This window comes from Phyllostomus hastatus, unplaced genomic scaffold (genome assembly GCF_019186645.2).
Source record: "Phyllostomus hastatus isolate PE091 unplaced genomic scaffold, TTU_PhHast_1.1 phas_contig_10, whole genome shotgun sequence".
NCBI classification, from domain to species: domain Eukaryota; kingdom Metazoa; phylum Chordata; class Mammalia; order Chiroptera; family Phyllostomidae; genus Phyllostomus; species Phyllostomus hastatus.
Window position 1 is genome coordinate 1,047,716 of NW_025333499.1, and position 144,179 is coordinate 1,191,894.

Here is a 144,179-nt window from a genome sequence, read left to right on the forward strand (position 1 = left end):
CTCGATATTGTTATTCCAATAACCTATATCCTTACATATTTGTTAACCAATTGTTTCATTAGTTACACAAAAGAGCATGTTTAAAATCTCTAATTTCATTGTAAATTTGTTTCTATCCATTTTTGTTTTGCATATTTCAAAATTATATGACTGCTTTCCAATTTCTAAATATTTTCCACTTGAATGTATCCCTTTATCATTATCAAATATTCTTTATATGTGGTAGTATTTCTAAATTCAAAGTCTATTTTGCCTGAAAATAATATAAACACACTAGTTATCCTTTTAGTTTTAGCCTTTTTGTGTCCTTATGTTTAAGGTCTATCTATTTTTACAAAAACATATAATTAAATGTTTTTTTATCCCAAGATAGTTTTATTTACTTGCAGCAAGTAAAAGAGACAGGGGATTCACCTCCAAAGCTCCGCTGTTATTCTTGAAGTTGGATTTAGATCTAGAATTTTATCAAGCAGGTCATAAGCTTCATCAGATACCTTGTCCCAGCCTTCTAGATTGGTAATATATGCATCAAAACAACCCCCACAGCCATTTCTGTTCCCTTTATATAATAGATTCCCAGAGGGCTGTGCTTGAGGTGTCTTTGTATGAGGTGAGAAGCTCTATGATCAGTCTCCTCTGAAAAGTTGGGTCATGAGAAGCAGGCTCTCATATATCACTTGTTAATTTGGGAGTGTTAGAGTCTATACCACTGAGCATCTCACAAAGTTTTCTTAAGTATTGGTACTGAAACTTATTTTCTACACAATACTGATTTGCCAAAGGTTTTAGCAGCCTGGCTAGTTTCTCTGGATACACAAATTGTCATAATTTGAGCCAAAGATGTTAAATCATCCCTTGCTTTATAAAATGGATATCATACATTAAGCAAATTAAGAAATAATACACCTGCACCCTGGCTGGCGTAGCTCAGTGGATTGAGCGTGGGCTGCGAACCAAAGCGTTGCAGATTCGATTCCCAGCCAGGGTACATGCCTGGGTTGCAGGCCATGACCCCAGCAACCGCACATTGATGTTTCTCTCTGTCTCTCTATCTCCCTCCCTTCCCTCTCTAAAAATAAATAAAGAAAATCTTTAAAAAAAAGAAATAGTACACCTGCAAGCCACATATTAATTGCTGTAGTTTGATTGGTGCACTTTGTCAAGGTCTCTGAATCCTGTTGTACCTGCCCTAAGGGTAAACTGTTGCTGCCTTCAAAGGCAAATACTGTGAACTTTACCTGTTGCATAACAGTCACATAGGTCAGGCTAGCAGGGCAAGGACTGGTAGTTTTCTTCATCACACCACTATTCACACCTTTTGTAGAAGCCACCTTCCATTCTGTTGCTAACTTTCTAGATAATACTATACACCCACAGGCTTTCACTGCTTCACAAGTTTCACGCAGGGCTCTCATGTGAAATGGAGCTGTATACAGTATATTGTAACCTCTTCCTCTGAAAACAGAGCACTTGGAAGACCTGCAGATCCATCTTTTCCACCTTTGCCTTGCTTAATCTGAATTTATGTATTTCTGCAGGGACTTTTAACAGAACTTTTTGTGGTGGGCTAGTGATCTAGCTCCTTAGATGCTGCTTGGCCACAGTTCTATCACTTTTCATCTTTTCCATGAAGTGAGGTCTACTTATATTTAATATAATAAAGACATCGTTTATTTTAAGTAATCCTTCTCTGTCTTACTTTGGTTAATTGGAATAGTATTGTTCCACTTTATCTTGCTAATTAGGACTTTAGTTATATAATGTTGTATTATTGTTGCTCTCTTTACCCAAAATATTACAATAAACATTCTTGCCTTATTATAGTCTACCTTAACTTAGTAGTTTAATCACTTCCCAAAGAATGAAAGAACCATAAAACCATTGCTCCATTTACCTCCTTTACGCACTTTACACTATTGCTTTAATATCTTTTGCTTCTACATGCTATAAAAATAGTGTTACAATGGTCAGTATTCTTTTATATTTACAAATTGGTGTGTGTGTGTGTGTGTGTGTATCTTTTCCAAGAAATCTTCACTCTTTCCTATAATTCTGTTTATCCAACTTGGTTCATTTTATTTTATCTTAAAGAACATCTTTGATATATTATGTAGTTTGAGGAAGTTAAATTCTGCCAGTACTTGTCTAAAAACATTATTGTTTTTGAAGCACATTTTTGTTGGGTACGAAACAACACCTTGGGTTATTTTATTTCCTACCTACTTAAAAAACTCATTCCAGCTGTGGCCAGTGTGTCTCACTTGGTTGGAGCATGGTTCCATACACCAAAATGTTGGGGGTTCGATACCTGGCTGGGACAAACACCTAGGTTGTGGGTTCCATCCCCACTTGGGGTGTACATAGGAGGCAACCAATCAATGTTTCTCTCTCCCTCCACTTCCTCTCTCTCTAAAACATCTATAAACATATTTTTTGAAAAGTAATCCCATAGCATCTAGTTTCCATAGTTTCTTTTCAAAGTTCATTTATAAGATGTATTGTTGATCCCTAAAAGATAATACTTCTTGCTCATGATGCTCTTGATATTTCTTCATTTCCATTCTTTTCAACAGTTTATAAAAAGTGTACTTAAATATAGTTCTCGTTGTTTTCCCTAATTGATCATTTCCTCACCTATTAGAATATACTGCACCATTTGTCTTTCTGCCACATGTTTCTAACACTTTAATATATTATTTTCATTATTTTAGGTTTCTTCCTCAGATAACAAACCTTCTAGAGATGTGTCTTTTAATTCAGTCAAAATGTTTTTTTAAAATTAAAAAATATAATAACAAATTAAGTATTTCCTATATCAATTTAACAGTACATTGTACAGAGGAGAACACAAGACCATGGGTCAGAGGTTTAAAACTTGCTCTCAACATAAGATAATTAGGCTTAGGTATTTGGAGTTTTATAAGCTCAAAGGAACCTAACTTTACAGAGTTTTAATGTCCAATAACTTCCTGAGGACCCTGACTTAAGCTCAGGTGAATAAGATCCTAGGGCAAGGGATGACAGGGTCTCTGCTTGCTAAGATTCAAAAAGAAGAGGTAGGGAAGGTCCTAAGTTTCTCATTACCTGCTTCATCTTGGTACCAAACATGGAGCCGCTCACATCAATAACGAACACCACGTTTTTCTCAACAGGTGGAAGGCCTCTGGGGGCAAAGTAATGAATAAAATAGCCGTCGTAAATCTGCACAAAAGAAGCGAAACCACAAGAACTGTGACAGCTGGTCTAAACCAGGTCCCCTCTTATTCTCCTACACAACAAACAGCTCTTTTCCTTCCTAGGCCTTATCACTGCTTCTAGTTAAATAGGCATTTGTGCGATTGTTTCTTCAGTGTCCGTCTCCTCCACCAGAACTGTGTCTCTTCTGTTCAGACTGTCAGTCTAGGACCTGCCCCAGAGCTGTGGAGACTGGCTTGGGGCCCAAGGCTCCAAGGAGCAGGATCTCTGTAATATGTGAGTTCCTGTCCATGAGAGCTGGGCTTGCACAGTCCAGAGGGCCCCTAGGGACATTTTGCCTGGGCTCCAGGAACTGTAACTATTGTTTTAACCTCCCTCTATAGAGTGAGCCTGGGGCCCAGCTCCATTGCTGCCAGGGGCTGGGAGTTTGCAGGGCCTCCCTCTCCTCTCCTCAAACCTCCTTTCTGCTGTTGCTGGGCAGACCAGGGAGGGGAGGAGGGAGCAGAGGCTGAGTGAGCTGTTTGTTCCGAGGGGATTGGTTAGACCAGGTGCAGATGCCTAAGGCTGTGGGGGTTGTGATTGGCTGCTGCCCCCTCCTCCTACTGTGAGTTCCCTCTGCTGAGCCTGGGGGCTGGGGCAGCTGAGGGAAGGAGAGGGGGAGCTGGGAGGGCCCCCAGGACCAGTGTCAGCTCAGCCTAGAGAAGTGTGGGCTTGCTGAGGGTCTGAGCTGCCCAGTAGACTGAAGCTGGCTCTGCCCTGGAATAAACAGCTTCTTGTCCTCTCTGCCATTCAGGCACTCTCTGCTCACCAGGCTGGACACACTGTCTCCTCCTCTCACAGGGGATCCCAGAAGACTTGGGAGGACATCTCCGTCTTCCCTCCACCCCAGCCTTTGAGTGAATTCACAAGCGCCTGTGCAGGCTCTGTGTCTACTTTCTCCTGGCACTCCACAGCAGTTGCCAAAGGCCTGGGTCGACCACCCTGCAACTGCCCAGGCCAGAGGCAGAGGCCAGCAGTCCTTCTCCTCTGTTCCTCCTCTACCTGGGTGAGTGGGAGCCTCGGGGAAAATCACATCCCCACCTCCCGGTGGGCCCAGGCTTACCAGTGGCCCCAACACCTCACATCCTCTAGGTAAGAGGCATGACCCAGGTCACCACCCTCTCACACTGACCTCAGCTGTCATTCCCTCCTACTCTCAGATGTGTCTCCTTCCCTTCCTCGTGAAGAAAATGAAGGCCCCCAGGCCCTGTTCCTTGGACTGCCCACCCAACCCTTGCTCAGGTCCCACACCTCCTCTCTCTACTGAAAGACCAAAAGGTCCCATGTACCCCTAGCGTCCAGCACCTTCTCCACCAGTCAGGCCCTGCCCTCCAACCCAGCCCACAAACCACACAAGGTCTTCTTTAGAATAGAAACATGGTGTGTCTTTTCCAACCACCAAGACAAAGCCTGTTGATCCCAATCCCGCCTGAACTTCCAGCCAGCTTCTCTCCTCCCTGTAGCACGCCATGGTGATGAGGTCCGCACCTGCAAGGCTCTTCTAATCTCCACTTTACTCCTCTGCCCACCACAGACTGCATCCCACCTCCGCCACACCATGATCCTTTCCTCACTAAAGGCAACAATGACTAGTCGGTTTCCAAACTCAGTGGCTCTGTTTCAGTTCTCACCGAACTGCACCACCCTGATGAATTTCACAATTGACGATTACTTCTGCTTTCTTCAAGAACCTTTGCCCCTGCGATTGGGAGATGGGAAACTCTCCTTATTTTCCTACCACCTCTCTGGTCTGTCTACTTCAGTCTCTTTCTTAGGCTGCATTTTCTCCCCCATCCCTTAAGCAGTGCTTCCCAATAGTTTGGAATCATGGCATGCAAGAAAACGATTATGTTTGTGTAGCACAATGGAGGGACATGGTGGGAATTTAGAGCTCTGAGCAGGCTGTGGGCAGTTGGTGGGGCTGGACACCCTGAGGGCTGAGATCAATAGCTCCTTGAATGGGAATCTCAGACCTCAGCAACTGCCCTCCTAGATCTGCTCTTCTGGCTCTATGCATCTTCCCCAGGTCCTCTGGCTAGCTCTCTTGGCGTCAGCTGCCGAATCTCCACTGGCAACTTCACATCTCTTTCTCCAGTCCAATGTTTTCCACTCTTCCCGTGTAACAACTGCATATGCACTCACCACTGGACCTGTTCCCTTTGAGGTCTGAAGCTGCTTCCAATGGATCCTGCCCAGATGATAAATTCATTTTCCACTGCCCATCCTGCCCTTGTGTACCTTTGTCATCTAAGGAACCGTTGCCCACGTGGTCACTCCAGATACAAACCTGAGTGTCACTCCTGAAGGCTCCCGGGCTCCTCCTTCCCACATTCCGCCAGCCACCCAGTCCTCCTGGTTTGACCTGCTGGATATCTTAGGTCCACCCCTCCTCTCCAACCCAAACTTACACAGCCCCAATTCAGGCCTTCTTTCTCTCATGCTTCCCTGCTTCTGTTGTGGCCCCTTCTGTGCATACATCTTTGCAGCTCCTGCTCGATGTGGCCTTTCTAAACACAAACTCATAATGTTATGCTCACTCTTGGCTCCCTCATCACCTTAAGACAAATCGCACGTTCCTTCTCATGAGCCTGCAGCACTCGCAGCCTTTGGTCTCACCTCTTACCATTTCTTGGGCCTGAAATCAGGGCTTCAGGAACTCCGACCCCCCTTGTACTTCCCCTACACACCCCTGGATATTTCCAGCCTCTCTTCTTTGTGTCATGCAGCCCTCAGTTTGCTAGAATGCCTTTGCTCTCTCACAGTCCCCCTCTACTTCCTCCAAGGTGCCTTCCTTGGCCACCTTTTCCCCTCACCATGGCTTCCATCATAACTCGTGTTGTCACTGAAGGAGCACTTCTCCTCTTGTGTCAGTATTGTCTCTCTGTGCTTCACCTGGAGACAGTGAATAGAACCTGTGCATGACTCACCGCAGGTTTCCCACACCAGCCAGCAGTGGGTGTGACACACACTAGCTTCCCAGGCAGTCCTGACTGACTGAATAAAGGGAGTGCATGTTCTGGCCTTTGAAGAATGGGCATACTTGAGTAGGAAAGGTAGGTGTTCTCCTCACCTGCCTCAGGGGTTCCTGGTGAGGATATGCAGGAGTCAAGCCACACAGTGGGTGGGAGTATGGGTCATACTATTTAATGCCTATAGTTCCACCTATTCTACTTGCTTCTCCACTCCAGGCAATAGTGAAAAAGGTAAAAAACAAAAGAAGCAGATAAATACCTCCACACATGCCCCCACAGAACACTTGGTCAAGGCCCCTGCTGCCACCTACTGGCAGGGTACCCTCAGCTCCTATTCTGAGAGGGCAAATTACTTTTATTTCCCCTGCCTGGCAGGTTGGATATGCCAAACCCTGTGACCCTGTGCCTCTGCACGTGCTTTCTCCTCTCTCTGCATGGAATTCCCACCAACCTATCTGCCCAGGTGGAGGCAGACTCTATTCGTTTTTCCCACGTTAATTTGAAGGCCAACCCCTTTAGGAAGGCTTAGAACGCTCCTCGGCGATGTCCGTACATCACCCATTCCAGATTTATGCACACACTTTGGACGTTTTATGACTGTTGAGGCTCTATGTGCCTGGCCCCTCAGGGCCGGGACATTCTGGAGGGAGAACAGGTTCTGTGTCCAACTCTTTTCTGAGTTCTCAGAGTCCGTGGGGACAGGACTGGGCTCAAGTAGCTCCGCTGGGTGGAAATGTGCCCACATGTGAATTGAGGAATAAGTAAGTGCATGAGGAGAGGTATAACCAAAGCACTCTATTGGCCCCCAGAAGAGAGCAGAATTGTGGGTGGGGGTGTGGTCATCAGGCAGGTGGCGTTTGAGCCAGGTCTTTAAGGACAAGGAGGACACTGACCAGTGGGGAAAGGAGGGAGAAAATGTGCACAGGACAGCAGATAGTATGAACGAATGTTCACACAGAGATGAACGGCAGGTTCAGGTGTTTTGGAAGAAAGGTGTATGGCATGATGGGGGTGGCAGCCGGAGGGTCATTGTGTGCTGGGGGCAGTGACAGGTGTGGCAGAAAAGGCTGGCTTGCACCAGACATCTCAGGCTGCTGTGCAATTGTTCTCATTAAGCCAAGGGTCTTGGATCAGTGCTCTACTCCTTAGTAGTGCAAGAGACCTCTGCTTGTTTATCATGAGCGTGGGAGCTCAGATTTTAAGAGGTACCTATTTGGGCAGATGGCTCAAATGAGGCAAAGAGATTTTTTGAAACATGGAGGTACCAAGAAAGTGCGAACGAAGATAGGAGTATCAGAGCTGCAGAAAGTGCGAGAGCCCATAAGTGTGAGAGACCTATTACTGGCCAGTAGTTCACCTTCCAAGAGGATTCGTTAAGAGCAGGCTATGGCTTGATTCAATTAGGAACAGATTCATTTGGAGCTTGATTCAATTTCTACAGTTCCAGGTCCCCAACCCTTTGGGTGAACGAACACACGTGCCTCCCCACATGTGAAGTCATGTATCACCACACATGTGGTTCGTGTGCACTAGTCCTCACTGATCCTTAGGGCGAATGAAATGAGCAGCTTCTGGGGGCTAGATTGTTGCCCAGACCCGTGTGACTCCAGAGCTCATGCTCTTTGCATTCCCCCAGCCACCTCACCTGCACGTCGCCAATGATGTCCTCCATGACGACATCGTACTGGACCACAAAGTCGGCCATGATACCCGAGCTGGAGAAGGTAGACTGGTCTTGCAGTGTCGGGCAGAAGGTGACTCGGACACAGGTCTCTCCCCTCTCGATTCTGGTCGATGGGGGCGAGTCAGCCTCCCCTGTATGGGTGGGGAGGGTTGGGGTGGGATGGTATGGGGGGCTCACTAGCAGAAAGCCAAGCAAGGGGACGTCAAAAGGGGCCATGTCTAGGGAGGTTGAGAAGTAACCTCGGCACCCCCTGCTGTTCCTCCCACCTACAATGCCCTTTCACCTGCCCCAGTGCCACGCTCCTTCCTCTCCAAATCCTGAAACCAACTCTGCCTGCTCTGCCTCTTCCAGCAAGCCCACCCAGCCTGGCAAACCCAGCCCTCCCTTCAGCTCCCAGGCTCTGGCAGTCTGACCCTCCTGCACAACTATGCCCTGGCTCCTTTGCCATCCATCCTGATGCCCAGGGTCATGTCCCCGGGTAGACCAGCAGCCTGGGTCTCCTGCCAGAGAGGGTGTGTGTAGTGTGTCATGGAGAGACACAGACACACAGACAGGGTCTAGGTTTCCTCTTGTGCTCCTTACTGCTGTGGGGAGTTGCAGTCTGTCAAGGTTCTCCTCTGGGATAGAATTTCATGTGCTTTCTTCCCCTGTGCCTCTGACTCTCAGAATCACGTGTGTGAAAATGCCTTTTAGTGCCTCATGAAAACACAGATGAATTTCTGGCCCCGGATGTTTGCTGAGCTGGCCATAAGATCAACTCCTCTGGAATTTCAGTCCAAGACAAATGTCCATTTAAACATGTGTCTGTGCCTCCTTCCCCCCCCCCTCCCCAGAAAATGGAAACTTGGGAATTCTGCCACCCCACCCCTTTCTGCTACAGCTGTCAGGAAGCTTAGGGGGCAAACTGAGGGCCCATGCTCTCTGAGGAGCCTGCTTACATACATTCCCTTGACTTCCTTCCTTTCAGAGGTCTTTGTTCTGTTTTTTATCCCCCCACAGGATTGGCTCTACCCTCTGTTTTAACCTTTAAGGAGCAGGGGGAGGGAGCTGCCATTTTTAGCTTAGGGTGTAAGAGTGCACGCTCTAAGGACTGAGGCTGCCTGTGAGGCCCCGGAAAATTATTCACATTCGCTAAGCCTCAGTCTCCCCATCTGTGGAAAGGAACAGTAGTAGCTCCTGTTTCATAGACAGCATTTGTGGGGATTAAATGCAACTTCATGTAAAGCATTTGGCACCATACTTGGCTCTTAGGAATTGCTCGATAATTGCAACGATCGCAGTTATCATCAAATCTTCATACTCTGCACCAGTGATTTGCAGGGAGGAATTTTCTGAAATTCTCACCATGGTCCTGGGCCGCGGATGGCATGTCCTCATTGCGCAGATGGGAAAAGTGAGGCAGAGCATTTGAGTGATTTGCCTGCACCCCCCCACCACAGGGGAAGGTCAATGCTGGGACTGGAACCCATGTCTGTGTGTCCGTCTCTCCTCTGCGAGTACCACACCGTCACTCTGGGTTACCAGGGTCAGATTAAGCAGGAATTCCAAGCTCAACAGCTTGGTGAGGGTGGCCACGTGACCTGGGTGATTTCTCTGTGCTTGTCCACTCATGTCTCAGAGGAGGTGGGTAGGCCAGGTGAGTGGTTCTCTGACCTGGCCAGACATCATCTTCATCTGCAAACTGCTCAGAGACAGACCCTTGGGCCACTCCCCAACCTACCAAAGTGGACTCCAGAGTATAAGGCCCAGGAATCTGTATTTCTTACATAGTGATTCTGATGTAGCCAGTCTGGCCTTCAAATGCCTCTAGTTGGAATCTGAGCAAGGCTGGCAGCCAAGACATCTCCCAGTCTCACGGTGCTTGAGAAGATATCGTCAAGGACATCCTGCACTTTATACTGTCCTCCCACTGCCCTTCCATTCTGGTGGTGATTCCAGAGGAGAGCCAGATTTGGCCAGTGTGGCTTCCACAACACCTAGCAGAATAAATAGGGAAAGTTTCACAGAGCAATTCATTCTGTCATCCCTCATTCACACTTATTTACTGATTCATTCATGCAGTTACTTATATTATTGTACATTCACCCACTCTTCTCTTTACTCACTCATTTCCTTTTACACTCACATTCACTCTCTGTGTCAATCAGAATGCTCCCCAAAACAGATGGCACACTCCATGAGTAATGTGAAGATAAACTAGTAAGACATAATTTTCAGAGGTGTGAACAGGGCTAAGGAAACCCGCAAAGGTTGGGTATATCCCCAAGGACTGCATCAACACAAAGCCATTTCTACCCCAAGAATGGAGGGATGAAGGAAAGGGAGCAGTTGTAAGAAAGTGGCCAAATTTATAACCATGGGGGAGGGAACCTGGGAATTTGGACACATCCAAAGCACAACCCAGTAGATAGGGAAGCATGGGAATACATAGCCCAAACTCTCACAGTGAATGCCCCCATTGCGAGCCAATGTCTCTTGTTGGCAGAACAAGGGAGCCCAGATGATACAATCAACAAAAGTCAGCCTCCTGGGGCACAGAATGGGATGGACATGGGTGGAGAGAGGGTCTAGAGGAGCAAATGGAGAGGAACAAAGAAACCCCAACTTCAGCCCCAAGGTGCACTTGCTCTTGCTTGTGCAGGCCCACAGCAAGATCTGTGATGAGGGCACACAGTACATAGCGACCCAGGCACAACACCACAGCAAGAGTCACAGTTTACTATCTCAGGAACATCCACGTCATACCCCACTCCGTCTATGTATGATGGCACAGTGAGAGTGTACACAACCTAATGGGCTGCATCTAAGGTTATTGTGATCTCTCAGCCCAAGGACAGTAGGCAAAGAGAGCCCCATGCTCCTGCTCTACAGCCTGGTCCAGGAAGCCTTCCCCTGTCCTCTCCTGCCCCCAGGCAGGTCACCCAGGCCCTGGGCTCCATCTCTCCCAGTACTGGCCAATCTCTGACTCTATGGCATGAGCCCCTTCTATCCAGCCAAGCATTATGGGTGCTGCACATTATGGGTGCTGGCTCAATAAAGGGACACATCCTCCCCAGGGTTCAGCCCTGAGTGTGGGCTTGTTAGCACAGGTTCTTGCTGGAGGGAATCGCTTGGGGACGGGACAAGTGGGAAGTGGGGTGCAGGATGGAGTGAGTACCTCTTTTATGGGACACTTGTGCACAGTTGCAGCACCATCTGTTTGCACCTGTGTGGCCTCATTTAATCTTCAAGGCAGCTCTGCGGGCTGGACAGTACTGTCCGGTTTGTGGATGAGGAGGCTGAGCCCCATACAGGAGCAGAGAGCAGCCCCAGGTCACACACAGCTGGAGCCAGGACTGAAAACCAGGCCTTTCTGCCTGCCTCTCAGCATCCCCCACTGCCACAGGTGGTGGTGCCACAGGCAAGGCACCTCACCAGCAGCTGCATCCTTGTGGCTCCCTTTCGGTTGCCTTCAGACTGCCAGCCTCCTCTCGAGATGGACCCTGACCTCTGACTCTTCACCTCTCTCACTCCTTACAGCACAGTCAGAGGCCACTGGAGGCATCAGCCCCACCTTGTGGCACCACCAACATCCAGGGGTCTCCTAGTTGGGGCTGGCCATGGCCTTGCCTGCATAGCTCAGCACCCAGTTTGGACATGTGGCCATCTACAAGTGGCATGCCTCCCTCCACACAAATGTGAGCATGTGCGCACACTGCCTGGCCCAACCTTCACACTCATGGGCACAGTGCACCATGTAATTTCCCATGGACTGTCACCCACATCAGTCACAGCAGCTCTCAGCTCTGGGTGCTGCCCATCCACTCTCTGATCTCCACTCACAGAGACCAGGCTGTTCACATCTTACAGGCAGGAGATCCAAGGCCAGAGAGATGCTGGGATGCATCCCAGGCACATGGGGACTGTGTAAGGGAGCTGGAGCAGTTTAACCCCATCACCTACCTCCCAGCCAAGGGCTCCTTCCACCAGAACACACTGCCTGCTGACTCAGAATGCACCATTAGGATGTGTGTACACAATGCCCATGTTTCTCCTTCTAAATGTGTGCCTGTGTCTCTGCATTTGTGAAGATGTTCCTCACACACCATCTGGGACTAGTAACATGCGTATACACAGAAGGAGAGTGAATCCCTTGTTCATCTGGCCTCCCACGGCCCTGTGTGGTTTCTCTCGGTGCTGTTGTTGTTTCCCTCCCTGCACTGATTGTGTCTTGAGAACAGGACACCCTGGCACTCAGGACTGGCTTTAAACCCTGCAGTTACTAATACATGTTTGTGGAATACATGTACATGCCTTATTGAGTTGAGTGAGTGTCTGACAGATTGGGATGCTGCACTGAACCTCTGGAGAGGCTCAACTGGAGAATCAAAGCACAGGCCTCTACAGTTTTGGAGAAAAGCCTTGCCCTTTGCCCAATAAATACTCCTTTTGAAAAACAATTCTTAGCACCTGACGATTATCAAAATTGAATTACTGGCCCTGGTAAACTTTGAATGCCTAACCATGTGACCCCAGATGACTATGCTACCTGGGCTGCCTGGCAATCCTGGCCTTGGTGCCATGTGATCCACCAAGCCATAAAGTTGGGCAGACAGTAACAACACTCTATCACCAAAGGGTGGTGGTTTAACCAAAATCAGTATGGAGCAGGTCCTAAAAGCACAAGTGAGCTGTGGGAGTCTCACCCTCATAGCGCTTGCTCCTGTTGCATTGCTTTCTCTCCCTCAGCTCACACATAGGTCCTTGTGGCAAGGTCCCAATAACAAACTTACTGAAGAAGAAGAAAAAAACCCAGGAGCATGGTTTGCAGATGGTGCTGTATGGTAGGTAGGAGCTAGCTGGTAGTTGACAGCTGTTGTGTTACGGCCCCACTCAGGTGCAAGTCTGATGGGAAGGAAGGAAGGGAAGTCTTCCTAGGAGGCAAAACTCAGAGGTAAGCATCTGGTTGATCTCTATCCACAAAGTGACCTGGCCAGGGGCACTGATCAATAGCAATGAACATTATGCCAGGTGATCAGGCTGGGAAGGAACAATATTGGAGAACTGATAGCAACAACAATAATGCAACAAAATATTTAAAGAGCACTTATTATGTGCAAGGCACAGTCTAACGTCTTCATCTATATATATAGGAGGAGTAAGTGAATGGATCTCTCAGGATGGGCTGAGTGTGAGAATATTTGTGTCCCATCTAAATGTTTACCAAAAAGAGCATGATAATCCACCCTGTGAAAATCTGTCAATAGACCAGTGTTTGTTTGATGAGCCAATGAACAAAATTGCCATAGTAGAAGGGGTGGGTGTTACAGAGGGGTTCAACACAGACTTACCTTCACTTAGGTTGACTAGGCTACCAACACTGCTGAGTGCTCAGTTTCTCCACAGCAGGAACCCCATATGTCACCATTCCCTGGGGAGACCAGCAAGTCCTCAGGTGACACGAGAATTACACTGGACCCTTTCCATCATGGAGTGGGCATCAACCTATCCTTTCTGAAATAATCATGTGTTCTTGAATGGATTTGCCTTCCCTGCCTGCAGTGCTTCTTACCATCATTGTCAGATTTTCTAGTTTCTTTATATCCTTTATACACCATTTAAATATCCCACACAACACAGTGGGAGCATCAGGAAAAGACTAAAGATTACATTGAAGGGAAAAAATAGAAGCAATGTTTTGAACCTGTATAACAGGTGCTTCATCAGCTCGTAAGATATGAGTCTGAAATAGCCAACAGCTTGGTTCTCGAAAGATCACTGAATTGTGTGCAGTTATTTGGGCAAGTGGGTCAGGACCTTATCATAAGACAGGTGGAAGGGGAAAACCAGTCACAATATTTTCTCTAGCAACAAATGAGATGTGGAAATCAGGAGGAACTGAAGCGTACCAAATGGGTGATGCCAGTCAAAAGGCAACATGGCACAGAATCTGAGTATTCCCACCAGGCCTCAGAGATGTGGCATATCTGCATGTAAAAAAGGGGTTTTGAATTTATGTGGAAGGGAAAGTAAACTATGGTGAATACGTGAATAAAAATAATGTGAGGAGACAAGCAATAATGCTTATAGTTAATGACACTATATACCTGAGTTACCAGACAAAAGAGAAACATAGAGTGGACCATCCCTCCTTCAGCCAGTGTTGCATACAGTCTCATTTCTAAATCATGTATAGTCTCTATAGATTCTAAGGGCAAGAATTAAAACATTCTTTTATACATAAAAAAGAAACATCCACCACAATACACTTTATAAACTGTTGAAATATCTCGTACAATATTTTTTCTGGTCAGGAACACATTTCACAATGGAAGAGGCAAGAATGATCTAATGACTATGGGCTTCCTTGCTCTCACATTCTCTCTCTCAATTTATTTTCATTCACCTCATCTTCACCCCATTAGAGAATACAATGTGTGGGTAGTGGTTCACTGTATAATTTAATTAATAATTTGTAGCATATCTAGCAGGGATGGCAAGGTAATTGGAAGAAGAAAGGATATTACCCCAAAATTTCTGAAATTGGAGCTGGAGATAGTAGGTGATGAAATTTGAGGGTGATCTTTTGGAGAAAGGGCGAATAATGATTATACATGGATAAGTAGCATTATGTCGGACGAAGGCATTTTCCCCCAGGGGAAAAAACACATTTTTTTTTCGCAATTAGGTATTTGTTTTATCTCTCTCTCTTTAGGTATTAGATATTAGGTATTTAGGTTTAAGTATTAGGTATTTTCTCTCTCTCTCTCTCTCTCTCTCTCTCTTTTTATTGTTGTTCAAGTACAGTTGTCTCCATTTGGGACAGGTCGTCAAGGAAGATGTATAAAGGACACATAGACAAAGCCAAAGGGGCATAGCATCGAGGGTGGGAGGTGGGGATGGACCTAGGCATTTTCATATTTTTTAATTTTATTTTTCAATTACAGTTGACATTTGATATTATTTTATGTTAGTTTCAGGTATACGCAATTGTGGTTGGAGAATTATATGATTTATAAAGTCATCCCACTGATAATTCAAGTACCCACCTGGTACCACACATGGTTACTAAAATATTATTGACTATATTCCTTATGCAATACTTTACATCTCTGTGACTACTTTGTAACTACCAATTTGTACTTCTTAATTGCTTCACCTTTTTCACCCAGTCCCCCAAACACCCTTCCATATGGCTCCCATAAGTCTGTTCTCTGTATCTATGAGCCTCTTTCTACATTGTTTGTTCATTTATTTTCTTTTTTAGATTCCACATATAAATGAAACCATATATAGTATTTGTCTTTCTGTCTGACTTATTTCACTTACTATAATACCCTGTGGTTCCATCCATGTTGTTGCTCATGGTAAGATATCATTCTTTTTATGGATGACTAATATTTTATTGTATAAATTACCACCACTTATTTATCCACTCATTTATTCATGGGCACTTGTGTTGCTTCCCTATCCTGTCTATTATAAATAATGCTGCAATGAACACAAAAGTGCATATATCTTTTTGAATTAGTTTTGGGCTTCAGATATATACCCAGAAGTTGAATTGCTGGAATATAAGGTAGCTCTATTTTTAATTTTTTCAGGATCTTCCATGTTATTTTCCATAGTGGTCACACCAATTTGCATTTCCACTTACAATGCACAAGGGTTCTCTTCTCTCCAACTCTTCTTGTTTGTGGATTTTTGAAAAGATTTTATTTATTTATTTAAGAGAAGGGAAGGGAGGGAGAAAGAGAGTGAGAGACACATCAATGTGTGGTTGCCTCTCAGACACCCCGCACTGGGGACCTGGCCCGCAACCCAGGCATGTGCCCTAGACTAGCAATCAAACTGGCAACTCTTCGGCTCACAGGCCAGCACTCAATCCACTGAGCCACACCAGCCAGAGCTGTCTGTAGATTTACTGATAACAGCTGTGAGCTGATAGCTCACTGTGGTTTTCATTTGCATTTCTCCGATGATTAGCAATGATGAGCATCTCTTCATAAGCCTACTGGACATCTGAATATTCTCTTTGGGGAAGTGTCTATTCAGGTCCTCTGACTTTTTTTGTTTGGTTGGTTTTTGTTTTTGTCTTTGGCATTGAGTTGTATGAGTTCTGTATAAATTTTGGTTATTAACCTCTTATAAAATGTATCACTGATGAATAGCTTCTCCCAATCAGGAGGTTACCTTTTTGTTTTGTTGATGGTTTCCTTTGCTGTGCAAAAAAATTTTTAGTTTGATGTAGTCCTATTTCCTTCTTTCTTTTGTTTCCCTTGCCAAGAAGATATGTAAGGAAAAATATATTACTAAGAAAAATGTCAGAGTTTTTATAGCCTATGTGTTCTTCTAGGATTTCTATGGTTTCGAGTCTTATATTTAAGTTTTTTATCAAAACTTTGGCATGATTTAATTTCAGGTCACCAATATTGTTCTTACTATATCAGAAAGTTATGGCTACACTGCCAAAACCAGGTATGCTTAATTTGACTTAAGAGTTTAATATGAACATTAGAAGCTCACACTACCACAAAATGAACACTCAAAGGTAACGTAGTGTCTGACAGCAATCTCTATAAGTTTTCAAGCACATAATTTTCATATTATATAATTCAGATAGGATCACTGATTCAGTGAGAGTCCTAAGTCCCATCATTTTTACATTTTTATCTTTATTGTATTTTTCCCATTGCCGTTTAGTCCCCTTATACCACCCCCAGCAATCACCACACTGTTGTCAAGTCTTACATTTTTTAATCCATTCTGAATTTATTCTTGTATATGGTATAAGAAGGTGCTTTAGTTTCACTTATTGGCATGTATCTGTCCACTTTTCCCAACACAATTTGGTGAATAAAGTATCTTAATCCCATTGTATGCTCTTGCTTACTCTGTCATAGATTGATTGACCATATAAACATGGGTTTATTCCTGGGCTCTCTATGTATTTTAATGCCAGTACCACACTGTTTTGATTACTATAACCTTATAGAATAATTTGATAGCAGGTAGTGTGAAACTTTTACTTTGTTCTTTTTTCTCAAGATTGCTTTGGCTATTCGGGGTCTTTTCTGGTTTCACATAAATGTTTTAATTATTCTAGTTATATAAAATAATGCTATTGGAATTTTGATAGGGATTGAATTGAACCTATAGTTTGCTTTGGGTAGTATGGACATTTTAACTTTGTTAATTCTTTCTATCCATGAACATGGTATATGCTTCCATTTGTTTGTATCTTCTTCAATTTCTTTCTTCAGTGTCTTATAATTTTCCAAGTACAAGTCTTTTGCATCTTTGGTTAAATGTACTCCTAGGGATTTTTTGATGCAATTGTAAATAAAATTGTTTTCTTAATTCTCTTTCTAATAGTTATTATTGGTATATTAAAATACAACCAATTTTCTGAATATTTATTCTGTATCCTGCTACTTTAGTGAATTTATTCATCAGTTATAGTAGTTTTGGTGGAATCTTTAGGGTTCTCTATATATAGTTCCATGTTATCTGCAAATAATGAAAGTTTTACTTCCTCATTTACAATTTGGAATTTACTTCATTCTTTAAAAATGAAGAATTTACAAATCTTCATTTACTTTCTATTCCTTTTACTTGTCTGATTGTTGTGGCTAAGTCTTCCAATACTATGTTTAATAACAGTGGTGAAATGGACATCCCTGTCTTGTTCCTGATCTTAAGGGAAATGCTTTTAGCTTTTGCCCATTGAGTACAGTGTTAGCTGTGGGTTTGTCATTTCTGGCCTTTATGTTGAGGCATGTTTACTCCATTCCCACTTTGCTGACAGTTTTTATCATTAAGTGGATGCTGGATTTTGTCAGATGCTTATCTGCATCTATTTATATGATCATGTGAGTTTTATTTTTCATTTTGTTTATGTTGTATATCACATTAATTGATTTACAGATATTGAAACAGCCTTGTATCCAGGAATAAATCCACTTAATCATGGTATATGATCCTTTTAATGTATCACTGAATTGGGTTTGCTTAATCTTTTGTTGAAGATTTTTGAACTTATATTCATCAGGGATATTGGCCTATAATTTTCATTTTGTTTTAAGATTTTATTTTTAGAAAGAGAAGGAGGGAGGAAGAGAAACATCAATGTGTGGTTGCCTCACGTGCATCCCTACTGGGGACCTGGCCTACAACCCAGACATGTGTCCTGACTGGGAATTGAACTGGTGGCGACTCCTTGGTTTGCAGGCCAACGCTCAATCTACTGAGTCACACTAGCCAGGGCTCATTTTCTTTCTTTTGTAGTGTATGTCTGGTTTTGGAATGAGCATAATGCTCACCCTATAAAATGAGCTTGGAGTCTTCCCTTCTCTTGGATTTTTTAGAATAGTTTGAGGAGAGCTGTTAGTTCTTCTTTGAATTTTTGGTAAAATTCACCTCTGAAGCTATCTGTGGACCAAGGCATTTTAAAAGTGTAAGTTTGGGCAAAAGTTTGTTATTCAATTTTTTCTGACAATTGATTGGTCTTTAGTAAATATTTATTTTATCCTCTTCCCTCCCCATCTCTCTATTCAGCATTCATTCTATGTTGTTTTAGTTAGTTCAGGTAAAGCATTATTATAATGCTTACATTCACTACATGGAGGTGAGGGGAAGAGAGTGGGTACCACCTCCAAGAGGGTTAAAATTGGTTCTGGGTGAGAGGAATGAAAAATCAGCTACTATGATAGTTTGTGGCCCTCTAATTTCAACCCTACCTGACAAAACTTTATTCTTTACTGAATCCCATCATTTATAACCTAGTATCTAATTTGTCTAACTGGGTATGACATGAGCAGCAATGACATTGAGGTCATGAAACATACAAAAATGTAAGCAAGATCAGAGTTACAAAACCATGGCGAATAGATGACTGTGATTGGAAGACTTTCAATCCATCACTTATTGTCACAGTCATATGGTGAGAAGTGGCCTACATATGCCTACTGGATGTCACTGTCTTTATGTTTGATCCTCAGTGCTTTTGTGTGCTATTTGTGTATTTTGAAGTAAATGAAAATGCCTTATATTTAATTCTACAAAAGTTATTCAATCCATCATTATGTCAAGTACTGAAAAGAAAAAATGTTGACAATACATAAATATCTAGCATCTAGTTACATCATTAGCAATACCTAAAAGTTCAGTAAAATAATTTTTATGAAAGTAATTTAAATTGTCAATTGTTTTACTTTTCTGGAAAAAAGTTTTGAATTTTTAATAAAATTCTGATTACACAGCTATTATCATCCATAGCTATATAAATTGTACCACACAGGTATATAAAAATCATTAATTTCACACTTTCCAATGTATATAATTTACATTTAAAGTTGCTCAGCAAATAGTTACAAAGTTAGTGGTCAACTTTGTAACTTAAACATTTTTTAAGTTACAACTTTTAACTTTTAACTTAAACATTTTAGTCATTATTAACCCTGTATTGAACTTTTAATTTTTATGTATACCTTACAAATATAGTTATTAAACAGATATTCAGTATATCTGTGGCATTGAAATTCCATGATGAGTGACCAGTAGGACAAAAAGTCTCTAAAAGTGTCTCTTAGGGGTGAAAATGAAAAATAAATGGAGAAACCACTTTAGGGCTCTTCCCACTCCTAACCAAGATGCATAATACAATCTAGATTTGGAATTTAATTGATATATTTGAAGGAAAGACTGAAAATGGTGGGAGTTTATTCATCACAATAGTACTCTACAAGGTGATAAAATGGCAAATGAACTGGAATAAGTACTCATTTCTCCTGCCACTTCCTCTTCCTCTGGCCACTCTCCACTTGCCTATAACCAGACTTAAACTCTTTCTCTCTGCCCCATACACCCTGTCTTTACCCTTGGGAGTGAGGAAAATCTAACTCCTTGACTATCAAATTCTAGGCCTTGTAATAAGAGACGAGGTGGGGAGCTCTGCAAGCCCAGTAGACTGGAGCGAAGTAGGAAAGGAAGAATTCTTCATGACTATGACACTCTTATCTCTAGTCTATCCAACACTTTAAACTCAATTTTTATTAGAATATCATAGCCCCAAAGTTTGTTATCATCTCTCCATCAACCCCTATCCGTTCCATTTTCAGATGGCCGTCACCTGGGAACCCAAGGGGAGCTTTGGATATGGCACCCACCCATTCGAAATTCTTTCCTAGGCCTAAGCTGCCTCTGACCTTGTCTACCTCTCCCAGGTACCACCCAGGCCCTGAGAATATCATGGCCTATGGTATTAATGAAAGAACCTCTGCTTCCAGTGAAGAATACCTCAGCAACAAAAGCAGCTCTCAGTTTATGACCACCGGCAAAGAGCTGCCTTGCTCTGGTAGAGCCTCATTTTCTTTTTAATCCAATTCCCTGTGCAATAAACATTGTTCATTTACTGCTTATAGAGTCTACATGAGGTGAGAGGCAGCCTCTCTCTATAAGGCTGCCCCAGTGATTAGGGGTCTGGTAATCTAGGGTTTATATGGTGATGGCTTCCTGGTGAGAATGGTCCCAGGAAATACTCCCTAAAACAGCACAAAGGTAGATCTCTGCCTGAGGGCCCTGTGCCTCAGCGGGAAGTGTAGCTGCGAGAATACCTTTAACCACACAAGGTGAATTTGGCACCTAGTTCATAGTGCTCCTTTTTACCTCAATTTCTGCCAACCCAGGAGATTTTATTGTCCACATTGATAACCTACGAACACCCTTGCCTCCCAGGCCATTGGCCCCTCATCTCCAGACATCATCTTCCCTCCCCTTTAACCACCCACTCCTTGAATGTTAACATCACCCACAACTCTCTCCATTCTGTCTTCTGAAATACAATCATCCCACTGCCTGACTAGTCCCTAGTTCATCCTTTTCATTTTCTCAAAACCCCTTTCCAAACTCTTCAAATACTGCCGGATGTGTAGCAAGAACTTGGAATATTCTCTTAACATTTTGCCCTGTTCAAGGACCACTGAGATTACTGTTCACAAACCACTGCACTGTATCCCAATCTGTTAAAATCTCATCTTCCTCCCCAAGCCTGCCGGGGTCCCATAGCCCATCTCTTCCTTCACTGAGTACCTACAATGCGTCAGGCACCACTGACACAGTAATGAAGATACCAACTCATATACTCATGGCTCCTGGCCTTGTGTCCTTATTCCAGAACAAAAACCTTGGAATAAACCAACACTAACACTCGTCTTGGTTTGTACAAGATTACAGAACACCTTGCCATGAGGAGGGGTCTCCCACAAACCATGGGCTACATTCTCTGTTGGGGCCTCCCCACTATAAGACATCCTGCCAGTCCCTTTCCAAGTCCTTTCTGGACCGTTCTCCCAGGCCTTCCCTTCCCATCTCCTCAGGGACTGGGCTTCATGAGTCAGTCTTGAACCTCTCTCTGTTGGCTCCTGCCTGCTGAAGGCTCTCTCTCCTTTCACCAGAAAATCCCCACTTGCTCCTGTTATCTTCCTTTAGCTACCTACCTCTATCTCCTTCCTATCTCATCCCAATTTCTCAAAAGGAGTGTATTCTTGACGTACTGTCTCCTCTACCTCTGCTTTCTGCTCCAGACTTACCCATATCGGGGCTTTTCTTCAAAGTGTGTTCTTTGAGCCTACAAGCCCCATGACTCCCCAACCCACCACAATCCTGCCTGCCCTGTAGGCTAGAATGAGCCTCTACCTATCCCAGAGAGGCATGCTAATCTCGCTCCCTTGAATCCAACAATGTCACCTCAAAGTAAGCATAGCTGAGGTGGAGACTTTTCCCTTTTATTTAAAAATGTATCACTCAAATGTGACAGCCCACCAAAAAAAAAAAAGCAATAAACTCAGAAATGACAAATAGATTTAATGTAGAGTGTCAGCTTCAATTGATTGATAGTGGCTGCCTAGAGTGCTGTGTTGAGTACGTTTCTGAGGCTGCACCCTGGCATGAAGAGAAAGACAGCTGGGATTAGCAATATCTGAAAACACAAGTAAAAGAAAATTAGGAAGTCAATTGATATCCACCAAACAGGAAGGAATAAAATGTCAAAAGTAGTGTTTTCCCACACTCTCCGTTGGGTCCTTTGACCTTGGCCTTCCTATAACCACCCAGCTCAGAGCCCTGGCTGCCCTCACCAAATCTAAGTAGATACCTGAAATCTCACTTGTAGGAAAAACCACAGGCACCAGAGCTGCCACTGCCACTGGCACCAGCTCCACTGAGGCCAGCAAAGAGCCCAAATGTGAGAGTGGTGGTCAGGCTGCCACTGCCACCAAAGCTGCCAGTGGCACTGGCACTGGTGCCAGTGCTGGCACCACTACTCTCTTGGGCTTTGGCTTTAGTTTCAGCTCCAGCCTGGATCCTGGCTTTGGCCCAGGGTCCAATGTCAGCTTCATCCCAGTTGCAGGGCCCAGCAGCATTTTCAGAGCCAAGCCCAATGCCCATTCGAGCTCTGATCTCTGCTCTCGCCTTGGCTTCAGCTGCAGCCTCAGCTGCAGCCTTTATATCTGCTTCCATCGCCTCTCGGTACTGAGCTGCCCATTCCTTGGGATCCTTCTTTTGTACCTGAAACAGAAATAAGGACCCTCAGAAGGATGAGACTCTGAGAACTGAGTACCTACTGTATTCTAGGTAATATGCAACATGCTGTATACAATAGTAATACAATAAATACTTCTAGTAATTATGCACCTAATATTCCATCCACACCCTGACACTAGATATATGACTTCAGATATATCACTTAACAACTTCTCTGAACCTGAGTTTTCTCATCTGCAGTAGGGCACCAACATGTTAGTTGTAAGGATTAAATGAATCTGCTAAAGTGTTCGGCACATTAACAGAGGCTTCAGAATGTTCATATACAAGCTGTAAACTGCTTTGCACACAGCCAGCAATGGCCAATCCATGCTCTTAATATGCCAAGCTTAGGCAGTTCTCCAATTACCTTGCAAGCAAACTTGAGGACTTTCATCTTGCTGGTCTCATAGTAGGAGCGCAGGCCCCAGAAGAACTCATACTCAGGGGGATTGCTATTAGGGACCCGGGCATAGTCGAGGTACCTTGAAAAGAGAAGTTCAAAGCCTTTATGTCTCAGACCACCCGTGGCCCACCCATGTATGGACTGGACAGGCCTCAGGTAGCAACCTACCCCATTAAATACTGCAGATTTTCTTCCAATATTGAGCCCTGACCCATTGGTCCTGCCCAGCAGCCATGTGAAGGTACAGGGGGGATACACGTAGGGTATGTTTGTCCACCGTAAGGCCACAGGCTTGTGCCCCTTGTCACAATGACCCCTGGATTCCTGTCAGGTGTGTTGTACACCGTGGGGCCACTGCTTCAGGCCCCCTGCTCTGAGCACACCCCACCACAGCGTCTTGTCTGTGGCCCGGCTGAGCCCTGGGACAGCCCACCACAGAAAGGGACTGTGAAGGGAAGAAACGGTCCACCAAGAGCAGCGTACTCCAGGTGCGCCCTCAACCCTGTGAGTCAGGAGGGCCGGGCTCCAGGCCTGAATGGGCCCCTCACCAGCAAGGGCCATGCTCACACTTCCACTCTCTGAGTCAACAGGTCTAGCAACTGAAAACAAAGATGGGGTGACAACACCTATTCCTCAGGGTCATTATGAAAATGAGATGAGATATACATGTCAGGTCCCCAGCATAGTAGCTGACTGCCTACAGCTACTATTCTATGACATTTTTAAATTGAAATTAATTGCTATGAACCAAGGCATTAGGGCATGAATCTAAAAATGAATCTTTCATTTGCTACCATGTAACCACAAGCAAATGACCACTACTCTGAGCCTCAGGTTCCTCACATATATAATGCTGGTGATGCAACCCCTTCCCCACTGCAGAATGATTCTGAAGGCATATGTTATAGCACATGTAACAGATCAAGAAATACCTGTTGTTTCCTATCATCACCTTAAAAATGAGCTACCACCTGTATACACACATACAAGCACACATGCATCCATTATAGCTTCATCACTCAGTTCTAACACAGGCAAAATGTATGGCACATACTAACACCAGACAGACACTTACTTCTGCTTCACAAACTCATCAGTAATGAGCTTCTTCACATCCCCAAAAAGTGAGTGATGTATCCTGACAGCAGAGAAAAATAAATACATGAATAAATAAATAAAGTCAGGGTCATGACACTTCCCAGATGTGTGCAGAGGCATTTCCAACGTGGAGACAGGGGTTTCCAGCACAAGAGGGAAGCACCATAGAAGCTGAAGAGAGACAATAAGCTCAAGGGAGCAGAGAGGTCAGGACCACTTCCCCATCCACCCAGCTCAGAGCCATGGGCCCTCTACCCAGTCCAGCACCCCAGCCCGCTCCACCAGACCACCAGGCTGATGCAATCCTGGGACCATCCTCTCTTGCCAAAGGACAACACGGACAGCAAGCGCTGAGAGAGCCCAATCATACCCAGGGCGCAGCCCCAACTTGCGCAGCACCTCCCAGATGACAGCTGCAAGGGGGGCAGAGGAGACAGGGACAGGAAGTGAACACGTGAGTTCCAACAGTGGCCACCCATTCAGCTGCATGCCCAGCCACTCACCCTCACTGGACCGATTTCCATTCATGAAGATGATGCTAAGAAGCACCATGAGAAGACCCAGCTTTGGGGAGTCCTTGGTTCTAGGGGAACAATAGGACAAAGAGGTTTATGCCCCACAGCCATCTGCAAAAAACACACCAGCCAGCCCACTAGGCTAGCCTCTCCCAGGTTCCTCAGGTATAGAAGAGTTCTGCCCAGTCTAGGCTTCAAGCTCTATGTGAACCTGGGCAAGACACTTAGACTCAGTCTCCTCCTCAGCAAAATGGGAAAAATCACATCCTCCCCTCCCCAGGTTGCCAAAGAGGATGGAAGAAATCCTAGCAACCTGGCATGACTCAGGCACTCAGTCAGTATGAGTCCCTTCTTTCTCTCCCAGAACCCTCAGCCATGAGCGAATTCCAGGCACAGCCCATTAGTGATCCTGCCCTTAGAGCATCATGAGCCACCCACACCACAAAGCCCTCCCTTGAGAACCACTCTCCCAAGGCCAGCAGGAAGAGACAAGCAAGGACAGATTTGCTTTCCTGGGAAGCTTCTGGACAGACAACCTGACAGTAGGAATGCCCCATCCCAGGCTTCTACACCCTTCAGTCAATCATAATCAGGCACCACGTTTGTGTGCAGGGTTCCAACTACATGCAGGAGCTAGAACTGGGGCTTTTCAGGCCCCATCTTTCCTGACTCTCCAAGAGGGTTTGGGGAGAGAAGACAGGGATGGGGGAGTACCAGGGACAAAAGCAGAAGCCTCCCTCCCATCCCAGCCCTTCCCCAGCTTACGTTCCCAGTATGCCTGCATCAGTGGGCTCCAAGGTGCTGAGAAGAATGTACAAGTGGTCATTCTTATCAATTTCCTTCAATTGGATCCCAAACACCTGTGGATATAAAGGAAAGCTTGTGAGATCATAGGATTCAGCTTCTTGGGCATCCCACAGCTCCCCATGTACCTAGGGATCTGTGTGTTTGAATGTATGTGAAATCAGTAGGATAAGGCATGTAAAGCACTTAGTTGTGAGGCCAGCACACAGCAAACAGGCAACAAATGTGCTATTGTTATCAACATCATCTTGTGATTAGTAGGAATCTAGGGAGGCTGTGGATGGTGAATGGAAGGGAGAGGTAAACATCTGAAATACCTTCCAGGACATATCCAGCAGTGGATAGGAGTTAGGACTAAGTTGGGAGACTTAAGTCCTAGCTGTGCCCTTACCACTGAATTGTTCTGTGACTCTTGGCAAGTTTACACACCTCCCTAGGCCACTGTCTTCCCATTTTCAGAGGGATGGAGCTAGCACAGTGAGTCTCTGTGGTCCCTCCCCAAAGGGACATGTACACCTTTGTTCAGTTCAAGACTTCCCCATTACATCCACCCCCAGGGCTGCCCCTTCACCTTCTCCAAGGAATAGCCTGCTCGTTCAATGATTTCAGGGTACACATCAGTGTATTCTTTGATGATGTCCTTCAGCATGTCTGCAAGGGGAGAGTGTTGCGAGCACCTGAGCTGAAGTGAAGCCAGGTGGTCCCCATACCCAAACTATACACCCTTTGCCAACTCTGCTGTAGGTGACATAAGCAGGTTCTGAGCTAATGATCAGAAACACTAGCACTGCCAAATTAGAACTTTGGGAGGACAGAGGTAGGAGCATAAGAGCAAGTGCCCCCAACATATAGGGAAAAGGGCAATGGAGGGCAGTACTGGGGGTGGGAAGAGTTTGTAGGACTCTACCTGAGCGCTTGATGGGAATTTTTGTCTGGTCTTTAACCAATAGGTACTTCACCAACTCATTTGCCTGAGAGAGAAAGAAAAGGCATAAAGATCAAAATATGTTTGCAGAAGCTTTGAAAAGACAGCAGAGAAGAGGGCAGGCAAGGTAGTGGATAGGGCAGAGTGGAAAGGACTGGGTTCTTACCCTCCCTTGCAAAAGGGCCACATCTCGAGATGGTGGTGCTTCAGGCTCTTGGGATGACTGGAGCTTGGCAGCTCTGCGGCGAGCCTTGCCCCTACGGGCCTTAGGTGACCTCAGGGAGAGCAAAGCTCTCCGGGCCCAAGCAGCCAACCGAGTCCTTGATGCCCTACGGGCCCAAAATGCAATGGGACCCCTTGAAGCCCTGCGGGCCATTGAGGCCATTAGGGCCTTTGAGACCCTTCGACCACCTGTGGTTGCAGAAGCCTGACTCTGATCACTGCTGCCATCCTCTTCCCCATTCATATTCTTCACCTGCATCAACAGAGAGAAAGCACAGCAGCACCAGATGAAGCAGATTATCCTTTTTCCTCATTCTATGTCTTCCGAAAACCTCCTCTAATCCAACCCCTGTAGTAACAACTTGATTCACTAGGTATTGGCCATGTTGAATATTGGGTTTGTCTTTCACTGGCTTTCAAGCAAGAGTTTCATCACAGAACCAGACCAGGAGCAACCCAAGGGTAGCGTGAGGCTTCTCCTCTTCCTGTTTCTACCACTGGCTCTGCTTGTACCAACCTGGACAAGCTCATTCCACCTGTCTGGGACTCTGCTTCCTTCTCTATGAAATTGGATTATTTTCAGGATTTAAAAGGTAACCTATATGAATGTGCCAACTCAAAACTTAACACATAGTAGTTACTATGTAAATATAAACCATATTACATTCAGATTACAACTATGTGTATTCTTGTCCCATCTCCCCAAAAATCTGTGAGCTCTCTAAAGACAAGAATTGCATCACATTCCTCTTAGTTTCCCCAACAGCCTTGATGAGCACAGGAAACTTTCTAAATGTGTGCAGAACAGATGAACCAACTAAGAGAAGAGGAATTGAAAGACAAGGATGGTTATTGCAGAAGTCTTACCTTTCGGGCTTTCTTGGCCTTGACCTTGGGCCGAGTATCCTGATTCTCCTGAGTCTGGGTAACTGTACCCTCAGGCTCAGGTTCATCTGCTGGAGCCTGAGAGGCAGCAGCCTCTGTCTCCCCAGCCTTTGTACTGACTTTCGTATCAGCCACACAGCTAACCTTTTTGGTCTCAGTGGCAGGTACTGTCACAGCCTGAGGATCAGCATTCTGTATCTTGGTGTCAGCTGCTGGACTCTTCTTTTCAGCGGGCAAAATCTGGGTATCAGTCAGCTTAGTGGTAGGTGAGCCCTTAGTGGCAGCTGCCTCCTGAGCTTCTGGGGTCTTTGAGACCTCTGTGGCCTTTGAGACCCCTGAGGCATTTGACACCTTCACAGCTTCTGAGACCTCTGGTGCCTTTGAAGCCTTTGGTGTCTCTGAGACCTCCAAGTTCTGGGTCACTGTCAATATGGTCTGCACCTTCAAGTCGCTTTCCTTTTCTGAAGTTTCAGCCTGCAAGAGAAAGCAGGGAAGCTCACAGAACTTATCTTCACCCACAACTGGGCAAATTGCTCCAAAATTCCAGGCTTTCATTTATTTCTCTGACCTATATGAACTCCTCCTTTCAGCGTGCTCTGACCACCTCAGCCCAACAAGGCCTCCCCTTCCTCTGAGTAGGAACTGATGGCAAAAGAGGGATGAACTTGCCCTCTCTCCTTCCTTCCTTCCTCCCTCTGCTGGGGTGGGGCACACCCAGGCAGGGAAGTGGATGGATAAGGACAAGGATGAGAGGGGAGGTGGGGCAGCAACTGGGGCTGGAGAGGAAAAGCAGCTAGGGAGAGGACAAAAGGAAGCTTTACCTGGAGACGGGTTGGACCCGTACCAATCTCGCTTGTGTCAGACATGTCTCAAGTTGGCCTGGCAAGAGCTGAGCCTGAAGGAGAGAAGGCCTGGGTCAATCCACAGCACGTCCTCTCTCCTATTCTGCCTTGAGTCTGATCCTTACCTTCACTTGGGCCCCAATCCCAAACACCTCCCCCACCCCCAATGATTATGTTTTCAGATTCAGTAACCCACAGCGTCCAGGTCTCTATTCTCTGCAGCCGCACCCTCCTCTTCTCCAGGAAGATGTGCCAGCGCGGCAGCTCTGAGGACCCCGCCCCTTTTCCCAGTGCACCCACCCCCCAAAGCCGCAGGTCGACAGTGCGCACGCGCGTCCGCTCAAGGCCCATCTCAGCCCCGCCTGCTTTCCCAGCACAAGCCCTTTCTTTGATGTCCACCGTGCACATGCGCATTGAGCAACTGGCACGTCTCAGTGCGGGCCCCTCTGCACGCCTTTCCAGCAGTCCATAGTACGCATGCTCAATAGTCGCGAGCTCAGTCCTGCACTCTCTTCCAATACACGCCTCTGTCCAGGTCCGCAGCAGCGTTAGGTCCCGCCCCCTCCCCATCAAGCCTCCTTTTCAAATTTTCTAGGCGTCTGGTGGTCTTGGCCCCTCCCCTACTCACACCCACCCAAGTCTACAGTACCGCCAGGTGCCGCCCTTTTTCGTAACACGCCCCCCTCCAAACAAGGGCAAAGCAAATCTTGGTTCTGCCCCTTCCCTATACACCCCCTCCTCAAATCAGTATTGAGTTAATGATTCCATCTTGGGCCCAGCCAAACTGGGTCCAATCCCCTCCCTTCCCAGCCGGATAGATCCAGTATGATCCGGTCCTTTAGACAGGTTTCCTTTAGATCCCAGAGGGTGGGGCCGACCCCTACCAGGCTCTGATACACAGCTGAACCCCGCTGCTGCTCACCTCGTCCTCCTACTATAACGGGGTGCGTCCAATCCCTCCAAGCCCCTCCGAAACTCGGAGACTGCCCTCCCCCCTCCAGGCCGGAAGTGGTCCCGCCCCTTTCCGCCTCCCTAGGGGGCCTCGGTCTCTGCTAGTCTGCCCTTCCCCCGCTCCCCGCTCTTCGTTCCTTATACCCCCTCCGTATTCCCTCTGCCTTGCTTCCTGCTCCCTATTCCCCCAACGCATTTCCTATTTACCCCACAGAATTTCCTATTCCCCTTCTTACATCCTCCTCCATGTTACCTATGCACCCCCTTCCCCAGTATTCCTTAACCCTTCTCTGCATCTCATATTTTCTGGATCTCCACTTCCCCTCAGTATTCCCCTTCATATTCCCTGTCCGCCATCCAACATGCCTGTTTCCCCGTTTTTCTCCCCTTTCTCCGCTAGTATCTGCTCCCTAGTCTGTTCAGCCTACTATTCTCTAAGACCTCCTGGTTGCCTACATCCCACTCCAGGTCACCTCTTCCCCTGCTGCAGCGGTGCAGTCATAATTGCCCACCTGCCTGGCTACAGGTTGGAGGGGGCTGGAACCACTGTCTGGCTGCCAGGAAACCCCAATCTCAGCTTCCCTCACCTCGTCCTCGAGCGAGTCCGGGATTCGACTGCCCTCTCTCAGTCCCTCTCGAAGTCTCAGCCTCCTGGACTAGAGCAGCAGCCAGCCCAGCCCAGCCCAGCCCAGCCCCTTTCCGCAGCCCCCTGCCACCCCCCTTCTCCTTCCTCGGGGGTGGGGCAATGAGGCCCCGCTCAGGGCTGTCTGACGCCAAAGCTCGTGTTTATGCCACTGTACCAGGCTCGGTCTGAAGCACTTCCAAACAAAACCACCTCCTCAAAAACGATTCATTCATTTAATTTATTTATTTTTCTATCTTTATTCTTTCTTATTACAAAGGTAATGTGTTGTTGTTGTGAAAATTCAAATACTGCAGAAATATGTAACATACCAATAAAAGGCCACCCTTATCTCATCCCCCAGAAATAACCACTACTAACATTTTGATATACATTCTTCCAGATTTTTTCTATTCATATACTAATTTGCATTTTCTGCCCACAAACCGTACACTGTACCTAAAGCCCTGTGACCTGGTTTTATTTCACTTATATATTCTAATCGGTTTTCATTACTGCACATTTTTCTTGACAGTTGCATAATCTTTTCTTGTACAGATGTTTCACAATTTATTTAACCAATCCAGGATACATGGACATTCAGATTGTTCTCATTTGTTTTTTACTATTACAAACAACGCTACAACGGACACCCATGTATTGGGCTTTTGTTGTTGTTCTTGTTATTTATGTGGGTTTTTGCTGACTCAAATGCCACAAAAAAGTCTTCCATTTTGATACAAAATTTGTCAATTTACCCTGAAAAAGATACATGGAATAACATTCCCACCAATTAACATCTCACATATGTTTATGTGTCACATATATAACAAATACTTGTCACGTTATTTATGATAATCTTTGCTATACAAAAGGGTTTAATTATTATATAGAGAATGTATCAGCTTTATCTTTATTACAACTGGATTCTCCTTCATGCTTAGAGATGCTTTCTACACTTTTATATTATAACAACCTCTGTTTTATTCCAAGCACTTTTTTCATCATTCTTTTTATTACTTTTTATTGAATTTATTGGGGTGATATTGGTTCATAAAATTATATAGGTTTCAGGGGTACAATTATATAATACATCATCTGTATATTGTGTGTTCACCAATCCAAGTTTCCTTCTATCACTATCCCCCCTACACCTTCTACCTCCCTTCACCACATTTTTCTTCTGGCAATCACCATATCAATCCTTATAGAAAACAAATTTTGGAATGATCCAAGATTTAAATGCAAAAAATAAACCATAGAAGTACTTGGAATAAACATAGGGGTGCATCTGTTCATTCCAAACACTTTTATGGCTTTATTATTTACACTTAAAAGGTTAATCATTGCAAAATTTGTTTTATATAAGGATTTAGCTTAATTCTTTTCCAAAATCAGGCTCTTATCTGCAAATTAGTCCATCTTTCCATCCCCCCATTTATTTGAAATGGCACGTTTATCTCATAAATGCACATAAGTAATTCACAGCCCCTCCTTTTCTTCCAGTTTTAAGTACCCCAAATTCCCATCTCTTCCAAATCATGGCAACCCTTAAATGCCAAGATAAGGACTTTTGTCTTGATCCTGAGTGCACTGAGAAATTATTGAAGGGTTTTAAGCTTAGAATGACATAGATTTATGTTTTAGACAGAACATTCTAGCTGCCTAATCCATAAGGAGCATGGATCAGACTATTTCCTGGAAAGAGGAAGAGTGACATCCAGATAAGCAATGATTATGGTTTGGCCTAGAGTGGTAGCAGTGGAGTTGGTGAGAAGTAATTGAATCCAGAAGGCATTAAAGAGATAAAAAGCAACTGGACTTTATGAATAATTGGATGTGGAAAAAGGGGTGAGGAAAGTGTCAAAGGGAACTTTTGAGAATCTGACATGAGAGATCAAATGCTTAGATGGTAACCCCTTTCACTGATATAAAGAATAGTAATGTAGGGAGAGCTGAGCATTGATTTTGAGGTATTTGTGGCACATCCAAGTGGAAATGTCCCACAGGCAGTTGAATATACATGTCTGAAATTCAGTAAAGAGGTTTGGCCTGAGGTTATAGATTTAGGAATCCTCAGTATATGCATGGTTCTTTAATCTATGGGAAAGGGCAAGAGCACCTGGGAAGAATGTGTAGCCTTAGACGGGGCCCAGGGAAGAGCCCTGGAGACCAGCAGTAAACACAACATAGTTGGAGGGAAAGTAGCCCATGAGAGAGACAGATAAGTAGTGACCAAGGAGAAAGGAAAAAAAGCATGAGAAAGAACTGTCACAAAACAAAGGGAAAAGAATGTTTCAAAAGGAAGGAGAGGTCAGAACTGTTGAATGCTACCAAGAAGTGAAAAAATGTCTAGGCATTTTAACAATCAGGTGGCGCTCTGGTCTCTGGTGACCTTGGAGGGGATAAGTTCAATACAGAGATTTGTAGCATAGATTGCTGATTACCCCAATATCCATTCTCCTTTTCTTCCTTGGTAATAGAACATCTAACTTTTTGATTGGACACATAGCCTGCTAGAATTAAAGTGATGAGGACAAGGGTCACACCCTAAGGATAGTGGAGCAGTAAACTAAGTAAACTAAAAAGAACCTGGATCTTGACTTCTGGTTAAGATGGCAGCATAGGTAAATATGGCTCACCTCCTCGCACAACCACATCAAAATTACAGCTAAACTATACAATAACCATCACTCAGAACCATCAGAAATTGAGTTGAATGGAACTCTGACAACTACAGAATTAAAGAACCCACATCCATCCAGACTGGTAGGAGGGGCAGAGATGCACAATGGGCTGGTCCCACATCCATGTGTGGCAGATAAAAATTTGGAAGGGATATCTGGGAGTGAGGAGTTCCAGCTTCCACGTGGCCTCCCAGCCCAGGGTTCCAGTGCCAGGAAGATAAGTCTCCATAACTTCTGGCTGCAAAAACCAATGAGGATTGAGTTGGTGGGAGAAACTCCTGGAGTCCCAAGCAGTTCCTTTAAATGAACCCACACATAGACTAACCCAGACTCACTCCCTCTGAGCTCCAGCACCAAGGTAGCAGTTTGAAAGGCACCAGTGGCATACAGGGAGAAACTGAAGTGTATGGCATCAAGGCGGGAGCTGGCGGACAGCTTTCTCCAAGACAAAGGGTGGGCAGAGGCTATTGTCCTTTTTCTGAACCCTCCCTCCAGAGAGACATAGAGTCGGCAGGCAGATGCCATATCTGAGACTCCATCAACCCAGCTAACACTGTTTACCCCCCTCTGGAGATGCCCTGAGGCTCCATCCCACCCAACTTACGGACCCAGCACTAGTAGCAGCCCACCTAGATTCACAGGCTGACTTCACCTGGGAATCTCTAAGCCCAGCTCAAGTAGCAGCCATCTCAGATTGCTTCATGGCTCATGCAGGGTGGCCCCAGGCAGAACACAGGTGGGGCCTGACACTGGCCTGTACCACCTGGGAAACCCCAGAGCCTGTGTACCTAGTAGATAGCTACAGACCACGTTGGAGTGCTACCACCCTGTCCCTATACAGCTGATCCTCCACAGAGGGTGGAGATTAGTGGTCAGTGTTCATAAAGAGTCCTTGCAGCTGACTGGCCTGGGTAAATTCCTCCCATTAACTTGCCAACAGCAACCAAGGCTCAACTACAAGAGAAGGGTGTACTCAGCCCACAGGAAGGGTGCACCTCGAATACCAGCATGAGTGATAAAAGAGGCTGTGCCACTGGACCCTATAGGACACCTACTACATTAGGCTATGCTACCAAAACAGGCAGTCATAGGAGCTTTACTTACTATTTTTCAGACTATAAGACGTACTCCCCCCTGCCAAATTTGGGAGGAATATAATGGTTGTTAATGCTGCTGTTGAGTTCTGTTTACATTTACATTGATGAAATATTATGTTATTTATGTTATTAAATATTTTACCACATTTTTTGCTTCAAAAATTTTTCCCTAATTTCCTCCTCTAAAACCTAGGTGTCTCTTATGGTCCGAAAGCACGGTAATACACAGAGACAAACACAGGCACGTTGCCAGACAAAGAAACACGGCCAAAAAAGAAAAAAACAGACCAAAACTTCAGAAAAAGAACTAAACGTAATGCAGATAAGCAATCTATCAGATGCAGAGTTCAAACACTGGTTATAAGGATGCTCAAGGAACATAATGAGGACCTCAATAGCATAAAAATATCCAGTCAGATATAAAGGATACACTAGTTAAAATAAAGAACAATTTACAGGGAAACAACAATAGAGTGGATGAAGCTGAGAATCAAATAAATAATTTGGAACATAAGGAAGAAAAAACAACCCATCAGAACCACAAGAAGGAAAAGAATAAAAAAAAATGGGGATAGTGTAAGCAGCCTCTGGGATAACTTCAAGCATTCCAACATTTGTATCACAGGGGTGTCAGAAGAAGAGAGAGAGCAAGAAATTGGAAATCTATTTGAAAAAATAGTGAAAGGAAACTTCCCTAATTTGGTGAAGCAAATAGACATGCAAGTCCAGGAAGCACAGAATCCCAAACAAGATGGGTGCAAAGGGATCCACTCCAAGACACAGCGTAATTAAAGTGCCAAAGGTTAAAGATAAAGAGATAATTTTAAAAGCAGCAAGAGACAAGCATGTAGTTACCTAAGGGGAGTTCCCATAAGACGGTCATCTGATTTCTCAAAAGAAACTTTGCAGGCTAGAAGGGATTGGCAAGAAATACTCAAAGTTATGAAGACCAGGAACCTACAGCCAAGATTGCACTACCCAGCAAAGCTATCATTTAGAATCAAAGGGCAGAGAAAGAGCTTCCCACAGAAGGAAAAACTAAAGGAGTTCATCATCACCAAACCATTATTGTATGAAATGCTGAAGGAACTTATTAAGAAAAAGAAGATCAAAACTATAAACAATAAAATGGCAATAAATACATGTCTACCAACAATTAAATCTAAAAAACTGAGTAAACAAGAAGAACAGAGACAAAATCATGGATATGGAGAGCATTTTGATGGTTGCCGGATGGGAGGGGTGTCTAGGGGAAAGGGTGAAGAGGTGAGGGGATTAAGAAGTACAAATAGGTAGTTACAGAATAGCCATGGGGATGTAAAGTACAGTGTAGAAAATGGAGTAGGCAAAGAACTTACAGGTGTGACCCATGGACATGAACAATGGTGTGGGGACTGCCTGAAGGAGTAGAGGTGCTGGAATAGCCCTGGCTGGTATGGGTCAGTGGGTTGAGCACAGGCTTGTGAACCAAAGGTTCACCTGTTCAATTTCCAGTCAGGGCACATACCTGGGTTGTGTGGGCTAGGTCTCCAGCGGTGGCTAGGGAGAGGCAACCAATCAATGTTTCTCTTTGTACATCGCTGTTTCTCTCCCTTCTTTCTCCTTTCCTTACCCTCTCTGTGAACATAAATAAATAAAAAGAACCTCGATCTCTATTTCATAGTTCCACCCTACCAGTTTTGAACTGCCTAATTCTGGATTTCTTTTCAGTGAGATAAATACATGTATATCTTATTTAAGCCATTGTTATATGGGAGTCTATGCCAGCAGCAGTTTCCTGATTGAAGTGGGTTGAGATGTGAATGGCAAGGGAGGTATTCATGACAATGATTGTAGATTACTCTTTCAAGAACAGCCTCACCCTAATTTCAAGGCTTTCCCAAAATCTAGCCCTGACTAGCTTTCTACCTTTTTCTTGCTATTTTTCTGAACACTACCTACATATTCCAATCAAACAAAACACAACTATTAGCAGATGTGACCTGCCTTCTCTTACTTGGAAGACTTCATATAATTTCTTCCCCATGGAGCATCCTATGTTACATCTACCCTCTGTATCAACCCCTACCATTTAAAATTTCACAACATTTTACGTAGCTTTTGGAGTCATGGCATAACTTTAAAGGAATGCAGGTTCAGAACATTAGGAGATACTGGATTCAAGGGTCTTGGGCAAAAAATTCAGTCTAAGTCCCTCAGAGAGGCATTCCCAAAGATTTTCAAAGCCAAATCTCCCCAACATCCTCTCAATGGCACTACCTTCATAACCCAATACTATAATCAAACTTATCTTATGTCCTGGGAATCAGAGGACAGGGAGAAACCTTATCAGGAGACAAAACACAAAGCCGTTCACAATCTTCATTGTTTGACCAGAGAAATTTCCTCCCTCCTTCTCCTTTTTAACTCTTGGAATATTTTGACCTTCAGCATCTACCCATAAACTCTGAAGAAGTTAGGTAATTGAGTTCCAGGATGGTTTCCAGCATCCACAGACTAGCAGGCAAATATCTGAGATCGTGTAGATACTACATGTCAACTAAGGGGGAAAATGAAAAGCTGATTTATCACCAGGCAGCTCTGTTCAGACTGTCAGGTAATGAAACTGCCTAATCTTGGGGGATCTAAGATCTCAGACCTCTGGAGTTTAAATGAGAAGCCCAGGATATTCTCACTACCAATCCTCTCCCAACACATTTCCCTTCCCCTGAACTATACAAAATCAGTGCCTCTGAATTTTCCAAAATTCAGAGATAAGGCTAAGAGTGGATAGTAATGGTTTCCTTCTAAGAGTACCTTCCACCTCTTTAGTCATCTACATCATACCGCACAGCATAGCTATCAGCTTAAAGTTGGACATCAGACTTCCTTGTGCTTCACATTTCCTCACCCATTCCCATGACTGGGAAAGGCCTAACTGCCCCTTCTCCTAGGTCCCACTCCCCATCACTGTTGGGCACTTTCTGCCCCTCAACATACAGAGAGTACAGCTCCCCCTCCTTTCCATTTCCAGGCTCCTATGTTCTCCTTGAGGTTGATAAAATCTAATTTTTTTCCTTCTTTTATGTGCAGGGCAGTTTAATTCATTTTGTATCACTCTAAGCTCTGAAGGATATTATTCCATAGCAAAAAAGACTACATGTTGTTAACCTAAATGCACATTTCCCATAGATAAGAAAACCAGCTACATACTTTTGGACTAATACTCCCTCTCCTCCTGCTTTTTTTTTTAAAGATTTTATTTATTTATTTTTAGAGAGAGGAAGGGAAGAAGAGAGAGAGAAACATCAATGTGTGGTTGCCTCTCGCTTGCCGCCTACTGGGGACCTGGCCCTCAACCCAGGCATGTGCCCTGACTGGGAATCGAACCGGCAACACTTTGGTTTGCAGGCTGGCGCTCAATCCACTGAGCCACATTAGTCCGGGCTCCCCCTGCTCTTTGCACATTGAGTTGTTCCTCAGCACACATTTGTGAGACAGGTTCAAGCTATTCAACAGACACTGAACACCAACTACGTATTTGGCACCTCTGCAGAGGTGGCCCTTGCTCATGAGGGGCTTACATTTCTACTATACAAATATTAGCATCATTTTACAGAACACAGAATTGGGCTTGAGGAAGGTAACTTGCCCATAGCAAAGCAACTAGTAAATAACAAAAAGATGACTTGAACCCTAATAAGTGTAATGCCAAATATCAGAGCCTTCACCACTATCCTCTACTACCTCTAATGTTTTAAATCCCAGAATATCCTTTCCAACCCTTTTCATAAACATATGTGAGATGCAATGAAGTATGAATTTCTTCTGTGAAGGCAAGTCTAACTGGATATCCAGAAACCCATTTTGATATTGTTACAAAGTCATAATATAATTATTTTGTTTTGGTGAGATAAACATAATTTTAAAAGATTTTATCCTCATTAGGTCCTGGCTGGTGTGGCTCAGTGGATTAAGTGCTGGTCTGAGAACCAAAGGGTTGCCAGTTCGATTCCCAGTCAGGGCACATGCCTGTGTTGTGGGCCAGGTCCCCAGTAGGAGGCACGCAACAGGAAACCATAAATTGATGTTTCTCTCCCTCTCTTTCTTTCCCCTTTCCCCTCTCTAAAAATAAAGTAAATACAATCTTTTAAAAAAGATTTTATCTTTATTAAAGTAATATGGATACATGGAAACAAATCAAACTGAGCAGAAGAGCCTATATTAAAAACCAGAAGTCCCCTGCCTTGACCCTCCCCTTCTCCATTCCACTCCCTCAAAACAAACTTTCAAATTTTTGTTTTTAGTTCTGCTGGTTGTTCCCTTCACAACTCTAGATAACATGTATATATTCTGTTTATTGCTTTATAAATTTCAGACAATATTCTCTTGATTCCCTGATATGGCAAGGAGGATTTTGGTTATGTACACTGCCTCACTTTTCCCTTCACTCCACTGCTGTGTTTAACATTGATATTTATTTTTTGTTCTTGATTAACTTTGTAAGTTAAAAAATATACTCAAACCTCCATTCTTCATTCTACCCATTTTTTTAAAGATTTTGTTTATTTATTTTCTGAGAGAGGGGAAGGGAGGGAGAAAGAGAGTGGGAGAGAAACACTGAGGTGCAAAGAGAAACATTGATTGGTTGCCTCTCACTAGCCACCACTGGGGACCTTGCCCACAACTCAGGCATGTGCCCTGACTTGGAACTGAACCAGCAACCCTTTGGTTTACAGGCTGGCACTCAATCCACTGAGCCACACCAGCGAGGACTAGTCTAACCATTGTTGACAGATAACGTTGACTGCCCACTTTTTAAGACAAAGATATCAGGGCCACTACCCTCCCATGCCTATTCAATGGCCCACATTGTCAGTTTCATCTTTCCTTTACATGGTCCAGGTTATTAACATTTGCATTCTGTTCTGTAGCCACAACCACGTCTTCCTTGCTTTGTCCCCAGGTTGACTCTAAAACCTGAAAACCAATAAACAGTGCCTACATTATCATGACTGTATAAATATTTTTCAATACCCAGCCAAGTTGTGAGCCAGGAATATACTTCCTTCTCTTCAAGTCCAATGTCACAATCTTTGGGCCTCTCAAAAAATGTTTCCACCATCAAGGTCAAATGGAATCTCAATTATACTCCGTTAGGTGCTTATAATCATTTTATATTTTATTTTGCTGTATATTTGGGCCATTATTTTCTTAAACAGTTGCAGAGAGAGAAAGAGGGAGAGCAGGAGGGAGAGAGAGTTTTTCTAATGGTCTTCCTTTTTTATTCAATTATTGGCCTGCATTGTGATCATTCATTTAACAAATATTTACTGAGTGTGTACTATGGGCCAAGGCAGTGTTTTAGAAGATTAGGATACATCAATGAAGAAGACAGACACCCTTGCCTCCATGAAGCTGATATTCTATGGAGAGAGATAAAAAAATCAGATAAATACATAAATATATAATAAGTTAAAATATGATAAATGCTATGGAATAAAATAAATAAGTGTAAAAGGGATGGGGAGTGCCAGAAATGATGGGGAGTTACTGCAGTTTTAAATAGGTTGGTCATAGAAAGACTGTCTGAAAAAGTGAGAGAACAAGCATAGGGAAAGAACATTCCAGAAAGACCAGTCAGTGAGAGGCCCTGGAGCAGGACCGAGTCTGGTGTGTTTTTGTTTTTGTTTTTCTCATGCCTGTCATTTTTGAAGAATATAAAGGTCAGGGTTGTTAGAGTGGTGGAGGAAGGCAGGGAAGGAAGTAATAGGAAATGAGGTCAGATAGGTAATGGGGGCCTAAGCTTATAGGGCTCTGTAAACCACAGTGGATTCCACAGGAGGGTTTTTTTTTTTAAGAACAGTTTACATTCAATATTATTTTGTATTAGTTTAAGATGTACAGTATAGTGTTTAGACAATCATATAATTTACAAGGTGTCCCCTCGATATTTTCAGTACCCATCTGGCACCATACATAGCTTATGATTTCATTTATATGTGGAACCTAAAGAAAAACATAAATGAACAAACAAAACAGGAACAGACTCATAGAAACAGAGAATAGGCTGATCATTGACAGAGAGGAAAAGGGATGGGGGACTGGGTGAAAAAGGTAAAGGGACTGAGAAGTACAGATTGGTAATTACAGAATAGTCAAGCGGTGTAAAGTACAGCACAGGAAATACAGTCACAGGAGGGTTTTGAGTACAGGTGGGAGAGGATATGACTTGGGTTTTTAAAGGCTCCCTCTTGCTGTTGTGAAAATATATTGGCCAGTGGTGGAGGGGAGGATGACAAAGGGGAAAACAAGATCAGTGAGGAGGCTGCTGTAATAGTAATTGTTTGGGTTGGAACCACTGTTTCCTTGGTTTGCTGTTCTGGGCACTTGATCTGCAGATCCTTCTTTAGCCTTGGAAAATTAAGTTCTAATGTTTTTGACAAAATTATCCTTTGTTTTTTCTCTTCTCTCTTCTAGAACTCCTATTATTCAGGTGTTGAGCCTGCTGGATTAATCTTTATGTCTTAAATGTTATCTTGTTCTTTGTGTTTCTTTGGTCTTTGCCCTGCATTCTGGGAAATTTTCTTAATTTTACTTCCCAGGCCTTCGGGTTTTGTTTTGTTTTTTAATTTCAGCAGTTCTTTTCCATTTCTAAGGAGTCTTTCTTTTCTCTAATTGTAGTCGTTTCGTGGCATCTAGTTCTTGTTTCATTCATGTTATATCTTCTTGATTTTGTTGAGAATATCTTTTTTTCTGAAGTTCTCTTTTGTTTTCAAAATTCCAAGATTGCCCTGAGGTTATTCTATTTGTTTATTTTAGTCATGCTACAGGTTCCCTTAATTTTCCTGAGGATCCTTGGTTATCCATTCCTAGTTAAGGGAAAAGGTAGCCAATGTGAGTTCCTCTGTTGTTGTATAATCAAGGCTATTTTCTCACTAGGGCTCTCCCCCATGAGAAAATTCTGACAGAAAATCTAGTGTGGACATCAGACACGTGGAAGATAATAGATTATGGGTCACACAAATACCAGAATGAGAAGGATTTGTTCTGTGGTACCAAATGCCATAGAACAAGTCAGAGTGTTCCCTACGCAGTTTGTAAAATGTCGTTTGAGATTTGCCTGGAAGTAACTGCTGTGGCTGCATGTGCTCTGTGTGGGTGGAAAGGGCAGAGAGATAAAGGTTCTGACTGATGTTGATTGTCCTATGTACGGAACTTCAAGTAATTTCTACTTTCTCAGCTCCGTTCCTCACTGTCATCCTCCACAGTACCTGCAGACACAGTTCAGAGCATCCCCTTGTTCCCACAGACAAACACCTATCAACTTGGCATTACCTCACCTCTCCCTCACCTAGGTCTCTAGAAGGACAGGGAGATTCCCACACTTTTGATCTCAATCAGGTCTCATCCCACTCTAGTCCTAGCAGCTGATATTTACTGAACACTTACCATAGGCAAAGCATTTGATCTTCATAACAACTTTATGAATAGATGTTATTATTACCCTCATTTTGTAGATGAGAAAACTGAGGCTACAAGGCAGCTAACTAGCTCAATATTACAGTCAGTAAGTGATGGAACTGAGATTCAAATCCAGATGGTCTGAATGCAGTAATTCTATTTTGAACCACTCTGTTATATTCTCAGTGTTGCCCTAGCTTGTCTTGGCCTCTGACTATTCTGGAGACTGTAAGTCTCATGCCTGTCGGACCCCTAATTTTTATGACACCCTAAGTCCCTCCTGTCTCAAGGTTAAAGTCAGTGCCAGGAAGGATCAGGATTGGGGCCTTGCCTCACCAAGCCCTCTCTTATACCTGCTACCTTTTAAAAATGATCAACGCTAAGTGACCTTTCTCTGGCCTCAGTTACTGGGCTCCTGTGGATGTTTATAGGAAAGAAAAACCCCACCCTCAGTCAACATAGCAAACAGAGAGACCCAGCACTCCAGTATGTTTAGTTTCCATTCATCTTAGAGCTGGATGAGGGAAAAAGGGAGGCATGGAACTGGCCCCTCTCCAGGCAAGATGCCAGCCCCAGCTCTTAGACAATCCTGGCTTGTGTGGACCTCAATGCTACATTCAGAGACTTCCCCACCCTTCAGGATAGTCCCTCCCTCTCAAGAGAAGGGATACCTGGAGGTTTAAAAGAGCAAGAGTTTGGGGATTAGGTTCAGACCTTCTGGACGTGAACAACCAACCCAGACCAGAGGTATCATGTCTGGGTGGAGGTGCCTCATCTGTGTCAGCTTTTTTCTGACTATTCTCCTTGAACTGACATACCAGGGACCTCCTGCCCCCCCCTCATCAAGCACAAAGGTCAGTTTGGGGATGAGGGAACAAAGCTATGGGATTTGTGAGAAATTTTGCTCCTTGGGGGGTGGGATAGGAGAAGGTTATTCAGTCCGTTTCCTCAGCCCTACGACTGATAATCTAGGACCAGAGAAAATACTGTTTACTGAGCATATGTCAGATGCTGCATTAGAAACTTTAGAGTTATGATTTTATTTAGTCCTGATAGCATCCCTGTGAGGTAGGTTCGATTAACCCCATCACAAAGAGGAGGAAATAGACGCTTAGAGGTTAGGACACAGTTAGGAAGTGGCAGAATGAGCATTTGATCCCAAATGCCCTCATTTCTCACTGCCCCATACTGAGAATAAATTGGGTGTGTGTTATGTGTGGGCCCAGTGAACACATCCATAAAATATGGACAATAATAGTATTTCGCTCATAGAGCCAATGTGGGGATTAAATAAGATTATGGATGCCAAATGCTCATTATGCTTTTGGTGTATAATTGCACTTATCAAGTGCAATTCCTTACACCTGAGATCTTAAATAGGCAGCTTGATTACACACACACACACACACACACACACACACACACGTAATCAGTGCCTCGCATAGAGTGTGGCTCAATGAATGACAGCTGTTCTGTTATAGTCTAAAGCCTTGCTACTCAAAGCAAAATCTGTGGACCAACAGTATTAGCATCACCTGGGAGCTTTTTAGAATGGCATTGAAGAATCCCAGGCCCCACTCCAGAATTGCTGAATGAGAATCTGGATATTAACATGATCTCTAGGAGATTTATGTGTACATTAAAGTTGGAGACACTTATTCAAAGGTCCCTTGATTTGTGATCTTCTGTGAGTCTTTGGTCTGAGGCTTGGTAAAGCTCACTTAGGAAGATCCATGAAATGGATCACAGAGATTGTTTTCCCTCTCTAGACCTCAGTTTCTCCACTATTACCCCAAGGCCTATCCAGAAGTCTCAGATTCCTAAGTACTAATCTATCTAGGCCAAGGATAGAGTCCATCTGACCCACTTTCCTGCCTTCTCTCCCAGCTGTTGATGACAAGTTATTCCTTGCGTTCTACTGTGGTTTCTCGCTATGCCCACACCTTGGTCACCTCTGTCCTGTTCAATCCACATGCTGAGGCCCATGAAGCCATCTTTGACCTGGACCTGCCTCGTCTCGCCTTTATCTCCAATTTTACTATGTAAGTCTGCTTCCAAAGTCACTGCTTCATTCATTCACACATACATTTGTTCATTCTTTTGTTTGTTTTTTAGCAGAGCACAATGATGAAGAGCATGCACTGTGACATCAGACTTCTTGAGTTTGAATCCTGGTTCTGCCATCTATGTGACTCAGAACTAGTTACTTTACTTCTGAGTCTCATTTTACACATTGGTAAAATGAGAATAAAGTTAGAACCCACCTGCAAGAATTAAATTAGTTAATATATGTGAAAATACATGCTAAAATCAGTGCTGAGCACATAATAAGTCCTTGATAATATTAGTTTGATTTTTTTTAACAAACACTTACCAACATTGGCTGTATGACTTGCACTGCACTGGGAACTACGGAAAGAGGAAGATGAATTGCACATGGTCCCTTCTACCAAAGACTACATGATTTAATGGGGGATGTGAAAAAGGAAGCAGGTAATTTTGATAAAGTATGCTGGGAATAAAGAGAAGTGTGAATACAAGATGGTAGGAATGGTGAGGACTATCAGGATACAGTGGTCAGTTCCCCACACCTAAAAAGTCAGAGAAAACCTCACAAAGGTTGTCACTAAACTGAGGCTTGAAATATGAGATATTCACCAAGCAAGCAGGGCTAAGGCAGTGCTGTAGAATGTGGGCAAAAGGAGCACAGAAGCAAATGTTCCCTCATTAGAGGAAATGAAAGTACCTCAGTGTCACTGGAGTGTAGGGCACAAACTGGGGTCAGAGAGGTCAGAAACGAGACTGGAAAGGTAAGGAAAGATTAGGTGGGGGAGGGCTTCCAATACCAGACCAAGTATGTAACCATTGCTTGATGATTTCCAAACGATCTTGTGTTTGGATGCCCATTAGGAAATAGTTGATCATGTACTCCCCAACTATGTATATTTATTCATTTATAAATTATAGAAATATACTACTCAGCAAATATATTAAGTATATTATAAAGCATATACAAAAATATAAACGAAAGATGAGGAAGAAAAGCACTATAAATAGAATGTTATTCCTTTCCCACACCCTTATGATTTGTCCCTAGCACCCCATGGAGCATGAGTACTCCACTTTAGAAATAACTGTGGCCAATAATGAGGAGACATAGCAAAGTTTTAAGCAAGGAGTGATGATAATGAAATGGGGATGGACTCATGGGGCCAGCCAGGAAGCAGGGAACTCAGTAAGGGACCCAGGGTAGAGGTCCCATGAGGGGTGTTAAGGGCTGGAGCACTGCACTGGCAGTGGGATTTGAGAGACCATAACAGGGAAGAAAGAGCTTAGTGTATATGGGTAGTAAGTAAACTGATTTCAGCTTGACTGACCTGGTAAATGACAGTGACTTCCTTGAGATGGTAAATGTGGGAGGAGGAGCAGATAAGGGGAAACTGAGTGGGGTGGGAGGGCCTTATTGGCCCATGTAGCACCTTAGTGTGAGTTACAAAAAGGTGCCTGGCTTTGGGGAGAGGGACTAAGATTTGGCAGATGAGTGAGGCTGACACAGGCAGTTTCAGACTTTGTTCAGACTTCCTCACCAGAGGGTGGGGGGTGACCTTGTACAGTATACAGCCTGTGAGCCTCAACAGCAGGTCTGGGGACTGGGCATTGTCATCAGAAACCTCTTGGCCTTAATAGGCAGATGGCACTACCATAGAGAAAGGACAGGTTGGTTGGAGGAGGTCAGAGGCATGCTCCTGGGCAGGGAGTTCAGAGGAGAGTTATGGGGTAATCAAGGAGGGCTTCCCTGAAGCAGGATTTTCATGTGGGTAATATTTGAAGGGATCAGAATCACCACATGTGGGGAACCTAGGGGGACCAAAGTCAAACAAGTTTGGAATATAGAGGCTAAGCAGAAAGCTGGTTGGTCAAATGATGCAAGGGCCAAGCAATCAGGCAGAATTTGGATTTTTGCTTCAATAGAAAAAAAAACACCAAAAGAAAAAAAAACATTTTTAAATTAAGCAAAGCAGGCTGGAGGAAATGTTCTTGGGCAGACTCTGTGGAAAGTATGCTGGCTGGAGGCAACACACACACAGAGACCCCAGTGTGTTGCTGCCAGACCAGCTCCACCCTACACTCCCACACCCCTGAGGAGACTTTGGGGTGGTGCCAGCTCTGCCCACCCCCACATAGCCCAGCCACTGGTCTGTTTCAGCTGCCTAGAAACACCTCCCGCCTGAGTGGTCTCTCCACATATCCACCTCAAGTGTAACCAGAAGCTGCTGCTTTGATCAAATAATTTCCTCCCCCCTCGCCTTCTCAATATGTGTGCCTCAGTTCCTCCATTTGTAAAAATAGATACTGTTGTTCTGCCTTCTACAGAATTGCACTAATGTTCTCTAGGACACTGAGCTATGACTCTTTAAAGGTTAGCTTTGACCTAACCGTCTACTTTTCAAGATTTATACATGACTTTCATTCTCCACAGCAAAAGTTTTCACTGCCATATGAGTTTATTGAGTCTCATGTTCAAAGCCCTTTATTCTCTAGTCCTACCTAACCACTCCAAACTTCTCTGCATACCTCCTTTCCCTGCCTCTCTGCTCTAGCCAAATCTGACTGACTACTTGCTGTTCCCTGAAACATATTGTGTTTTCCTGCTGTCTGTCTGGAATATCCATTCCACAAGTAATTGTTGAATGCCTGCTGTGTGCAAATCCATATTCTAGGCCCTGGGAATACAGCAGCAAATAAGATAGACAAAAGCCCTGCTGTCAAGAAGCTCACAGTTGAGTGGAGAAAAGAGACAAGGAAAAAATAAACAAGGAAGTACAAGCCAGTTTGTGGATGAGAAATGCTACAAAGAAATAGAAAGTAGAGCAAGGGAAATAGAGAGTAAGTAGGAAGGTGTTATTTTAGAGTGATAAAGGGTGTCTCTGAGGAAATGACATTTGAACAAAGACCTGAAAGAAGAGAGGGTATAAGACTTGCAAAGATCTGGAGGAACAGTGTTCCAGGCAAAGGGAACTGTAATTGAAAAGGCTCTGAGACAGAAACGTGCTGAACAAATTCACGAAACAGCAAAGAGGCCAGGATGGCTGCCACAGAATGAATGGGGAAAGTGTAGGAAGAGACGGGGTTGAAGTTACAGTGAGCCAGACTATATAGCGCCATGGGAGCCCTTGTGAGGACTTTGGTTTTTAGTCTGAGTTGAGATGGGAGCCACAGAGAGTTTTAAGCAAAAAAGGGACACTGACTTAGGATTTAATAGGATCTCTCTTACTGCTATGAAAAAAAAAATAGATAATAAGGTGGCAATGCTTTAAAGAGGGAGATCAGTTAGTAAGCTATTGTGTTTATCCAAGCAAAAGATGTTGGTAATTTGGACCAGGGTAGCGATTGTGGGAGTGGAGGGAAGTAGTCAGATTGTGAATGTATCTAAAGATAGATCCCAAATTCCCTGATGGATTAGATGTGGAGTGTAAGAGGAAGAGGGGAGTCAAGCATGACTCTAAGATTTTCAGCTGAACAACTATATCCTAGATAAGGAAAATGAGTGGAGGAGCAAATTGGAGAGGTGGAAGAGATACCAAGAACTGTTTTCAATATGTTAAGCTTTAGGTGATTGTTGCAGACTCTAGTGAAGATACTAAGTAAGCAATTGCATATATAGTATAGAGTTTGAGGGACAGGTCCACACTTGAGATATATAGATTTAGGAATAATCTGTGTATGAATGATATTTAAAGCCATGGGGCTAGATGACCTCACCTAGAGAGTGACTGTAGAAAGAACAGAGGAAGGGAAAAGGAGAGGAGAGGAAGAGAAGGGAAGGTCAAGAAAAAAGGAAGAGGAGTCAACATAAGAGACTGAGAAGGCAAGGACTGTGAGGGTCATTTATCCAAAACCTCCCTGTCTTTCAGGCCCAGCCCCAGGGCCACATACTCCAGGGTCCTTTCTTGAAGACTTGAGCAAAAGTGCTCTCTACCTTCTTTGAAGTTCTTCACACTTCATTACTTTCCTTACAGCAGTGGGAAAAACACGGGTAAATAAGTCCATTAGTATTCCATCAGTCTCTAAGCTTCTTGAGGTCAAGGACCCCTCCCTAGTCAAGCCCAGATCATTTTGCAGCAATTTGCATTCTGCTTTCACAAATTTTACCACTTGTACTTAATATAGTTTCTTTTTTAAAATATATTTTATTGATTATGCTATTACAGTTGTCACATTTTTCCCCACCCTCCACCCATCCTCCCACCAGCATCCCCCCACCTAAATTCATGCCCATGGGTTGTACATATAAGTTCTTTAGCTTCTCCATTTCCCATACTATTCTTAACATCCCCTTATCTATTTTATACTTACCATTTATGCTTCTTATTCCCTGTACCTTTTCCCCCATTCTCCCCCTCTCAGCTGATAGCCCTCTATGTGATCTCCATTTCTGTGATTCTGTTCCTGTTCTAGTTGTCTGCTTAATTTGTCTTTGTTTTTAGGTTCAGTTGTTGATAGTTCTGAGTTGGTTGCCATTTTGCTGTTCATACTTCTGATCTTCTTCTTCTTCTTCTTAGACAAGTCCCTCTAACATTTCATATAATAAGGGCTTGGTGATGATGAACTCCTTTAACTTGACCTTATCTGGGAAGCACTTTATCTGCCCTTCCATTCTAAATGATAGCTTTGCTGGATAGACTAATCTTCCATGTACGTCCTTGCCTTTCATGACTTGGAATACTTCTTTCCAGCCCCTTCTTGCCTGCAAGTTTTCTTTTGAGAGAACAGCTGATAGTCTTATGGGTATTCCTTTGTGGGTAACTGTCTCCTTTCCTCTTGCTGCTTTTAAGATTCTCTCCTTCTCCTTAATCTTGGCTAATGTAATTATGATGTGCCTTGGTGTGTGCTTTCTTGGGTCTCACTTCTTTGAGACTCTGAGCTTCCTGGAAGTTCCTGGACTTTCTGTAAGTCTATTTCCTTTGCCAGATTGGGGAAGTTCTCCTTCATTATTTTTTCAAATAAGTTTTCAATTTCTTCCCTTTCTTCTTCTGATACCCCTATGAATTAGATGTTGGAACATTTAAAGTTTTCCCAGAGTCTCCTAAGCCTCTCCTCATTTGTTTTGGAATTCTTATTTTTTCATTCTGTTCTAGTTGAATGTTTATTTCTTCCTTCTGGTCTAAACCATTGATTTGAGTCTCAGTTTCCTTCATGTCACTGTTCCCTGTACATCTTCCTTGATTTCACTCTGTATAGCCTTCACTTTTTCCTCTATTATGCAACCATATTCAACTAATTCTGTGAGCATCCTGATTACCAGTGTTTTGAACTCTGCATCTGATTGGTTGGCTATCTCTTCATCACTTAGTTTTCTTTTAGGGGCTTTGATCAACAGATCAAAGTTGAATTTCATTTGGGCCATATTTTTTTTTGTCTGAGCAAGCCAGTTACGTAGTAAGGGGCGGAGCCTTGGGTATTCACTAGGGTGTGGCAAGCCAGGTGGCTGTGGTGTGGTGCTATATGTGGGGGAGTATTCCGAGAGGGAATAATACTACTTGCTCAGCTCTCTGCTGACTTTCAGTTTCTTCCCTTGGTACCCACAAGCAAATTGGGCCCTTCTGATTCCCAGGAGAGTGGGTTTGTGTACATTCTAGGACCCTGTGGGTCTCTCCAACAAACTCTCCTGTGAGGCTGGGAGTTTCTCCCACTGCCTCCCCAACTCCCACAGGTATTTATAATCAAAGGTTTTGAGGCTTTATTTCCACATGCTGGAACCCTGTGTTGTGCAGTCTGTCTCACTCCCCAGTTGTTCCTCCTGGTTTATCCACATGCAAATGTTGGACCTCCTAGTCCACCAGCCATCACTTTCCCTGGTCTGCCAACCACCTCACCTGCCCTTATCCTTCCAGCACCTTGCCCCAAGTCCTCTGCTCCCCAGCTGCCTGTCCCTGCCCCTCCTACTGGTCTGGGTGAGTGTTTCTTCTTTAACTCCTTGGTTATAGGACTTCCATACAGTTCAACTTTCTGGCATTTCTGGTTATTTTTTGTTTTTAAATTTGTTGTTCTTCTCCTTTTGGTTGTGTGAGGAGGAAAAGTGTATCTGCCTATGCCTCCATCTTGGCCAGAAGTCCCTGTAGTTAATATATTTTCCTTAAACAGATACAATTTTTTAGTATTATTTAAATTAGTCTTATCCTAAGCAACAATATCTGTGCACTCATAGGTTCAATGTGCTACTTATGTTTAATAGACATCACAGCAAATATGTAACAATTATAATAAAAACATTCCGTTGTGTCCCTCCTAAAATTATTTTATGTGCCAAAACATGGAATTCATTCAATACTTGGAGAAACATAAAGTCCTAACACCAGGTCCACCATTTGCCAACTGTGTCATTTCTATTTCCTCATATGACAAACAGAGATATTGATAACTGCTTCACCTAGTTTTATCTCCCTTGCTTCTCCTCTCTTCTCTTGTTTCTGCTTTATGGTACTATTTTGTCCTTTTCCCTCTCCATCCTCCATCTTCCTCCTTCATCTCCCTTATGTGTTTCTTTTCCTCTCTACCTCTATACCTGTTCTTTTTTGATTTCTCTGTTTCCATCTGTCCTTCTTTCCTTCACCATCAGGACAATCAACAATAAAGTCTACATTGCAGAAGTCAGAGAAAAGCGCCAGGCAAAGAAAATCTATGAGGAAGCCCATCAGCAGGGAAAGACAGCTGCTCATGTAGGCATCAGGTAAGGCTCCAGCTAATCTGAAGCATGGCAAGTTCATCTTAGCTGTGTGATCAGGGGCTTACACATATTCTTTCTGGGTCTCTGTCTCTACTTCCATAAAAATGGGAACAATGATCTCTATTTCATAGGATTATCTGAAGATAATGTGCATTAATGAATATCAAAGTCTGTAAGAGTGTAATGTTCAATAAATGGGTGTTTACTTCCCCATTTCCACTTTCCTCCTGCCAGCAGGATGTGGCTTGTTTAAGAATTGGCACTTTCTGGTAAGGTTATGTTTAAGTGAAATTTTTCTAAAGCAAATCCTGTTTCCTAACTGGGTTCCATTCTGCTGGCAGAAATGTATTGTCTTCCTTCAATGTTTCCTTCCAGCTTTCCAAAAAGTTTCATCAAGGATGTAAATATTAGGTTTGACTACTGCATATTGAGACACATTTACTCTAAAGCATTACGGAGGGGTGGGTGTGAGGGGCTATTTGAAGGAGAAGAGGCATGCTGTGTAAATTGAGAACTCTTTTTGCAAAACAACAAATCATTAGTCCCTTATGTTCTACTCTAGATTCATATTTTCACTGACAGAGTTTTCTTATGATAGAATTCTTGTGATATAATTTCTCAGGAAGAATATTTATGAGGATGAATAAGGGAGAGAGACAGATTAATGAGTGGATGTTTAACTGTGGGCAAAGGACATAGTAAAACTTGAAGTCTTGTCAGGTCTTCTGGGGTCAGGTTGGGGATGGGCATAACTAGGTCATGTAACAGCTCCCTTCCCCCTCATTACATCCCAAACACTTCGCACCCTCCTCCCTTTCATGCCCAGGGACCGGGAATCAGAAAAGTTCCGCATCTCCACCAGCCTAGCACCAGGCAAAGAGGTGACATTTTCCCTGGCCTATGAGGAACTGCTGCAACGGCACAAGGGCCAGTACCAGCTGGTGGTGAGCCTGAGGCCTGGCCAATTGGTGACAAGGCTAAGTATAGAGGTCACAGTGTCAGAAAGGACGGGCATTGGCTATGTTCATGTACCACCTCTGAGGACCAGCCGCCTGCGCACCAACACCCACCCAAGTATGTGGGCAGAACTAAGGGCCAACCACCAAACTGGCATTCCCTGAATGGGAAACTTCCCCTTTTCCCTGCTCTTCCACCTAATAACACTTCTGCTATGAGCTAACTAACAAGATCCCTCTCCATTCAAACAATGAGAACAGAACATGTTAGAAATTAAAGATTTTAGACTTATAAACTTAGTCTGACCTTTGCAAGCTATGTGAAACAGCAAATCCAACAACTTCCCAGATTTATGATTTTCCTCATGAAAAAATAAACATTAGGGGAAGGGTAGCTGGGTAGGCTCAATGAAATCATGTGTCGACAATGCTGAGGGTTATGGAAATCAATCTGCCTCTCCTCTGGAATCACCACCAGAATGGAAGGGCAGTGGGAGGACAGTATAAAGTGCAGGATGTCCTTGACGATATCTTCTCAAGCACCGTGAGACTGGGAGATGTCTTGGCTGCCAGCCTTGCTCAGATTCCAACTAGAGGCATTTGAAGGCCAGACTGGCTACATCAGAATCACTATGTAAGAAATACAGATTCCTGGGCCTTATACTCTGGAGTCCACTTTGGTAGGTTGGGGAGTGGCCCAAGGGTCTGTCTCTGAGCAGTTTGCAGATGAAGATGATGTCTGGCCAGGTCAGAGAACCACTCACCTGGCCTACCCACCTCCTCTGAGACATGAGTGGACAAGCACAGAGAAATCACCCAGGTCACGTGGCCACCCTCACCAAGCTGTTGAGCTTGGAATTCCTGCTTAATCTGACCCTGGTAACCCAGAGTGACGGTGTGGTACTCGCAGAGGAGAGACGGACACACAGACATGGGTTCCAGTCCCAGCATTGACCTTCCCCTGTGGTGGGGGTGCAGGCAAATCACTCAAATGCTCTGCCTCACTTTTCCCATCTGCGCAATGAGGACATGCCATCCGCGGCCCAGGACCATGGTGAGAATTTCAGAAAATTCCTCCCTGCAAATCACTGGTGCAGAGTATGAAGATTTGATGATAACTGCGATCGTTGCAATTATCGAGCAATTCCTAAGAGCCAAGTATGGTGCCAAATGCTTTACATGAAGTTGCATTTAATCCCCACAAATGCTGTCTATGAAACAGGAGCTACTACTGTTCCTTTCCACAGATGGGGAGACTGAGGCTTAGCGAATGTGAATAATTTTCCGGGGCCTCACAGGCAGCCTCAGTCCTTAGAGCGTGCACTCTTACACCCTAAGCTAAAAATGGCAGCTCCCTCCCCCTGCTCCTTAAAGGTTAAAACAGAGGGTAGAGCCAATCCTGTGGGGGATAAAAACAGAACAAAGACCTCTGAAAGGAAGGAAGTCAAGGGAATGTATGTAAGCAGGCTCCTCAGAGAGCATGGGCCCTCAGTTTGCCCCTAAGCTTCCTGACAGCTGTAGCAGAAAGGGGTGGGGTGGCAGAATTCCCAAGTTTCCATTTTCTGGGGAGGGGGGGAAGGAGGCACAGACACATGTTTAAATGGACATTTGTCTTGGACTGAAATTCCAGAGGAGTTGATCTTATGGCCAGCTCAGCAAACATCCGGGGCCAGAAATTCATCTGTGTTTTCATGAGGCACTAAAAGGCATTTTCACACACGTGATTCTGAGAGTCAGAGGCACAGGGGAAGAAAGCACATGAAATTCTATCCCAGAGGAGAACCTTGACAGACTGCAACTCCCCACAGCAGTAAGGAGCACAAGAGGAAACCTAGACCCTGTCTGTGTGTCTGTGTCTCTCCATGACACACTACACACACCCTCTCTGGCAGGAGACCCAGGCTGCTGGTCTACCCGGGGACATGACCCTGGGCATCAGGATGGATGGCAAAGGAGCCAGGGCATAGTTGTGCAGGAGGGTCAGACTGCCAGAGCCTGGGAGCTGAAGGGAGGGCTGGGTTTGCCAGGCTGGGTGGGCTTGCTGGAAGAGGCAGAGCAGGCAGAGTTGGTTTCAGGATTTGGAGAGGAAGGAGCGTGGCACTGGGGCAGGTGAAAGGGCATTGTAGGTGGGAGGAACAGCAGGGGGTGCCGAGGTTACTTCTCAACCTCCCTAGACATGGCCCCTTTTTGACGTCCCCCTTGCTTGGCTTTCTGCTAGTGAGCCCCCCCCATACCATCCCACCCCAACCCTCCCCCACCCATACAGGGGAGGCTGACTCGCCCCCCATCGACCAGAATCGAGAGGGGAGAGACCTGTGTCCGAGTCACCTTCTGCCCGACACTGCAAGACCAGTCTACCTTCTCCAGCTCGGGTATCATGGCCGACTTTGTGGTCCAGTACGATGTCGTCATGGAGGACATCATTGGCGACGTGCAGGTGAGGTGGCTGGGGGAATGCAAAGAGCATGAGCTCTGGAGTCACACGGGTCTGGGCAACAATCTAGCCCCCAGAAGCTGCTCATTTCATTCGCCCTAAGGATCAGTGAGGACTAGTGCACACGAACCACATGTGTGGTGATACATGACTTCACATGTGGGGGAGGCACGTGTGTTCGTTCACCCAAAGGGTTGGGGACCTGGAACTGTAGAAATTGAATCAAGCTCCAAATGAATCTGTTCCTAATTGAATCAAGCCATAGCCTGCTCTTAACGAATCCTCTTGGAAGGTGAACTACTGGCCAGTAATAGGTCTCTCACACTTATGGGCTCTCGCACTTTCTGCAGCTCTGATACTCCTATCTTCGTTCGCACTTTCTTGGTACCTCCATGTTTCAAAAAATCTCTTTGCCTCATTTGAGCCATCTGCCCAAATAGGTACCTCTTAAAATCTGAGCTCCCACGCTCATGATAAACAAGCAGAGGTCTCTTGCACTACTAAGGAGTAGAGCACTGATCCAAGACCCTTGGCTTAATGAGAACAATTGCACAGCAGCCTGAGATGTCTGGTGCAAGCCAGCCTTTTCTGCCACACCTGTCACTGCCCCCAGCACACAATGACCCTCCGGCTGCCACCCCCATCATGCCATACACCTTTCTTCCAAAACACCTGAACCTGCCGTTCATCTCTGTGTGAACATTCGTTCATACTATCTGCTGTCCTGTGCACATTTTCTCCCTCCTTTCCCCACTGGTCAGTGTCCTCCTTGTCCTTAAAGACCTGGCTCAAACGCCACCTGCCTGATGACCACACCCCACCCACAATTCTGCTCTCTTCTGGGGGCCAATAGAGTGCTTTGGTTATACCTCTCCTCATGCACTTACTTATTCCTCAATTCACATGTGGGCACATTTCCACCCAGCGGAGCTACTTGAGCCCAGTCCTGTCCCCACGGACTCTGAGAACTCAGAAAAGAGTTGGACACAGAACCTGTTCTCCCTCCAGAATGTCCCGGCCCTGAGGGGCCAGGCACATAGAGCCTCAACAGTCATAAAACGTCCAAAGTGTGTGCATAAATCTGGAATGGGTGATGTACGGACATCGCCGAGGAGCGTTCTAAGCCTTCCTAAAGGGGTTGGCCTTCAAATTAACGTGGGAAAAACGAATAGAGTCTGCCTCCACCTGGGCAGATAGGTTGGTGGGAATTCCATGCAGAGAGAGGAGAAAGCACGTGCAGAGGCACAGGGTCACAGGGTTTGGCATATCCAACCTGCCAGGCAGGGGAAATAAAAGTAATTTGCCCTCTCAGAATAGGAGCTGAGGGTACCCTGCCAGTAGGTGGCAGCAGGGGCCTTGACCAAGTGTTCTGTGGGGCATGTGTGGAGGTATTTATCTGCTTCTTTTGTTTTTACCTTTTTCACTATTGCCTGGAGTGGAGAAGCAAGTAGAATAGGTGGAACTATAGGCATTAAATAGTATGACCCATACTCCCACCCACTGTGTGGCTTGACTCCTGCATATCCTCACCAGGAACCCCTGAGGCAGGTGAGGAGAACACCTACCTTTCCTACTCAAGTATGCCCATTCTTCAAAGGCCAGAACATGCACCCCTTTATTCAGTCAGTCAGGACTGCCTGGGAAGCTAGTGTGTGTCACACCCACTGCTGGCTGGTGTGGGAAACCTGCGGTGAGTCATGCACAGGTTCTATTCACTGTCTCCAGGTGAAGCACAGAGAGACAATACTGACACAAGAGGAGAAGTGCTCCTTCAGTGACAACACGAGTTATGATGGAAGCCATGGTGAGGGGAAAAGGTGGCCAAGGAAGGCACCTTGGAGGAAGTAGAGGGGGACTGTGAGAGAGCAAAGGCATTCTAGCAAACTGAGGGCTGCATGACACAAAGAAGAGAGGCTGGAAATATCCAGGGGTGTGTAGGGGAAGTACAAGGGGGTCGGAGTTCCTGAAGCCCTGATTTCAGGCCCAAGAAATGGTAAGAGGTGAGACCAAAGGCTGCGAGTGCTGCAGGCTCATGAGAAGGAACGTGCGATTTGTCTTAAGGTGATGAGGGAGCCAAGAGTGAGCATAACATTATGAGTTTGTGTTTAGAAAGGCCACATCGAGCAGGAGCTGCAAAGATGTATGCACAGAAGGGGGCCACAACAGAAGCAGGGAAGCATGAGAGAAAGAAGGCCTGAATTGGGGCTGTGTAAGTTTGGGTTGGAGAGGAGGGGGTGGACCTAAGATATCCAGCAGGTCAAACCAGGAGGACTGGGTGGCTGGCGGAATGTGGGAAGGAGGAGCCCGGGAGCCTTCAGGAGTGACACTCAGGTTTGTATCTGGAGTGACCACGTGGGCAACGGTTCCTTAGATGACAAAGGTACACAAGGGCAGGATGGGCAGTGGAAAATGAATTTATCATCTGGGCAGGATCCATTGGAAGCAGCTTCAGACCTCAAAGGGAACAGGTCCAGTGGTGAGTGCATATGCAGTTGTTACACGGGAAGAGTGGAAAACATTGGACTGGAGAAAGAGATGTGAAGTTGCCAGTGGAGATTCGGCAGCTGACGCCAAGAGAGCTAGCCAGAGGACCTGGGGAAGATGCATAGAGCCAGAAGAGCAGATCTAGGAGGGCAGTTGCTGAGGTCTGAGATTCCCATTCAAGGAGCTATTGATCTCAGCCCTCAGGGTGTCCAGCCCCACCAACTGCCCACAGCCTGCTCAGAGCTCTAAATTCCCACCATGTCCCTCCATTGTGCTACACAAACATAATCGTTTTCTTGCATGCCATGATTCCAAACTATTGGGAAGCACTGCTTAAGGGATGGGGGGAGAAAATGCAGCCTAAGAAAGAGACTGAAGTAGACAGACCAGAGAGGTGGTAGGAAAATAAGGAGAGTTTCCCATCTCCCAATCGCAGGGGCAAAGGTTCTTGAAGAAAGCAGAAGTAATCGTCAATTGTGAAATTCATCAGGGTGGTGCAGTTCGGTGAGAACTGAAACAGAGCCGCTGAGTTTGGAAACCGACTAGTCATTGTTGCCTTTAGTGAGGAAAGGATCATGGTGTGGCGGAGGTGGGATGCAGTCTGTGGTGGGCAGAGGAGTAAAGTGGAGATTAGAAGAGCCTTGCAGGTGCGGACCTCATCACCATGGCGTGCTACAGGGAGGAGAGAAGCTGGCTGGAAGTTCAGGCGGGATTGGGATCAACAGGCTTTGTCTTGGTGGTTGGAAAAGACACACCATGTTTCTATTCTAAAGAAGACCTTGTGTGGTTTGTGGGCTGGGTTGGAGGGCAGGGCCTGACTGGTGGAGAAGGTGCTGGACGCTAGGGGGTACATGGGACCTTTTGGTCTTTCAGTAGAGAGAGGAGGTGTGGGACCTGAGCAAGGGTTGGGTGGGCAGTCCAAGGAACAGGGCCTGGGGGGCCTTCATTTTCTTCACGAGGAAGGGAAGGAGACACATCTGAGAGTAGGAGGGAATGACAGCTGAGGTCAGTGTGAGAGGGTGGTGACCTGGGTCATGCCTCTTACCTAGAGGATGTGAGGTGTTGGGGCCACTGGTAAGCCTGGGCCCACCGGGAGGTGGGGATGTGATTTTCCCCGAGGCTCCCACTCACCCAGGTAGAGGAGGAACAGAGGAGAAGGACTGCTGGCCTCTGCCTCTGGCCTGGGCAGTTGCAGGGTGGTCGACCCAGGCCTTTGGCAACTGCTGTGGAGTGCCAGGAGAAAGTAGACACAGAGCCTGCACAGGCGCTTGTGAATTCACTCAAAGGCTGGGGTGGAGGGAAGACGGAGATGTCCTCCCAAGTCTTCTGGGATCCCCTGTGAGAGGAGGAGACAGTGTGTCCAGCCTGGTGAGCAGAGAGTGCCTGAATGGCAGAGAGGACAAGAAGCTGTTTATTCCAGGGCAGAGCCAGCTTCAGTCTACTGGGCAGCTCAGACCCTCAGCAAGCCCACACTTCTCTAGGCTGAGCTGACACTGGTCCTGGGGGCCCTCCCAGCTCCCCCCTCTCCTTCCCTCAGCTGCCCCAGCCCCCAGGCTCAGCAGAGGGAACTCACAGTAGGAGGAGGGGGCAGCAGCCAATCACAACCCCCACAGCCTTAGGCATCTGCACCTGGTCTAACCAATCCCCTCGGAACAAACAGCTCACTCAGCCTCTGCTCCCTCCTCCCCTCCCTGGTCTGCCCAGCAACAGCAGAAAGGAGGTTTGAGGAGAGGAGAGGGAGGCCCTGCAAACTCCCAGCCCCTGGCAGCAATGGAGCTGGGCCCCAGGCTCACTCTATAGAGGGAGGTTAAAACAATAGTTACAGTTCCTGGAGCCCAGGCAAAATGTCCCTAGGGGCCCTCTGGACTGTGCAAGCCCAGCTCTCATGGACAGGAACTCACATATTACAGAGATCCTGCTCCTTGGAGCCTTGGGCCCCAAGCCAGTCTCCACAGCTCTGGGGGCAGGTCCTAGACTGACAGTCTGAACAGAAGAGACACAGTTCTGGTGGAGGAGACGGACACTGAAGAAACAATCGCACAAATGCCTATTTAACTAGAAGCAGTGATAAGGCCTAGGAAGGAAAAGAGCTGTTTGTTGTGTAGGAGAATAAGAGGGGACCTGGTTTAGACCAGCTGTCACAGTTCTTGTGGTTTCGCTTCTTTTGTGCAGATTTACGACGGCTATTTTATTCATTACTTTGCCCCCAGAGGCCTTCCACCTGTTGAGAAAAACGTGGTGTTCGTTATTGATGTGAGCGGCTCCATGTTTGGTACCAAGATGAAGCAGGTAATGAGAAACTTAGGACCTTCCCTACCTCTTCTTTTTGAATCTTAGCAAGCAGAGATTGCTGGAACATTGGTTTCCTGGGGCCAGAGACCCTATCATCCCCTCCCCTTGGATCCTATATGTCTGGGCCTATGTTACAGTCCTGGTACCTTCATATTTGGAGCCTCATAGATCTGCAGCCACAGAATGTGAGAAACATGGAAACATTGGACTATGGGGCCTGAAACCACTGAGACCCTGTATCACAAACTGCCTGGGCTCATAAGATACCTGAATCATAGAATGTTTGCAGCAGAGCAGCAATTTTAGTCTTCTTCTTCTGATGGCACACAAACTAATTACTAAAATTCTGTGGTACACCAAAAATATATTTTTTTGCCAATCTGACAAGAAATAGGTATAATTTTGATTCTTTTACACTGGCCAGCTATGTTGTGCTGGCTGTTTTCATTTTTTTAATTGATAGTCTAAGGAAAAAGAGGTCCATGCTTCTGACTAGTTAGGCATTGCATGTTTTAAAAATTCTTGAGGCACAGCAGTTGATAATCACTGAGTTAGGGTACTCTGGTATCATAACACCTGAGTCAAAAAGTAAATAAAACCTTAGTCATTCTAGGCTCTGAACATTTCCAGGGCCACATGTTGTTGTTTTTTGTTTTTTATTTCAAAGCCAGAAAAATAGAGTGTACTAGCATTATACTGCTTAGAAATCATAGAGTCCTGTGTCTGTCTACACTTAATCTTGTAGCCCACCTATCAGTGCTCCCTTAAAACCTAGGTCTAGGCTCAAAAGATATCAACTTTAGAGCTCAATCAAATACTTAATGTTATGGAAGCAGTATTTATAACTGTAGAACTCTGGGACTCTACAATTATAATGTTCAACTGTTCTAGGACAGTATAACCTGTATAACTTGAAGTTCTGAACCATGAAGCCCATGGTACCTAAGGCTAACTGACTTCTGTTTTACCAAAATGTACCCAAACTTGGGGAAGTTAAATATTTAAAACTGCCTTCCTTAGCCTTCTTATTGAGGAAAGGATATACCCAACTCCAAATCTTTCTAGCCTTGCCATCTATTCTAAGGTGATATAAAGCTAGAAAGCTGAGGAGAACTTGTGGAGGACATATAATAATAAAATGGGTCAATTCTCCAGGAAAACATAGTAATCTTTATGTGTCTGTACATAACAATAGAGTGTCAAAATATACAAGACATCCCTGACCAGTGTGGCTCAGTTGGTTGGAGTGTCATCTCATAACCAAAACATTGCAGGTTTGATTCCAAGCTAGGGCACATACCTAGGTTGCAGGTTTGGTCCCCAGTCTAGACCCATAAGATCCGTGGTCTGGGCACATGCAATCCCCAGTCCAAGTGCATGTGGGAGGCAACCAATTGATGCTTCTCTCTCACATCAATGTTTATTTCTTCCCTTTCTTCTCTCTAAAAAAGCAATGAAAAAAGTCCTTGGGTGAGGGTTAAAAAAATACATGAGGCAAGAATAAATAGGTAAACCCACTCTTATAGTTAGAGACTTTAACTCCCTTCTATCAGAATGGACAGTTCTAACAGGCAGAAAATCAGTATAGACATAGTTGAACTGAACAGCACCATCAATCAATTGGATTTAATTGAATCTATAAAATGCTTCATCCAACAACAGCACACTATATATTCCTCTCAAGCTGGCATGGAACATTTGCTGAAATAGACTATATTGTGGGCCATAAAACACATTTTTTAAAACTTAAAAGAATAAATCATATAAAGTATATTCACAAACCAAATGAAATTAAACTAGAAGTAAATACCAGAAAGATAGCAGGAAATCTCAAAACAATAGGAGATTAAACAACATAATCCTAAAAACATATTCTGTCCCTTGATAACAGGAGGGTCTCAGGAAAGGCCATCCTCTATGACTTAACCCTCTCAATAGAAACAATAATATGATGCTTAGCTCCCTATCCTAGAATTTGTGACCTATCCCAAGTTCATTCTATGGCAGGAAAAACTTTGATCCACCTAGAAATACTAAAGTCATCTTCTGTCAGTTTAAGATGTAGGAAAAGGCAGGCCACAAGTGTCCTCCCTAAGGTTTCTGGAATCCATACCAACATAAAGGGTTGAACTTAACATTGTGCTTAAAGTCACAGGATTTAACACCTTCAAATATGAATTTGAGTCCCTGGTCCATCAATGATTAGCATGTGACCTTGAGAAAGTCACCACACCCCTCTGAGCCTCAGTGTCATCACTTGGAAAATGAGAATAATATTAGTATTTTCTCCATTGTGTTGCTGTGAGGATTAAATGAGCTGATGCACCTAAAGTGATTTTCATAGTGCCTAGAACATAGAAGTATCCTATAAATGTTACCTAATACTAGAACCTATATACCCTGTTTTATGAACCTCCCATTTGTCTAGCCTTACGCTAAGTACTGTCACGTAGAAGGGAACCAGGAGGAAGAAGCATTGTAAGCCCTATTCTCAGAGGGCTCAATATCTGGATGAAGAAGGAAAATATTCAACATAAGACAGTCAGTGAATAGTCTAGGGAAAGAATATCTGGGTGTGAAGGACATGGGTCAGAATAGGCAATCAAAGAACAGCTGCCCAGAGAAAGGAGCAACTGAAAGAACAGTGAAAATATGAATAAGTAAAGGAGAAGCAGGAAGGTCTGCTATCTAAAGGACACAACAAGAGAACAGTTATACAGACAAAATAGAATCTGGGTTATCTGGGGGCTGGTAAAAAGACCAGCCTGGGAGAAACAGAGGATGAGGGAAAAGAACAGATTAGATGGAACACTCCAAGCATGCAAAGTCACTGAAAGTCAGCCATAAAGGCCTGCAATCATAAAACTCTAAAACTTGAGGGTCCTAGAATCATAGAATCCTGAGTCATGGGGTCCAGGAACCATAGGACACATGAATCCTAGCTCTCCAAAAGTATAGAGCTTGAATCTTCCAAACCACCACTGTCCAATAGAACTTTCTTGATGATGGAAATGTTTTAAGTTCCTGAGGTTTCCAATACAGTAGCCACTGGCCACTTAAAATGTGGCTGCTGCAAGTGAAAAAAAAAAAACAGGAGAATTTTAAAATTTTTATTTGATTTTAACTAACTTACATTTACATTTAAATAGCTCTATGTGGCGAGAAGCTACCATTGGCCAGTGCCATTCTGGGCTTTGGGCCAAAGAGCATATAGAGCATTTCGACTTGAGAATCCTAGACTTACAGAGTGTTATAATTAGAGAGTCTCAGACTATAATACCTTGTACAGAAAGAACCTTTTAGTCTTGAGCAAGACTTCAAGTCTTGGTCTATCTCCTTCACTTTATCCATATTCCACAGACTAAAAAGGCCATGAATGTGATACTTGGTGACCTGCAGGCCAACGACTACTTCAACATCATCTCCTTTTCTGACTCGGTTAGTGTCTGGAAAGCTGGAGGCTCCATCCAGGCAACCACCCAGAATGTACACAGTGCCAAGGACTACCTGGGCCACATGGAAGCTGATGGTTGTAAGTGTTAGACCTTCCCACCAAAATGGGTAGGCTGTGGTGATCCAGCTGACCTCTCACAATCCTGGAATAAGTTTTACATTTTATATAAATATGTTCCTCTGTGTTCCTTTTCCTAGTGGAAAAAGCACAGCTGATTCTACATGTATTTAGGGCATATTTCCCTTTAGACCTGAGTTTCCTCCTAAAGAGGAGGCACATAGAAGAATTTGCTAAGAATTTTTTCTTTATCTTAAGTATATTTTATTGATTATGCTATTACAATTGTCCATTTTTTCCTCTTCTTTATCCCCCTCCACCCTGCACCCCTCTTCCTTCCACCATTCCCCTGTTACTTAATGTCCGTGGGTTGTACATATAAATTCTTTGGCTTCTCCCTTTCCTATACTATTCTTAATCCCCCTATCTATTTTGTACCTACCAATTATGTTTCTTATTCCCTGTACCTTTTCCCCCATTCACCCCTCCCTCCTCCCCACTGACAACCCACCATGTGTCTCTGTTCCTGTTCTAATTCACTGCTTAGTGTGTGCTTATTTTTTAGGTTCAGTTGATAGTTGTGAGTTTGTCATCATTTTACTGTTCATATATTTCTGATCTTTTTCTTAGACAAGTCCCTCTAACATTTCATACAATAAGGGCTTGGTGATGATGAACTCCTTTAACTTGACCTTATCTGAGAAGCACTTTATCTGCTCTTCCATTCTAAATGATAGCTTTGCTGGATAGAGTAATCTTCTGTGTATGTCCTTGCCTTTCATGACTCAGAATACTTCTTTCCAGCCCCTTCTTGCCTGCAAGTTTTCTTCTGAGAAATCACCTGATAATCTTATGGACACTCCTTTGTAGGTAACTGTCTCTTTTTCTCTTGCTGCTTTTAAGATTCTCTCCTTACCTTTAATCTTGGCTAGTGTAATTTTGGTGTACCTTGGTGTGTGTTTCCTTGGGTCTCACTTCTTTGGGGCTCTCTGAGCTTCCTGGACTTCCTGCAAATCTGTTTCCTTTTCCAGATTGGGAAAGTTTTCCTTCTATTTTTTCAAATAAGTTTTCCATTTCTTGCCTTTCTTCTTCTCCTTCTGATACCCCTATGAATCAGATGTTGGAACATTTAAAGTTGTCCCGGAGTTTCCTAAGCCTCTCCTCATTTTTTTTGAATTCTTGTTTCTTCATTCTGTTCTAGTTGAATGTTTATTTCTTCCTTCTGTTCCAAATTGTTGATTTGAATCCAGGTTTCCTTCCCTTCACTGTTGGTTCCCTGTATATTTTTATTTATTTCTCTGTATAGCCTTCACTTCTTTTTCTATTTTGTGTCTATACTCAATCCTTTCTGTGAGCAACCTGATTATCAGTGTTTTGAACTCTGCATTTTATAGATTGGCTATCTCCTCATCACTTAGTATGTGGGGGAGGGGTTCAAGAGGGAACAATGCTTCTTACTTGTCTCTCATCTGGCATTCAGTCAGTTCCCCCAGCACCCACAAGCAAATTGGGCCCTTCTAGTGCTGATTCCTGGATGGGAGAGCCTGAGTAAGTTCTAGGACCCCATGGGTCTCTCCAACAAACTCTTCTATGAGGCTGGAAGTTTCTCCTACCACCAAAATGCCTATAGGTTTTTAAAACTAGAGGTTTTGAGGCTTTAGTTTCCCATCCTGGAACCCTGGGTTGTGCAGTCTGGCTCGTTCTGCAGTTGTTCTTCCAGGTTTATTTGCACATGAATGTGGGACTGCCCAGTCTACCAGCCACCACCTTGCCCACCCAGTCTGCTGCCTTGCTGTGTATCCTCTCCACCCTGGCTACCCATCTCCACCTCTCCTACCAATCTGGATGAATGTTCCTTCTTTAACTCCTTGGTTGTTTTTGTTTTGTTTTTAACTTAATTTCTTTTAAAATATTTTATTTATTTATTTTTAGAGAGGAGGGAAGGGAAGGGAAAAAAGAAGGAGAGAAATATCAATGTGTGGTTGCCTCTTGTGTGCCCCCCACTGGGGACCTGGCTTACAACCCAGGCATGTGCCCTGCCTGGGAATTGAACCAGCAACCCTTTGGTTCACAGCCCACATTCAATCCACTGAGCTACACCAGCCAGAGCCAAAACTTAATTTTTTGTATTAATTGCTGTTCAGTTACAGTTATCCCCATTTTTCCTCCATCACTCTCCCCTGCCCTACCCTGCCCCACCTTCCACATTCAATCCTCCCCTACCCGGTTGTCTTTGTCCATGTGTCCTTTATACATGTTCCTTTACTCTTCCTGTTCTTTAACCCATTGTCCCCCTCCCCGGGGCTTGTCACTTTCTTCTTTATTTCCATGTCTCTGGTTCTACTTTTCTCACATTTATTTTATTGATTAGGTTCCAGCTATAGGTGATATCATATGGTATTTGTCTTTTACTGCCAGGCTTATTTCACTTAGCATAACGCTCTCCAGTTCCATCCATGCTGTTGCAAAAGGTAAGAGCTCCTTCTTTCTTCTGCTGCATACTATTCCATTGTGTAAATGTACCACATTTTTTTGATCCATTCATTTACTGATGGGCATTTAGGCTGTTTCTAGCACTTGGCTTTTGTAAATAACACTGCTATGAACATTAGGGTGCATATGTTCTTTTCCATTGGAGTCTCAGGATTCTTAGAGTATAATCCCAACAGCGGAATTGCTAGGTTGAAAGGCAGTTCCATTTTTAGTTTTCTGAGGAAATTCCATAGTGTTTTCCACAGTGGTTGCACCAGTCTACATTCCCACCAGCAGTGCACTAGGGCTCTCCTTTCTCCACATCCTCACCAGCACTTGTTGTTTGTTCATTTGTTAATGATGGCCATTGTGACTGGTGTGTAGTGGTATCTCACTGTGGTTTTAATTTGTATCTGTCTAATGGCTAGTGATGCTGAGCATCCTTTTATATGTCTATAGGTCCACTGTATGTCCTCCTTGGAGAAGTGTCTGTTTGGGGCCTTTGCCCATTTTTTTATTGGATTATTTGTCTTCCTGGCATAGAGTTGCATGAGGTCTTTATATATTTTGGAGATTGAACCCTTGGCTGAGGTATCATTGTCAAATCTATTTTCCCATGCAGATGTTTCCCTTTTGATTTTGCTAATGTTTTCTTTAGCTGTACAGAAGCTTTTTAATTTGATGTAGTCCCATTTGTTTAATCTTTCCTTTATATCCCTTTCTCTAGGGGACATGTCAGTGAAAATATTGCTCTGTGGAATATCTGAAACTTTCTTGCCTATGTTCTCCTCTAGAACTCTCATGGTTTTTGTTTTTAAATTGGTTGTTTCCCTTCTTTTGGTTGTGAGGATGCAAAACGTATCTGCCTGTGCCTCCATCTTGACTGGAAGTCAGAGTTTTTCTTTAATAAATCAATAATCTAGATATGTATTTCCAAGCATTTGAGTAAGTTGCTGCCCTGATTCTGGCTTTCAATCAGTCATCTCTCAGACAATTATTATAGTCTCCCCACTATCATCTCCTCTTGTCAACTCAGCCCTTTTTCTCCCTGAAGCATGGAGGTGTGGGGTGCTATGGTTGAAGACCTGCCAATCTGACTAGAGAACTAGACAGTCCCCCCAAAGCAAGAGGCAAAGCACAGTCTGAGATAGGGAGTGACAAAAGCCATGAACATGTGAGCTCCACTGTCAGATCTCCGGGAGCTTGTACAGGGGTGGGGCCTTGGGAAGGATAAACAGCAGAAAGAGTTTGAGCAAAGATCAGGTGATATGACTGAGCTTTGGAGGTTGGTGAGATGCCTAGTGTGTTTGCAGTGAGGGTAAAAGTAACTGGAAAAGATGGTCTCACAGTCTGCTCCCCAATTAGGGACTGACATCAACACAGCTCTGCTGGCAGCTGCTTCAGTGCTGAACCATAGCAACCAGGACCCTGGGAGGGGCTCCAGTGTGGGGAGGATCCCCCTCATCATCTTCCTGACAGATGGGGAGCCCACAGCCGGTGTGACGACTCCAAGCGTGATCCTCTCCAATGTCCGTCAGGCACTGAACAACAAGGTGTCCCTTTTCAGCTTGGCCTTTGGGGATGATGCTGACTTCCCACTGCTACGTCGCCTGTCCCTGGAGAACCGAGGAGCAGCCCGGCGCATATATGAGGACACCGATGCAGATCTACAGCTGGAGGGCCTCTATGAGGAGATCTCCATGCCTCTACTGGCAGATGTGCGTCTGGACTACCTTGGCGGCTTTGTTGGGGCCTCCCCTTGGGCCCTTTTCCCCAACTACTTTGGTGGCTCAGAGCTGGTGGTGGCAGGCTTGGTACAGCCAGGTCAGCAAGAATTGGGCATCCACCTGGCAGCCCGTGGCCCCAAAGGTCAGCTTCTTGTGGCCCGTCACAGTGAAGTAGCCAAGAATAGCAACCCAAAGGCCTTTGGTTGCCCAGGTGACCCAGCCCCCAATATAGCCCACTTCATCCGTCGCCTCTGGGCCTACATCACCATTGGAGAACTCCTGGAGGCCCGCTTCCGCACCCATGATACCAGCACGCGCCACTTGTTGGCTGCCAAAGTCCTCAACCTGTCTCTTGAATACAACTTTGTAACACCTCTGACTTCACTGGTCATGGTGAAGCCCAAGGATGCCAGTGAGGAGGCCAAGAGACAGACTTCCACCACAGCTGGACCAGGCAGCATCACACCTTCATCCACCACCAGGCATGGCCTAGGGACAAGCACAGCTGAGCCAACCTTGGTGCCTAAGGTCTCTCCCAAATCAAGGCTTGTGAACCCAAAGTTCTACTTATCCTCAACTACTCCTGCCTCTACAAAGAAGATGGCCAGTTCCAAGGAGCTGGAACCACTAGGTCATATCCCTAGTACCCTATCCATGCCAGCACATCCAAGGCCCAAAATTCCAGCACAACACAATTCTGGCACCTTGACTCAGCCAACTCTCAGGATAAAACCTGCTGTCCTTGTTCCCTCAAATTCTGGTGACTCATTGCTTCTGAAGCTCAGTAGTCCATCACACCAGAATCCTGTGTCCCTATTACCCATTTATGAGACACAAGTTCCACCTCTGAATCCTGGAACTCCATCCCAGCCCAAAGTTGGCACTATAAAACATGTCACTCTACTGCATTCCAAACTTGGCGCTCCATCACAACCTAAACTGGATGCTACATCACACCCACAGCCTGGGGTACTCACATCACAGTCACCCAAAAATCTGCCATGGCCCAGGCCTAGAGTCTCCACACTTCAGATCCCCAAATACCTACCACACACCAGAGTAAGGGTTCCTACTCCCAAAACACCAAACAACCTGTCACACCCTAGACCTGGGATCCTCTTACCTAAGACCCCTAAATTCCTATCACCTCTTAAACCTATTGTCCCACCTCACCCAACTTCTCCAAGCTTATCACTTTCTAAAGCTAAGACACCAGTCCCCACTAAATCTAAAACCCCATTACCCTCCAGACCCACCAGACCCAGACCCCCACCTCCTCAGAGCCTCAGCACAGTCCCAAACACAATCTTAAATCCCACAATTTCCAGCAGTAATATGACCTCTGTCCTTGGAGAGCCCCTTCCTACTCCCTTTCATCCCACCCTACCCTCTCTGCTGCCCCCTGGAAGGCTCTGGCATCAGTATGACCTATTCTCAGGGCCCCAGAGCACAAGGGAAATTCTGAGACCATCTGTGTCAGGAGTACCAACAATGGGTCTACCAAACAGCTCCAGGCCTTTGCCAGAAGTCATCTCCCCAAACCTGCCAGTCTTGTTACCTTCTAGCACCCTCCCTGAGGCAGGCAGCCTTCTCATTCTTCCTGAGGAACTAGAGCTGCTGTCTGAGTCAATGATGGAGTCCAAGTTTGTGGAGTCCTTAAACCCACCAGCTTTTTATACTTTCCCCACTCCTGATGAAAATGGTGAGTTCCATGGGCAAGAGGACAAGACATGAGGGGGATGTATGAATAGACAGCCCAGGAACTGGGAGTGTGCAAGACCTGTGCAGATTCCATAATAGTACAGCTGCTTACTTGCTTGCTTGCTTGCTTTGAAACTTTGAACTAGCTACTTAATTTCTCTGAGCCTCAGTACATAGGCACAGAATTAAAGGCCCTGGGAGAGAAGGGATGTTAAGACTGGGGAGGCTGAATAGAAACAACCTGGCCAATCTGTGGCTTTGACATTTGCTTTGTTGGGAAAGAAAACTGGCCATGCTTCCCAAGCATGGGAGGAATATGAGGTTATAAATGGGAGCATCACTGGGCAAGGCAAGTTTGGTTGGTTCATTTTTGCTTTGTGAACACCACTGTTTAATGACAGGTGTATAAAAACTAGAGATGATGATGACAGTTATCTTTAAATTTCCCAAAGACTATGAAATAACACAACATTTTTGAGCTCTTCCTATGTGCATCTACTGCTCAACTTTAGTCCCCCATTAAATCCTCACAGGAAACTATTAGTACCTACATTTTACACATGTGGAAACTGAAGCACTGAGAGGTAAAGTAACTTGCTCCATGTCACAGAGCTAGTAAGAGATTTGAATTTACATAATCTGGTCCCAAACTGAATGTGCTTTACCACTCCACTATTATGCTTTCCTAAGAGGAAAGACATTTCCTGGGTGACCTTGTAGGGCAGGATTAGAACCAGTTGGGGATGGCAGTAAGTCACAAGGATACAAATTTGGACATGATATTTTTGACATGCTCCTCTCCCTCACCACCAACCCCCTTCCAATATCCCATCCATCTTTAATTCCTGACAATGTTACCTCTAATATATGTGCCAATGCACCCACTTTTCACCACTGCAACTGTCACTATTGTAGAACAGAATACAATTGTGTCTCACCTAGAAAACTGTTACAGCCTCCTCACTGGTCTCCCTGCTCTCTCTCTTGAGAGAAATTCTTGGCCATTCTCCCACAGCAACCAAACAGATCTTTTAAGAACATAGATCACTTCACCTCCATTCCCTACTTAACTCCATAAGGTTTTCCCTTCACACCTAGAATGAAGCCCAAAGTCCTATTTATGGCCTACAAGGCCCTTCATCACCTTTCTTCTACCACATAACTCCCTGACCTCATCTTCTCCCACTGGTAAATGAACTCTAGTAGAGTTCATTTGAACTCTAGCCCCACTGGCTTCTTCTCTGTTCCTCCAGTGGGCCCTACTCCCACCTACACTCATGGACCTCTTTCAAGTTGTTCCTCTGCTTGGTAATCTCTCTTACATACCCTCCCCTTCTCCCTTCCTATCACCCTCATCTCCTCTGTTTTCACTCACACTCCAGCTCATCACTTACATCTCAGCTCAAATGTCCTTTCCACCCATCTCACTGTCTTAGACTATGCCAAGTATCTGTTAACCCCCTCATTTCCTCTATTATTTTTTCTAGCATTTATCACCATTGGTAATTATGATTTAATTCATATCTGCCTCCCTGACTAAAATATGATATTTATCAGATCAAAAATCATGACTACCTTTTTCACCACCATATCCCTGATGCCCAAACAGTGCCTTAATGAATCAATTGATCAATCTGTCAATGCGTAAATGCTATAAGGAAGAATTTTGAACATAACTGAGCTTGAAAGACTAATGCTAGAGCATAAGGTCCCAGTCTTGGCAATATGCCAGTCAAATTGGGAAGCCAATGAGAACACTCCTGGTCAAAAAGAAAGTATTCCCTTTGGTAGGTCCAGGGCATATTTTCCCTGAGAGTGTTAAAGATTTCTTTTATTTCTTTTCACTTGCCAGGAAATCCACATTGGGAAGGTAATTCTGAAGAGATCCTGGGAGGAGCTGGGAGCATCATGGAATCTCAGGGAAGTTCTACAGGGCTAGCAAAAGGTAAACAAGGAGCTCCACTGACAAAGATCCCTAAGCTTTCATTTCCATTCAGTTAGAATTCTTATAGGCATTGTGTGAGTCCAAAAGAAATGCAATATATTAGTTTCCCACTGCTGCATAACAAATTGCCACAAACTTAGAACTTCAAGCAACACCTATTAATTATCTCACAGTTCTGTAGGTCAGAAGTCTGGGCACAGGTTAGTTGCATTCTCTGCTTAGGGTCTCAAAAGGCTGAAATAAAGGTGTCTATCAGACTAAGTTCTCATCTCTTCTATGTATATTCAAGTTGTTGGCAAAATTCAGTTATTTGTGTTTGTAGGACTCAGATCGCTGGCTGCTTTCTGTCAGCTGGATGTCATTCTCAGTTTCTACAGGCCACCTGAAACATTTTCAGGTCCTAGAGGCCTTCTGCATTCCTTGCCACATAACCACCTCCATCTTAAAAACAGCTATGGAGCTCTGGCTGGTATGGCTCAGTGGACTGAGTGCTGGCCTGCAAAACTGAAAAGTCACTGGTTCAATTCCCCATCAGAACACAAGCCTGGGTTGTGGGTCAGGTCCATGGTTGGGGGCATGAGAGAAGCAACTGACCATTTATCTCTGTCACATCAATGTTTCTTTACCTCTCTTTTTCCCTTCCTTCCTTCTCTCTAAAAAATAAATAAATAAAATCTTACAAAAGTAAATAAAATAAAAATTAAAAAATAAAAACAGCTATAGAAAATCTTTCTCATGTCAAGTCCTTCTCACACTTCAAATCTCTCTGACTTCTCCAACCCAGATTTAAAGTGCTCATGTGATTAGGTCAGGCCCACCTGGATAATCTCCCTATTTTAAGGTCAAGATTAAAATAGGAATAATCTCCCTATTTTAAGGTCACCACATAACATAACTTATTTATGGGAGTGATATCGCATCATATCATAGTCCTGGAGATTTTACAAGATGTGTACACTGAGGAATCTTGGGTGCCATCTTAAAATTCTACCTACCACAGGCAGAGAGTAAGAGGAAATAGCATGTGAGTTGGCCTGGCAAGATAACTAGAAATTGGTCCTAGGTTGATAAGGAGAAGAAAACAGGTCATGATTGGGTAGCTTAGCTGGTTAGAGCATCATCCCAATGTGCCAAGGTTGTGTGGTTTGATCCCTGGTCAGGACATATACAAGAATCAACCAATGAATGCATAAATAAGTGGATATCAAAAAAATCAATATTTCTCTCTCTGTAAAAAAATTAATCAATCAATAAAAAAGTTTTTTAAAAAGAAAACATTCAAGGTGGCAGGAAAACAGAAGCAAAGGGTCACTAGCAAGAGAAGGCAGGGCACTCATAAGAATAGTTGGTCTGGAGCATAAAGAAAACTGGAGAGCTAAGCAGGGGCTAGATTTCAAAAAAGACTTCAATGCTGAGCTCAGGAATTTGGCCCGTCTCTGATATCTGGGAGGAATTGACTAAGAGGCCAGGATGTCCCAGAGTTCCTAGAAATGTGATAGAGCAGTCCCTTACTAATACAACCCCCCTCTCCTTTGCAGGCATATTACCAAGCATCTTTACCTTTTCATCCTCGGGTAAGCCAGCCACCATCACTGTACTGTTTGAGCATAGGACAGCTTGTGCACCAAAACTGGGGCTGGGCTCTCTCTTGGAAAATAGACGTGGCCTCCTACATTCCCCTCCTCTCCCCTACCCTCTCTTCCCCTCCCATTACTTCTAGGGCCATAACTTCAGAGTTTCATCTCCTGCCTTGCAGTGGATGGTGACCCCCACTTTGTGATCCACATCCCCCGCTCAGAAGAGAGAATCTGCTTCACAGTGGATGGGCGCCCAGGAGATCTGCTACAGCTCATAGATGACCCCAAAGCAGGTTAGAGCCCCCCACAAATGACCCAAAGTCAGGTTAGAGCCCCTCATAGATGATCCAAAGGCAGGTGAGAGCCCCAAGGACTCCACTCCATATAACACGACAGCCAGATATACTCATGTCAACACCCCCAGACATTTTTGGACTAAAAGAAACACACAGCAATGTACCTCACTAATCACACGTAAATAATCCAGGCACATGAAAACACACATGAATACACTCAAACACCTACACACTCACAGATACATACACACATACCAGGGAACACAGTAAACTCACACAAATACACACCCAGACACACATATTTTGACACCCTCCATGCTCACATATAGTAACATACAAATATATGCCCAGATCCACATTGACATACAAAACATGCCCAAATATACACAATGACACATACATCAATACACACAGACATACATGCACTGATATCCCAGACTTACTCCAATACTCAGGAATTCAACACACACAGCACAAATACTCTGCTACTGTACACATATGAAACGCACCAATGCGCACAAGTACTCACCATGACACACACAGATGCATGCACACTGATATTCCCAGATACACATCAGTATCTGCCAGCACACAACCAGACACACACAACATAAACTATTTATCAAGACACATAACACCAACATATCCAGAGACATAAAACACAACCAAAAATGCACACTCTAATATAGCACCTTCTCCAAATATGCACATACATTGATAGGCCCAGAGATAACCATGTAAACATAACCAAACATAAATGTACACACTCAGAAACAAACACATGCATGCAAACAGCTCCACTGGAGTGAGCATATGCACACCTACATTTATATCCACACATTGCACAGGAAGGAGTAGCTGGATGGGCTGTGGTAAAATCGTTTTCCCCAGGAGCTAGCTCTCTAACCACAAATCTGCACCCTGGCCCCTGGTACCTCACCCCATCTGTGCTGTGGGTGACCAAATAAATGATCTTGTGAAAGCCCATGCTCCAGACATGGACTCTTCCCCCTCCAGGGCTTCATGTGCATGGACAGCTGCTTGGGGCACCACCAAGGCCAGGCCACAAGGACCAGATCCGCACCTACTTCCAGATCATCACAGTCACCACAGATAAACCCCGGGCCTATACTGTCAACATCACCCACAGTTCCATATCTGTGCGAGGCGAGGGTACCTTGTTTCTGTCCTGGGACCAACCTGCCCTACTGAGAAGGAGCCATATGGAGCTCCATGTGGCTGCTGCAACCCACCTCACCCTCCGTCTTGGGCCCCACCTCGAGTTCCTAGTCCTCCGACACCGCTACAGGCACCCCAGTGCCCTGCAACTACCCCACCTTGGGTTCTATGTGGTCAATGGCTTGGGCCTTAGTCCCTTGGCCCATGGCCTGCTGGGTAAGTGCTGCTGAGGCTGAGAGGGGCCAGGGAGCACACCAATCCCAAGAGAGACTCTTCCAGGTTGAAAGGCTAGTGAGCACCCAGCACCCTGCTCCCCACCCACAACCACAAAGAGGAATAAGAACCAAGGTCTGCCCTTGGGGAGTTGCTGGCCAGGGTAGAAGACAGACTCAGATGTGGATAGTGATTTCAGGAGCTATCAGTGTTAGATGTAAAGCATCCTAGGACTCTGGAGGAACCCAGGGTAGGGCACCTCACCCAGCCTTACAGCTCAAGAAAAATCTTCTGGAGGCAAAAGACCCACAGTCTGGAAGGCTGATTAAAAGTGATAGAGGAAAGGAATGGAGGTTAGAGAAGATGGAGCTGTAGTTGTCAGAGCAGAATGCCCAGACAAAGAATTTGGATTTATACTGAAGACAATGGGGAGCCATAAAGCTATAAGCAGGAGAAATATGCAGTGATAAGGGCATAACGAAGATCCTTCTAGAGGCTTCTGTGAAGAGAGAATGCAAGAAGTCAGACTGTAGGTCAGCAGACATTGGCAGAACCTGAGCAAAGACCCACACCAAAGAGTTTGGGCAATGATGGTGGGTTGGAGAGATATTCTTACTTCCTCTGGTCCTCCCCAATATTCTTCTGTCCTTCCCTCCAATATGCCCCATCATTGTCTCCAAACCTAACTGTTCTCCTTCTGCTGCCATCTCATCAATCCTGATATACTGCTTCCATAATATACTCCTGTCCCATTTGGCTCCTCCACATTTCCCACAATACTCAGCCTCTTCCCTCCTTCCTCCTGGCCTTTGCGGCCCCTCATCATTCCTACTTTTCCTCCTAGATTTCCTACTTTAGGGTCCTCTCAAGAGTTCTCGGTGGGGACTCAGGTCGCTGCCCTGACTGGTGCTGCATCTTTCTCCCTCAGGGCAGTTCCAGCATGCAGACATCCAGCTGGTGGCAGGGTCTGCAGGGCCATGCTTGCGGAGACGCCAAGGCCCAGATGTGCCTGTGATTCTAGGCAAGAAGCTGCTAAAGGACTCACCAAGGCTGCGGCCCCGCTGGACTTCCTGCTGGCTGGTGAATCGCTCTCATGTACACAAGCTTCTGGGCCACCCCTACCTTGCCTATGTCCTCTGATGACCCCTGAACTCTAGAGCCAGGAGACCTGAGTTTAGGAAACCCAGAGGCAGGGCCTCTTTGTTCCTGGAGTGAGCCAGGAACAGACTGAGAAAAATGAAGACACATGCAGGGAAACACACACTCACTCACACACTAAGTGACACGTATACAAGGACATACAAATACACACAGACATGCATACTTTTGTACCTAGAGACTTAGGGACTCCTTCTTCCTCACAATTCTTCCTGTGTCCAGTCCACTTTCTTCAATCCATACTCTATACCAGCTTTAGAGGTAACTTTCTTAAAACAAAAAGCTGACCAAGTCTATGGCCCTACTCACAACCTGCTCTGGCTCCCATAGCATATTTAAGGCTCTTAGAATTCCCCTAACAAGCCATGATCTCTCCCATCACTGGGCCTTTGCATGTGTTTTTCCTTCTGCACAAGACTCCATTCCTTAGCTTCATGTAGGTAGATTTTATACATCTTTCAAGTCTTAGTTGTCATCTTCTCTAGAAGGATTTCTTTGCCCCCCTCCTTGATTGAGTTCAGTCTTCATCTGTGTTCCCATAGCTCAACCCATTCCATCCAAGCTCACAGTGTTTATCATACTATGTAGTAATTATCTGTTTACTTATCTAGATCCCTGACTTAGACTGTGAACTGTTTAAGGGTAGGGACATTTTCTAAATCATCTCTGTATCCTCAGTGCCTGGTATAATAGGTGCTTAGTAAATATTTGCTGAATGAATAAATGAATGAACAAAAAAAGGACCAATGGCACAGAAGTGGACACACACATGTACATACAATCAGAGACACAGGATCACACAAAGTAAGACACCACCAACAACACAGACATAGATGGGGAAACAGTGTGTTAGAGACTTTCAGAAACATAAGAAATAAGGTTCTGAAAACTAAGAAAATAGACGTAGAAAAACATACGTATACAAAGAGTGGGAAAGGGAGCCAGAGTGACAGCATCAGGAACATAAATCCAGAGAAATGGATGTTCTTTTGCTGGGCCTATGTATTCTCATGTTGAGGTCCATTTTGGGATACTTTGCTTGTCACAGACAAAGAGGCAGGAAGAAAAAAACAAGATCACCCAGGGACAGGTACACAGTGACTATTGTGAAGATACTGAAACATAACAATATAAAAACTAAGATAGATATGCACAGAGACCCAGGCACAGGAGCAGAGGAGGTCAATACACACAGTGATACATAGAGACACAGAGGTAACCAGGGAGACATCAGTCAAGACCATAGTCCAAGACACCAAAGACAGAGAAGTAGAAACACAGAGACACACTGACATGCTTACTTGCAGATATGGGGTCGGGGATGAGAAGAGAACACAGACACACAGGTCCAGAGACCTACAAGCAGGTAGAAACAGACATTACACAGACCCAGACTTGGTGACAAAGTTCTACGGGCACAGTTACATGCAGAGGAACACATTAAGAATGACACAGGAGCACATATTTAGGTATCCAGAGATCCTATGACAAAGACATGGGGATGCGTACACATAAACAGTGACAAAAGACAGAAAAAAAAAAGGGATCAGGCCAGGTAAAAGAGATATAAGGACAGGCAAGTGGATTCCAGGTATAATGGGGACATTTTGACAAAGTGACAAGGACACAGTAATTTAGAGACAGAGATACTATAACAGGAAAAAATGGGGATATGCACTCACAAATACTGTCATGTGGATACAAGCTATACATAAGAACTGGTAGGATCAAGATAGAAATTAAGAAACCTAGACATGTAGAAACAGACACAAAGAATATAAGCAAATGGGCAGAGACACAGTGACAAGGAAATCTATCTGGAGAGGCAGGGATGCAAAGACACAGAATCAAGATACACCTGGGCACACCCAGAAATAGAGACACACAAACAGGCAACCAAGACCACAAATAAAGGGATGGGAACAGTGAGTCAGACTCAGGGACACAGAGATAATGGCTCAAAAATAAAAAGACATGAATCCAAACACCAGACACTCACAGAAAGATGAGAACACAGAGGTGATGAGTCAATTCAAAACAAAACCAGGGACAGAGCAGGACAGAAAAAGAAACAGATACAGAGAGACAACCTGACAAACAGACCCAAGAAACAAAAACACAGTAATGGGGACCCAGAGAAAAAGATCAGAGACTAAAAAAGAGAGTTATTGAATAACAGAACAACTTAAGAGACAGCCATAGTAACACAAAGAAACAATAACAAAGACACTGTACAAAGCTGAGGAAATTAAATGGAGAAGTGGGATAAATACCAAAACACAGATATGGAGTGCAAAGTCCCAGAGATGCAGAGTCACCAACAAAGGGCCAGTGTAAGATGGCATGTGCAAATTCGTGAGCACAGACACTGGAACACAGAGGTTCAGAGAAAGACACCCAAACACAGGAATACAGAGATTCTGGGATACATTTAAACTGGATCATCAAGGTTCAGGGACATGCAAAGACTTGCGGATGTACAAAGAAAGGAACATACAGACACAGGAGCAAAGGGGCTCATGGGCACCCACACAGTCATGCGCAGACATTAGATCACATGCAAAGATGCAGGGACATGTAAAAATTTAGGGAATACAGATTTGAGGATGCACAATGACTCAAGAACACATAAAGACTAAGGAACATGCGGAGATTAAAAGACATGTAAAGAATCAGGAACACAGAAAAACTCAGCAGTGCACAAAAAGAGATAGATGTACAAGCATTTGAACACAAAGGCTCATTGGATGCCCAGACACTGAGACACATAGATCTATGGACACACTGACACAAGGAGACACATACATTTGATTGAAGAAGCTCAAGGTATACAAATACTCAAGTACATTCAAGGACAAGGATGCACAAGCACTAAAACAGAGATTGGAGACACACAGAAATAAGTACATAGAAGCAGGGTAATACAGAGACTCAGGGACACCCAGATGTGAGGATACACAGACACTGGAACACATAGATTAATAGGATGTACAACACAAGGATGCATAAAGAATGGGATGCAGGCCCTGGGCTGGAGGGGACAAGGGGCATTGTCTCCCAGCCTGGGTGGTGCTGCCTTCAGGTTTCCCAGGAGTGACTTCGTGGGAGGCTCTAAGCAGTGATCCCATCCTCCCTCTGGGGCCTGGGCCAGGCCTGGGGGAGAGCTGTTGGGGCATACAGGGACCGGCCTGGCTGCCCCAGTTATCAGGTCTCCTGGCAAAGACAAAAAAAAAATGGGATGCAGAAACTCACAGACTTACAGGGGACCAAGGACATGGAGATATTGGACTACAATAAACAATAGGAACCACAGACACCAGGACATGGCCATTGGGACACAGAAACCTTGCAAAACTGAAATATGCAGACACTGGAACACAACAAAAAAATTTGCTGGTACAGACATTAAGATACACACAGCCATTTGGAAACAAGCAACCACTAGCACACACAGAGACACTGACACACAAAAACAATTAACATACATGGACACTAGAGCAGATATAAGAACATATAGGGATGCTAGTACACAGCAACAATGGGACCAGACATTGCTACACATGTACTGTTGCACACAGACACTGAGATACACAGACAGGGGGACACATAGAACCTGAGACACACACACACACATACACTGGAATACACACTACTGGGACACAAAGAAATGGGTACGGAGACTGAAGCACAAAAATCTGAAACTCAAAAACATATAGTAATATATTGACACTGGGAAATACAGACAATAGGATACAGACACTGAGGCACACAGATACAGGGACATACAAAAACACTGAGGCACAAAGATACTTTGACTCACAAACAGTGGAACAAGCAAACACTGAAATATACAGACACTGGGCTGCAGATACTGAGGTACACTGAAACTAAGAGACATATGCAACATGCAAATGGTCATGGGGTACACAAACACTGAGTCATAAAGAAACTGAGGAATACAGATATTGGGATGTACACAGACACCAAGACACACAGACAGTAGAACATACAGTCATTAGGAAATAGATAATAGGATACCCAGGCATATTAGAGTACAGAAAGACTGTGATCTACAGTACAGATACTGGGAAATATAGATGCTATGACTCACAGTCATTTTGACACCCAGATATTGGTACATAGTTGAAGCAGAGACAGAAATTGGGACTTACAGATAATGAGATTCAAAGGCACTGGGATACATAAGTATTGAGACACACAGGCACTTAGGTGTGTCTCTGAGACACACTGAGACAAAACCCCTGAGACACATGAACATTTGGAGGTACAGAGACACTGGAGGATACAGTCACTGAGATACTCAGGCACTGGAAAACAGGGTGTACATACACAGATACAAACAACCACTAGGACAAACAGACCCTGAAACACAGAAATACTAACACATACAAATGTTGTACACAGATAATGGAACACACAATCAATGTAGTCCCATTAACCAGGACATACAGACACTGAAAAACACAGACTAGTGACAAACACTTTAAACCTACAGATACTGGGACACACAAACACTGGGATATACAGACACTGGGATATAGTTTCTGAGGCAAACGGAAAAATTGAACTAGGGCAGTGCCAATGGGTTAGAGATATGATGGCAGATTGCAGAGGTTATCAAGATGCAGAAGAGAGAAATTATGACAACTCATTTAAGTGCAGGTGAGAGAGAGAGAGGAGCCTAGCATGACTTCCATGTTTATGTCTAGGTTGGTCAACTGGGTGAATGATGGAGACACTTCCTAACACAGGGGAACATAGGAAAAGAGGTAGGCTTTGGTGGGGGGCCTATGTTAGTTTAAGGTATCTGTATTTATTCATTAATTAATCTCACCTCTTTCTCCAAATATCTTGAGATTTCATAGATCTCTTTGTTAGGATGATTTTGGTTGCAAGCAATAGAAAATCCAACTCAACTTACTTTAATAAGGGAATTTACTGGTTCATGTAACTGAAAAAATTCAAAAAGAGCATGGGATTCAGATGAATACTGAACCAGGCAAAATCCAGCTTCTTTCTATTTCTCCACTCTGCCTTCCACAGAGTCATTCTATCCTAACCTAGGCTCCCCTAATCACAGGGTAACTGCCAGCAGCAACAATCACTAAACGAAAGTCCTGAGCTTCACTCTAACTTGGATACATACTCACTCTAGAACCAATCATTGTGTCCTGGAATATAGGGTTGTGCTACTTGGCTTAAACCAGATCTGGATGTAAGAGTTCTTAGATGTAAGTGTTGGGTCAACCCCATAAGACTACACGGCTGCTACATATTGGGTTAGGGGTGAATTGGATGCAGGATAGATCATCAATCATGTCACTACATTCAAATAAATGGTATGGCTATAATAAACACTATGAACCAGGTCAAAGGCATAAATACCCACTAGTAATTGTACCAGAAGACCTATACAGGATAAAGGTATTGCAATGCAGGCAAAAGCTAGAGCTTCCTAGAAGCCATGACTAGAGAAAATGACTAGATATTGGTGAGTTCTGAAGGTAATCATCATGTAGCTGTTTCTTCATAGCAGCAAATGACTGCTGTCATAACACTCACAATTCCCTTTATCCTTTATGTAAGCTGGGTAGACTGGCAATGCTGTTATTAACAGAGGATAAAGGTGAGATAGAGAAAGAGTGCATGATTTACTTTGGAGGACAAACTAAGTCAATGGCAGAGCCAGGACTAAAACTCCCAATGTGTCTTAGCTGTAAACAATAGAAATAAGCTCTGGCAGATTTAAGTAGAAAGGAATTTGTTAAACAGGTATTAAATTGCTTACAGGGTTTGAGAGAGCTGGAAAACTAGATACAGAGACAACATAGCTGGAAATGAAGCCCAGAATGCCACTCAGAATTTTCCCAGGGGACACACTGCTCATGATACCACTAGAAACTGGATGCCACTGTTTGCAGTTCCCTTTCACTGCCTCTGGAAATGAGACATAGCTACAACAGTTGCATTAACCCATTACCAGAATGATTCCATGCAGTTCTGCTTCCTTAAGCATTAACTCCTTATTACAAGTATAGGATAAGTCAATCCAATTGGTGGACTCTAGTCATATGTCCAAGCCCTAGTTGGAAAGAAGCTGGGCAAAGGAGTAAGTGGCTTTTTCAGCTTCCATGGTGGTAGGTGGGTTCTGCCTCATAAGGCAGGAAGTTACCAAGAACAGGGAACGAAGTGCTAACCAAAAATATGGTAAATAAAGACTATGCCTAGCTTACTACCACCCTATCCAGGATGTCTACAATAGAGCCCCTTATTTTCCAATGTAAATACAAATTGAGCCCAATTGCTCAATAAATATTTCCCAAGAATGGTAAGCTAGCAGTACTAGAAGGAAAATGTAGTGGGTAGGAAGGAGATTTCCCTCCCTGTCCTCTTCCCAGCCTGGTTATAATGCTTCACAAACACAAGAGCCCTTTGGAAAATAGCACCAAATACTCTAGGACAAGGTGTAAGAATGAGAGGGCTTCCAGAGGAAGTGAAGCTTGGTATGTACCTTCAAAGATGAGTAGACTTAAGAGAGGAAAAGAAGAGAACATTGCATCTAGTCTCTACCTTTAACTAAGTTCTTTCTTTTCTGGCCCCTACTTGATCACTGGCTATCTGAGAACCTATTCACAATTGGAGCCAAAAAAAACCCTTGGGATGACTAGAGGGTAGATGAACATCACCAGTGTCTCTGGGGTCCCAAGACTAGAATTCAAGGGCCATTCTGGGGCCAGCAGCATACAGACACATAGTACAAATGACTGGATAGGCAGACTTAATGAGGTCCAGCAATGGTCTCCTCCACTGTCACCCACTCATTCACATACTCATCACATACTCATTCACCATTTCCTTCTCCCATTCTGTGTGACCTCAAGTTGGTCAGTTCCCCCCTCTAAGTGTCAGTCTCTACTCTGTAAAAATAGAGAAAATCAATCCCATTTTGCAGGGCTATGAGATTGAAATTTTTTAAAAGTATGTATGTGTGTGTGTGTGTATTTATGTGTACATTACATTCTGTAATGTACAATTTATGTATACATATTTATACTGCCAGCTCAAGGCTTAATACATATATGATACCTGATGTTATTATTCCTGACAGAAAGCCAGAAGGAGAAAAGACATTAAAAATTACCTTCTCCACAATACAAAGAAAGGAAATTACAGGACAATATCCCTGATTAACATAGATGCAAAAATTCTCAATAAAATATTGGCAAACTGAATTCAGTAATACATTAAAAAATTCATACAACATGATCAAGTGGGATCTATTCCAAGATGCAAGGTTGGTACAATAGTTACAAATCAGTTTATTTCATAGACCACATAAACAACGTGAAAGATAAAAATCATATGATCATGTCAGTAGATACACAAACGTTTTTTACAAAATTCAGCACCCATTTATGATAGAAACTCTCATCAAAGTGGGACTGCAGGGAACATACTTCAACATAATAAAGGCCATGTATAGTAAACCCACAGCTAACATCTTGGGGAAAAACTAGAAGTGTTTCCCTTAAAATAAGGAACACTACAGGGATGTCCACTTTCATCACTCTTATGCAACATAATGATGGAAGTCCTAGCACAGCAATCAGACAAGAAGATGTAAAAGGTATCCAAACTGAAAAGGGAGAAATGAAACTGTCATTATTTGCAGATGATATGATATAGTATATAGAGAACCCTAAAGATTCCACCAATAATCTGCTAAAACTGATAAATTCAGTAAAGTAGAAGGATGCAAAGTAAATATACAGAAGTTGATTATATTTTTATACACCAAAAATCAACTATCAGAAAGTAAAACGAAGAAGACAACCCCTTTTACAATTATATGTAAAAAAAAACTGCCCTGGCCAGGTGGCTCAGTTGGTTGGAGCATCATCCATACACAAAAAGGTTGTGATCCCAAGTCAGGACACATGCCTAGGTTGTGGATTCAATACCAGGTCAGTGCAAGTAGGAGAGGCAACAGATCAATGTTTCTCTCTCTCTTTCTCACTATGCTTCCATTTATTTACCTCCTTGGTTAAATTTATTCTCATTATTTTTATGCAATTGCAAATGAGATTGTTTTCTTTTTTAAGTATATTTTATTGATTGTGCTATTACAATTTTCCCCCTTTATCCTCCTCCACCCTGCACTCCCAACCCTCCAGCATCCCCCCAATCTTAGTTTACGTCCATGGGTTGTATATATAAGTTCTTTGAGTCCTCTGTTTTCTATACCACTTTTTATGTCTCCCCATCTATTTTATACCTACAAATTATGCTTCTTCTTCCCTGTACATTTCCCCCTATTCCTCCCTTCCCCCTCCCCACTGAAATCCCTCCATGTGATGGCCATTTCTCTGATTCTCTTCCTGTTCTAATTGTTTGCTTAGTTTTTGTTTTCGTTGTTTTTCCTTTTTTTTAGGTTCATTTGTTGAAAATTGTGAGTTTGTTGTCATTTTACTGTTCATAGTTTTTATCTTCTTTCTCTTAGATAAGCCCCTTTAACATTTCATATAATAAGGGCATGGTGATGATGAACTCCTTTAACTTGACCTTATCTGGAAAGCATTTTTACCTGCCCTTCCATTCTAAATGGAAGCTTTGTTGGATAGAGTAACCTTGGATGATTTCAAATACTTCTTTCCAGACCCTTCTTGCCTGCAAGGTTTCTTTTGAGAAATCACCTGATGGTCTTATGGGAACTCCTTGGTAGGTAACTCTCTCCTTTTCTCTTGCTGCTTTTAAGATTCTTTCTTTATCTTTAATCTTGGGTAACTTAATGATGATGTGCCTTGGTGTGCTCCTCTTTGGGTTCAATTTCTTTGGGACTCTCTGAGCTTCCTGGACTTCCTGGAAGTCTATTTCCTTCACCAGATTGGGGAAGTTTTCCTTCATTATTTTTTCAAGCAAGTTTTGAGTTTCTTACTGTTGTTCTTCACCTTCTGGTACCCTTATGATTTAAATATTGGAATGTTTCAGGTTGTCCCAGAGGTTCATAAGTCTCTCTTCACTTTTTTGAATTCTTGTTTCTTCATTCTGTTCCAGTTGGATGTTTATTTTTCCCTTCTGTTCCAAATCATTCCTTTGATTCCTGATTTCCTTCCTGTCACTGTTGGTTCCCTGAATATTTTGCTTTATTTCATTTTGCATATCTTTCATTTGTTGTTGGGTTTGTTTGGGTTTTTTTTTTTTTCATTTTTCAACCAGGCCCAATCAGTTCTGTGAATATTTTAATTACCAGAGCTTTAAATTCTCCATCAGATGTGTTGGCTATCTCCTCATTGCTTAGCTCTCTTCCTGCAGTTTTGCTCTGTTCTTTCATTTTGGCCATATTTCTTTGTCTTGGTGCACCTGTCTTGTTGTTCTGGTTGATTTTTTCTTTAATTCCTTGGTTGTCAGAGTTACATGCAGTTTAATTTTCTAGAGCTTCTGGTTGTTTATTGATTGTAGATTGGTTGTTATCCTTCTTTTGGTTGTGCAAAGAAGTGAAGGGTTTCTGCCTACACCCCCACCTTGGATGGAACTTGGATTTTTATGTTCTGTTGTTAGCCAACTGGCAGGACAAACCTGGAGATACAGGGCCCAGGTCTCAGATCTCCCATATAAGAGGTTCCTACTTTTATTTTTAAATTACACTTTATTGATTATGCTATTACACTTGTCCCAATTTTTCCCCATTTGCCTGTCTCTACCCAGCACCTCCCACTCCCTCAGGCAATCCCCACATCACTGTTCATGTCCATGGGTTATGTGTGTAATTTCTTTGGCTAGTGTATTTCCTGTACCATACTTTACAGCCCCATGGCTATTCCGTAACTACCTATTTGTATTTCTTAATCCCCACACATTTTCACCCATTCCCCCACATCTCCTCCCACCTAGCAACCATCAAAACATTCTTCATATCCACAGTTATGCCTCTGTTCTTCTTGTTAGCTTAGTTTGTTTTTTTAGATTCAATTGTTGATAGATATATATTTATTGCCATTGTATTGTTCATAATTTTGATCTTCTTTTTCTTAAGTAAGTCCCTTTAACATTTCATATAATAATGGTTTAGTGATGATGAACTCCTTTCATTTTTCCTTCTGTGGAAAGCTCTTTATCTGCCCTTTCATTGTAAATGATATCTTTCTTGGGTAGAACAATCTTGGCTGTAGATGCCCGCTTCTCATGACTTTGAATATTTCTTGCCAATCCCTTCTAGCCTGCAAAGTTTCTTTTGAGAAATCAGCTGACAGTGTTATGGGAACTCCCCTGCAGGTAACTAACTGATTTTCTGTTGCTGCTTTTAAGATTCTCTATTTATCTTTAAACTTTAAACTGACTATAAGGATGATCAAGTAACTTAGTGAGAATCTTAACAGTACAAAAAAGATACAGTCAGAAATGAACAATACAGTCATTGAAATAAAGAACAATTGGGCCTCATTGCATCCATGTTGTTTAGGACACTCTGTGCTTCTGGATTTGCATGTCTATTTCCTTTACCAAATTAGTGAAGTTTTCTGTCATTATATTTTCAAGTAGATTTCCAATTTCTTCTTCTTTCTCTTCTCCTTCTGGCACATGTATGATGTGAATGTTGGAATGCTTGAAGTTGTCCCAGAGGCTGCTGACACTATCCTTGTTTTTTTTTAATTCTTTTTTCTTTCTGTGGTTCTGATGGTTTGTGTTTTGCTTCCTTATGTTCTAAATCATTGATTTGATTTTCAGCTTGATTCTCTCTACTGTTTTTGCCTGTGAATTGTTCTTTATTTCAATGACTGTATTGTTCATTTCTGACTGTATCTTTTTTGTACTGTTAAGATTCTCAATAAGTTACTTGAGCATCCTTATAGTCAGTGTTTTGAGCTCTGCATTCGATAGATTGTGTATCTCCATTTTGTTTAGATCTTTTTCTGGAATTTTGATCTGTTCTTTCATTTGGGCTATATTTCTTTGTCTCCTCATTTTGGTAGCCTCCCTGTGTTTGTTTTTATGTATTAGGTAGAGCTGCTATGACTCCCTGTCTTGCTAGTGTGGCCTATTGTAGTAGGTGTCCTATAGGATCCAGTGGCACAGCCTCCCCTATTACCCAGGCTGGGTACCTGAGGTATGCCCTTTGTGTGGGCTGAGCACACTCTTCTCTTGTAGTTGAGCCTTGGCTACTGTTGGCAAGTCAATGGGAGGGATTTACACAAACCACTCAACTGCAAGATTTAGCAGCAACCACTGACCACCAACTTCCACCCTTTGTAGAGGATCACCTGTGCAGGGGCAGGGTGATGGTGCTCTAATGTGGTCTGTAGCTGTCCACTTGGTGTATAGGCCCTGGGGTTTACCAGGAGGTGCAAGCCAAGGTCAACCCTCAACTGTGTTTTGCCCATGGCTAACCTGCCTGAGCTATAAAGCAATCTGAGATGGCTACTACTTGTTCTGGGCTCAGAGATTTCCAAGCAAAGCCAAGCTGTGAATCTAGGCTGACTGCTGCTGGTGCCAGGCCTGGGGCTAGCAAGAGGTACAGGACCCGTGGGCTCACTGAGGTTGGCTGTTGCTTGTTTGAAAGGATATAGGAAGTTGTGAAGCATGAGCCAAGACCAGCCATTCATTTGAAAAAGCCACTGTTAACAGCTGTACGTTGAGTGGGATGGAGCCTCCAGGGATCTCCAGGGTGGGGCAAACAGTGTTAGCCAGATTGATAAAGTCTCAGATATGGCAGCTGCCTGTTGCTCTGTGGCTCTGTGGCAGGAGGGCTCAGAAAAGGCAATCACCTCTCCCCACTTTTTTACCTGAGAGAAAGCTGTCCCCCAGCTTTCATCTGGATGCCAGACACCTCAGTTTCTCCCTATATACCACTGGTGCTTTTCTAGCTGCTATCCTGGAACTGAAGCTCTGAGAGAGTGAGTCTGAGTAAGTCCATGTATGGGTTCTTTAAGGGGCACTGCCTGGGACTGGAGAGGTTTCTTCCACTGACTCAGTCTCCATTGGTTTATGTACCCAGAAGTTATAGGGACTTATCTTCCTGGCATTGGAACTCTGGGCTGGGGGCCTGGTGTGAGGTTGAAACTCCTCACTCCCAAGATATCCCTCCTTAATTTTTATCCACCCCACATGGACATGGGACCAGCCTGTCTCATATCTCCACCCCTTCTACCAGTCTGGATGGATGTGGTTTCTTTAACTTCATAGTTGTCAGACTTCCATTCAACTCGATTTTTGATGGTTCTGAGTGATGGTTGTTCTGTAATTTAGTTAGAATTTTTATGTTGTTGTGCAAGGAGGCAAGCCAAGTTTACCTATTCTGCCATATTGCAATATTTTTTTGATATGTGTCTTTGGGCAAGGAAACAAAAGAAAAAATAAACAAATGGTACTACATCAAATTAAAAAGTTTGGAGTGGACATTCATGGCCATGGTATCAGCTCTGCTCCCCATTTCCTGATCATAGACAATCTGTGAGATGAGTGACTTGTAAGATGGTGATGGTCCCCAGCTTTCTTTCTGTGTCTTAGCAGCTCTCCAGGAATATTATGCTGAGCAGAAGCAGCACAGCAACCCAGGTGGGGATGATAAATACAGCATTGGGAGCACTGGCAATTGCACCAGTTTTAGTAAGTAAGGAAACTACTTTCAGGCTTGATAAGGAAGCAGTTGTAGCTGCTGGGGAAAATGGAAAGTTTGAAAGCTGTAACACATGGAAGACCTTATCTACTTTGTCTCTGCAGTTGGATGACCTGGATGAGCTATTTCCTAGACATCTTCAGTATTTTCCAGAGCCATATCATAATCTTAAAGATGAATAAAATGAAACATCTACTGAATATTCACTGCCTTCCCTGTCCCCCTGTCTTCTGTGTCAGCACCTTATGAAGGTCACTTTGTTTAGTTCTCACACCTCTGTAAGGTAGTTAACATTACATTCTCAGTTCTAAAGACAGAAGCTGAAGCCCAAGAGATATAGCCACTTGCTCAAAGTGACTTAGGGATGAGCCACCCTCTGACCCTACCACTCAATGACAAAACCCATTGTCCTGCTGGGTTCAACATACCTGCTCCCTCCTTGTTTCACCTCATACACTTGCCTGATGCCTTCGTACATCCTTCAGAATATTTTAAAGAAGTTCTGTGGGCAAAAAGCTCAAATTTAGTTTGTCTAAAAATGCCTTTATTTCATCTCTTTCTCAGGTGATAGTTCATTGTGTATCTGGTTGCTGTTTGTTATCTCAGGACAGTAAAGACATTGTGACTCTATACCATCAACTCCCCACCCCACTGAACTCTAGTAGCAGCTCAGGATGGGGCTCTGATTGCCCTTGCCACCCAGACTAGGACATGCTTGTTTCTCATGGAAGCATATATGACATCATCAGGCTATTACACACTTCATGTGTATTTGAGCCAAGCAGCCTGTCTACCAGTTCTTGAGGCCTAACCCGCACATATTCAGAAATTCATCTCACAGGTTTAAAGCTGAGTATAATATTTAATTTTTTAAATAAGTATTTTTGGAGGGCTTCATTCAAGATGGCAGTGCAGGTAAACACAGATCACCACATTGCACAACCACATCAACATTACAACTAAACTACAGAACAACTGTTATTCAGAACCACCAGAAATGGAGCTAAATGAAGTCCTGCAACTACAGAGTTAAAGAAGAAAGCACATTGAGACTCTCAGGAGGGGCAGAGATGCAGAACAGGCTAGTCCCACACCCATGTGTGGCAGATAAAAATTGGGAGGGATATTTTGGGAGTGAGGGGTCCCAGTGCCATGCTAGGCATTCCCTGCCCAGGGTTTTAGTCCTAGGAAAATAAGTCCCCATAACTTCTGGCTGTAAAAACCAGTGAGGATTGAGGATGTGGGAGACAAATGGCTAGAGACCCAGGCAGTTCCTTTAAAGGGGCCACTCACTCCCACTAAGCTCCAGCATGGGACAGCAGATTGAAAGTCATCAGAGACATACAGGAAGGAACTAAAGTGTCTGGCATCAGGGTAAGAGCTGTGGGGCAGCTTTCTTCTAGACAGAAGTGCTGGCACTCTTCCTTTTGGAGGCCATTGTTCCTTTTCTGAGCCTTCTCCCAATGGAGCAGGCAGGCAGATCCCATATCTGAGACTCCATCAATGTGCCTCACATTGTTTGGCCCACCCTGGTGATCCCCTGAGGTTCCACCCCACCCAACTTTTGGGCCCACCCAAGCTGTTTCAGTGGTTTTTCCTTTTCAATGGCTTGTCTTGGCTCATGGTTCAGATTTTCCAAATTCTTACAATCAAGCAGCATCTTGCCTCAGCATGCCTTGTCCCCATGGCTCAGTGACCCCAGGCCAGCACTAGCAGTAGCTGGTCTTCTTCATTCACAGTTTGGATTCACTTGGGCACCTCCAAACCCAGTACAAAGTAGCAGCCAACTGCAGGTCACTTTGTAGCTTATGCCAGGTAGCCCCAGAAAGATCTTAGGTGGTGGCTGCCTTGGCATGCACCTCTCAGGAATCCCCAGAGCCTTCTCACCCAGGGGACAGCTACAGACCACATCAGAGCACCACCACCCTGCACCTGCACAGATGAATCTCTATGGTGGTTGGAGGTTGGTGGTCAGAGGTGACAGCAATTTCTTGACTAATCCGCCTGGGTAAATCCCTCCCATTGATGGGCCAACAACAAGCAAGACTCAACTACAAGAGGAGGGTGTACTCAGCTCACACAAAGGGCACACCTTGAGTACCCATGTTGGATGAGAGGGCAGGCTGTGCCACTGGGTCCTACAGGACACCGACTAAATTAGGCCACACTACCAAGACATGGAGTCAAAGTAACTCTACCTAATGCATAGTAACAAACACAGAGAGGCTGCCAAAATGAGGAGACAAAGAAACATAGTCCAAATGAAACCAGAGAGAGAGGAAGATGGCAACAGGGTAGGAGGGAGCAGATTCCACTTCTCCCTACACACGGGAGAAAAACCTAGCTGATCTATGGAGGAACAGAGCAAACAGCAAACAGTACCCCAGCATATATGAAAATAAGAGACCAAAAATTGTAGCGGACACAGAAAAACCAGACGGTAAGGAGAGTACTTCAGGCCAGTAAGGTCCCAGGGACCAGCTCAGGAACCAGGGTGGCCACAGGCCCAGGCCCAGCACCTGCCACCAGGCCTGCCACAGAGTCCTTGGTAGAGAGCCGGGTCAACTGCTCCCTCTCTCCCTGGCCAATCAAGGTTTAAACGGCACAGGAGGAGACCTGGTTGTTTCAAGCGGCAGAGAGGGGATCACCCGCAGAGTCTATGGACGCCAGATTGGAAGAGTTGAGAGTCACGCAGTGACAACCACTGCCTCAGATAATCACTGGTCTGGCTGGAGAATAGGGCTGTATGGAGCTGCAGGCTTGAGTAGGAGCAATTTCCCACAAATGAAAACTGTTTGAGTAATATTCCGGCATCAGCCGCTGGGCCTCCACCCCAACCAGCAGGGCAGAGAACCCGAGGTGGCAGGGAAGTTTGCACAGAAGGCCCTGTGCACCTCCATACCACTAGGAAGGGTGTGCTCCCAAGCCCACACCAACAAGACAGCCTGACCAAGAGCGCGCACACTGCACCCCAGTCCACCCCCTCAGGAAGACCTGAATTCTACATCCAAGGTTCTGGGGAGAGGCGTCAGACTAGCTCTGGGGAGAAGGGGCACAAGACTGGCTGAGTGCAGAATGGGAAGGGAGAAAAGCCATACCAATTGCCCCTCATCCAGCAAGACCAGAAAAACTGGTTTGTGGTTTGGCCAGTTTGAAACCAACAAGAGGGTGTTTTGTTTTGTTTTGTTTTGTTTTGTTTTGTTTTTAGAAATCTTTCATTTTTTTAATTTTTATTATTGTTTTATCTTTCAATACCTTCTTCCTTGCTTTCCTTCTTCCTTGCTTTCCAATTTTATCTCTTCTGCCTCACTTCTTCTACCTTTTTTTTTTGCATACCCACAAGTGAGACAAAAAAAGGAAAAAAAAAACCTGAAACTGTGAAAAGACCAGAGTTGGACCCAAAGAGGGGGCAACCCAACAGTAGAGACAGTGGGACAAAATTCACTCTGCTATTACAGAGAACCTGCAAGATATTGTGTATTTGTATTATTTTTTTTTCATTATTCCTACATCTTTTATTTTAATAGTATTTTTGTACTCCTTTCTGTATAGTCTTTACTGCTTGGCTGGTTATATTGTATCATTTGACAGGTTTCCCCTGTTCTCTCTGACATAGTGTATTGCTAATTTACTGTCCTTCACATTACTTGTATTCCCTTAGCACACTACTCAAGGTCCTATACTCCCTATTCTTGTTATCCAGATAACATAGATTCTGTCATATGATTATTGCTCTAATATTATTGTAAATAATAGCTGTTTCATACAATTGTAAATACTTCACAACACTCCTCCCGGATCTTAGCTCACTTCACAGTTTCCTGAACTCTATTACTGTAGTGGTTAACTCTATTCTCTCATACACTGCACTTATTTTCTATCCTTTACTCTCACCCTACGTCAAAATCTGACCTCCCACAACCTCACTGCTTTCTAGATCCAACTCACAATCCTTCCCTCCCTAACAAGAATCTTATCTTCTTTCGATCCTTTCTAAATATTAGCTAGTTGGGTGGAAGATCATGGTTAACACCATACATAGCCAAAGGATCTCCTATCTCTTCTCTACTGGCTGCTACTGTAAATATCATAGAATACTTTCTTGCTGTCTTAAAATATTTTGCCTTACCCCTCCAACTGATCACAAAAAAAGAGTAGGGGGAAGCTGTGAACACCAGGAGACCCAAAGGAGACTGCACCACAGAATCTCACAGGTATTCTACCACAGAAGTTCACACCATAAACACAGGGAGCCAGAACAGGTCAACTTAAGAAGCAGAGGCTAACAAGAAGAGTCTCGGGAAAAATGGGAAGACAAACAAATAATCCCCAAGTGAAGGGAAAGGAGGAAGCCTCAGAAAGAATGCTAAATGAAACAGAGGCAACTCAACTCTCAGATATTGAGTTCAAAGCAACGATTATCAGGAAGCTCAATGAGCTCACAATGAGCTACCAGAAACTACAGGGAAGCTACAATGAATTCACTGAAAACTATATCAACATGAAAACGGAAATAGAAACTATCAACAAGGACCAAGAGTAAATGAGGAATACAATTTCTGAACTGAAGAACACAGTAGAAGAAATGAAAAGCAGGATAGATGAAGCAGAAGATCAGATCAGCAAATTGGAGGACAAAGTAGAAAAAAACACCCAGAAAGAGCAAGAAAAGGAAAAGAGGCTCAGAAAGAATGAAGAGGGATTAAGAGAAATGCAAGACAATATGAAACATTATAATATCTGTATAATAGGGATACCAGAAGGAGAAGAAGAAGAGCAAGGGATAGAAAACCTATTTGAAAAAGTAATGATGGGAAACTTCCCTAATTTAATGAGAGAAAAAGTCACACAAATCCATAAAACACAGAGAGTCCCAATCAAGAAGAACCCAAAGAGGCCTACCTCAAGACATATCATAATTAAAATGGCAAAATTTCAAGACAAAGAGAGAATCTTAAAGGCCGCAAGAAAGAAACAGGAAGTAACATACAAGGGAGCCCCAATAAGGCTAGCAGCTGACTTCTTAATGGAAATGCTCCAAGCCAGAAGAGAATGGCAAGAAATATTCCAAGTAATGAGAACCAGAAGTCTGCAACCAAGGCTACTTTACCCAGCAAGGCTCTCAATCAAGATAGAAGGCCAAATAAGAAGCTTCCCAGACACAAGAAGTCTAAAAGAATGCACCTCCACCAAACCAGCTCTGCAAGAGATGATAAAAGGGACTGCTTTAAGGAAAGGAAGGAAGAGAAAGGGAGAGGCGGGGGGGAGAGAGGGAGAGAGAGAGAGAGAGAGAGAGAGAGAGAGAGAGAGAGAGGGAGAGAGAGACGGAGAGAAAGAAACACAGGTACGTAAATGGCAATGAATAAGTACCTATCAATAATAACCTTAAATGTAAATGGAGTAAATGCTCCAATCAAAAGACATAGAATAGCCGAATGGATAAGAAAGCATGACCCACACATACGCTGCCTACAAGAGACCCACCTCAGGATAAAAGACCTACACAGGCTGAAAGTAAAGGGCTGAAAACAAATTTTCCAAGCAAACAGACAGGAAAAAAAAAGTTGGTGTACCAGTACTCATATCAGACAAAATAGACTTTTAAAAAAGGGCCATAAAGAGAGACCCAGAAGACCACTTGATAATACTCAAGGGAAGAATCCACCAAGAAGACATAAATATTGTAAACATATATGCACCCAACATAGGAGCACCCAAATACATAAAGAAAATCTTAGAGGACTTCAAGAAAGATATTGACAGCAACACAATCATAGTGTGGGATTTTATCACCCCACTGTCAAAAATGGACAGATCTTCCAGGCAAAATATCAACGAAGATATTGTGTTATTGAACAATGCCCTAGATGAAATAGACTTAACTGATATATATGAGCTCTCCATCCCAAAGAAGCTAAATTCACATTCTTTTCAAATGTACATAGAACATTTTCAAAGATAGACCACAGGATAGGACACAAAACAAGCCTCAACAAATTCAAGAAAATTGAAATCATACCAAGCATTTTCTCAGATCACAAGGGACTGAAACAAGAAACCAACCCCAAGGGAAAAAAAACTCAAAACACTCAAAATCATGGAGATTAAATAGCATGCTATTAAACAATGAATGGGTCAAGATTGAAACTAGGGAAGAAATCAAAAAGTTTCTGGAAACAAATGAAAATGTACTCACAACAATCCAAAACTTATGGGACACAGTGAAGGCAGTCCTGAGAGGAAAGTTTATAGCAATACAGGCCTACCTAAAAAAGATAGAGACATTTCAAATAAACAACCTAACCCTACACCTACAAGAACTTGAGGAACAACAACAAAGGCAGCCCAGAGCAAGTAGAAGGAAGGAAATAACCAAGATCAGAGCAGAATTAAATGACATAGAGACTAAAAGCACAATTCTAAGGCTCAATGAATCCAGGAGCTGGTTCTTTGAAAAGATAAACAAAATCGACAAGCCTTTAAGCAGACTCATCAAGAAAAAAAGAGAGAAGACCCAAATAAACACAATCAGAAATGAAAGAGGAGAGATTACAACAGATACCACAGAAATACAAAGGATTGTAAGAAATTGCTACAAAGGACTGTATGCCAAGAAATTTGAATATCTAGGTGAAATGGACAACTTTCTAGAAAAATATAATCTTCCAAAACTCAATGAAGAAGAAGCAGAAGGCCTAAACAAACCAATAACAGCAAATGAAATTGAAGCAGTAATCAAAAACTCCCAACACACAAAAGCCCTGGACTGGATGGTTTCACAGGAGAATTCTACAAAGCATTTAAGGAAGAGCTAACCCCTATCCTTCACAGAGTATTCCAAAAAAACCCAAAAAGATGGAAGACTCCCAAACTAATTTTATGAACCCAACATCATCCTAATCCCAAAACCAAATAAAGACACAAGAAAGAAAGAAAACTTCAGGCCAATATCGCTGATAAATATAGACACTAAAATCCTCAACAAAATATTGGCAAACTGCATCCAACAACACATTAAAAAGATCATACACCATGACCAAGTGGGATTCATCCCAGGGATGAAAGGATGGTTCAATATTCACAAATCAGTAAAGGTAATACATCACATAAACAAAAGCAAAGATAAAAATCACATGATCATATCAATAGATGGAGAAAAAGCATTTGATAAGGTATAGAATGCATTTATGATAAAAACTCTCAGCAAAGTGGGAATAGAGGGAGCATTCCTCAACATAATAAAAGCCATATATGAGAGACCTACAGCCAACATCATACTCAATGGGCAAAAACTAAAATCTTTTCCACTAAGATCAGGAACAAGACAAGGTTGTCCACTTTCACCACTTCTATTCAATATAGTATTGGTAGTTTTAGCCACAGCAATCAGAAAAGGAAATAAAAGGCATCCAAATCAGAAAGGAGGAAACAAAATTGTCATTGTTTGCAGATAACATGATAGTGTACACAGAAAATCCTATAGACTCCACCAAGAAACTGCTCAACTTAATAAATGAATTTGGTAAAACAGCAGGATACAAAGTCAACATCCAGAAATCAAAGGCATTTTTGTATACCAACAATGAAACAACAGAAGCAGAAATCAAGAAAAAAAATCCATTTGATATAGCAAAAAGAAAAATAAAATACCTAGAAATAAACCTAACCAAGGAGGTAAAAGACCTGTATGCAGAAAACTACACAACATTGAAGAAAGAAATCAAGGAAGACACAAACAAATGGAAACATACACCACGTTCATAAATCGGAAGAATTAACATCATCAAAATGTCCATACTACCCAAAGCAATTTACAGATTCAATGCAATACCTATTAAAGTACCAATGGCATATTTCACATACATAGAACAAACACTTCAAAAATTTCTATGCAACCAAAAATGACCTCGAATAGCTGTGGCAATTTTGAGAAAGAAGAGCAAAGTAAGAGGGATCCCAATACCTGATACCAAACTCTATTACAAGGCCATTATAATCAAAACAGCCTGGTATTGGCATAAAAACAGGCACATGGACCAATGGAACTGAACCAACAGCCCAGAAATTAACCCAAGTCTCTATGGCCAATTAATATTGGACAAAGGGGCCAGAAACATAAAATGGAGTAACAATAGCCTCTTCAACAAATGGTGTTGGGAGAACTGGACAGCTACATGAAAAAAAAATGAAACTCAAGCACCAACTTACATCATACACAAAAATAAATTCAAGGTGGATAAAAGATTTCAATATAAACCATGACACCATTAAAGTCCTAGGGGAGAACGTAGGCAGGAAAACCTCAGATATTTCATGCAGCAACATTTTTACTGATATGTCCCCTAGAGCAAGGGACATAAAGGAAAGAATAAACAAATGGGATCTCATCAAAATAAAAAGCTTCTGCATGGCTAAAGAAAACAGTATTAAAATAAAAAGAGAACCGACTGTATGGGAAAACATATTTACCAATGAGACCTCAGACAACTGTTTAATCTCCAAAATATACAAAGAAATTACACGACTCCACTCTAAGAAGACAAGCAACCCAATTAAAAAATGGGCAAGGGACTTGAACAGACACTTCTCCAAGGTGGACATACAGAGGATCCAGAGACAGATGAAAAGATGCTCAATATTGCTAGCTATCAGAGAGATGCAAATTAAAACCACAATGAGATGCCACCTCACACCAATCAGAATGGCCATCATAAACAAAGCAACAAATAGCAAGTGTTGGAGAAGTTGTGGAGAAAAGGGGACCCTAGTGCACTGTTGGTGGGACTGCAGACTGGTACAACCACTATGGAAAACAGTATGGAACTTCCTCAGAAAACTGAAAATGGATATGCCTTTTGTCCCAGCAATTCCACTGCTGGGACTATATCCTAAAAACCCTGAAACACCAACCCAGAAGAACCTATGCAGCCCAACATTCATAGCAGCACAATTTACAATAGCCAAGTGTTGGAAGCAACCTAGGTGCCCATCAGTAAATGAATGGATCAAAAAACTATAGTACATTTACACAATGGAATTCTATGCAGCCGAAAGAAAGAAGGAGCTCTTACCCTTTGCAATAGCATTGATGGAACTGGAAAGCATTATGCTAAGCAAAATAAGCCAAGTGGTGAAAGACAAATACCATATGATCTCACCTTTAACAGGAACCTAATCAACAAAACAAAGACACAAGCAAAATATAACCAAAGACACTGAAATAGAGAACAGGCTGACAGTGTTCACAGGGGAGAGGGGAGGGAATTTCATGGGAATTTCAGGGGAAAAGGGGAAGGGTTTATAGGAACAAGTATAAAGGACACATGGACAAAAACTAGGGGTGGGTGGAAATGGGAGGGGGGTGGGGGGGACTGGGTGGGTGGGCCAGGATGGGAGCAAAAGATAGAAAATTGTACTTGATCAATAATTAAAATAAAAATTTAAAAGAAATGAAACAACAGATCAAAACTCCAGAAAAAGAAGTGAACAAAATGGAGACAAGCATCTACTAGGTGCAGAGTTCCAAACACTGGTTATAAGGATGCTCAGTGAACTCTAGTGAGGACCTCAGCATAGCATAATAAAAGGGCATGGAAACCATAAAAAAGAACTAGTCAGAAATGAAGTATATACCATCTGAATCCAATAATAATTTACAGGGATTCAACAGTAGAGTGGATGAAGCTGAGAATCAAATCAGTGATTCAGAATATGAGGAAGTACAAAACACCCAATTAGAACAAAGAGAAGAAAAAAAAATCTAAAAAAAAAATGAGGAGAATGTAAGCAGCCTCCAGGACAACTTTAAGCATACCAACATTCACATCATAGTGGTGACAGAAGGAGAAGAGAAAAAACAAGAAATCAGAAATCGATTTGAAAATATAATGACAGAAAATTTCCCTGATGTGGTGAAGGAAATGGACATACAAGTCTAGGAAGTGAAGACAGACCCAGACAAGATGAACCTATAGAGGCCCATACCAAGACACATCATAATTAAAATGGCAGTTTAAAGACAAAGAGAGAATTTTAAAATCAGCAAGAGAAAAGCAGGTAGTTACCTATAAGGGAGCTCTCATAAGACTGTCAGCTAATTTCTCAAAAGAAACTTTTCAGGCTTAAAGGGATTGGCAAGAAATATTCAAATTGACGTAAAGTAAGGACCTACAAACAAGATTACTCTACCCACCAAAGCTATCATTAAGAATTGAAGGACAAATAAAGAGTTTCCCAGATAAGAAAAAGCTAAAAGAGTTCATCATCACCAAACCAGTATTATATGAAATGCTAAGGCATCAATAATAATAATAATAATAATAATAATAATAATAATAATATCAAAAATATAACCAATAAAATGATAGTAAATACATATCTATGAACAATTGATTCTAACAAACAAAATAAATAAGCAGAACAGAAACAGAATCATAGATACAGAGAACATTTTGATAGTTGCCAGATGGGAGGGAGAACAGGGGGATGGGCAAAAAAGGTGAAGGGATTAAGAAGTACAAATAGGTACTTACAGCATAGTCATGGGATATAAATGCAGCATAGGTAATAGAGTAGCCAAATAACATATATGAGTCACCCATGGACATGGACAATAGTGTGGCAGTTGCTGGAAGGAGTGGGTTAGAGCTGGATACAGGGGGGCAAACGGGGAGAAATTGGGACATCTGTAATAGCATAAACAATAAAATATAATTTAAATCACAAAGAAAGTTTTTGCACAGCAAAGCAAACCTCAACAAAACAGAATGACAACCTACTAAATGCAGGAAGATATTTGCCAACGAGATATCAAATATATAAAGAATTCACATAACTCAAAATGAAACCAAACAAACAAACAATCCAATTAAAATGTGGACAGGACACCTGAACAGACACTTCTCTAAAGAGGACATACAAATGTCCAATAGACCTATGAAAAGATGCTCAATGTCACTAATCATCAAAGGAATACAAATTAAAACCACAGTGAAATACCACCTCACACCTGTCAGAAAAGCTATCATCAATAAATCAACAAACAACAAGTGTTCCCAAGGATGTGGAGAAAAGGAAACCCTCATGTACTGTTGGTGGGAATGCAGACTGGTGCAGCCACTATGGAAAACAGTGTGAAGCATCCTCAAAAAATTAAAAATGGAACTGAGATTCTACTCATCAGTATATATCCAAAGAAATCAAAACACTAATTCAAAAGAATATATGTGCACCTATGTTCACTGCAGCATTATTTACCATAGCCAAGATATGGAAGCAACCTAAGTGCCCATCAATAGATGAGTGGATAAAGAAGTGATGGTACATATATATAATGGAATATTACTCAGCCGCAGAAAAAGAATCAAATCTTTCCATTTGCAACAGCATAAGTTGGACCTAGAGGGTATTATGCTAAGTGAAATAAGTGAGACAGGGTAGTATACTATTTCTCTCAGATGTGGACTTTAAAGAACAAAACAAGATAAATGAACAAACAAAATAAAAAACAAACTCATAGAAAGAGACAACATTCTGATGGTAGTCAGAGGTGAGGGTGTTTCAAAAAATAATATTTAAAAGAAGAACTTGTTCTTCATCTTGAGTTTGTACTTATCTATCTATATTGTTCTCTGTTTTTGGCATTTAGCTCCTATACTTATGTTCATTTCTCTATTCAGGTTGATTGATGAATCCAGTACAGAAACTTCTTTCTATTATAATTAATGTCAATATGGGTAATGAAGAAAGAATTATCTAGGGCTGCTAAATCAAGTCTGAATTGTGTCTCTAGGGTTGGATCCTTTTTGCTTGTTTTCCATCATTCTTATATCTGCTCATTGGACAATGAAGAAAGGTTGAGGTTTAAATTGCTAAAAAATGATGACTATGTTCCATTTTCACAGGAAATTAGAGCAAAAGGCCAAATGAACTAGCTTGGTAAATTAAATCTATCCTAGATAGCATAAAGTTGCTTAACTTTAATATGTATCAATACACAAATATTGATGATATATTAATATGTGTCAATATACAAATATTGATGAAACAAATCATTTTTCCAGGTAAACAAAATACTCACATGAATCTCATGTTCAGGGCTTTTCACACAGAATTCCATAGACAGTTGCTTGCACACTTGCATAGCAACAGTGCTCAATGACAAGGTCCCAATGCATAAAGTTGAACTCAAACCTAAAGAACAACAAAACTTTATATAATTTTTCACTTAGTTTGATTTACAGGCTGACTTTTTTATTGTTCCCACACCAACCATATATATGAATGCAAATTAATGTAGAACTTGTAAAATAGAGAATCTACTAAGTGCTAAATTCAAAGAAACACTAAATTCCCAATTCAGCCTTTTTCTCACTATTACTGTTATTCTATTTACCAACTTTCTTGTGATCTCTTTGAGCATCAACATCATTCCTTGACTCAATAACCTTTAGTAACCTATCCTTGCCAGGCACTCTGTTAGGCACTATAGTTGCAGAGACTGATTGGACCCAAATATTACCCAAGTCAACTGGCCCACTGCACATGACAAATATCCCCAGGACCAATGAGCCCTACAAAGGGCAATGAGAGTGAGACCTGAAAAAAAGTGTATTGTTTCCAGCATATAAAAATAAAACTTAAAAATTAAAAGCAGTAAATGTGAACTTGAATTTCTACAAACTGTAGTATCAGGACAATTTTATTAATTTTTAATTAATTTGAATTCATAAAATTTGGAGCATCCATCCCATTTGGAAACAATTTGTAGATGTAATCTTCTCATATCACAAAAGTTCCCAAGTAAGCAGAATTTCTTATTGCTGAGAAATCTAAACCAATTATAAATTGAATTAAGTACCTGAAGACAAATATCTTCAAAAAGCAAAACTATAACAATCCTTTCACAATCTTTCCCAGAAGGAAATTTAATGAGAGATGTGGAAGCATTTTAGTTCGTTTGAAAAGTTGTGAAGTCTCCAAAAGTAAGAGAGCCCAGAGTCCTCTGTAAAGATCTTAGTGAGGGCCTGGCTCTAACCTTCAAGAGAATGATGGGATTTGGGCAGGCTTGATGACCTTTTAAATTTTGTTTACTTACTTTCTAAAAGCATCTTAAAAAACTGTGTACTGCCTTGTATATTTTTAATTTGACATCTGGTATATTTTCATCATATTTAATAACTTTCAAAGTATGTCATTTTCAGTTCACTCTAAACATTTTAAGGCAACTGTCACATTATACTTTCAAATCTAACCAATAGGATGTAAATGCCACAGCCATGTGACTATCAGAAATTTTATAGCATTTCTCCTTGAACTGAGTTTAATTTAACTTCTCCCACATAATTTTATCTTAATAAAATATTTTTATGTTTAACATTATTTCATTATCACCCTGTCACCACACGTTTCAACAATGACTATATATAAATATATAGATATATAGATATATAGTCTGTCCATAAGGTACCCAGCCATGTATTATGAAAAATAGAGACGTTTATTGAAGAAGATACAATATACAAGAAACATTGTGCACAGGACAATGACACCTCAGTCCTCTTCAAAGTAGGCACCTTGGGATCTCACACAGTTCTCCCAATTGCCATCAGCTGCCCTGTTGTATTTTCCTGTGTCTCATCAATGATCTGAAATCTCTTCCTTTTCAAAGGTGATTTTAGTTTTAGGAAAAGCCAGAAGTCACAGGGCTCCAAATCTGAGCTGTAGGGGGCTGGGTCACCTGGGTGACTTGATGTTTCACTGAAAAAATCTGCATAAGACGTGATGCATGAGTTGATGAAGCCACAAATTACCAGTTTCCCAAAGCTTTGGCCTTTTGAATCATCCAAATAGTTTCCGAGGAGGAATACTCAAGCTTAATGCAAAATTTCATGCAGATTTGTTGCTGTACTCCCTTAGTCATTTTGAATGTGTTGGCCACACAGTACACATGCTCATTCAGTGGCGTCTACCACCCCCACTGACTAGTACAGTGAAGTTGTCATTGTTCACACATGCATATTCCAGTCCACTCACTTTGGCTGCCAAGTTATATCTATGGCTCACAAACCATTCTCATTATATTAATAATGGCTGGAATTTTTCTGGACAGACTTTATATACAAAGCTTAGTAGACCTAGTTATGCTTATGGAACAGAAGAATCATGTAATCAATGTTGAAAACGTAACAACAAAAGAATGACTGTCAGAAGGTAAGAGGTAAAAGAAAAAAATAAGTATTTTCATCTCATGTAGATGGGGTTGAGACACTAATTAAAGGTAATGGAACAGACATAATCAAATTGGGCTTTTTATGCAAGAAATTAGAAAACAGCAAAAACTAAATCAGGAAGCAGGACAGGCTGGTAAAATCCACGACATAAATAACTTAGGTGAAGAGTTAAGAAATAGAGGTACAGAATTCATAGTTACAAACGTAACCAGAAGAAAAACAAAAAGTAATAGTATACCTAAGCTAGGCTACAGCTACTCCTCTGTCCAGCCCCAGCCCCAGAGTATATCCCTCCACTGTCTAACATTCTCCACCTCTACACAAAGTTTCTCCAGCCTCTTTCCCTGGGACAGCATAAATAATGCAGATAGGGGCTCTCTCTCGGTCTTTCTCTAATTCTCTATCATCCTAGTCTCTGAATCTCTAATCTTTTTATCTCTCACTCTTTGCACTTTGGTCTGTCTTTCTGTAATTTTGGCTTTGTTTTTCTGGCTCCTTCTCCACAGGTTTCAAACATGCACAAGTCTATCCTGTTTTTAAAAAGAAAATACCTCTACCTGGGCTGTACATACTACACCAGCATTTTCCCCTTGTACAACCTCAACCCCCAACACAGCTAAGCTTCTCACAAGAGGAATGTACACTCTGGGGCTTGGATTCCTCATCTCATCTCCCCTTCAGCACTCACCCACTCCAAGCAGGTTCACCTTGATCCCTCTGCTCAGTCTACTCCAGGGTAGTAAGGGCTCCTTGCTCTCATCTTCAGTAATTCTTTCTTCCTAAATGACCCTCTCCTCCTACCCCTTTCTCCCTAATTCTCACCTCTTCTCTCCCATTCCTTCCTTCTCCCACTTTTACCCAGTCTTCTTAGTTTTGTCTACCCAGACCTTCTTATCTGCCAAGCCCTGTTGCTAAAACTCCTCAGGGCCAGGCCAGAGACCCCTTTTCTTCTTTGTTCTTATTCTGCACAATGCCCCTGGGTAAACTCTTTTGCCCTTGTGGTCTCAACCAGCAGTCCCAGACGTCTTCTTACTCTTCCAGAATCTGAAGAAGCTATAGCCGCAGTCCCCCCCACCAAATGTAGACATTAGGACACTATCCTCACAATTTGGGGAAATCATGACCTCCTGGACATCTACCCATGGCTACAGGACCATTTTATCAGCTACTCCATTGAAACTCTGCTTTTCTCTAGTTGTTGAGACCCCACGCACTTCAATCCTTCTTGTACTTCTCTGGATGCTCCTTCTCAGACTCATTGCTGGTACACTCCTATGCCTGTTTCCCCCTTATACACCTGAAATCTCAGGGCCCTAACCTCTACTTTTCCAAACACCCTCTGAGAGAGGTCTTGCCATCTATGTTTCTGTGTTGGTAGAGGAGGAATCCTTGGAGTGGGTCTTGGGAGATTAGCAGGAAACTCCTCTGGCAGCTATAAGACTCACAGGCATAAGGCAGATGACCTCATTGGAAACAAAGCCTGGCTGCTGCCTCCTGGACTCAAGACACAGGACATTAAATACTTCTTCTGCACATGATGATTTCATCCTGTATTGACTTTATCAGAATGCCCTAAATGTGCCATATTCAGCCTTTTTCAATAAATTACAAAAATTCAGCAGTTACACCTACTTTTCCGCAACAGTAATTGGCTCCTAAATCACTTAAATGGTAACACTACTAAAAATCCAACCTCCACAGATAAAGACAAATCCATGAATTATCCAGAAGATTTCTTGTGCAGGTTTGATTGAGGGAAGACCAAAAGGGGTGACTGAGAATTAAAAGTACTTATATTCATACTTAAGAAAGGAAATGACTGTACTTTGGCCAAAGCCTCAAGTTGTAAACAAGTAACCACCATTATTTAGTGGTAATTTCCAATCCACACATATGCTCTGAAAATTAGCCAGTCAGCAACAGCCCCATTTAATCAACTACTAAAAGTCAATCAGAAAAACCTAGTCCTGAAAGTCAGCCAGGTAGTGCTAAAACCCCTGAAAGTAAGCCAATCAGCAACAACCACACACTTCTAGACAACAGCCAATCAAAAAGTACTCACTCCAGCTGCCTGTTCTGAAGGTTGCTGGTAGGCAGCAGTCTTACTCTAGTGAGTAGAAGAACAGGCTGGAAGTACATTAGTGCCTCCGCTCTCCTGCTTCTCTACACCTGCCAATCCCTGCATGTCCTATTCCCCAAAACCTTCACAAAACTCTGGTTTTGTTCCAGAAAACTGCACCTTACATGTACATCTCTCCCTTGCAGGGAAAAAAAGGAAACTTATCTCTTTTGCATCAGATATCAAGTTTAACTTATTGTTAGTTAACAGGTTAACAGACCTTTCACAACAGCTCAACCTCTATTTACAGTTAGCTATGAGTTTGAACTGAGAATGACATATAATTTTTAGTTCTTGTGATGATTACTATTATCTGTTTTTATTTGTGTATATTTGAATCCTAAACTGTCAAAACACAAAGTATAAATTTCATAATAAAATTTCTAAACAGTAGACATTTATTAAATGAGGAAAATTGCTTTTAAAGGACTTTGTGAAGTATGCAATTATTCATTCAATATCAAAAATGGTGGAAAATCAGTTTCTGGCCAAGATGGAGGTGTAGGTAGACACATTTTGCCTTCTTGCACAACCATAAGAAGGATCACCACTAACCTCAAAACAAAAAGCAACCAGAAGTGCCAGAAAATTGAACTGTATGGAAGTCTGACAACCAAGACTTTAAAGAAGCCATATTCATCCAGATGGGAAGGAGGGGCTGAGATGAGGAGTCAGGGCAAAGAGGATGTGTTGTGGTGGTGGCAAGGTTTCAACGGTGAGGTAGCAGCAGCAGCATTGGCCAGCAGAATAGGTGTCCACACATTCACATGTGTCAGATAAAAACTGGGAAGGACACCTGGAGAGTGAGCAATACCAGAACCAGGCCAGATGGCATAGCCGAGGGTTCCAATCTCAGGAAAATAAAGCCTCATAACTCCTGGCTGTAAAAACCAGTTGGGTTTGGGCTAGCAGAAGAAACTTCCGGTCTCTCAAAAGAACCCATTTAAAGGATATGCATGGTCCTAGAATGTACACAACCCCATCCACTCTGAGATTCAGCATCAGGACAAGAACTAGAAAGGTTCCAGTCACATATGGGAAGTTGGGGAAGTGACTGCAATGGGACAAGATTAGACAAAGTGGCATTGTTTAATGTCCAACCCCTCCCCTACATACAGTGCCACAAAGCAGCAAAGTGGGTTGCCCCCCACCATGAATATCTAAGGATCCACCCCTTACAACCTTAACAGATGTACCCAAACAGGGATCCAATGCAGCTCTACCTCATACACAGAAGCAAACACAGGCAGGCTGCCAACTTGAGGAGACAAAGAAATATGGCCCAAATGAAAGAACAGAACAAAACCCCAGAAAAAGAACTAAACAAAACAGAGATACCCAACCTATTAGATGCAGAGTTTCAGAACACTGGTGATCAGGATGCTCAGAGAATTCATGGATGATGGCAAATGTATAAGGGAAGAAATGAGTACTACACTAAGTGAAATCAGGAAAAATTCACAGGGAACAAATAGTGAAGGGAAGTAAACCAGGGTTCAAATCAATGATTTGGAACATAAAAAAGAAATAAACATTCAACCAGAATGGAAAGAAGAAACAAGAATTCAAAAAAAAAAAAAAGCAAGGATAGTGTAAGGAGACTCAAGGACAACTCCAAAACTGCCAACATCCAAATGATAAGGATTCTAGAAGGAGAAGAGGAAGAGCAAGAAATTTAAAACTTATTTGAAAAAATAATTAAAGTAAGCTTCCCTAATTTAGCAAAGGAAATAGATATACACATCCAGGAAGCACAGAGAGTCCCAAACAATTTGAACCCTAAGACGACCACATCAAATTAACAATAAAAAAAAATAAAATCTTAAAAGCAGCAAGAGAAAAGGAGACAGTTACCTACAAAGGAGTTCCCATAAGACTTTCAGCTCATTTCTAAAAATTGCAGGCAAGAATGGACTGGCAAGAAGTATTCAAAGTAATGAAAAGCAAGGACCTACAATTCAGATTACTCTATCCAGCAATGCTATCATTTAGAAAGGAAGGGCATATAAAGCACTTCCCAGACAAGGTAAAGCTAAAAGAGTTCATCATCACCAAGCTCTTATTATATGAAATGATAAAGGGACTTAATTAAGAAAAATAAAAAGATCAAAACTATGAACATTAAAAAGGCAACTAAGTCACTAATATCAACAACTGAATCTTTTTTAAAAACCTAAGAAAACACACAGAACAGGAACAGAATCATAGGCATGGAGAGTATTTGGAGGGTTATAAGCTAGGAGGGGAAGGGGAAAATGGGGTAAAAGGTGCAGGGATTAAAAAGTATGATTAGTAGGTACAAAATAGACAAAAGGATGTAAAAATAGTATAGAAAGTAATATACAAGGGAGCTATGATCAGGCTAGTATCTGACTTCTGAACAGAAACACTACAAGCCAGAAGGGAATGGCAAGAAATATTCAAAGTAATGAAAAGCAAAGGCCTGCAACCAAGACTACTCTACCTAGTAAGGCTCTCAATTAAAATGGAAGGTAAAATAAGGAGTTTCCCAGACAAAAGAAGGCTAAAAGAATACACCTCCACCAAACCAGCACTGCAAGGCATACTAAATAGACTGCTTTGAGAAGAGGAAGAAAAAGAGAGAGAGAAAGGGGGGGGGGACACAGGTACAAAGGGGAAAAACGAATAAGAACACATCAATAATTACCTTAAACGTAAATGTTTTAAATGCTCCAATCAAAAGACATAGGGTAGCTGAATGGAAAAGAAAGTATGATCCACATATTGCCTTGAAGAGACCCACCTCAGAACAAAAGTTCTACACAGACTGAAAGTAAAGGGTTGAAAAAAACATTCCAAGCACATGGACAGGGAAAAAAAAAGCCGGGGTTCCAATATTTATATCAGACAAAATACACCTCAAAACAAAGGCCATAAAAAGAGACACAGAAGGACACATCATAATACTCAAGGGAAGAATCTGTTAGAAAGACATAATTATTGTAAATATATGTACACTCAACAAAGGAGCACCCAAATATATAAGAAAAATCTTGGAGGACTTCAAGAAAGATATAGACAGCAACACACTTACAGTAGAGGATTTTAATACCCCACTGTCAACAATGGACAGATCTTCCAAACAAATATCAACCAACAAGGATATTGTGGCACTGAATGATGCACTAGATCAAATGGAGTTGACTGATATATATAGAACCTTTCATCCCAAAGAATCAAACTACACATTCTTTTCAAATGCACATGGAACATTTTCAAAGATAGACTACATGATAGGACACAAAACAAACCTCAACTAATTCAAGAAAATTGAAATCATATCCAGTATTTTTTCACACCACAAGGGATTGAAACTAGAAACCCACCTCAAGGAAAAAAATTCAAAAACATTGAAATTCATGGAAACTGAATAGCGTGCTATTCAACAATGAATGAGATTAAGGAAGAAATCAAAAAGTTTATGAAAACAAATGAAAATGAACACACAACAGTCCAAAACTTATGGGACACAGAGGAGGTAGTCCTGAGAGGCAAGTTCATAGCAATACAGGCCCACCTAAAAAAGATAGAAACACTTCAAATAAACAACCTAACCCTACATTTACAAGAACTAGAAGAATGAAAAAAGAAACAAAAACAAAGCCCAAAGTGAGTAGAAGAAAGGAAATACCAAGATCAGAACAGAATTAAATGACATAGAAACTAAAAAAAAAAAAATCAAAGGATCAATAAAACCAGGAGCTGGTTCTTTGAAAGATAAACAAAATTGACAAGTTCATAAGCAGACTCATCAAGAAGAAAAGAGAGAGGACCCAAATAAATAAATTCAGCAGTTACAGAGGAGAGATTACATCTCACACCACAGAAATACAAAGGATTGTAAGAGATTACTATGAAAGAACATATGCCAGAAATGTAAAAACCTGGGTGAAATGGACAAATTTCTAAAAAAATACAATCTTCTAAAACTGAATCAAGATGAAGCAGCAAGCATAAACATATAAATAACAGCTAATGAAATTGAAGCAGTAATCAGAAAACTTTATTTCATTGTCTTTTGTTATATTTCGCTTGCTTGTTTGTGTGTTGATCAGGTTCCACTTATAGGTGAGATCAAGAGGGTATTTGTCTTTCACCGCCTGGCTTATTTCACTTGGCATAATGCTTTCCAGTTACATCCATGCTGCTGCAACAGGTAGGAGTGCCTTCTTTCTTTCTGCTGCATAGGCATGGTGGGGTGAAAATGGAGACAATTGTATTTGAACAACAATTAAAAAAAAAAAAGAAAGAATACTTCCAGCACACAAAAGCCCTGGACCAGATGATTCACAACAGATTTATATAACACATTTAAGGAAGAGCTAACCCCTATCCCTCTAAGGCTATTCAAAAAGTCCAAGAAGAGTGAAAACTCCCAAGCTCTTTTTATAAGCCTGGAATCATCCTAACCCCCAAACCAGATAAAAATTATGGTACATTTACATCATGGAATACTATACAGCAGAAAGGAAGAAGGAGTTCCTACCCTTTGCAACATCATGGATGGAACTGAAGAGCATTATGCTAAGTGAAATGAGCCAGGTGGTGAAAGAAAATACCATATGATCTCACCTTTAAGTGGAACCTAATCAACAGAACAAACAAGTAGGAAAATATAACCAGAGACATTGAAATTAAGAACAATCTAACAGTAACCAGAGGGGAGGCGGGAGTGGATAATGGAGGGAAAGGGAGAAAAGTGTTTTCAGGAACAACTAAAAAGGATACATGAGCAAAACCAAGGAAGGGTGAGATCAGGGGAGGGAGAGGGGGATGGCTGGGGTTGGGGCTAATGATGGGGGGAAATGCAGACAACTGTACTTGAACACAACAAAATAAAATTAAATTAAATTAAATTAAATTAAATTAAATTAAATTTAAAAAGACACAACAAAGAAAGAAAACAACAGGCCAATATTGCTGATGAACATAGACACTAAAATCCTCAACAAAATATTGGCAAACTGCATCCAGCAACACATTAAAAAGATCATACACCATGACTGAGGGGGATTCTTCCCAGGGATGAAAGGATGGTGCAATATTTGCAAAGAAATAAATGTACTACATCACATAAACAAAAGGAAAGACAAAAATCACATGATCATATCAATACATGCAGGAAAACCATCTGATAAGGTACAGCACTCATTTATAATAAAAACACTCAGCAAAGGAAGAATACAGGAAGCACATCTCAGCATGATAAAGGCCATATACAAGAAACTTACAGCCAACATCATGCTCAATGGACAAAAACTAAAAGCTTTCCCACTAAGATCAAGAACAAGACAAGGATGTCTGCTTTCACCAATTCTATTCAATATAGTATTGGAAGTTCTAGCCTCAGCAGTTAGATAAGAAAAAGAAATAAAAGTCATCCAAATTGGAAAAGAGGAAGTAAAACGGTCATGCTTGCAGATGACATGATAGTGGGCATAGAAAATCCTACAGACTCCACGAAAAAAAATACTCGACCTAATAAGTAATTTGGCAAAACAGTGGGATTCAAAGTCAATATTTAGAAATCAAAGGCATTTTTGTACACCAACAATGAAATATCAGAAACAAGAAAAATAAGTACCTAAGAATAAAGTTAACTGAGGAGGTAAAATACCTGTACTCAGAAAACTACACAACACTAAAGAGAAATTAAGGAAGACACAAACAAATGGAATAATATACCATGTTATGGATTGGAAGAATTAACATCATCAAAATGGCCATATTACCCAAAGCAATTTATAGATTCAACATAATCTCTATTAAAATACCAATGAAATATTTCACAGATATAGAACAAACATTTCAAACTTTACATGGAGCCATAAACTACCCCAAATACCCTCCGCAATTTTGAGAAAGGAGAACAAAGTAAGAGAGATCACAATACCTGATATAAAACTACATTACGAGGCCACAGTAATCAAAACAGTCTGGTACTGGTATAAGAACAGACACCTAGATCAATGGAATGGAATAGAGAGCCCAGAAGTAAACCAATGTCTCTATGGTCAATTAATATTTGACAAAGCAGATGTGAGCATAAAATCAAGTAAAAATAGCCTCTTCATTTAATGGTGTTGGGAGACCTGGAGAGCTACATGAAAAAAAAAAAAAAAAGAACTTAACCAACTTATACCATACACCAAAATAAGCTCAAGAGGGAGAAAAGACTTAAATATAAGTTGCAACACCATAAAAGTCCTAGAGCAGAGCATATGTAGGAAAATCTCAGATATTCCATTCAGCAATATTTTCACCAATATGTCCCTTACAGCAAGGGACATAAAGGGAAAAGGATGAAGGATTTACAGGAACAACTATAAAGGACACATGGATAAAACCAAGGGAGGGTGGAATCAGGGGAGGGAGGTGGAGTGGTGGGGGGAAATGCAGACAACTGTATTTGAACAACAATAAAAATAAAAAATAAGATAAAATTTAAAAAGGAAAGCATAAGCAAACGGTACTTCATCAAATTAAAAAGCTTGTGCATGGCTAAAGAAAACAAAATGAAAAGGGAACCAACCATATGGGGAAATATATTTGCCAATGATACCTCACACAGGGTTTGATCTCCAAAATATATAAAGAACTTACTCAACTCCACAACAGGAAGAAAAACAATCCAATTAAAAAATCAGCAAAAGACCTGAACAGACACTTCACCAAGGAGGACATACAGAGGTCCCAGAGACATATGAAAGGATGCCCAGCATCACTAGCCATCAGAAAGGTGCAAATAAAAACCACAATGAGGTACCACTTCACACTGGTCAGAATAGCTACCATAAAGAAATCAACAAACAACAAGTGCTGGTGAGGCTGTGCAGAAAAGGGAATCCTAGTGCACTGTTGGTGGGAATGCAGACTGCTGCAACCACTGTGGAAAACAGTATGCAATTTCCTCAGAACACTAAAAATGGAATGACCTTTTGACCCAGCAATTCTGCTGCCGGGATTACACCCTAAGAAACCTGAAACACCCATCCAAAAGAACCTATGTACCCCAATGTTCATAGCAGCACAATTGACAATAGCCAAGTGCTAGAAACAGCCTAAGTACCCATCAGTAAATCAATGGATCAAAAACCATGGTACATTTACACAATGAAATACTACACACTAGAAAGGAGCTCCTACCCTTTGCTACAGTATGGATGGAACTGGAGAGCATCATGCCAAGTGAAATAAGCCAGGCAGTGAAAGACAAATATCATATGATCTCACCTATAAGTGAAACCTAATCAACAAAACAAACATGAGGAAAATATAACCAGAGGCATTGAAATTAAGAATAAACTGACAGTAACCAGAGGGGAGGTGGAAGGGGATAATGGGAGTTATAGGGAGAAAGGTTCTCAGGTGCATCTATAAAGGACACATTGACAAAACAAAAAGGGGGTGGGATCAAGGGTAGGGATGGCTGGGGTGGGGGGGCGGTGGGGGGGAAATGGAGACAGCTATACTTGAACAATAATTTAAAAAGTTAAACAAATAAAATAATAAATTATCACAAAAAAGAGAAATGAAGAGCAAAAGCAAGAAAAGGTTGTCTTGATGCATGTGGGGAGCACTTCAAGGCCAGATTTGGTGAGACCTTTCTCAGGGATTGAGTGGTGGGGAAGAGGGTCCTGTCCTGGGCAAGGCATTACCAAAAACATCTACTCTCTGGATTGGAGATTTTTAAAAAATGTCTGAAGGTCAATGATATGGTGTAAGTCCTACCAGTAACCAAAGCCCAGAAATTAATCACCAGCAGGTTTCACCCACACTAACTATAAATGTGTGGATTTCTCTCTGCACAGAGTTCCCCACTCTACTAAAGTTCCTGACTTCACAGAGAAAGACCTCCTTTCTTACTACCTGTAGGGTTGAATCCTTGTGAGCTAATGCTTCTCAAACTCTGAAGTAAAGAACTCTTTGCGACAGGATTTAATAAATATTACATAATATTTTCCAAGATTATAAGCATTTTTATGCAAGCTGTATTTTCATAAATGATTGAATGCTATTTATGTGGGTAATCATGTTATTATGGTACTAAATCTCTTGTGTGTGAAAAAATTCCGTCTGTATCATCCAATTCAGTGAAGAGTGAGGCACCATATCTGGCCCAACCCTATTCACATGCAGTTCAAAGACAATATATTTAAAACATCATAGCAGTGATAACAATGCAGCAAATTTAACTTTCTGTGCAAAGGAGGCTGATATCAACATAGCCACATGATCAGTTTTCACAGAAATACAGGATGTCAGAGTTGCAAAGAACTACCAAGTTGAACTCCTGAGATGAAGAGACACACCTGATTCAGCTTGATTTTGCAAGTACTTAGTGCTGTGTTCTGGGTGGTGTTCAGGATGTGTGGGGGAATAGAGATGATGCAGAGTCACTGCCTTTGAGCGACTCACAGTGTTGAGGGGGAGACACATGCACAGACAATCTGAATTATCGCCTTGATTGAACCTCTACTTGGTGCTGGGCCCTTTACATTTGTCACTCCACAAAGACCCCAGGATATAAGTCAAACCCTTTTATACAGATACAGAAAAGGCTGGTGGGATTTGGTAACTCATCTCGTAAGTGGTGGAGCTTGGAATATACACTCAGGCTTGCAGTCCTCTTCCCACTCATCATGGCAACACTTTACTTGTTTTGTAGGTAATGAAATGTAGATGTCATTCCTAACGACACAGCCACTCCTTGCAACATGCTTCACAGCAAGACAATCCAGGCATCCATCAGGGCAGGGCATCTCTGTGAAGTGCAAGGTCAGGGCACTGGGTCATATCTAAGTTCTGTGTGAAACCAGTGAGACTGTGGCCCTGCTTTCTGAGCATTATTAATCTGTAAGGACAGGCAGCTTGGAAAGTAACAGATTCAAGAAAGATGGAATCTTTTACAGCATGAAGGATTAACCTTCGTGTCCCTGCCCTTAAGGTGCAACCTATCCCTAAGATAGTGCAGCTTCCCAGAAACTACTGTTACCATAGAAAAAGGAAGTGAAAGGCCTGCCTCAGATCTCTGTACCTCTTTCACCTGGGCAGCTGGTAGTTTCACCTCCAGGGTCTCTTGTGGGGAGGAAAATAATAAAAGACTTCTAGTAATTTTTCCCTAGAAGTTGTCTCTGGGTAATAGTCTATACAGTATTTTAAAGATTTTAAGAATACAGGGACAAATAGAGCCATGAGAAAAGAAGGTAGAGCCTGTGAAATAAAATATGCAACATTATTACGAGAGAACTTGGTTTAATGAAAATAGTATGGGACTGAGGAAATAGGCATACCTATGGCCTTGTAATCTTGAGTAAGTAATTTAACCTCTCTGACCCTCAGTTTCCTCATTTGTAAAATGGGGCTAAGGAGTTTCAGTCTGTAAGTGGGACCCAATATTAATCAAAGGCTGTATAAATGTTGATTGCCAATATCTGCTAGACTTATGCATAGTATAATAAGACTTGTTCATTGAATTTAAAAGCTTAAGAGAGAATGAAGCATGTGGATTTGAAACTTTAATAATTGAAGTATTAATCTTTAAAAAGTAATCTTCTGAATAATCTTTCCTGAGCCCCAAATCTACCCTGAAGCCACCAAAATAATCAGTGAGCATTCATTTCCCACTCAAATTGCTACCCAATCCAAACTGGCCTCTAATCTTCAGTCTGCCAAAAGAGACCTGGGTAAGGTCACTAATTACTTCTATGTTGTTAACTCCAACAAACAGTTCTCAGTCTTCATCTTATTTAATATTTCAGCACCATTTGACACTAATAGGCACTCCATCCTACTTGTAACCTTCTATTCCTTTGGTTTGTATGACACAAAAATCTTCAAGTTTTTCTCTGACCCTGCTACTTATTTATTACCTTTGTGGGATGATCTTCCTCAACTTGGCCACTAAATGTGGTCCCTCAGGGCTCAATTGGAGAGACAGAAGAAACCATTTCACCACAACAACACTGGTATAGAGTATGGAAGAGGCACGAGAGGGCTGGCTGGGCTCCAACAGGCAGCAGCTGAAGTTCCAGAGGGATATATAAATGTCCAGGTAGGTCCCCCTGAGAAGTGTGGGGTCTAAACCCCAAGATGGGCTCCTCAGTCTACAGCACCACAGCCAGAAAGGAACCCAGAAAACATCCAGCTGTGAAAGCATCAGGATTTCTGTCTGCCAGGAAGAAACAGCTGGAGATACAGAGAGCTTCATTAAGGGTCTACTGACAAAATTTCATTTATAGCCTCTTACCCTGGGTGCTGGCAGAGGAAGGGCAGAGTGGACTAGAGACCCTCGAGAAGAGTCTTGGGTTGGTGGGTCTGGGGAGAGAATTGAAGGAACAGCTGCCAGGATCCCTGCTCAGAGTTATTCCCCATACTGCAGGAGCCATCTTTCTCAGGAGGAGCACTCCTCTCTAAATGACATCAGCCTGAGGGGAAGCAATAGGCCTGCATGCAGGAATTACTCTGCCCCACCCTGTGGAGCTTAAGTCAGAGGGAAGATCAGTTGTTGTTTAGCTGTTGATTAGTTTAACATCCAAAGAGGAAAATACAAATAAGCCAAAATGGGAAGACAAAAAAAAAAAAAAAGAGACCACAAATGAAACAACAGAATTCTCCAGAAGTAGATGAGATGGAGGTAGTAGTTTATCAGATAGAGAGTTTAGATTAATGATTATAAGGATATTCAACATCATGAAAAAAAGACATGGAAACCATAAAAAAGGATCAGTCAGAAATAAAGAATGTAATATCTGAAATAAACTATCACTGGGAGAAATAAACAGTAAGCTAGATGAAGCATAGGATCAAATCAGTAATTTGGAAAACAAGGTAGAAAAAAAACACCCAGGCAGAGCAGCAAAAAGGAAAAAAAAATTAAAAAATGAGGAGAGCTTAAGAAACATTTTGGACAGCATGAAGAATAACAACATCTGCATCATGAGAATATCAGAAGAGTGTGAGCAAGAAATAATGACTGAAAACTTCCCTAATCTGGTGAAGGAAAAAGGCACACAAGCCCAGGAAGCTTAGAGAGTCCCAAACAAGTTGGACCTAAAGAGGCCTACACTGAGACACATCATAATTAAAATGAGAAGGCTTAAAGACAAGGAGATAATCATGAAAGATGCAAGAGAAAAGCGGGTAGTTACCTACAAGGGAGCACCAATTAGACTGTCATCTAATTACTCAGAAACATTTCAGGCCAGAAGGGAATGCCATGAAACATTTAAAGTGTTGAAAGGCAAGGACTTACAACCAAGGCTACTTTACCCAGCAAGGATATCATTGAAAATCAAATGAGAAATAAGGAGCTCCCAGACAACAAAAAGCTAAAGGTTTGCTAGCACCGAACTAGTACTGCAACAAATGTTAAAGGACTTGCTTTAAGCAGAAGAAAAAGAGAAAGAAAAGAAACAGAGGAAAACAGTCCAACAACAAAATGACCTGTATACATACCTATCAATAATCACCTTAAATGTAAATGGTTTAAATGCTCCAACCAAAACACATAAGGTAGCTGAATGGATAAGAAAAGAAGATCCATACACGCACACACACACACACACACACTGCCTCCAAGAGACACATCTCAGATGAAAAGTTGCACACAGACTAAAAGTAAAGGGATGGAAAAATATTTCATGCAAGTGGAAAAGAAAAAAAAGCTGGGGTAGCAGTACTTATATCTGACAAAATAGACTTTAAAACCAATGCTACAGTAAGAGACAAAGAAAGACACTAAATAATGATAAAGGGAACAATCCAACAAAAGGATATAACCCTAGTAAACATTTGCACACCAACACAAGAGCACCTAAATATGTAAAGCAAATTTTGACAGACATAAAGGGAGAGATTGACATGAATATAGTCAGAGGAGGGGATTTTAACAACTATTGACTTCAAGGATAGATATTCCAGACAGAAAATCAACAAGGAGACTGAAGCCAAGGAGACACTATATTAAATGGATTTAATTGATATCTTCAGAGCATTTCACCCCAAAGCAGCATAATATAAATATTTTTCTAGGGTACATGGAACATTTCATAGGATAGACCACATGTTAGGACACAAAACAAGTCTCAATAAATTTAAGAAGACTGAAATTATATCAAGCATCTCTGACCTCAATGTTATGAAACTAGAAGTCAATCACAAGAAGAACACTGCAAAAAAACTCAAAGACATGGAAGCTAAATAACATGTTATTAAACAATGAATGGGTGAACAGCAAGATCAAGGAAGAAATCAAAACATACCTTGAAACAAATGAAAATGAGGACACAACTATCCAAAATCTGTGGGACACTGGGAAACAATCCTAAGCAGGAAAATCATAGAATTAGTGGCCTATCTCAAAAAAAAAGTAATAGGTCAAATAAACAATCTAACTTTAAACTTAAAGGAACTTGAAAACAACAACAAGCAAAGTTCAAGTTGAGTAGAAGGAAGGAAATAATAAAGATCAGAGCAGAAATAAATGAAGTGTAATCTAAAACAGGTGCAAAAGATCAATGAATTGAAGACCTGGTTCTTTGAAAATATAAACAAGATTGATAAAACTTCAGCCAGACTCATCAAGATGAGAGAGAGAGAGAGAGAGAGAGAGAGAGAGAGAGAGAGAACCCAAGTAAATAAAATCAGAAATCAAAGAAGAGAAATAACAACTGACACCAAAGAAATACAAAAGATCATAAGGAAATATCATGAAAAACTATATACCAACAAACTGGAAAACCTGGGAAAAATGGATAAATTCCTAGAAACATAAATATTCCAAAAATAAATCAGGAAAAAATCAGAGCATTTGAATAGACCAATTACACCTAGAGATTTTGAACAGTAATGGGAAGTTTTTACTTCCCAACAAACAAAAGCCCTGGACCAGATGGCTGCACAGGTGAATTTTATCAAACATTCTGAGAATAATGAACACCTCTCCTTCTGAAGCTATTTAATAAAATTCAAGAAGAGGGAAGTCTCCCAAACTCATTTTACTAGGCCAGCATTATCCTAAATCTAAAACTAGATAAAGACACTACAAAAAAAAGAAAAAGAAAATTATAGGCCAATATCCCTGATGAACATAGATGCCAAAATCCTTAACAAAATGTTAGCAAACTAAATACAGAAAGGCAACAAAATGATCATACACCATGATCAAGTGGGATTTATTTGGGGAATGCAAGGATGGTACAAAATTAGCAAATCAATAAATGTGATCCAGCACATAAACAAAAGGAAGGATAAAATCCACATGATCATATCAATAGATGCAGGAGAAGCTTTTGATAAAATCTAGCACCCATTTATGATAAAAACTTACAGCAAAGTGGGAATAGAGGGGACATACCTAAACATAACAAAGGCCATATATGACAAACCCACTGCCAGCATCATATTCAAAAGGCAAAAACTACAAGTGTTCCCCTTAAGATCAGGAACAAAACAGGGATGTCTACTCTCACCTCTCTTATTCAACATAGTATGGGAAGTCCTAGCCATGACAATCAGACAAAAAGAAGAAATAAACGGCATCCAAATTGGAAAGGAAGAAGTAAATCTGTCTTTATTTGCAGATGATATGATACTATATGTAGAGGACCTCAAGTATCCACCAAGAAACTACTAGAACTGATCAATGTATTCAGCAAAGTAGCAGGATACAAAATTAACATCCAGAAATCAGATGCATTTTTATTATTCATTTTATTTATTTATTTATTTAGCTATCTATCTATCTATCTATTTATTTATTTATTTATGTAGGAGAAAGTAGGGAATAGAAGAGGGAGGGAAACATCAATGTGTGGTTTCTTCTTGCATGCTCCCAACTGAGGACCTGGCCCCACAACTCAGGCATGTGGCCTGACTGGGAATCAAATCCATGACCCTTTAGTTCACAGGTCAGCACTCAATCCACTGAGCCACACCAGCCAGGGAAGAAATCAGTTGCATTTTTACATGTCTATAATCAACTAACAGAAAGGTAAATTGAAAAAACAATCCCATTCACAATTGCCTCTGCGAGAATAAAAGAATAAAATACCTAGGAATAAACTTAACCAAGGATATAAAATACCTGTACTCAAAAAACTGTAAGAACTTGAAGAAATAAATTGAAGAAGATATAAATAAGTGGAACCACACACTGTGTTCATGAATAGGAAGAATTAATGTCATTAAAATGTCCATACTACCCAAAGCAATCTATAGATTCAATGTAATGCCTATCAAAATTCCAATGATATATTTCACAGAACTAGAACAAATATTTCAAAAATTTGTATGGAACCACAAAAGGCCCCACATAGCAACAGCAATCCTAAGAAAGAACAAAGTTGGAGTAATCACGCTACTTAATATCAAACTGTATTATAAAGCCATAGTAATCAATACAGCATGGTGCTGGCACAGAAACAGATGTATAAATCAATGGAACAGAATGGTGACCCCAGAAATAAAGCACAACTTTATAGTAAATTAATATTCAACAGAGAAAGCAAGCACATACAATGGTCTAAATATAGCTTATTCAATAAATGGTGTTGGGAAAACTGGACAGGAAAATTACACTAGACCACCTTCTTGCACCACAAACAAGAAAAAATTCAACATGGATCAAAGGCTAAATGTTAGACCTGAAACCATAAAAATCCTAAAAGAAAACATAGGCAGCAAAACTTGCACATTGCTAGTAGTGACATTTAATCAGATATAATTTCCCAAGAAGGGAAATAAAAGAAAAAATTAAACAAATGGGACAAATTGAAACTAAAATGTGTTTTCACAGCAAAGGAAATCATCACCAAATTAAAAAGACAACCCACACAATGGGAGAAAATATTCGTTGATACATCTGATAAGGGATAATATCCAAAATTTATAGAGAACTTATACAACTCAACACTAAAAGAACAAACAACCCAATTTTAAAAATGGGCAAAGAACCTGAATAGACACTTGCCCAAAGAGGACAGGGAGATGACCAATTGACATATGAACCAAAAGAAGAATAACAACCAATTTAAAAACAATTAACAATGAGAACTGCAACAACCAAGGAATTAAAGAAACACTCATCCAGACAGGTAGGAGAGGTGGAGATGGGCAGCTGGGGTGGAGAAGACACGTGGGAAGGCAGTATCTGGAGGACTGGGATTGACAAGGCAGTGGCTGGCAGACCAGGTGGTCCCACATTTGCATGTGGATAAGCCAGGAGGAAGAACTGGGGAGCAAAAGAAACCCTGCAACCCAGGGTTCCAGCACGGGAAGAAAAAGCCTCAAAACCTTTGACTATAAAAACATGTGGAGATTGTGGTGGTGGGAGAAACTCCCAGCGCATGGGAGAGACCCATGGTGTCCCAGAATGTACACAAACCCACCAACCCAGGAATCAGCACCAGAAGGGCCCAATTTGCTTGTGCGTAGCAGAGGAAGTGACTGAAGGACAGCCGAGAGTCAATCCAGTGCCATTGTTCCCATTTGGACTCCTCCCCTACATACAGCACCACAAGGAAGCAACTTGGCTTGCCCCACCCTGGGGAATACCTAAGGCTCTGCCCCTTACATTGTAATAGGTGCAACAAGACAAAAAAAAATATGGGTGAAATGAAAGGACAGATCAAAACTTCAGGAAAAGAACTAAGTGACAAGCAGATAGCCAATCTATCAGATGCAGAGTTCAAAACACTGGTAATCAGGGTGCTCACAGAAATGGTTGAATATGGTCACAAAATATAGGAAAAAGTGAAGGCTAGGCAAAGTGAAATAAAGTGAGGGTCACAATAAAGTGAATAGGCAAAGTGATGGAAAGGAAACCAGGATACAATTCAACAATTTGGAACAGAAGGAAGAAATAAACATTCAACTAAAACAGAATGAAAAAAACAAGAATTCACAAAAAAATTAGGAGAGGCTTAGGAACCTCCAGGACAACTTTAAACGTTCTAATATCTGAATCATAGGGGTGCCAGAAGGAGAAGAGGTAGAATAAGAAATTGAAAATTTATTTGAAAAAATAATGCAGAAGAACATCCACAATCTGGTGGAGGAAATAGACTTCCAGGAAGTCCAGGAAGCTCAGAGAGTCCCAAAGAAGTTGGACCCAAGGAAGCACACACCAAGGCACATCATTACATTACCCAAGATTAAACACAGAGAATCTCAAAAAGCAGCAAGAAGAAAGAAGTTACCTACAAAGGAGTTCCTATAAGACTATCAGCTGATTTCTCAAAAGAAACCCTACAGGCAAGAAGAGGCTGGAAAGAAGTATTCAAAGTCATGAAAGGCAAAGATTTACATCCAAGATGACTCTATCCAGCAAGGCAATCATTTAGAATGGGAGGGCAGATAAAGTGCTTCCCCAGATAAGGTCAAGTTAAAGGAGTTCATCATCACCAAGCCCTTATTATATGAAATGTTAAAGGGACTTATCTAAAAGATAAAAACTGTGAGCAGTAAAATGACAACAAACTCACAACTATCAACAAGAAAACTTAAAACAAAAACAAAATCAAACTAAGCAAACAACTAGAACAGGAACAGATTCACAGAAATAGAGATCACATGGAGGGGTATCAGTGGGGATGATCAGTGGGGATCAGTGGAGAGCGGGGAGAATGGAGGATAAAGCACAGGGAATAAGAAGCATAAATGGTAGGTACAAAATAGACAGGAGGAGGTAAAGAATAGAATGGGAAATGGAGAAGCCAAAGAACTTATATGTACAGCCCATGGACATGAACTAAGGTAGGGGAATGCTGGAGGGTTGGGGGTTGCAGCACAGAGGGAAGTAAAGGGGAGAAAAGAACTATGACAACTGTAATAGCATTATCAATAAAATATGTTTTTTTAAAAAAATGTTTAAGGAAATATTTCCGTTTCTCCGTATCCTCACCAACAGTTGTTGTTTATTGATTTATTGATGATAGCCATTCTGACAGGTGTGAGGTGATAGCCCATTGTGGATTAATTTGCATTTCTCTGATGATTAGTGACATTGAGCATCTTATAGTATGTCTATTGACCATCTGTAGGTTCTCTTTGGAGAAATGTCTACTCAGGACCTTTGCCCATTTTTCAGTTGTATTTTTGGAGGGTTTTTTGGTGTTGAGTTTTATAAGTTCTTTATATTTGGGATATTAATCCCTTATCAGATGTATCAGTGAATATGTTCTCTATTCAGTGATTTGTCTTCATTTTGTTGATGGGTTCCTTTTATGTGCAAAAACGTTTTAGTTTGATATAGTCCCATTTGTTTTTTTTTCTTTTGTTTCCCCTGCCTGGGGCGATATATCAGAAAAAAAATTATTGCTACGATAAGTGTCTGAGATTTTACCACCTATGGTTTTATGTAGGATTTTTGTGGTTTTGAGTCTAACATTTGCCTTTAATCCATTTTGAGTTTCTTTTTGTGTGTGGTGTAAGAAAGTGGTCTACTTTCATTTTTTTTTGCATGTATCTCTGTTCAGTTTTCCCAATGGCATTTATTGAATACACTATCTTTACCCCATTGTATGTTTTCCCCCTTTTGTCAAATATGAATTTACTATAAAGGTGTGGGTTTATTTCCAGGCTCTCTATTCTGTTCCATTGATCAATATGTCAGTTTTTATTATGGTCCCATGATATTTTGATTACTATGGCCTTGTAGTATAGTTTGATATTAGGTATTGTGATTCTTCCAACTTTGTTCTTCTTTCTCAAGATTGCTGTTGGTATTTAGGGTCTTTTGTGATTCCATTAAAAATTTTGAAATACTGTTCTAGTTCTGTAAAATACACCATTGGTATCTTGATTAGAGTTGCATAGAATCTGTAGATTTTTTGGAGGTATTATGGACATCTTAATGATTTTAATTCTTCCTATCCATGAACATGGTATGTGCTTCCACTTATTTGTATCTTCTTCAATTTCTTTCTTCCGTGTCTCGTAATTTTCAAAATACAGACCTTTTAAATTTTTGGTTACATTTATTCTTTTTGAAGCAATTGTGAATGGAATTGTTTTCTTAGTTTGGCTTTCTGATAGTTTGTTAATGGCATATAAAAATACAATTGATTTCTGGATATTTATTTTGTGTCCCACTATGTTACTGAATTCATTGATTTGTTCTAGTAGTTTCTTGATGGGATCTTTCAGGTTCTCTGTATAAAGTATCATGTCATATGCAAATAATGACAGTTTTATTTCACTTCTAATTTAAATACCTTTTATTTCCTTTTTGTGTCTGATTGCTGTGGCTAGGACTCTCAGTACTATGGTAAATAAGAGTGGTGAAAGCGGACATCCCTGTCTTGTTCCCAATCTTAAGGGGAACGCTTATAGCTCTTGCTGTGGGTTTGTCATATAGGGTCTTTATTATGCTTAGGTATGTTCCCTCTATTCCCACTTTGCTGAGAGTTTTTATCATAAATGGGCGCGGACTTTATTAAATTCTGTTTCTGTGTCTATTGGTATGATCACATGGTTTTTATCCTTCATTTTATTCATGTGCTGTATCACACTTATTGATTTGCAAATATTGTACCAACCTTGCATCTCCAGAATAAATCCCACTTGATCATGTTGTATGATCTTTTTAATGTATTGCTGAATTTGGTTTGCTAACATTTTGTTGAGGATTGTAGTGGCTATGTTCATCAGGGATATTGGCCTATAATTGTCTTTCTCTGTAGCATCTTTATCTGTTTTTGGAATTAGGGTAATGCTAGCCTCATAAAATGAGTTTCAGAGTCTTCCCTCCTCTTTAATTTTTTCAAGTAGTTTGAGAGAAATGGGTGTTAGTTCTTTTCTAAATGTGGTTAAATTTACCTGTGAAGCCATCTGGTCCAGGGTTTTTGGTTTGGGGGAGTTTTTTTAATTACTGCTTCAATTTCACTAGTTATAATTGACACACCTATCTATAATTATGTTAAAAGTAAATAAACTATATGCTTTAATCAAAAAACATAAGGAGGCTGAATGCACAAAAATAAAAAGATACATTTATATGTTGCCTGCCAGACACTCACTTTAGATTGAATGACACACACACAGATTGAAAATGTGAAATGCAAAAAAAAATTCCATGCGACCTTAAACGAAAAGAAAGCTGGAATAGCAATCCTCTTATCAGACATAAGAGATTTGAATACAAACATTATAAAAATAGACAAAAAGGACATTGCATAATGATACAAGAGTAAATAAGAGGATGTAATAATGGTACACATTTATATACTCAACATAGGAATGCTTAAGTATATAAAACAAATATTATCAACTATAAAGGCAGAAATTGACAGTCTACAATAGTATTATGGCACTTGAACCTACTTAAACCAGTTGACAACCATCTGGACACAAAATCAAGGAAAAAATGGCCTTAACCCTCACATTGGAACAGACTGATTGAGTATATATTTTTAGGACATTTGTTCCTAAAACTACAGAATACATGTTCTTTACAAATACACATGAAACATTCTCCCAGACATATGAAATATCAGGCCACAACTCATATCTCAATAAAATCAAGAAATCTAAAGTTGCCATGCATCTTTTCCAACCACAGTGCTGTGAAATTAGAAATCAACTACAAGAAAGAAACTGAACGGAAAAATCACATGAAGACTAAACAGCATGCAACTAAAGAACCAAAGGATCAAAAAGTAAGTCAAACAGGAAATCCAAAAATACCTTGAGACCAATGTAAACACAACTCCCCAAAATTTATGCGATGCATAGACAGCATTTCTAAGAGGAAATTCATAGGTATACAGGCCTACCTGAACAAACAGGAAAATCCCAAAACAACCTAACTCTACACCTACAGGAACTAGAAAAACAAAAAAGAAAAAACTAAACTAGAAAGAAGGAAATGGTGAAGACCAGAGCAGAAATAAAATAGAAACTAAAACAATAATAGAAAAAATCAAGGAAACAAAGAGCTGCTTCTTTAAAAGGGTGAGAAAAATTGTCAAAGCTTTAGCCAGAATCAAGAAAAAAGAGTGCCCAAAATATATAAAATCAAAAATGGAGAAGTTGCAATCAACACCACAGCAATACCAAGGATTATTAATGAATATTATGAACAATTATATGCCAAAAATTGCACAACCTAAAAGAAATAATTTCTAGATTGCACAACCTAAAAGAAATAAATAATTTCTAGAATAATACAACCTTCCAAGACAAATAAAAAAGAAACACAAAGTCTAAATAGACAAATTACTAGCAATGAAATTGAAGCAGTAATAAAAAAAAAATTCCCAACAACAACAAGACAAAAGCCCAAGACAAGATAGCTTCATAGGTAATTTCAAGTAAAATTTAAAGAATTAATACTTGTCATTCTATAACTATTCCAAAACATGAAAGAGGAAGGCAGCTTCCAAACACATCCTCTGATGCCTGATATCAAAACCAAATAAAGACACTACAAGAAAAGAAAATTATAAGCCAATACCACTGATGAACATAGATACAAAAATTCACAAACCAAAAATATGAACAAACCAAATTCAACAACACATAAAAGGATCATACACCATGATCAAGTGCGATTTATTCTGGGACTGCCAGGATGTTACAATATCACCAGATCAATCAATGTGATACACCATATCAACAAAACCAAGGAAAACAGTATATGACCATATCAATAGATGCATACAAAACATGACAAAATTCAACATCCATTTATGACAACAACTCTCAACAAAGTGGGTATAAAGGGAACATACTACAACATCATAAAGGCTATGTATAATAAACCCCAGCTAACATCAAACTCAATGTAAAAAGCTCAAAACTTTTCCTGTAAGATAAGGAACAAGACATGGATGCTGTGTTGCAACCAATCGAGGTGGGGCAGATCCACTCTTGCCCCTGGTAGATGGAAGAAAATGCATGGAGCCGTAGGGATGCTTGACATGTCTTTATTGGCAGGTGGGCAACCACACAATCCACAAGCTGTGTGCCTCTCTAGTGGGAAGCCCCTACCTGTTTAAGTAGTAGAGGGGAACAAAGCCAGAAAACTGCCAAACTCTTACATAACATACTAGTTCTGCACATGCGAGCTCACTTTATGTTATAAGAACAGTTTATCAGTCCCATTCTCAAGGCTATGAGAACACTGGTTATCAGGCCCCTCCAAGGCTATGGGAATGCTACTCCTCTTAGTTACCCAGACACCTGGGTGAGGAAGTCAGACTGCCTCCACTTACCCTACAGATGCCCATGATTATCACTTTTGTTCAATATATTATTGGGAAACTTAGCAACAGCAACCAAACAATTAAAAGAAATATACAAAATCCAAAATGTCACTATTTGCAAATGACGTGATACTGTTAGCAGACAGTACTTGGGGTTCTGCTACCTGCCGCCACTCTCTACGCAAAAATTCCAGAGGCAAAGTTTTAATGATAAAGGAAAGGAATCTTTATCCAAAAGCATTTACTTAGGCCTATCAAATCAGAGCTTTAATCACTTAAGCCTATCAATTAAGGCTAAACTCTAACACCTGAATTCTCCTATCTTTCCCCCTATTTTTAATTATCTTGTTTATATAGGGTTAGTTTATAAACTAAAAACAACATAATATACACAAACTACATAATTTTGGAAAAATGGCAGGCTTATGCCTCAGAGCTTGTTCCCTCTAGAACCCAAAAAATAAACCTGCCAGCCTGATCCTAGGCTGTGCTCGGAGTTCCTTCCCATACAAAATACCATCCGTTGGGAAATGCAGGCAGCTGCAGCATGATCATCCAGGCATCCTCAAGGAAGAGCCTGAGAGCCCAAGTCAAAACCAGAGCCTCAGAGAGAGCCAGAGCCTCAGAGAGAGCCAGCTCAGGAGCCAGAGAGCTCTCCCTGACCCACAGAGCCAGCCCTCTTTTTTTATTTCCATTGGCTCTGGAGGCATTCAGCTTCTCAGCCAGTCCCATCCTAACTGCCCACAATTTCCTGGGCAAACTCCTCTTATGGCCCCTCCCTACGTCTCCCCAGTGATCTAAGTTATCTTAATCAGACCTCTCTATCAAAATTGTATACAGTAATCTTTGGTGTTCTAAAGTTTCCACCAAAAAACAACTATAACTGATAAGTGAATTCAGTAAACTTGAAGGGTGAAAAATTAATGTACAGAAGTCCATTGCATGTCTATACACTAACTACAAATGATCAGAAAGAGACATTTTTCAAAATCCCATTTATAATTATAATAAAATATCCTGGAATAAATTTAACCAAGGAGGTGAAATAACTTTAATCTGAAAACCATAAAACACTGAAGAAAGAAATTTAAAAAGACACAAATAGATGGAAAGTTATACCATGCTGAGGAATTTGAAACACAAATATCATTAAAATGTCCATGCTACCAAGAGCACTCTACAGATTCAATGCAATCCCTATCAAACTACCAATGGCATTCTTCTCAGAACTACAACAAATAATCCTAAAATTTATAGGGAACCACAACAAAACCCTGAATAGCCAAAGCAATATTAAGAAAGGAGGACAAAGTTGGAGGTACCATTCTTCCTGATTTCAAACTATACCACAAAGCTACAATAATAAAAACAGTATGGACCTGGCACAAAAAAATGAACACAAAGATCAGCAGAACAGAATAGAGAGCTCCACAATAAACCCTCACTTATATGGTCTACTAATATATGGCAAAGGGGGCAACAATAGTCAATGCAAAAATGACAGTGTCTTATTTTAGAAAGAATGTTAGAAAGACTGGGCAAATACATGGAAAAATAATGGAACTGGGTCATCTTCTTACACCCTATACAAAAATAAACTGGATTAAAGACCCAGAACCATAAAACTCCTAGAAGAAACCATAGGCAATAAACTCTCTGACATGGCTCTTAGTAATTTTTTTTTCTGATACATCTCCACAGGCAAGGGAAACAAAAGAAAAACAAACAAATATGACTACATCAAACTAAAATGCTTTTGCACAGCAAAGAAAATTATTAACAAAACTCAGAGACAATTTACCAATTGGGTGGATTGTCACCATTTGCCAATAATCCATCCGATAAGGGGTTAATATCTAAAATTTATAAAGAACTCATACAACACCAAAAAACACAATCAATCCAATTAAAAAATAGGCAGAGGACCTGAATAAACATTTCTCTAAAGAGGACCTACAGATGGCCAACAGATGTATGAAAAGATGCTCAATGTTATTAATCATCAAAGAAATGCAAATTAAAACCAAAATGAGAGATAACCTCATACCCATCAGAATGGCTTTCATCAATAAATTCACCAAAAAAGTGTTGACGAGGTTGTGGAGAAAAGGGAAACTTCATGCATTTTTGTGGGATTGCAAATTGCTGCAGCCACTATGGAAAGCAATATGAAAGTTCATCAGAAAAATAAAAATAGAACTACCATATGCCCCAGCAAATTTACTTGTGTATATTTATCCCCCACAAAAAAAATCTAAATCACTGCCCTGACAGGTGTGGCTCAGTTGCTTCGGCATTCTCTTGCAAAATGAAAGGTCACCAGTTCAATTCTGGGTCAGGACACATGACTGGGTTGCGGGTTCAATCCCCAGTTGGAGGCATGCAAGAGGCAACCAATTGATATTTCTCTTCCTCTCTTTCTCCCTCCCTTCTCCTCTCTCTAAAAATAAATAAATAAATAAAATATTTTCAAAAACCCAAAATACTAATTAAAAAGATATACACACCCTATGTTCATGGCAACATCATTTAGAGAGAAACATTGATGTGTGAGAGAAACATTGATCAATCAGCCAACACTTGCACTACCTCAACCAGGGTCCTGGCCCACAACCCAGGCATGTGTCCTGACTGGGAATCAAACCAGTGACCTTTTAGTTCACAGGTCAGTGTTCAATCCACTGAGCCCTACCAGCCAGGGCTAAAATCATATATTTTCATAAGTGCTCCTCTTAAAATTTCAAGTATCCATCTGGAACTATACAAGTTTATTACAATATTATTGACTATATTCCCTATGCAATATTCTCCATCCCTGTGACTATTCTGTAATTACCTATCTGTACTTCTTAATCCCTTCACCTTTTTCACCCTGCCCTGCCAAACTCCCTCCCATCTGGCAACCCTAAGTCTGTTCTCTACATTTATGAGCTTGTTTCTATTTTGTTTATTTATTTTGTTGTTTGTATTCTACATATAAGTGAAATCTTATGGTATTTGTCTAGCTCTGTCTGACTTATTTCACTTAGCATAATACCCTCTTGGTCCACCCTGCTGCTGGAAATGGTAAGGTTTCATTCTTTATTATGGCAGAGTAGTATTTCATTGTATATATGTATCACAACATTTTATCCACTTGTCTCTTAACGGACACTTGGGTTGCTTTCATATCTTGGTATTGTAAATAATGCAGCAAATAACATGGGGGTGCATATATTCTTTTGAATTAGTGTTTTGGGTTTCTTCAGCTATATACCCAGAAGTGGAATCAGTGAGTCATGGGACAATTTTATTTTTAATATTCTGAAGAAGGTCCATACAATTTCCCATAGTGGTTGCACCAATCTGCATTCCAACAAATGGTACACCAGCATTCTCTTTTCTCCACATCCTCACCAACTCAATGTTTTTTAATTAATTGATTACAGCCATCCTGACAGGTGTGAGGTAATATCTCATTTTTGTTTGAATTTGTATTTCTCTGATGATTAGTGATGTTGAGCAACTTTTCACATCTCTACTGGTCATCAGCTTGTCCTCTTTAAAGAAGTGTTTATTCAGGTCTTCTGCCCACTGTGTAGTTGGGTTGTTTGTTTTTCTGGTATTGAGTTATCTGAGATCTTTATTAATTTTGAATATTAGCCCCTAATCAGATGTATTATTGGAATATCTTCTTTCAATCAGGAGATTGCTTTTTCCTTTTGTTGATGGTTTCCTTTGCTGTGCAAAAATTTTAATTTGATGTAGTCCCACTTTTTTATTTCTTTTTTTTTGTTTCCCTTCCCCTAAGCAATATAGTACAAAATATACTGCTGAGAGAAATGTTAGAGATTTTATTGCCTATGTCTTTTTCTAGCAGTTTTATGATTTTGAGTCTTACATTTCATTATCTAATCCATTTTTAGCTTGTTCTTGTATATGGTATAAGAAGTTGGTTTAGATTCATTGTTTGCATGTATCTGTCCAATTTTCCCACAATTTATTGAATAGACTATCTTTACCCCATTGTATGTTCTTGCTTCTTGCTTCCATTGTCAAAGATTAATTGACCATAGAAGCATGGATTTATATCTGGGTTTTCTATTATGTTCCATGGATCTATATGTCTGATTTTATACCAGTACCATGCTGTTTTAATGACTTATAGCCTTGTAGTATAGTTTGATATCAGGTGGCATTTCTCCAACTTTGTCTTTCTCAAAATTGCTCTGGCTATTCCGTGTCTTTTGTGTTTCCAAACAAATTTTTGGATTATTTATTCTAATTCTGTGAAAAACATCACTGAAATTTTGATAGAAATTATATTAAATCTATAGATTGCCTTGGGTAGTATGGACATTTTAATGATGTTAATTCTTCCTATCCATGAGCACAGTATATGCTTCCATTTATTTACCTCCTTGGTTAAATTTATTCTCATTAGTTTTTATGCAATTGCAAATGAGATCGTTTTCTTTTTAAGTATATTTTATTCATTATGCTATTACAGTTTTCCCAATATTTCCCGCTGTATCCCCCCTCTGCCCTCCAACCCTCCAGCATCCCCCTCTTGGGGACACGAACTAAGGTTCATGTCCAGGGGTTGTATATATAAGTTCTTTGAATCTATGTTTCCCACATAATTATTTTCTTCTCCCTCTCTAATTTTAAGTATATTTTATTGATTATGCTATTACAGTTTTCCCAATTTTCCCCTTTATCCTCCCTCTGCCCTGCACCCTCCAACCCTCAAGCATTCCCTCCCATTAGTTCATGTCCATGGGTTGTACATATAAGTTCTTTGACTATTCTGTTTCCTACATTCTTAACCTCCCTCTGTCTATTTTATGCCTACCAATTATGCTTCTTATTCCCTGTGCCTTTCTCCCCATTCTTCCCCTCCCCTTCCCCACTGAAAACCCTCCATGTGATCTCCATTTCTCTGATTCTGTTCCTGTTCTAGTTGTTTGCTTACTATTTGTTTTCACTGTTGTTGTTGTTTTTAGGTTCAGTTGTTGATAGTTGTGAACTTATTGTCATTTACTGTTCATAGCTTTTGACCTCTTTCAGTTTCCTAGATTTTAACATTTTAAAAACAAAGTTTAGACTTCCGGCAAGATGGAGACATAGATGGATGCACTGTGCCTCCACACACAACCAAGATTGGAACAACAACAATTTAGAGGTAGAATAACACCCAGAACTGACAGAAAATTTATCTGAATGGAAGTCGGACAGCCAAGAAGTTGAAATACACCCATTTATCCAGACCGGTAGGAGGGGCAGAGACGAGAAGCCAGGTGCAGCTCACAGTGTGGAGAACAGGGAGAATTGGGTGCATAAGGGAACTGGGAGTGCGTAAGGCATATGGGGTGCACAAGACCACAGCTGGTGGACCCTGAGTACACAAGTGGCACCTGGCAGACCCAGTGAGGTGGCAATTGTGGAGCAGGGCAGAGCGCACAACCCAGGATCCCAGGGAAGGGACTGAGGTCCCAGGAGAACGGAGCTACTGCCATTGTTCCCTCTTGACCCCGCCCTCAAATACAAGGTCACAAACTAGCGACTGGGGTGCCCAGCCCTGCTGAACACCTAAAGCTCCACCCTTCACTGTAACAGCAGTGACCAGACCAAAAAAAAAAAAAGGCTCAAACAGAAAAAACAAATCAGTGCCCCAGAACTCATCCTTTTGAGTGATCAAGACGTAGCTAACCTATCAGATGCACAGTACAAAACACTGGTAATCAGGGAGCTCACAGAATTGGTTGTTCTGGTCACAAATTAGATGAAAAAAATGCAGGTTACCATAAAAGAAATGAAGGAAAATGCACAGAGAACCAATAGTGATGGGAAGGAAACTGGGACTCAAAACAATAGAGTGGACCAGAAGGAAGAAAGAAACAACCAAACAGGAAAGAATGGAGAAATAAGAATTCAAAAAAAATGAGAAGATTGGGAACCTCCAGGACATCTTTAAACATTCCAACATCCGAATTATAGGGGTAACAGAAGGGGAAGAGGTAGAGCAACAGATTGAAAACGTATTTGAACAAATAATAAAGGAGAACTTCCCCATCCTGGCAAAGGAAATAGACTTCCAGGAAGTCCAGAAAGCTCAGAGAGTCCCAAAGAAGTTGGACCCAAGAAGAAACACACCAAGGCACATCATAATTACATTAGCAAAGGTAAAAATGAAGGAGAGAATCCTAGAAGCAACAAGAGATAAGGGACAGTAACCTACAAAGGAGTTCCCATCAGACTGTCAGCTGATTTCTCAAAAAGAGACCTTACAGGCAAGAAGGGGCTGGAAAGAAGTATTCCAAGTCATGAAAGACAAGGACCTATATCCCAGATTACTCTATCCAGCAAAGCTTTCATTTAGAATGGAAGGGCAGATAAAATGCTTCTCAGATAAGGTCAAGTTAAAGGAGTTCATCATCCCTAAGCCCTTATTATATGAAATGTTAAAGGGATTTATCTAAGAAAAGAAGATTTCAAAAAAAAAAACAAACATGTATAGTAAAATGACAGCAAACTCACAATTATTAACAACCACACCTAAAGCAAAACCAAAAGAAACTAAGCAAACAAGTAGAAGAGGAACAGAACCACAGAAATGGAGATCACATGGAGGGTTAGCAACAGGGGAGTGGGAGGAGGAGAGAGGGGGAAAAGGTATAGAGAATAAGTAGCATAGATTGTAGGTAGTAAATAGACAGGGGGAGGGTAAGAATAGTATGAGAAATAAAGAAGCTGAAGAACTTATAAGCATGACACATGGACATGAACTAAAGGGGGGAAGTGAGTGGGAGAGGGTGTACAAGATGGAGGGGAGTGAAAATGGTAAATGGGACAACTGTAATAGCATAATCAATAAAATATATTAAAAAAACAAAAAAAAGGGAAAAAAGATTTTAACATTTTAACATTTCATATAATAAGGACTTGGTGATGATGATCTCCTTTAACTTGACCTTATCTGGGAAGCACTTTTTCAGCCCTAAATAATAGCCTTGTTGGATAGAGCAATCTTGGATGCAGGTCCTTGCCATTCATGACTTCTTTTCAGCCCCTTCTTGCCTCTAAAGTTTCTTTTGAGAAATCAGCTGATAGTCTTATGGGAACTCCTTTGTAGGTAACTGTCTCCTTTCCTCTTGCTGCTTTCAAGATTCTCCCTTTATTTTTAATCTTGGGTAACTTAGTGATGATGTGCCTTGGTGTGTTCCTCTTTGGATCCAACTTCTTTAGGATTCTCTGAGCTTCCTGGACTTCCTGAAAGTCTATTTCCTTCACCAGATTGGGGAAGTTTTCCTTCATTATTTGTTCAAATAAGTTTTCAAATTCTTGCTTTTGCTCTTCTCCTTCTGGCACCCCTATGATTGTGATCGTAGAGTGCTTATAGTTGTCCCAGAGCTTCCTAAGCCTCTCCTCGTTTGTTTTTTTTTTTAATTCTTAATTCTTCATTCTGTTCCACTTGGTTGTTTATTTCTTCCTTTTGTTCCAAATCATTGATGTGAGTCCCTGTTTCCTTCCCTTCACTGTTGGTTCCCTGTATATTTTTTCTTTATTTCACTTTGGGTAGCCTTCATTTTTTCCTTCACTTTGCGACTGAGCTCAACTATTTCTATGAGCATCCTGATTACCAGTGTTTTGAACTTTGCATCAGATAGGTTGGATGTCTCATCATCGCTTAGCTTTTTTCCTGGAGTTTTGATCTGTTCTTTCATTTGGGCCATATTTCTTTGTCTTGGTGCACCTGTTATGTTGTTAGGGGGTGGGGCCTTAGGTATTCACCTGGGTGAGGCAACCCTCTGCTGTGTTCTGGTGCTGTCTGGTGGGGAGGGGTCAAAGAGGGAACAATGCTGCTTGCTTGCTTGCTCTGATACAGCCCCACATTCCAACAAACTCTCTTGTGAGACTGGAGTTTGTTGCACCGTGGCAAGCTCTGCAGCAGTTTACAGCTGGCTTTGAGTCTGTAGTTTCCTGTTCAGCCAGCCCCACTTCACCTGCGCAGTCCTCCACTCAGCTGCCCATCTCTGCCTCACCTACTGGTGTGGGTGAATATTTCTTTAATTCCTTGGTTGTCAGACTACCAGGCAGTTTGATTTTCTGGCACTTCTGGTTGTTTATTGTTTTTAGATTGGTTGTTATATTTCTTTTGGTTGGGCGAGGAAGAAATGCATTTCTACCTATGCCTCCATCTTGGCTGGAACTCCTCGAGATTGTTTAGTTTCACTTTCTGACAGTTTATCATTGTTTAAAAATGAAGCTTTTATGAATATTAATTGTATCCTACTTTACTGAATTAATTACTGTACTGAATTAATTTATAAATTCTAGTACAATTTTGGTGGAATCTTTAGAGTTCTCTATATATGATATCATATCATCTGCAAATAATGACAGTTTTAATTCTTCCTTTCCAATTTGAACACCATTTATTTCTTCTTATTTGATTTCTATGGCTAAGGGTGGTGAGAATTAATATACCTGTCTTGTCCCTGATTTTAAGGGAAATGATTTTATTTTTTACTCATTGGGTATGATGTTAGCTATGAATTTGTCAAAATGGCCTTTATTATGTTGAGATATATTCTCTCTATTCCCATTTTGCTGAGAGTTTTTATCATAAATGGTGCTGGATTTTATCAGCTGTTTACTCTGCATCTATTAATATGATCATATGATTTTTATCCTTCATTTTATGTGGTGGATAACATTAATTGATTTGTGGATAGTGTACCAAGCTTGCATCCCAGGAATCAATTCCACTTGATCATGGTGTATGATCTTTTTAGTGCATTGCTAAATTCTGTTTTCTAATATTTTGTTGAGGATATTTTATCTATGTTCATCATAGATATTGGCCTATAATTGTCTTTTTTATAGTGTATTTCTCTGGTTTTTGAGTCAGAGTAATGCTGGCCTCATAAAACAAGCATGGCAATCTTCCTTCCTCTTGTATTTTTCTTGAAATAGTTTGAGAAGTATAGGTGTTAGTTCCTCTTTGAATATTTGGTAAATTCACCTGTGTAGCCATCCAGTACAGGACTTTTGTTTGTTGGGGTTTTTTTATTGCTACTTCAATTTCACTAGTTGTAATCATTCTGTTGAGAGTTTCTCTTTCATCTTGATTCAATTTTGGAAAATCGTGTATTTCTAGGACTTCTCCAATGCTTTCAGATTGTCAAATGTTATTGGCAAATAATTGTTCATAGTAATTTGTTAGAAATCCTGTATTTCTGTAGTGTCTGTAGTTAATTCTCTTGCATTTCTGGTTTTATTTATTTGAGTCCTATCTTTCCTTTTCTTTATGGAACCCATTAGAAGTTTATCAATCTTTTTACCTTTTCAAAGAACCAGCTCTTGGTTTCATTAATATTTGCTTTTTTCAGACCCTATTTCATTTTTTTCCACTCTGATCTTAATTATTTCCTTCCTTCTTCTTGGGCTTTGTTTATTGTTCTTTTCCTAGTTACTTCATATGAAAAGTTAAATTGTTAATTTGAGATTTTTCTTGGTTCTTCAGGTAAGCCTGTAATACTATGAATATCCAACTTAGGGCTGTTTTACTGTGTTGCATATATTTGGGTTTGTTATGTTTTCATTTTCATTTGTCTCAAGGAATCTTTTTTAAATATATTTTATTGATTATGCTATTACATCATCCATTCTCCCTCACTCCCCTCCAATCTGCACACCCCTTCCCCCTGCTTTAGTTCATGTCCATGGGTCATACTTATAACTTCTTCACTGCAACATTTCACATACTATTCTTACCATCCCACTGTCTATTTTCTACATACCATCTATGCTACTTATTCTGTGTACCTTTTTCCCCTCTCTCCCCCTCCCACTCCCCTGTTGACAACCCTCCATGTGTTCTCCATTTCTGTGGTTCTGTTCCTGTTCTAGTCTTTGCTTAGTTTGTTTTTGTTTTTTTGTTTTTTTTAGGTGTGGTTGTTAATAATTGTGAGTTTGCTGTCATTTATTGTACATGGTTTTTATCCTCTTTTTCTTAGATAAGTCCCTTTAACATTTCATATAATAAGGACTTGGGGGTGATGAACTCCTTTAACTTGACCTTATCTGAGAAGCAGTTTATCTGCCCTTCCATTCTAAATGAAAGCTTTGCTGGATAGAGCAATCTTGGATGTATGTCCTTGCCTTTCATGACTTGGAATACTTCTTTCCAGCCCCTTCTTGCCTGTAAGATCTCTTTTGAGAAATCAGCTGACAGTCTGATGGGAACTCCTTTGTGGTAACCGTCTCCTTTCCTCTTGCTGCTTTTAAGATTCTCTCCTTATCTTTCATCTTGGCTAATGTAATTATGATGTGCCTTGGTGTGTTCCTCCTTGGGTCCAACTTCTTTGGGACTTTCTGAGCTTCCTGGACTTCTTGGAAGTCTATTTCCTTTGCCAGAATGGGGAAGTTCTCCTTTATTATTTGTTCAAATAACTTTTCCACTTGTTGCTCTTCCTCTTCTCCTTCTGGTGTCCCTATAATTCGGATGTTGGGAAGTTTAAAGATGTCCTGGAGGTTCCTAAGCTTCTCTTCATTTTTTTTTGCATTCTTGTTTCTTCATTCTTTTCTGATTGGATGTTTCTTTCTTCCTTCTGGTCCACTCCATTGACTTGAGTCCCAGTTTCCTTCACATCACTGTTGGTTCCCTGTACATTTTCCTTTATTTCACTTAGCATAGCCTTCATTTTTTCATCTAATTTGTGACCAAATTCAACCAATTCTGTGAGCATCCTGATTACCAGTGTTTTGAACTGTGTATCTAATAGGTTGGCTGCCTCTTCATCACTTAGTTGTATTTGTTCTGGAGCCTTGATCTGTTCTTTTGTTTGGGCCTTTTTTTGTCTTGATGTGCCTGTTTCATAGTGAGGGGTAGAGCCTTAGGTGTTCACCAGGGGCAGGGCAACCCAGTGGCTGGGTTGTGATGCTGTATGTGGAACAGGGGTCCGAGAGGGCATAATGGTGCCTGCTCCACTCTCTGCCAGATTTCAGTCACTTCCCCTACTTCCCCCCAAGCAAATTGGGCCCTTCTGGTGCTGATTCCCATGTCGGTGGGTTTGTGTATGTCTTGGGACCCTGTGGTTCTCTCCAATGAACTCTCCTGTGAGGCTGGGAGTTTCTCCTGGCACCTCAACCCCATAGGTGTTTTCAATTGGTGTTTTAAGGCTTTATTTCCCTGCACTGGGACCCTGGGTTGAGGAGTCTATCTCACTCCTCAGTTTCGCCTGGTTTATCTGCATGGGAATGAGGACCACCCAGTCTGCCAGCCGCCTTGTGCACAGTGCCTCTCCACAATCTGCTATCTCACTGTGTCCACCAGCTGCTGCCTTGTGCGCCCAGGGTCTGCCAGCCACCACTTTGCCACGAGCCCTCTCTGCCCATCCACCCAACTCCGCCCCTCCTACTGGTCTGGATGAATATGTCTACTTTAACTCCTTGGTTGTTGGACTTCCATACAGTTCAATTTTCAGTTGGTACTGGTTGTTTTTTGTTTCTAAATTGTTGTTGTCTTTCTTTTGGTTGTGTGAGGAGGCACGGTGTGTCTACCTACATCTCCATCTTGCCCGGAAGTTGAAATGGATAAATTTCGAGTGACTTCGGCCAAGAGGGAGGCATAGGTGGATGCACTGTACCTCCACACACAACCAAGATTGGAACAACAACAATTTAGAGGCAGAATAACACCCAGAACTGACAGAAAATTTATCTGACTGCAAGTCAGACAGCCAAGAAGTTGAAATAGACCTGTTCATCTAGACCGGTAGGAGGGGCGGAAACGAGCAGCCGGGCACAGGTCGCACCGCAGAGAACAGGGAGAATTGGGTGCATAAGGGAACTGGGAGTGTGTAAGGCATCTGGGGCGCACAAGATCACAGCAGGCGGACCCTGAGTACACAAGTGGCACCTGGCAGACCCAGTGAGGTGGCGATTGTGGAGCTGGGCAGAGCACGCAACCCAGGATCCCAGGGAAGGGACTGAGGTCCCATGGAGATGGAGCTGCTGCCATTGTTCCCTCTCAACCCTGCCCTCACATACAACATCACAATCTAGCAACTGGGGTGCCCAGCCCTGCTGAGCACCTAAAGCTCCACCCCTCACTGTAACAGCAGCGACCAGACCCCCCCCCAAAAAAAGAGAGAGAGAGATGTCTCAAACAGAAGAACAGATCAATGCCCCAGAACTCATCCTTTTGAGCAACCAAAAGATAGCTAACCTATCAGATGCACAGTTCAAAACATTGGTGATCAGGAAGCTCACAGAATTGGTTGATTTTGGTCACAAATTAGATGAAAAAAATGCAGGTTACCATAAAAGAAATGAAGGAAAATGCACAGAGAACCAATAGTGATGGGAAGGAAACTGGGACTCAAAACAATAGAGTGGACCAGAAGGAAGAAAGAAACAACCAAACAGGAAAGAATGAAGAAATAAGAATTCAAAAAAATGAGGAGAAGCTGAGGAACCTCCAGGACATCTTTAAACATTCCAGCATCCGAATTATAGGGGTAACAGAAAGGAAAGAGGTAGAGCAACACATTGAAAACATATTTGAACAAATAATAAAGGAGAACTTCCCCATTCTGGCTAAGGAAATAGACTTCCAGGAAGTCCAGAAAGCTCAGAGAGTCCCAAAGAAGTTGGACCCAAGAAGAAACACACCAAGGCACATCATAATTACATTAGCAAAGGTAAAAATGAAGGAGAGAATCCTAGAAGCAACAAGAGATAAGGGACAGTAACCTACAAAGGAGTTCCCATCAGACTGTCAGCTGATTTCTCAAAAGAGACCTTACAGGCAAGAAGGGGCTGGAAAGAAGTATTCCAAGTCATGAAAGACAAGGACCTATATCCCAGATTACTCTATCCAGCAAAGCTTTCATTTAGAATGGAAGGGCAGATAAAATGCTTCTCAGATAAGGTCAAGTTAAAGGAGTTCATCATCCCCAAGCCCTTATTTTATGAAATGTTAAAGGGACTTATCTAAGAAAAGAAGATTAAGAAAAAGCATGTACAGTAAAATGACAGCAAACTCACAATTATTAACAACCACACCTAAAGCAAAACCAAAAGAAACTAAGCAAACAAGTAGAAGAGGAACAGAACCACAGAAATGGAGATCACATGGAGGGTTAGCAACAGGGGAGTGGGAGGAGGAGAGAGGGGGAAAAGGTACAGAGAATAAGTAGCATAAATGGTAGGTAGAAAATAGACAGGGGGAGGGTAAGAATAGTATGAGAAATGTAGAAGCTGAAGAGCTTATAAGTATGACTCATGGACATGAACTTAAGGGGGGGAAGTGGGTGGGAGAGGGTGTATAGGGTGGAGGGGCATGAAGGGGGGAAATGGGACAACTGTAATAGCATAACCAATAATATATATATAATTGATTATGCTATATATATAAAGAAATGTACAGTAAAAACAAGATAATGTTCAATAAACTTGGTTGTCATGCCCTCAAAAAAAAAAGAAACTGATAAATTTCTAAAAACATACACTCTCCCAAAACTAAATCAGAAAGAATCAGAGAAACAGAATACACAGATAACATCTAATGAAATTGAAGATGCCATAAAAATATTCCCTACAAACCAAAGCCCTGGACTGGACGACTACTCAGGCGAATTTTACCAAACATTCTGAGAACGAAGACCTCTCCATCTCAAACTCTTTAATAAAATTCAAGAGGAGGGAAGGCCCCTAACTTCCTTGTACAAGGCCAACATTATCCTACTTCCAAAACCACATACAGACTCTACAAAAAAAGGAAAATTGTAGGCCAATATCCATGATCAATATAGACGCTAAAATCCTCAAGAAAACATTAGCAAACTAAATACAGCAATACATCAAAAAGACCACACAACATATTCAAGTGGGATTTATTCCAGGAATGCAAGGTTGGTACTGCATTGGCAAATCAATAAATGTGATTCAGCACATAAACAAAAAGAAGGATAAAAACTACATGTTTATATCAATAGATGCAGAAAAAAATTTGATAAAATCCAGCATCCATTTAACATACAAACTCTCAGAAAAATGGGATTGGAGAGAATTTACATAAACATACTAAAAGCCACATATGACAAACACACTGCCAATATTATACTCAATGGGCAAAAACTACAAGCATTACCCTTAAGATCAGGAACAGGGTAGGGATGTACGCTTTCACCTCTCTTATTTAACATAGTACCTGATGTCTTAGCCATAGCAATAAGACAAGAAGAACGAAAAGGTATCCAATTTGAAAGGAACAAGTAAAACTGTCATTATTTGCAGATGACATGATACTGTACATAGAGAACCCCAAAGATTCCACCAACAAACTACTAGAAGGGAAGCAAAGTAGCAAAGTGAACTCAAAGAAGCAAAGTGAAGCAAAGTAGCAGGATACAAAATTAATGTCCAGAAATTACATTTTTATATGCCAAAAATTAACTAATAGAAAGGGAAATTAAGAAAACAATCTATTTCACAATGGTTTCAAAAAGAATAAAATACCTAGGACTAAACCTAACCAAGGATGTAAAAGGCCTATACTTGGAAAGTTATAAGACACTGAAGAAAGAAATTGAAGAAGATACAAATAAATGGAAGCACATACCGTGTTCCTGGGTAGGAAGAATTAACATCATTAAAAAGTCTAAACTACCCAAAGCAATCTATGGATTCAATGCAATTCTTATCAAGATTTCAGTGACATATTTCACAGAACTAGAACAAATATTTTAAACATTTATATGGAAGCATAAAAGGCCCGACATAGCAACAGCAATCTTGAGAAAGAAGAACAAAGGTAGAGGAATCACACTACCTAATATCAAACTATACTATAATGTCATTGTAGTCAAAACAGCATAGTACTAGCATAAAAACAGACACATAGATCAATGGAACAGAATACAGAGCCCATATATAAACTTATGGCTTTATAGTCAATTAATATTCAACAGAGGAGGTAAGCACATACAAGAGCTAAAGATAGTTTTTTCAATATATGGTTTTGGGAGATCTGGACAGCTATTTGCAAAAAAATGAACTTGACTACCAAATTATACCATGCCCAATAATAAACACAAGATGGAAAAAAGACATAAATATAAGTCATGACACCATAAAAGTCCTAGAGGAGAACATAGGCATAGAAATTTCACATATTCCATGCAGCAATATATTCATTGATATGTCCCCTACAGCAAGGGATATAAAGGAAAGAATAAACAAATGGGACTTCAAGGAATTAAAAAGCTTCTGAACAGCTAAGGAAAACATCAAAAGAAAAGGGTATTGACTATATGGGAAAATATATTTGCCAATTATACCTCTGACAAGGTTTTGATCTCCAAATATGTGAGGAACTCACATGACCAAGAAGACAATCCAGTTAAAAATGGGCAAAGGACCTGAACAGACACTTTGCCAAGGAGGACATACTAAGGGCCCAGAGACATATGAAAGGATGCTCAACATCACGAGCCAAATTAAAACTACAATGGGGTGCCACTTCACACCAGTCAGAATGGCCATCATAACCAAATCAGCAAATAACAAGTGCTGAAAAGGTTGTGGATAAAAGGGAACCTTAGCGTACTGTTGGTGGGAATGCAGACTGATGCAGAAACTGTGGAAAACAGTGTGATATTTCTTCAGAAAACTAATAATGGAACTGCCTTTTGACCCAGCAACTCCACTGCTGGGATCATACCCTAAGAACCCTCAAACACCAATTCAAAAGAATGTACACACCCTAATGTTTATAGCAGCACAATTTACAATAGTCAAGTATTGAAAGCTACCTAAGTGCTCATCAATAAATGAGTTGATAAAAAAAACTGTGGTACATTTACACAATGGACTACTACCCAATAGAAAAAAGAAGGAACTCCTACCCTTCGTGACACTATGGATGGAACTAGAGAGCATTATGCTAAGTGAAGTAAGCCAGATAGTGGAAGACATATACCATATGATTTCACCAATAAGTGGAACCTAATCAACAGAACAAACAAGTGAGGAAAATAGAACCAAAGACATGGAAATAAAGAACAAAATGACAGAAATGACAATGATTGGAGGGGCAGAGGGGGTTAATGGGGAAAAGAAGGGAAAGGGTCATCAAGGAACATGTATAAAGGACATATGGACAAAGACAATGAGGGGAAGATTGAATGTGGGAGGTGGGGTGGGTAGGACAGAGGAGAGTAATGGGAGGGAAATGTACAACTGTAACTGAACAACAATAAAAAGAAAAAGAAAAAAAGATAGTTTACTCAGTAAATGGTGTTGGGAAAATTGGATGGATACATGCAGAAAAATGAAACTAGACCACCTTCTTACACCACACACAAGAATAAATTCACAATGCTTCAAAGGCTTAAATGGTAGACCTGGAAACCATAAAAACTGTAAAGAAAAAATAGGCAGTGAAATCTCAGATATTGTTCTTAGCAATATTTTTGGCTATATATCCCAGGAAAGGGAAACAAAAGAAAAAAATAAACAAATGGGACTGCTTCAAACTGAAAAGTTTTTGCACAGCACAGGAAATTGTTAACAAAATAAAAATAAAGTTCACAGAATGGGAGAACATATTCACCGATACATCTGATAAGAGGTTAATATCCAAAATTTAAAAAATACTTACAGAACTCAAAACCATAAAAACAAACAACCCAATTTAAAAATGGGCAAAGGACCTGAATAGATACATCTCCAAAGAGTAGATACAGATGGCCAATAGACATATGAAAAGATGCTCAACAGCACTCATCGTCAAAGAAATGCAAATTAAAAGCACAATAAATTATCATCTCACACCTGTCAGAATAGCTATCATCAATAAATAAATAAAATAGCAAGTGCTGGCAAGGATGTAGAGAAAGGGGAACACTTTTGAACTGTTTATGGGAATGCAGGCTTGTGCAGCCACTGTGGAGAGCAGTATGGCGATAACTGAAAATATTAAAAATGGATCTGCCATTTGACCCAGCTATCCCACTCCTAGGATTATATCTGAAGGAACCCAAAACAGTAATTCAAAAGAACATAAGCACCCCTATGTTCATTGCAGCATTATTTAAAATGACCAAATATGGAAGCAGCCTGTGTCCATCAATAGATAAGCATATAAAACAACTATGGGACATTTATAAAATGGAATACTACTTGGGTGTAAAAAAGAAAATTTTACCATTTTCAACAGTATGGATAGACCTGGAGAACATTATGCTAAGTTAAATAAATCAGTCAGAGTAAGACAAATACCATATGATTTCACTCACATGTGGAATATAAAGAACAAACTGAACTAAGAAGTGAAATGGATACAGACTCATAAATGTAGAGCAGGATGTGTGGTTGCCTCTCATGCACTCCACACTGGGGATCTGGCCACAGCCCAGGAATATGCCCTGACTGGGAATTGAACCCACGACCCTTTGGTTTGCAGTCCGGTGCCCAATCCACTGAGCCACACCAACCACAGCTCTTTGTTGTATCTTTATATAATTTTGGGATTAGGATGATCCTGGCTTTATAAAGAGTTTGGGAGTCTTCTCTCATCTTGGATTTTTGGGAATAGTTTGAGAAGGATAGGGGTTAGCTCTTCCTTAAATGTTCTGTAATATTATCCTGTGAAACCATCTGGTCCAGGGCTTTTGTGTGCTGGGAGTTTTTAATTACTGATTCAATTTCAGTAATATTATTGGTCTGTTCAGGCTTTCTGCTTCTTCTTGATTCAGTTTTGGAAGATTATGTGTTTCTAGAAATTTGTCCATTTCACCGAGGTTTTCAAATTTCTTGGTATATAGCTGTTCATAGTAATTTCTTACACTTGTTTGAATTTCTGTGGTATCAGTTGCAATCTCTCCCCTTTCATTTCTGATTTTATTTATTTAGGTCCTCTCCTTTTTCTTCTTGATGAGTCTGGATAAAAGTTTGTCAATTTTGTTTATCTTTTCAAAGAACCAGCTCCTGTACTTATTAATCCTTTGCATTATTTTTCAGTCTCTATGTCATATAATTCTGCTCTGATCTTGGTATTTCCTTTCTTCTACTTGCTTTGATGTTTTTGCTTGTTTTTCCTCCAGTTCTTGTAGATGTAGGGTTAGGTTCTTTATTTCAAATGTTTTTACCTCTTTTGGGTAGACCTGTATTGTTATGAACTTCCCTCTCAGGACTGCCTTCACTGTATGTCATAGGTTTTGGACTGTTTTGTGTTCATTTTCATTTGTTTCCAGAAACATTTTGATTCCTTCCTTGATCTCATTCTTAACCCATTCATTGTTCAGTAGTGTGCTATTTAGTCTCAATGAGTTTGAAGGTGTTTGAGTTTTTCCTTTGAGGTTGGCTTCTAGTTCCAAATTCGTGTGGTGTGAGAAAATGCTGGATATGATTTCAATTTTCTTGAATTTGTTCAGGCTTTTTTTGTGTCCTATCATGTAGACTATCTTTGAAAATGTTCCATGTGCATTTGAAAAGAATGTGTAGTTTAATTCTTTGGGATGAAAGGTTCTATATATATAAGTTAAGTCTATTTGATCTAGTGTGTTGTTCAGTTCCACAATATCCTTGTTGATATTTTGTTTGGAAGAACTATCAGTTGTTGACAATGGGGTGCTAAAACCCCCTACTATAAGTGTGGTGCTGCCTATATCTTTCTTGAAGTCTTCCAAGGTTTTTCTTATATATTTGGGTGCTCCTATGTTGGGTGCATATATGTTTACAATATTTATGGCTTTGTAACAGATTCTTCCCTTGAGTATTTTGAAGTGTCCTTCTGTGTCTCTTTTCATGGCCTTGGTTTTAAAGTCTATTTTGACTGATGTAAGTATTACTACCCCAGCTGTTTTTCTTACTGTCCATATGCTTGGAATATTTTTTTTAACCCTTCACTTTCAGTCTGTATAGGTCTTTTGTTCTGAGGTGGGTCTCTTGTAGGCAGCATATGTGCGGGTCATGCTCTCTTATCCATTCAACTATCCTATATCTTTTTATTGGAGCCTTTAATAAACTTACTATAAGTTTATTAATGAGAGATATGTATTCATTGGCATTTTCCCCCTTTGTGCCTGTGTTCCTTTCTCTGTCTTTTTCTTCATCTTCTTAAAGTAGTCCCTTTAGCACATGTTACAATGCTGGTTAGGTGGAGGTGTATTTTTTTAGCCTTCTTTTGTCTGGAAAACTCCTTATTTCATCTTCCATTTTAAATGAGAGCCTAGCTTAGTAAGGTAGTCTTGGTTGTAGGCATTTGCTTTTCATTACTTGGAATATTTCTTGCCATTCCCTTCTTGCTTTTAGTGTTTCTGTTGAGAAGTCAGCTGCTAGCCTTATCGGAGCTCTCTTGTATGTTACTTCTTGCTTCTCCCTTGCTGCCTTTAAGATTCTTTCTTTGTATTTGAATTTTGCCATTTTAATTATGATGTGTCTTGGATTGGGCCTCTTTGAGTTTTCTTGATTGGGACCTTTTATGCTTCTTGGACTTGCATGACTTTTTCTCTCATCAAATTAGGGAAGTTTTCCATTGTTACTTTTTCAAACAGGTTTTCTATCCCTTGCTCATCTTCTTCCCCTTCTGGTATCCCTATTATATGGATAGTATTCTGTTCCATGTTGTCCTGCATTTCCCTTGACCTCTCTCCACTCTTTTTGAGTCTTTTTTCCTTTACTTGCTCTTTCTGGGAGTTTTTTTCTGCCTTGTCCTCCAGCTCACTGATTTGACCCTCTGCTTCATCTAGTCTTCTTTTGATTCCTTCTACTGTGCTTTTCAATTCAGAAATTGTATTCTTCATTTCCTCCTGGCTCTTGTTGAGAGGTACCATGTCCCTTTTCATGCTGTTGCAGTTTGCAATAAGTTCCTTATAGCTTCCCTGTAGTTTTTTGTAATTCTCATTGAGCTCATTAAGCTTCCTTATAACCATTGTTTTGAACTTGATATCTGATAGTTGACTTGCCTCTATTTCATTTAACATTCTTTCTGAAGATTCCTCCTTTCCTTTCATTTGGGCTTTTTTCTGTCTTCCCATTATTTGGGAGACTCTTCTTGTTTGCTTCTGTCTCCTAAATTGATCTGTTTTGACTCCCTGAGTCTGTGGTATGGACTTCTATGGTAGGAGACCTGTGTGATTCAGTGGTGCAGTCTCCTTGATCTGTACTTGATGTTCTTTGGATGCCCTTTATGCCATTTATGTTGGCCCTCTGGATATATTTGGGTTTTGATTGTTGTTTAATTGTTCTTTGGCAGGCTTTTCCCTCCAGCTGGTTGACTGAGGGTCACTGCACCCATCACATCTGGTATGCTATTGTGCAGGTGCTACCACAAGAAAACCAGAAAGCCCAGAAACA

General features: G+C 41.7%; 2 protein-coding genes, 1 non-coding gene and 2 pseudogenes across 6 annotated transcripts; 2 read left to right on the forward strand and 3 right to left on the reverse strand.

The window, feature by feature from the left end:
• Positions 1 to 410: 410 nt before the first annotated feature.
• LOC123814553 lies at positions 411 to 8,106 on the reverse strand (annotated as a pseudogene).
• A 2,928-nt stretch (positions 8,107 to 11,034) lies between these two features.
• LOC123814560 lies at positions 11,035 to 14,054 on the forward strand (annotated as a pseudogene).
• A 7,658-nt stretch (positions 14,055 to 21,712) lies between these two features.
• LOC123814972 (melanoma-associated antigen D2) lies at positions 21,713 to 29,821 on the reverse strand. Of its 4 annotated transcripts, none has more exons than XM_045833137.1 (13): positions 29,685 to 29,821; positions 28,126 to 28,199; positions 27,287 to 27,778; positions 26,364 to 26,672; positions 26,180 to 26,243; positions 25,844 to 25,923; positions 25,234 to 25,328; positions 24,457 to 24,536; positions 24,324 to 24,366; positions 23,931 to 23,993; positions 22,820 to 22,934; positions 22,022 to 22,434; positions 21,713 to 21,847 (listed from the first exon to the last, which is right to left on the reverse strand). In XM_045833137.1, the coding sequence occupies exons 2-12, from the start codon at positions 28,168 to 28,170 to the stop codon at positions 22,030 to 22,032; spliced, it is 1,791 nt and encodes a 596-aa protein (XP_045689093.1). In that variant the 5' UTR covers positions 28,171 to 28,199; positions 29,685 to 29,821; the 3' UTR covers positions 21,713 to 21,847; positions 22,022 to 22,029. The 4 variants fall into 4 exon arrangements, with proteins under 4 accessions (XP_045689093.1, XP_045689107.1, XP_045689085.1 ...); XM_045833151.1 differs by lacking the exon at positions 29,685 to 29,821 and adding an exon at positions 29,069 to 29,173 and having other exon boundaries at positions 21,713 to 21,810; XM_045833129.1 differs by lacking the exon at positions 29,685 to 29,821 and adding an exon at positions 29,069 to 29,173.
• LOC123815124 lies at positions 23,110 to 23,241 on the reverse strand. Its single transcript, XR_006785023.1, has one exon. It is a non-coding gene; the product is annotated as a small nucleolar RNA SNORA11 (small nucleolar RNA).
• An 11,877-nt stretch (positions 29,822 to 41,698) lies between the features above and the next one.
• Positions 41,699 to 73,601, forward strand: ITIH6 (inter-alpha-trypsin inhibitor heavy chain family member 6). The gene is made up of 13 exons (XM_045833224.1): positions 41,699 to 41,800; positions 42,834 to 42,988; positions 49,567 to 49,677; positions 50,501 to 50,752; positions 52,902 to 53,067; positions 57,721 to 57,837; positions 61,201 to 61,372; positions 65,189 to 67,252; positions 69,104 to 69,196; positions 70,735 to 70,770; positions 70,953 to 71,066; positions 72,087 to 72,464; positions 73,390 to 73,601. The coding sequence occupies exons 1-13, from the start codon at positions 41,699 to 41,701 to the stop codon at positions 73,599 to 73,601; spliced, it is 3,972 nt and encodes a 1,323-aa protein (XP_045689180.1).
• Positions 73,602 to 144,179: the final 70,578 nt, after the last annotated feature.

What these genes read in the sequence shown, in the direction of transcription:
- LOC123814972 (XM_045833137.1), bottom strand. Translation starts at nt 28,170, where the DNA reads ATGTCTGACACAAGCGAGATTGGTACGGGTCCAACCCGTCTCCAG. An exon ending in AGGCCAAGAAAGCCCGAAAG is followed by an intron (nt 26,673 to 27,286) that starts GTAAGACTTCTG and finishes CTGTTGATGCAG; the next exon opens with GTGAAGAATATGAATGGGGA. An exon ending in CAGGCTATTCCTTGGAGAAG is followed by an intron (nt 25,329 to 25,843) that starts GTGAAGGGGCAG and finishes TTATATCCACAG; the next exon opens with GTGTTTGGGATCCAATTGAA.
- ITIH6 (XM_045833224.1), top strand. Translation starts at nt 41,699, where the DNA reads ATGTCTGGGTGGAGGTGCCTCATCTGTGTCAGCTTTTTTCTGACTATT. An exon ending in CTTTACCTTTTCATCCTCGG is followed by an intron (nt 70,771 to 70,952) that starts GTAAGCCAGCCA and finishes CCTGCCTTGCAG; the next exon opens with TGGATGGTGACCCCCACTTT. An exon ending in CATAGATGACCCCAAAGCAG is followed by an intron (nt 71,067 to 72,086) that starts GTTAGAGCCCCC and finishes TTCCCCCTCCAG; the next exon opens with GGCTTCATGTGCATGGACAG.